At 36.0% G+C, this 144,179-nt stretch overlaps 7 protein-coding genes, 1 non-coding gene and 1 pseudogene across 15 annotated transcripts in view; 7 read left to right on the top strand and 2 right to left on the bottom strand.

The window, feature by feature from the left end:
* Positions 1-9,647, bottom strand: part of LOC132311880 (SEC12-like protein 1) — an 18,533-nt gene extending 8,886 nt beyond the window's left edge. The window contains exons 1-7 of the mRNA XM_059810022.1: positions 9,338-9,647; positions 9,135-9,229; positions 5,561-5,693; positions 5,348-5,439; positions 1,799-1,898; positions 1,630-1,702; positions 1,403-1,523 (exon numbers count right to left, since the gene is read on the bottom strand). Coding sequence (XP_059666005.1) covers positions 1,403-1,523; positions 1,630-1,702; positions 1,799-1,898; positions 5,348-5,439; positions 5,561-5,693; positions 9,135-9,229; positions 9,338-9,511 — 788 coding nt within the window. The 5' untranslated portion in view covers positions 9,512-9,647. The remainder of the gene's footprint in view (positions 1-1,402; positions 1,524-1,629; positions 1,703-1,798; positions 1,899-5,347; positions 5,440-5,560; positions 5,694-9,134; positions 9,230-9,337) is intronic.
* An 8,205-nt stretch (positions 9,648-17,852) lies between these two features.
* On the top strand, positions 17,853-32,135 carry LOC132311878 (probable U3 small nucleolar RNA-associated protein 7). The gene is made up of 9 exons (XM_059810021.1): positions 17,853-17,999; positions 18,329-18,401; positions 19,129-19,194; positions 19,294-19,383; positions 19,819-19,951; positions 20,545-20,663; positions 23,567-23,634; positions 29,578-29,626; positions 30,732-32,135. The coding sequence occupies exons 2-9, from the start codon at positions 18,345-18,347 to the stop codon at positions 31,761-31,763; spliced, it is 1,614 nt and encodes a 537-aa protein (XP_059666004.1). The 5' UTR covers positions 17,853-17,999; positions 18,329-18,344; the 3' UTR covers positions 31,764-32,135.
* Positions 32,136-33,578: 1,443 nt separating this feature from the next.
* On the top strand, positions 33,579-36,459 carry LOC132311877 (probable phytol kinase 1, chloroplastic). Its single transcript, XM_059810020.1, has 6 exons — positions 33,579-34,051; positions 35,171-35,238; positions 35,352-35,483; positions 35,587-35,702; positions 35,782-35,896; positions 36,004-36,459. Exons 1-6 carry the CDS (start codon positions 33,719-33,721, stop codon positions 36,188-36,190), a joined length of 951 nt encoding a protein of 316 aa, XP_059666003.1. The 5' UTR covers positions 33,579-33,718; the 3' UTR covers positions 36,191-36,459.
* Positions 36,460-41,273: 4,814 nt separating this feature from the next.
* On the top strand, positions 41,274-44,988 carry LOC132314911 (NAC domain-containing protein 30-like). The gene is made up of 3 exons (XM_059813680.1): positions 41,274-41,718; positions 42,946-43,229; positions 43,690-44,988. The coding sequence occupies exons 1-3, from the start codon at positions 41,316-41,318 to the stop codon at positions 44,434-44,436; spliced, it is 1,434 nt and encodes a 477-aa protein (XP_059669663.1). The 5' UTR covers positions 41,274-41,315; the 3' UTR covers positions 44,437-44,988.
* Positions 44,989-47,018: 2,030 nt separating this feature from the next.
* Positions 47,019-60,427, top strand: LOC132311876 (3-phosphoinositide-dependent protein kinase 2-like). Of its 5 annotated transcripts, none has more exons than XM_059810016.1 (11): positions 47,019-47,869; positions 51,344-51,524; positions 51,672-51,724; positions 52,309-52,410; positions 52,478-52,586; positions 52,670-52,748; positions 53,085-53,250; positions 56,585-56,719; positions 56,866-57,029; positions 58,327-58,549; positions 59,798-60,427. In XM_059810016.1, exons 1-11 carry the CDS (start codon positions 47,660-47,662, stop codon positions 59,873-59,875), a joined length of 1,500 nt encoding a protein of 499 aa, XP_059665999.1. In that variant the 5' UTR covers positions 47,019-47,659; the 3' UTR covers positions 59,876-60,427. The 5 variants fall into 5 exon arrangements, with proteins under 5 accessions (XP_059665999.1, XP_059666001.1, XP_059666000.1 ...); XM_059810018.1 differs by lacking the exon at positions 59,798-60,427 and adding an exon at positions 58,897-59,534 and having other exon boundaries at positions 47,021-47,869; positions 56,896-57,029; XM_059810017.1 differs by lacking the exon at positions 59,798-60,427 and adding an exon at positions 58,897-59,534 and having other exon boundaries at positions 47,021-47,869; positions 56,872-57,029.
* A 1,073-nt stretch (positions 60,428-61,500) lies between these two features.
* On the top strand, positions 61,501-81,325 carry LOC132311875 (dihydrolipoyllysine-residue acetyltransferase component 1 of pyruvate dehydrogenase complex, mitochondrial). Of its 3 annotated transcripts, none has more exons than XM_059810013.1 (23): positions 61,501-61,868; positions 63,298-63,345; positions 64,157-64,211; positions 64,292-64,325; positions 68,413-68,462; positions 68,575-68,619; positions 68,776-68,849; positions 69,406-69,475; positions 69,893-70,075; positions 70,196-70,240; positions 70,365-70,438; positions 71,028-71,097; positions 71,284-71,685; positions 72,081-72,141; positions 72,223-72,267; positions 72,361-72,444; positions 76,103-76,179; positions 76,269-76,331; positions 78,792-78,862; positions 78,960-79,020; positions 79,705-79,765; positions 79,863-79,943; positions 80,900-81,325. In XM_059810013.1, the coding sequence occupies exons 1-23, from the start codon at positions 61,768-61,770 to the stop codon at positions 80,956-80,958; spliced, it is 1,914 nt and encodes a 637-aa protein (XP_059665996.1). In that variant the 5' UTR covers positions 61,501-61,767; the 3' UTR covers positions 80,959-81,325. The 3 variants fall into 3 exon arrangements, with proteins under 3 accessions (XP_059665996.1, XP_059665994.1, XP_059665997.1); XM_059810011.1 differs by having other exon boundaries at positions 63,295-63,345; XM_059810014.1 differs by lacking the exons at positions 68,776-68,849; positions 69,406-69,475; positions 69,893-70,075; positions 70,196-70,240 and having other exon boundaries at positions 61,502-61,868; positions 63,295-63,345.
* Positions 81,326-82,771: 1,446 nt separating this feature from the next.
* Positions 82,772-96,471, top strand: LOC132311874 (mRNA cap guanine-N7 methyltransferase 2). 2 transcript variants are annotated; one of them, XM_059810009.1, is made up of 11 exons: positions 82,773-83,131; positions 83,229-83,307; positions 83,424-83,518; positions 86,462-86,530; positions 86,616-86,725; positions 89,832-89,954; positions 90,045-90,137; positions 90,609-90,677; positions 92,605-92,693; positions 92,799-92,896; positions 96,031-96,471. In XM_059810009.1, exons 1-11 carry the CDS (start codon positions 83,024-83,026, stop codon positions 96,169-96,171), a joined length of 1,074 nt encoding a protein of 357 aa, XP_059665992.1. In that variant the 5' UTR covers positions 82,773-83,023; the 3' UTR covers positions 96,172-96,471. The 2 variants fall into 2 exon arrangements, with proteins under 2 accessions (XP_059665993.1, XP_059665992.1); XM_059810010.1 differs by lacking the exon at positions 90,609-90,677 and having other exon boundaries at positions 82,772-83,131.
* Positions 96,472-97,632: 1,161 nt separating this feature from the next.
* Positions 97,633-97,705, bottom strand: TRNAR-UCU (transfer RNA arginine (anticodon UCU)). The gene has a single exon. It is a non-coding gene; the product is annotated as a tRNA-Arg (tRNA).
* Positions 97,706-137,797: 40,092 nt separating this feature from the next.
* Positions 137,798-141,539, top strand: LOC132314280 (probable inactive leucine-rich repeat receptor kinase XIAO; annotated as a pseudogene).
* Positions 141,540-144,179: the final 2,640 nt, after the last annotated feature.

Raw genomic sequence — 144,179 nt, 5'->3', positions numbered from 1 at the left:
CAATAGTCAAAGGAAAAAAAAGCTTAGTTGAGTTTATAATTCTAGGTCGAGAGGAGGCCCGCTGAGGATATTTTTGTTGCATCATTTTGAAATATATAAATATTTCTATATAATTGTGGAGCAAAATCCTCCACCAATCATGGTGATCCGGTCAATTTCCTTCCAATTATAAATATTTCTATATAACGGTGGAGCAAAATCCTCCACCAATCATGATGCTTCCTTTGACTATTGTACACCTTTCATATAATCTTATCTTTACCATGCCTATATATAGGCTCCTTGTACTCAAGTTATAGACAGATCTAAATAATAAAAATGTAGCCCTTAGTGGCTCTTTGTCCATGGATGCAGGCCTTAGTGCCGAACTAAGTATATGCCTGTGTTCTCCATTTTTCTCTCTTCCCTTTTCCTATTTGCATTTCTTATTCTTCATTCAAATTTAACATGGTATCAGAGCCAAAGGTCTCGAGTTCAAACCTCACAGTCACCCTAATTAAAAATTTGAAAAACACGTGTTGGACCAAAAGAAGGCAACGCGTGAGGGGGCGTGTTGAAGGATTTATATATTTAAGTTACACCCTCTCTAACAGCTTAAGTTTTTGGAGTAGATGTTTGTTAACAAAACTTTTAAAAACTATCTAAAAGTTACTCAAACTTTGAAACAAAATCTGCCAACATAAGTCTTATTGACCTGACAAGTATTACAGTTACGGAATGCAAAAGCTATGGATAAAACACCGAAGATAGCACCACAAGTACAGAGAAAAACAAACACTCATAATCCTCTTCACAGCCACTCATAATCATGCAACAGAGCATATCAAGTAAAAGAAAATCTCAATAATAAAAAACATATCAAAACGACATTAATGTTAGAAGAAGTTCAAAAAGTAAGCATGTTTTCAAAGCAACAGAAAAGAATTAACTTTTGCATATCATCATAAACGGACAATAATTAACAATGCATTGCTAAATATTTAAAATTTCTCCCAATACTGCATTTTGTCAGCTGCAAGCCCATGAAAACTCATTTTAAAAACACACCAGATAGCTTCTTTGGCAGAAGACCAGAAAACTCATTTTAAAAACACACCAGATAGCTTCTTTGGCAGAAGACCACAAGTAGATTAATATGTTGTCCTTTTCTCTTTCTGGTGGTTAGGAACTTAGGAACAGATTTCTGTTTCTAGTACTTAGTTGAATCAGAGAATCAAAGTTATATATTGTGCGCTCAAGTTCAATAGATGTAATGCTTGCGAGTTATAAAAAATGAATCATAAAAATTACATGCCGTGTCAAAAATTCACAGACACACCATCATAACTTTCCATCTTCGTCTATCAGTTGCAATGCATATCTACTTAATTTACAGAAGAGTAAAAAAAAATCTAGCACTTACAGAGCAAGATATTTCCCATCCAAACTGATGGACATCACGGAAGCAGGCTTTCTAAGTAGACTCTTATGCCCAATATTATTCCATGTACTTATATCCCAAACAGCAGTGACTGATTTCTTACCTGTTTTATAAAGATGACCATGCATCAAAATTAAAGATATAAGGAACTAAATTATGAGATGGTAAATCAACGCGCCTTGTATTCTTGTACCACAAAAAAAATATACCCTTTTGAACAGTGCAAAATAAGAAGGGTTTTGTGCCATCTTTAGAAAAACGACACAGTTCAATCTTTTCATCCTGCAAAAAGAAAGAAAGGAAAGGACATGATATCAGGAAACACAAAGAAATGGGCCAGAAAAAACCATATTAATGTTGGATAAAAATAAACTATACCGCAGTGCGAGTCAAAGAAGCCAATGGAACACCATCATTTGTGTTCCATATTCTGGCAGAACCATCAGTAGATGTTGAAGCTAAGAACTCAGAGTCGAGGCTGAAAGCATGACAACAATAGAAGCCAAATAGTTAGCGTATTTATCTGAAATTCAACAAACACCAAAAAAAAAATTTGAGAGTAAGTAAGAAAGAAAGAAAAGAACTCATTTATTATTTCCAATTTAGCAAAAGAGGGAGAGAAAAGGAAAAATAAAAAGAAAAGAACAACAAGAACAAGAACAAGATAAATTATTCCAACCTATAAAATTAATTTCATACATTTATCAAGACATTGAATTTTCAAACATCAACGCCTTTTTTTGGTAGTATATACTGACCAATAGACATTTTGTTCAATTACGACCTTAGTTTCGCGTGCCAACACGACTCGATATCCTAACAACTCCTACCCTCCTTAAGGTTAATAGTGAAGAATTACGGATTTATGGGGTCTTTTTTTGTTGCCTTATAGCATGGATGGTGTGGTCTTTTTATCGTTCTGAGTGATTACAACTTCCACTGTGTAATTATTTCAGATTCTAAATCACATTCTCTCATTTTCTATTAATAAATAAATAAAAAGGGTAAAATGCAAGAAACACCCCTGAACTATTGATAAACCTGCAAGAAACCCCCTGAACTACAAAAGTTGCAACTAACCCCTTGAACTATTGAAATTTGTTGCAGATTGCCTCATCCGGTCAACGGTCTGTCCATTTATGGCTGTTAAAAAAGCATGTGTTTGCCACGTGAGAATAATTGGACAATAACACCCTTACAAGATTATAAAGACCAAATTGCCCCTTTAAGTAACCTTTAGAGCCAAACAGCTCTTTATATGTTTATACATGTACACCCAAATGCACAATTGCAGAAACCCTAACCCGTTTAGAGAAAATCACAAAATTAAAGGCCCAAACCAACCTCATTCCTCTCAATACCTCTCAATATTGGTTCGTGCTCGACATACCTCCTTAATTTCGTTTTGTGCTTGAACAATTTGTGTCACTCTCGTCATGGTGTACCCGCTCTGTGACCTTCGGTTCCTGGTTGCTTGACTGAAAGGTAGCATCTTTCTCTTTGGTAGTCGCGGAAGTGGGGGTGGTGGGGTGGGTTTGTGGGGTTCGATTGGGTTTGATGATTCCCTATAAATTGTTTGAGTTTCTAGAGAGAGAAGATTGTGGTTGGTGAGGTGATGGCGATGGTAGTGGCGAGGGCGGGGTGCTGGCAGTGGTTTGTCCAGTTAGATTGGGTTTGACGGTGTGTGGTTGAGTTTCCATCATGGTTGGATTGGTCGATGTTGCGGTGGTGGCAGTTTGTTTATGAGTTCGATTGGGTTTGACGGTGTTTGGTGGTGTATGTTTCAGTATGAATTCTTTATGTTTCCAAATGGTTGTTCATTGGTTCACGTTGAGGGGGCGGTAATGGCTGTTGGCGGAAGTGGGATAGCTGATTCTGACGAGTTTCAGTCTTGCGAGCTTCCCTTCGTTTCAGACCGGTGTGTTTCAGTCCGGCGTGCTTCTCTTCGGGTCGGTCTGGTGTGTTCATTTCCGGTGTGCTCCAGTTCAATTCAGGTCTAGTTCTTCTGCTACTTTGCAAATCAGCTCTCGGTTATGGAGATCTTCAACAATGGAGTTTTGGCCATGTGCTAGTCTTCAATCAGACGTCAATGGTGGTGTCAATTGGGTGCTTCGTGGTGTTGGTTTCTCTGTTCTAATCTCTATGTTGAATATATATATATATACATATATGTGTGTGTGTGTGTGTGTTTAAAACTACATTGTTTTATGGTAAGGGTTATATAAAGTTTAAAACTACCGTCGTATTATAGTAAGGGTCAAATGGTCTTTTGCTTTTTCCGGTGAGCTAATGGGGTAAAATGCAACAAAACAATAGTACACGGGGGTTTCTTGTAGTTCAGGGGGGCTTCTTGCAACACCCCAATAGTTCAAGGGGGTTTATTGCATTTTACCCTAAAAAAAATAGGTATTGAAAAACAGCCTTCTCCTTTGGATCATCCAAGTGTGTCAGTCTAATGCAATTTAATCAAACCCAGTAGCAGGTTCAAACAGCCCCCTGTTTTCTCATTCACCTGCGTAAAGCCATTATTAAAGGTTTTTTCAGCAAAATAATGGCAAAGAGTATCCAAAGGGTAATCATCAAGGGTGGCATAAAGTGTTAAAGGGTTCTTAAACCTCTTATATTAAAATCATCGAATCTGCTGAACAACTCATTATCTAGTCCATTTATTCTTTATTTTTGGGCTTTTCCATGTATCTCAGGAAAGCAAATCATTCCTTGAGGTTGAGCAGCCACCAAATCTCTGTTGTCCTTTTTACTTCATTTTCCCCCTTTTATTAAGACTCTATTTTTTGAAACTTGAAATAAGAAAAACGAAGGCAAATGGATTTGTTGGTTTCTATTGATGCATCTCTTCTACGCATTCTTTCATCTTTCACATTGAGCACTAACCAGTTCACATCCACTTGCTTGCCTCGTAAGTTATGCAATAAAAAAATTTGATGATATTTATTAATCAATAATAATATTCATGAAATCATCATGATTTCATGGTCATCCCAGTCGCCTGAGTGATTGAAATGTTGACCTGTGTCATCCAGTCCCCTTCTTAAGAGGTGGAAACAGTTCAAGTTAAATAACATTTCTCACAGGCAATGTATACAAAAATGATCCATCTCGCTCCTCTTCTTGGACATGGTACACAACTGTAGAGAATCAAGACCTAGGCCTCCTTTTCCCAAGCACAACACTGGTATTTAATCTTTGTATGTGTCACATTCAGAGAAAAAGTCTTAAATTTAAAAGGCACTTGCACTTCCAGATCAATTCCAGAGGAATGAAGCAACAAATAGCCAAGTTCTAAATAGAGGAGGAGAAGGCATATTATTTTTAAAATCATTGGGAAGAAAGAACTCGTCGCTTCTCTACGATTAAGTTGAATATTCTAACAATAATTTTAGAGGAATTGACAATCACAGCTCCTGACACCTTGGAAGCCAATATGAACCAGGAAATGATTCATGAACAGGGTACCAACGCCTCCATCCCCAATAAACCACCAAAAATATATCCTGTACCCAATCCCTTTATCTACTATATTGAGAAGAAGCTTCAAACCCCCAAGGGACAATTTCAGGGGACATCAATAATTGTTTTGTAGACACCACCTTAGATTCCGACTAAGAGGGTAGAGAGAGACATGTGGTGGCTACCTTGACTGGACGGAGTACAAAAATAAAATAAATCTATATTGCGTGATGTCATGGATCCATCATCTTAAGTGAAGAGAACAGATTCTGAAGTAAAATTTAAAGTAGGGTAGGGTAACTTCTAGAAATTTTATAAGAGAAAACCAAAAAAGACCAAAGCAGGCCTGGATAAAAGATAGTTTAAATTATTTTTACTGCATGCATATTCGAGTATAAGCATAAACAAAAATATTGCTATGAATTCGTACAGAAGTGTGATAAGCGACAAAGAATCTACCTAAAATCCATGTCCTGAAAGGACTTGTGAGCTCTTGGTTCATCCAAAATGATGTGCATTCTCGGCCACTCAAAGATCCTCAGATGACCATCCTATTAACCAATCAAAGTCAGAATACACATGTCCAATATACAAACAATCACCTGTTTTGCAATTTGAGTATAACGAAAAGGCAGAGAATAATTAATTATCAGATTTTCGATTATTGCTTACCACACCGCCAGTAGCAAATTTGGATCCATCAACACTAAAAGCTATGCATTTCTGTTGGCCAACACCTTGAAGTGGAAGTAATTCTTTATCAAACAATTTAACATTTGCTTCTCGTATATACAACTCGAACAATCTGCACATCAAAGAAACTCCTCATCCCATGTTTAAACCAGCTAAAATGGTAGACATAATGATAATATTCAAAAAAGAATTGGCCAAATTTAGGGTCTATACTATCTCTGATAAAAAGAACCAAATAATAAATTTGTATCTCCAATAACAATGAACAAAGAACCTATTTAACATAACTTGATTGTCTTATAAATCTTCGATTTGCTGATTATGTTATGGCCGGAGTCTTACTCATGGAAAACTGGTCGAATTGGGGGAAATTATAGATATTTTTGCAGATCAATCTACTGGAGAGCCTGGTACTCAATTAACATTAAGAACTTTTCATAACACCTGAGTATTTACCCCCTAACATGTACGAGCCCCTTCTAATGGGAAAATAAAATGTGCGAGACCCTTCTAGCAGAGAAATTAAATTCAATGAGGATACAGTTCATCCAACACGTATATATCTTGGACATCGGCATTCATATCTCAAAATATGCTTGCGTAAAAAAAGAAATATATATATATATATATATATATATAATAACTACTTTTGAAATTTATCTAAGGGAATTAGAAATAGGTGTCATTGCTTGGCTCGGGCTGCCAAGTGTGAAATTCATATTCAAGTTCAATAGCAGAAATTTTGTCCAAACAATGCCAAAGCTTAAGTATGTATCGAATCTATCCCTCCCTCCCAGTACCAAAAATTGGCAGGACGAATACTGTTAATGGCCCTGAAATTATAAATATGTTCTCCATTTTGTCAAGAATGCTGTGGTTAACAAACTCTACAACAGGCGTGTTAAAAACATCATGTCCAACATTCATGTGATCCACGCATGACATAGGTGCAAAGTGGTCACTCAAGTCAGAAATAAAGTGCCTCTCCAAACAGAAGTTCAAGAGATTTTGTTGTCTGGAACATGATAAATACATCAATATATAAATGCACATATATGGTTAGGTCTAGGATTGTAAGACAATAGTCCACTCCCCTAGCCCTTCCCCATACAGCCATACACTTGGATTCCCTACATATAGGCTCACCAACCAAGCATTATTAACACCATCGCCTGTAATTCTTATGTGATAATGAGGTTGACTAAGGCTGTCAAACTAGGGCAGAGCTATCCCCTTCAAAATTCTATTTATGGTTACCCATTTTTATTATATATATATTTTTTTATTTTTGCAAGCTCACCATGAATGACCACCATTAATGGTTATCATGGTGAGTTGCAAAAAATTAAAATTAAAATTACTTGTGACCCCTTTAAAGTCCATTTAACATTTTTACTTTTGCTTTTAAAAATACAAATCTAGTGAAAAAGTGTCAATGTAGTCGCTGCTACAACATATCAATACTATGTTCGTATGTATGTATAATTGTATATACATATGTATTATTTATTACCTATATAAATTTGAGAGACACAACAAAAAAAAAAAAGGAATGCTCACAAAATTTGACAACTTCGGTTATTGGCTGTTAGCACATTCTTCTCTCAATTTTTTTTGTTCTCATCTCTATTTACTTAAGTTGTGTTCTCCTTTTCTTTTTTAGGTCATGAATCTTCATTTTTAGGTTTTATTAAGAATAGAAAGATATAATCACAAGTCCACTATTGTTAAGCTTGCGCCCTTATAACCATTGGATTGTAATGCTGTGCGGTCAACCTGTTAATCTATTGGTCATAGAGATGCAATTTAAGTGAGACTATCCTCGTAAAAAACATGCTGTTAAGAATCTAGTGAATTTCAAGGAATTAATATTCACTAAATACAAAACCTAAATCAAATGGTCATTATCTTCCTAAAAATTCCAATATATAACTATCTACTCAATATTCTATCTCGTTTTATCAAATTTGAAAATTCTTCAACCTGTTCAAAAACTATATGAAAATAGAATGCAGAATGGTAAAAACATAATAATAATAAAATAAAAATAAAAAAATGGGAGAAGTTCAAGATATAAAATAGCATTGAAGAGGCAATAACATATAATGTACCCATGCCAATTCACATGAATAGTAGATTAAATCCTTATGAGTCAATATTGAGTTTATAGATTATTAGCGTTCCAAATCGCATAGTATGATATGTGTCTAAAATAACAAAAGAAGATATATATATTGTCTTCTTTATTCTTTTGGGTTAATGGGCAAAATTGTATATCTATGGATAGTCTTTTGGATTTTGTGGATAGCTTAAAGTTGTATTACCGCTGTTAGGCGGCTTGATTTTCCTTTGGGAGTGCTCCCCTTTTGAGTGCCTTGAATGAAATTTACTTATCAAAATATATATATATACACAATATGTATATTGGGTGTTATTGGACACCAAAGACTTTGAAAAGTTAGTAATATGAACAGTATCTCGTTAACTATAAATAAATAGTCTATAAAAAAACAAATAAATAAAAGGCTTATAGAAATATAGAATTTGAAAGATTGCAAATATGTGATTAATTGGTGCTCTTTGATGACAAAGAGTTTGAAATGTTAGTACAAACAGTATTCCATTTATTAGAAATAATTGAAATATATAATTAATTACTTATTACAACTGTATATAAAAATTTAAAAAACCCCTATTGACAAATTTTTTTTTTTATAAGATTTCATTAAAGGCACTCAAAAGGGGAGCGCTCCCAAAGTTAACAAAAGCCGTCCAGGACGACACTATAACTTTAAGCTATCAACAAAATTCAAGAGACAATCCATAGAATTACAATCCCACCCATTGACCCAAAAGAATAAATAAGTTAGAATATTGTATTTAAGAGACCAAAAATAGGAGACTCCTCTCCCTCAAAGGATCTCATATTCCTCTCGCGCCACAAACCCGAGGAGATATTCAATGCACCAGGCATACCAAGCCATTAGTATGCCGACCAATAGAAATACACCATTTTATGAAATTGATCCTACCTATTTTTGAAAACTGCTCTCTAGTAACTAACTGCTATGATAATTTGTATTGGTTGGGCCCCGCGCACCCAATATCTACTCCACAACCTCCACCAAAAACAAAGGGGAGTAGCCCTCCAAGCATCTCTGACTCGACTCTCCACTAGCATTTATAAAGTAGATAGATAGATAGATACAATTATTTTTTAATTCTTTTAAGTTTTAGTTTCATATTACTAGTTCCCCTCCCCAAAAAAGAGCGAGTGTGTTTAAAATCCGGCTGATGCTCATATGCTAATGATCAATTTAGCTCAAGACCATATCATATACGGAGTAATAAATTACTAAAAATCCATACAGAGTAAATTCTGAATTGGGTCTTAACCATGATAATTATTTCCATTCAACAATACCCAAAAAAATATTTTCAAAAAAAGCAAACGTTTATAAACATCTTAAATGTAGAAGTGAGCAAACAATACTCAACCTAAAATTTGACAAGAAGGTATCGAATTGGAAAAGTATAAGACAGAGAAACTCACTTGCAGTCACCAGTGGTGGTAGAGCAAACGAAGTCGTCTCCACTGGGGTGCACCGCAAGGCTCACAGGTTCACCTTCTTCAAACACGTAGGTAGCCTACACAAAATTATATGGAAAATTATCAATTGATACACATGTATATGTATGTGTATGTGTGCATATATATATATAAATATATGTATATGTAGAAAGAGAGGAAGAGACCAATGGAATGGAAGAGAGAGAAGTAGTCTTGGGATCGAAGGAGAAGATCTGGAGAAGAGGCGGGTGGTTGGTGTGCCTCGACCTTCCCATCACCACGAGATGCGCGTTTTCCGGCCGTCGGATCCACGACGCGCACGCGATGTTGCCCTGCTGCGACGCACTAGTCTCCTCCATCTCAGAGATAGAAAGAGAAATCTTCGTTCGAGAGAGAGAGGAATTGATGATGGTGTTTCCGTTGTTGGGAGTTGAGAAACTGCTCTGTTGAAAAGCAGGGGAAAGTGCGTGGGAGGGATTGAAATATTCGGAAGATTTTTTTTCTCTTTTCAAAGGAGAAATGAAAAGAAAGAGAAATGTAGAGAGGAATGCGAAAGGAAAAGGTGGGTCCTACTGAATGAGCCGGCAACTAAATGGTGGATGAACAGCGTCAACGCCTCATTGGTACGACCGTACCAGATCGACGGAGGATATTCGCTGCTGATTCCGCGGGAAGGGATCGCAGGGACGTTATTTACAGGGCGCTCAATTTTGTTGCGGATTAAATAAAAGGATGGATAAAGTGGATAAAGAAATAAAAAAACAGAAATTCAACGATAACCCTTAACTAAAATTTTGAATTAGAATCGCTTCTTAGTGTAAAAAACCGGGGAAATTTGCAATCAAACTTTAAAAAATGTAAGAAATTCCATGAATTATGTAAAAAAATTACAGATCATCCCATTCGGTCAAGTTTCGGTGAATGTTGACCGTTAAAAATAGTTGACTTATTTTAAAATACCATACTACCCTTGAACGCATGAAAGGACTAAAATACCCTTAATTTCTATCATCCGAAGGCAAGCTCACTGCTGCTATCACGTCGCGAAGCACCCAATCGCAGCTGAGTCCTCTCCACAACCCGTCGCCAACCGCTGCGAAAGCTTGCCGTCGCCATCTCGCCCACATCCGAGCACTGTCAAAGTTCATCCACAGCCCATATTGCCCGTTTTCTGTCAATCGTGGCGTGCACAAGCCGCCGGATCCGTTACCAATGTGCCAGTCTCTGATTTGCGCCGGAATCGTGACTTCTCTAATCGCTATTCTGCACCGCCGATCTCTCTCTCGCTCGCCGGCTGCCACCACCTTCACCCCTCTCTCTCTCGCTCGGCGGCTACGATGATGATCGATGCAATTTTCAACAGCAGTGTATGGTTTCCGATGATGAATTGCAGAGAGATCTCTCAATTTGCAAAGAGCGGCGATGAGGTGAAGGAGTCGGCGGCGCCATCGTCCTCCGTTGCAAGCTTCATTTTCAGCAATCAATTCCTTTATGGGTACCAATTGAAGCGAAAATCGCTGCTTCAAAAGCTCAGAGATACCATATATATATATGCATACCCCTCTTTCGTCTCCACATTCGTGTCGAATTTGATGGTTCAGATTGAGACTCAATTGCTTGTTTCGGCAAACCCAAATCAAGAGCATCGACTGGTCTAACGTTTGTTGATGCAAAATCTCGCCGCGATGTTTAACAATTCATTGATGTGCTCCATCTCCTCTCTGTTTCTCTTTGTGGTTCTTTTATTTCTGCCAATTGCCATGGACGAAATAAGAATAAATTGTTATTCCTTTTTGTTTGACTGATACCCTCAAATATATGGAACTGATTGTTACAGGACTGAGGCTTTTTATGTCTCTGTGATCAGCCAATTGCTGGATTCGCCAAAGAGGGTTGTGGTATCTTAAAGCTTGCCGTTGAATCAGCCGAAGCTTATTAGAATTGGAACCAAACTGAACTATAACTCACCCAAACTAGAACAAAAACTCACCGGAACTAGTGGGGACGAGCTGGTGGTGAGTTCCTATGATGCCTTGTGAAGAAGATGAACAATGCATATATATGTGTGTGTGTGTGTGTTTATACATAGCTGTTGTTATCACTTGTGTTTGTTACGTCAATAAGTCAATTTAAGAAGGGCAACATCGTCTTTTTTTCTTTTCCAGTGGCCTGAGTGGGCAAATTACAACAAATTGAAAGTCCAGGGGGGTTTCTTGTAGTTCCGGGGGTTAGTTGCAAAACCCCCATAGTTCAGGGGTTTTTTTTGCATTTAACCCAAAATAATATTACGATTTTTGAGAAAAAGACATATATTGTTAGGAGTTTCAACTTTCAACTCGAGTACAACTTAGATTCATATTTGATTTAATTTAATTTAAGGGTAAAAAGTACAACAACACCTCATGTAAGGTTTGCTAAAAGGACACACTGATGAAACTTAGCTTATTTTTTGACAAATACACCCCTTATATGAAATTCTATCCAAAAAGGTCTTAAATCTTCTGAAAAGACGAAATTACCCTTAATATTAAAATCAAATTTATTATAAAATATCAGATATAATAAAAAGACAAAATTTCCTTCTTCTCTCTCTTGCCCTGTTCTCATTTGCGGTGATATTTTTCTGTGTCAGAATCAACCCTTTTCATTATTCTTTTTTGCTTATTTCATAGCTCAGTAACTCCAAATCTAATGGTGAGTTTTTGCATGGTTGGTCCTTTTCATTGATGGGTTTTGCTGCTCATGCGTTGTTGTCAAATGTGTATTGCTTAGATTTCTTGCATCTTTTCACGGCTTTGGTCTATGTTATTGGTTGTTTCTGGTAAGGGTTTGGTTGACTGAAAGTTTAGATATTAAGGAAGGTCTCTATTTGGGGCTCTTATTCTGATTTTTTGGCCATTGTTTGTTTTTTTCATTTGAGTTTATTAAAATTATAGCGGAAAATTTGGGTCTGATTCAGATTTTTTGCTTAATCTTGTCTTATTGGTAAACGATTTTTTCCTAGGTTTTAGAGTCTTGTTCATGCAATTGATCATTGCTCTACTCATTTGGTGTGTCATATGATGCCCAATCTAACAAACCCTCTCACTCTACTCATCGGCGGGCAAAGAACCGGCCATCCAATCCGCCGACCACTCTTCTTTTCTATTTTCGATCTCTGTGCCGTGACTCGATGCCCATTAGAAACAATCGAGATATCGGATTGTGCTACTTTCTATTGCCCACCATTTTATTACGCTTACGGCGACGGAAGCTTCGTTGCTCATTTGTATAGCGACAGTTTATTGATACCCATGTTGTTGCAGACGCTGGCTCTCTGAAACTTCACATTCGTCTGTGCTCACTCCACCCTCGCCGAGCCCAACGGCGTCACCGGGTTCGGTTGTGGACTCTTCTCCTTGCCAGCTCAGCTCCACCTTCTCTCCTTAATTGGGTAATCGATTTTCTTAATTACCATTTAGTTTCTCACTCGTTCGACGAGGAATGAGTTTGGCGTCTGAGTCCACTTATTTTGGGTTGGTGTGGGAAGTGGCTGATTTCGGCGCCGTATAGCATGAAAAGGGTTGATAGAAGAGGTAAATGTGGGATAATGGTGGATTCTGGGACGACGTTCACGATGTTGCCAGCGGCTTGGACAGCCATAGACGAGGGACGGGAAAAGATTGCGCAATCGGTGAGAAGACAAAGAAGGTGGGAGAAGGAAGGGTTTGTGAGCAGAGGTTAAAAAGGTTATTTTTAACATTCAAATTAGTCAATATAAAAGTCAAAGGGTAAAAATGTGAATTCATTATTATTGGGATGTCTTTGGTAACTGTATCACACTTGAAGGGGTGCCTTTGTCCCAATATTGGCTAAGTTTCATCTGCGTATCCTTTTAGCAAACATCAGGAAGTATTATTGTACTTTACCCGCTTAATCTTAACTTGACCATCAATTATTACTTCTTAACTCCAGTTCAACTCGTTTTTTTAACTTTTAAACAATGTATGCTAGATAGGAGTTAATTCAAATTATTCAATGGCCAATCAAAATTTAAAATTACCCCTAAGCACAAAAAAATTTAAAAATTACAAACAAATTGTTAGTAAATTTAATTATCATAAGTGTCTACATACAATAAACTAATATTTAAACAAAATAAATTTTGAATAAAAGTTATCACAATCTGAAAATTATATATAATATATTTAATTTTAAATAAAAAACATGTATGCAAAAAATATTGAAATTTGTGTTCGAGTTAGGCTTGGTTTGCGTTAACCTCAACCCAAAGAAACCCCAATTTTAAAAATAATTGTTTAAGCTTGTAAAAAATCATATTGATCTCGGGTTAGTCCCCCAAACTGCCCTTTGTGACTATTATGCCCTGTTACAACCAAGTAAAAAAAAATGTCACAATTGATATTAAAATTTAGTCATAATGAATTACAAGGTTATTTTGATCAGCAAAACGATGCAACTAAGATTGGCGCAAACTTTAAAATCAACAATTTAAGTTTAATAAAATTTTAATATACTATCAAGGACATTATTGTTATTTCGCAACAACTTAACGATTTTGCCATGGGAAGAGGCAACGTGATAGTTTTTGTTAATTCAAGGGTTGTTTGATAATTGAGGGGGTTATATGACGAAACAACGCGGGATTTTGTTAATTCAAGGGTTGTTTGATAATTGAGGGGGTTATATGACGAAACAACACGGGAATTTTATGATTTTAGCCCTATAATATAAAAGTCATTACAACTGTTAGTATAAAAATAAAAAATAAATAAAGTTTTATAATATTACTATTCACCATCGATCTTGTATAATTTTATTTTATTATGTATATATATATATTTACAGTAAGTCCATTTTAATATTAACTACATGACAATATAAGTGGTGTATTATTATTATTTATTTTTTTCAAAATGTGCTAATTTAGAAAAGGAAAAAAAAAAAACTCATAGGGTTCATAGTCGGATTATTCTCTTACGTATAAACTTGCTTGAAATGCCACGTAAGGTTTGAATTAGGTTTATTACTTTATGAATGGTTGATAAATCTAATTTTAATATGAATTTGGCCTAAACCTAATTGGATACCAGTTGTGAAATGATAATTTATTTGGATAAGACTTGTCTACTTACTAGTAAGGGCATCCCCACTAACTGTTGATGTCGTCCAATCACAAATGTACATATAATTTGCAATAGCAAAATCAAGAAAATGATAAGAAAATTAGAGAGGGTAATTGAATTTTATTTAAAAAAAGTTATTGTCCTTATTTATCATTTTCCTAATTTTGTAATTACGGTTTATTTGTGCATTTGTGATTGAACCACATCAGTAGTATGTAGGAATTGTCTACTCAGCGGTGTGTAGGCAAGTCTTGTTCTTAAAAAAAAGAATATAAAAAAAAATAACGAGAAAAGTAATATTGTGATGAAGTCTATCCCGTGACACTTTCATGAGCTCTCTATCATTTTATCGTAATTATGTATAAATATTGAGACATGTAATTAATCATTTGAAATATGATTGTATAAGAATTATATCATCAAAATCTTGTACCAAAATTCCTTTACTGTAAATGACAAGAATCAATCAAAATTTTAATTTTGACCCCATTGTATAATTTTTTTTAATGATATTTTATGTATTTTTAATTTTTATACAATTGGGATTGGCTACATGTATAAATTGTGCATTATTATCATTTTTCTAAAAATATACTAATTTAAAATAAATCTCATACTTACTTGCGTGTGAACTAGCATAATGCTTAGATCCGAGTTTTGAGTTAAGTTTATTGCTTTATGAATGATTAATGAATTAAATTTTAACATGAATTTGCCCAAAATTGGTAGGAAAAAACAAAGAATTGGTTATGAATTGAAATATTTAATTCGATAATTTAATGATCAGCAAAGCCAAATATAGATGGTCGGTCTGATTCGATGGTAGTCCAATTCAACCGATTTTTTCTCTGACATTTGTTTCGTTGTTTGGTGTAGTGTTCTTGGGAAAATAATCAAAATTTTACATATGGTGGTCTCACTAGTCACTAATGGGACATTAGTTCACTGGGCAAAATTTATTATGCCTATAACGTTATTTCTCTCCTATTGTTTAATTTTTTTCCAACATCTATTAGCGAATTTATGAATTTATTTTTATTTTTATTTTTTTGGCAACCTACTTCTATATTTGTAATTTGGTATTAAGTCCCTGAATTTACCAAAAAAAATTCAATCCACCAATTCATTAGAATTAATGACTTTGAATCGTTCAATCTAAGTCACATAAAGAATAGTGATGCGAAAACCGCAAAATTGAAATCATACATAGTTAAAGCTGTAAAAATGAATCAAACGTTCGACAAATAGCTTGAGCTCGGTTTGATAAGAGTTTGGCTTCAGTTCGTTTACTTGATAAATGAAACAAACTTGAACAAAATTTCCGAACTCGTTTAATAAACGAGCCAATCTCAAACAATCCCGAACTTGGCTCGTTAGTTCATGAATTTGTTTGTGAATAAAGCTCGTGAACATATATATTCACATATATATATATATATATATATATATTTATGTTCGTGAACACGAATATATAAATATATATATATATGTAATATATATTATTTAGGGTAAAGTGCAAAAAAACTCCTTGAACTATATTTTGTGTATAAAACGTCATAAAATATCTCATTTTTTTGTAACATATCCCAAGAACTATACTATATTTCATTAAATGACCTTAATGTCCCTTATTATTGAATTGTATGTAATATATTTTTCTTATGTAAATAAATTATGAAAAAATTCATACTAATTTGATGAGATATTTCCATTAAATTTGCATAAATTTACCTTTCATTTTTTTAATGAATTATTTAAATAAAAATTTTTAGTAAAATTTTTAATGAATATATTACATGAAAATAAGGTATTTTTTTCAAAAGAATTTTATTAATTTTTCTTCAATATATTGTATGAAAAAGCTGATAATTTTTTATGATAAAAATGTTTAAATTGATTATAATACGTTTTATTATAAATAATAAAATTTTAAGTTAATCAATTTAGAAAATTGTAGTTACAAATCTATTTATCTATTTTTTTCATTTTTATGATAAATTGATACTAAAAATACAATTAAGGTAAATAGTATAATTAATATTTACATAAGAGAAAAGATAATAAAAATAATTTAATAAGAAATGAAAATTTTAATAAGAAAGGGTAAAATAGTCTTTTGTGATAAATTTGTCTTTAATTGCAACAAATTAATAATTTAGGGAGGGCGATTTTTAGTTAGAGTGTTATTTGCAAAAGGACAAAGTTTAGGGAGTTTTTTTTTGGTACTTAACCCTATTATTTATATGTGCAAGTGTGTCTTGTACCTTAAAGAAGTTGGCCCACTATTCTTAACTTCAGCCCAAACAATATGTACTACAAGACCAACTTTAGCCCATCCAAACTCAACATAAACCCAATCCATATACATGTAACCAACCATTTAAAAAAAATCTAAACACAACTCACAAGCCCATATCAAAAGCCCATCTATTTAAACATATTAACCACGTCTCATCTCAACCCTAAATTACCTAACAGTTCACTGCAGCGACCACGACTCGAGGCTCACAATAGCGTTTAAAGCCCCCAAGCAGCCGACGAACACTGTAACAACAGAAGCCCCAAGCTTAAAATCGGTGACTAAAGGCAAAAAGTGCATTTAATAAATTTTTGTTTTTGTCTTGTCTTTGGGAATAGTGCATAATCTCCCATACAAGAAATTATGTTTTTTATTTTTTTAATTAATTAATTTATTTTAAATTACGCAAAAATATACAAATGGGAATCAAGGGATTTAAATTTTTTGTTTAGCTGCCGAGCCCAGCTTGAGCTCATGCGCAACCGAGCTGAGCTCCGATCATTGCTAGTCAAAGCTCCATCCGAGTCCGGACACTCGGTTAATTTGTTTTCTACTTACAGAACTATTATTTTTACTTACCCCCCAAAAAAAAACCCTATATTAGGAGATTCACATATATATATATATACACACACATATATAAGGGTAAAGAGCAAAAATATTTCTACTAAATTTTTTTATTTAAATAATTAATTATAAAATTTAAAGGTAAATTTATGCAAATTTAATGAAAGATATCTCATCAAATTATAATGAATTTTTTCATAATTTATTTAGATAAGAAAAATATATTAAATGTAATTCAATAAGAAGGGACATTATGATCATTTAATGAAATATAGTATAATCTTTGGGTATGTTGCAACAAAATGAGATAGTTTAGGGAATTTTATGCATAAAATAAATTTAAGAGAGTTATTTGCAAATTTAAACATAATTCTAGGGGGCGATTTTTAGTTCGAGATTATTTACAAAAAAGTAATAGTTTAGGAATATTTTTTGGTACTTAACCCAATATACAAATGGGAATTGAGCCGCCGAGCCAAGCTTGAGCTCATGTACAGGCCAGCAAAGCTCTGATCATTGCCCGTCAAAGCTGGATCGAGCTTGATCATCCGAGTCCGAACACTCGATTAAATTATAGTCTGGAGTAAAAGTGTGCACTTAAATTTTAATCCAATATTAACAGGTCTATTGGATCCCTTCAATGCCAGACGGCCCAAACAGATTGCTAGGTCTAAGCCCAACACGCGGGCTGTAGTAGGGAAGAGAAGAGAAGTGAACAGAGCGTGTACTCACTACACCACCACCCTAAAACCCTCATTCACATAAACCTCGCTCGTTCTCTCTTGTTTAAAAGTCTCCGCTGTTCGAGATCTCCTTAATTGAGCTTTCTGTGAGTTAACATCCAATTCTGTTGAGGTAATTTGTTTATATGTTCGTGTATATATATATATATATATATATATATAGCAAAACCCTAACTTTTGAGTACACTAGTAATGTCAATTTTCTTGGATTACTATATCAATGTGATTTCCTGTATGGGAATTGGATGGAACTATTTATTGAGTTGTCTGTGGAATTTGCGTGGGTTTTGTGTTTTGCTAGTTGCGAAATCCGATTTCCAAATTTTATTTGATTGGTCCATAAATTTTTTTTTTTTTTAATTTTGTTATATTTCAATTTAATTTATGTTTTTTGATATGGGTTTTGATTGTATTGTTATTGGCTTGGGTTACCTTCTGCAGTTGTCTAGTCAGTCAAATGGGGGTGGAACAAGAGAAGAGTACGTCTGGCAAGATTATGCTTAATGGAGAACAGGTATTCGTATATCTGATATTTTTAAAAGAGGATTGATTAAGCATGTAGTGACTCTATGTAAAGTAGTTACTATTTAGTTTGCTTTAATTATTTTACACCTGTTGATAGTTTAGCTTACTGTAACTCATTATCTTCTTTAATCCTCCGCCATTACTTCCGGCTTTGCAATGTTTATTACGTTGTATTACTTTTTTGTCGGTTCTGAAAGAAAGAAATATAGAAAGAACTTATTGTAGTTTTAGGGAGTCCATTTAGCATGTGTGTGGACTTTTTTTTCCCTCTAATATTTTTGCTAAATTCAGTTTATTCCTTAAGGATATACTTGATAAAATATCATGGAAAAAGGGGGAAGAAAGGGTTGTGATCGTTATTTTAGTCGAGCGGTTACTTGTTCTTATGGCGTATCATGTATGTTGTTCTTCTTAATTGATTATCTTGTAAATTTGTAGTGCAACCATAACTATAAGCAACTCAGTTGTTCGAGAGTTTCTAATTATAAGACGCAGTTTTAAAATGTGTTGATCAAGTACCAGTGAGCTGTCATTTTGGTCTGGAATTTTTGCTTCTTCTGATATTCATTACTTCAGGCATTTGGAATCATTGTCTTGGGAACATAAGAGTTAGGACTGAAGTTGTATACTTGTCTTAGTAATTCTTTTAGATTTTTATTTTTTTGGCATATCTATACCCAACTTTCAAAATAAGTGGAACAAATTTGGATTTGCAGGAGATTTCTGATGAGATAGAAAAGAAAGTGAAGAAGTATCTTAGAGGTGAAGGTGCAAACTTGGAGGTATGACACTTTATGAGAGTTTCAATCATGTTACTGCTTTTTTCCCCCACCGCAAACGGTCTTATATATGCCTTATCAACAACATATCTATATTCGCAGGCTTTACAAGATAAAAAATTAAAGGGTCAGCTTGCTGTTAAAGAGGATTTATATGGAACTACTGCAACAACTGCTGCCAAGGCTGAGAAGGTGAATTTATTTTTATTATTTTTTATGCTATTTGATAGTTAAATCAATTTTCTTCAGTTGTTTCGACTCTCAAATTATTCACAAGTCCAGATTCTATATTGAATCTGAACTTAGTAGTGACATTTACTTTATATATGTAGGTTATGATCTACTGTTTTTCTTATAAATCTGATCTTTTGGACTTCACACACACACACACACATATATATATATATTATCACAAAATACATTAGAACTGTTAAACTGGATCTTTTTTTGTTATTCTATAAATCTTGTTGAACTGGATCTTGTATTTCTTTCATCTTATTTTTATACATTTTACTTAGCAAAAAAAAAAAAAAAAAAAAAATTTCTTTCATCTTATTTTTAAGCAGACAATATAGTGTCTTGTATCAGTGATTCCTATATATTCTGACATGTGATCATTCTATTTAGTGGCTTATGCCGAGTGAGGGGGGTTATTTGGAGGCTGAAGGTATAGAGAAGACATGGAGGATAAAACAGGAGTCAATTGCTCGTGAAATAGATATTTCGAGTTCAAAGAATCAATATGATATCGTCTTACCAGGTTGATGCCTACTGTCTAATTGGCTTTAAATATTTTGCTTCTCGATATGTGATGCATATTTTGCTCCTTGAGTCAAATCTGTTTTCATTTTCTTGGGCGGTGGGAATGGTTGTGGGTGTCCGGAGTCTTCCAGTTGAGTCGGTCACATCAAGCACATCTCATTTTGTTTACTTGTGGCATCCTCTTCGACCTCTTTCCCTCACCTATTTTGAAAAAAAATAAATTCAACCTGTTATTCGGTTGTCTCCTGGTAACCTGGTTATAAGTATGTATTGAATTTGGATTCGGGTTAACTCAGTACGCCTGAATTTTGGGCTTCTTTTGCAATCATTACCAATGCTCTATTGTATTATGAAGTGTTATCTTTTGTCATGGCATACGATACCCTTTATGACCTCTGAGGTACATTTTGGTGGCTAGTCTCATTTCCCTCCTCTATTATAGTGTTATTGAATTGTATTGATACGAGTTCTTTTGCTATGACCTTTTCATGGCTACTAGTATTGGACTCTCAGGTTCTAACAATGCTTATTTATTCGTGGCTGGATTAATTTTTTTTTTTTATTCACATAAAATGTTACTTCTATGCGCAGAGCTTGGTCCGTACACACTGGATTTCACCTCAAGTGGTCGGTTTATGGCGGTTGCAGGACGCAAGGGTCATCTGGCTATCATAGACATGAAAAATATGGGCCTTATTAAAGAATTTCAGGTATGTCAAAGGCTTCAAAATGAGCTCGTCCTTCTTGAATAGTGATTGGATCTTACTAGAATCTTGGAGTTCCATTAATGCTATGATTTTATATTTTTTGTTAACCCAATTAGTAATGCAGTTATATTATGTATCGTATATATTTCTATAAAAGAATTTTGAAACTATAATTGGCCAGGATCCATGTATTGGGCTCACTATGTGTTTCCTTCTCATCTATATTGTAAATTTTATGGCAAGGTGTGAAAGTGTAACTTCCATAATGCTTTTGATGAATTCTTGAGAATTGAGATGGCCACTCTCCTTACATTTTAAAATCTTGTTTTTCCTTGAAGCTGAGTGTAGTGTGGAGCAACTTATCTTGACAACTTTGATAGATTTTTATAATAGGTAGTCTTGTGTGATACTGAGAACCTTTTCTTCTCATGATATGTCCTCCTTTGCACATGGTTCACAAAATTACATTTCAGCTCCCTTTTGTCAAGTATTTTTTAATTGAATATGTAATGCAAAGGCTGCCTTCTCACTCTAGAAATTTTATTTTGTCACCTTGAGTAAATTTGTCGTCTCGGACAACCTTTATCTACAATAATGTTAACACTGGGCTGATACCGCAATTGCAATGTGCTACATCCGGTTTGTTTAAAGGATGCACATTGTGAAACAAGTTCCTGAACTATCCTGTTTTCATTGTTTTGGAACAACACATTATACAACCACAAGGAGGGTGCTCTAATGAACATCCTTTCAATTTTGTAGAGTTCCAACAAAGTGTACCGGTTGGTTGATATCTCAATTGTCATGGTTTATTCTTCCCTTGAAGTACCTCACCTCTGCCTATCTAGACTCATGGCAACTTCATACACATGACGCCTCAGATTTCCTCTATATAACTTGGGGTGTTTCTAGTAATCGTTCCTCTACATTTTCTAGCCTTTGATGACTAAATCCATATTAGTTCTGAGTTGACTTTCTTGTTACAGTTTTGTGGTTTGTGAAAACTACTTACAAGCTTGATTTTTGAGAACAGAGTGCATCATTATAGAACTGGTATTTAACTTGAGGCAAAATTTTAAGAACTATAAAGTAATGATATTTATAATAAAAACAAGAAGTTTAAATGATAAAAATACACTTATTGTAACATTTGTGGTGAACGGCTTCTTTATATTAAAGAGTAAATTACTCTGACCTCTCATGAGGATTTTAAAAATAACCCTTGGATGAAACTTTTGTAAAAATAACTATGACACTCCTTGTCATTGACAGTGTTAACTTTTTCTCTGTGATTAACTTTTACTCTGTACCTAGTCTATCCAAAAAACACAAGAAAGAGGGGGAGAGAGAGAGAGGTGAATTGGAAGGGATAAGAGGCTGGCCAGCGATCATGCTGGAAAACCACCCGTGGTTGCCCTTAGCCCCAAAATCCCATCACCAAACCTCCATTCTCATTATTACACCTTCTTTGAACCATAACCCAACGGATCATAGAAATTAAGGATTTCGATGGTCAAATGCATCACCTTCTCCCACATTTGTTTTCTCTTGTAGACTATTGTCTTCAACAAATCCAAATTCAATTTAGCCAAAGCAGATGCTTCTATCTAGTACAAATATAAGACTAGTTATTCATTAATGGCACGAGGAAGGCCTCAAACTTGGGGTTGCAGAGGAATCTCAGAGAAGAGAGGGCTGTGATGTGATGGTCGAGGTAGTGCCATAGCTAGTCCTCTCCTTCTCTGTATTTGCAAGCTTTACACGTACATGTGTGTGCGTTTCTAAATACCTATAATCAATCCGTATATACATGTATAGGCACTTGTTTTTTTGTTGATGCATGGATGTGTGTCCCACTGTCCCTGTGTGTATGTGTGCGCTTCTTTGTGTCTGTGCTGTTTGGGGGAAGTTGACAAGAGAGGTGGTGGTGGTGGACTGATGAAGTTGGCAACTGAGAAGGAGAGGTGTTAGATTTAAATTGGTTGCAATTTTGTTCTAAAAATTGAAATGAAAGGTAAAATTGTATTTTAGGAAAATGAATAAGGCTATTAAAGACTTTTTATCAAAACAAAGGGAAAAATTGGCATTTGGTAAAAATTTCAGTAACGATCTTAACAGCCCATTAACAGTCAGTAGACATGGTTCAGGTTTCCTGAAGTCTTTCCCATGCAAACCCGACCCTTAGCAAGGTTGGGAAATCGTAATTATAAACTAAGAAACCTTAGCCTAATCTTACCGATTGGACTGGGCTGGATTGAGCCTTGGGGTTGGTTGTCTTCATCTTTATGAGTTGCATCCATGATGCTGCCCAACATGGTAACATATTGATTCTAATATATGATTGGTATAAGGATGTAATATCTTGAAAAGTTACAGCATTTTAGTAGAGTAGCTGTAGTATGACTGAATCTACTAAAATTTATCAATTGCAATGCCATTAAGTTGGAGTTCCATGTAAAATGGTCCTTCAAAAGTCTTTTGCACTTCTGATGGGGTATGCTAAGCTTATCTCATTTTCATTTGTTTGCATTAGCAGGGTGTGTCAAATTATCTGTTGTAATCTATGCATTTTTTGTACATTAAGAACCAGGATTAACCGACTCCTGATATCATCAGCATCATTTCTTATGTTGTTCAATTGTCATAAGCTCAAACCATTGCATGGAAATATTTACATTTGATATACACAAGTGTTTTGAACAGTAATTCATTAATTCAAATCCTTGCATAAGTTCATAGAGGTTTACTTTGCTCTCATTTTATTTTTATGAATTCCTAGTTTCTGTTTTGTGTTTTTGAGAACTCCCATTTTAAATGATTTCTATCGTTGTTTCTCTATATGAATATAATATCCATGGTTCATATGAAAGATGAAACTTTGAGTTGCTAATTCGTGATTCTTTTAGGTTAGGGAAACAGTGCGCGATGTGGTGTTTTTGCACAATGAACTCTTCTTTGCTGTTGCCCAAAAGAAGTAAGGCTCTTTCTTTTAATGGTAATATATTTTGCCCTTCATATGTAGTCCTATTTGTAGAAATGTTTCACTTAGCATGCATGGGTGTATGACAAGATATGGACGTGTGGGCCCAATGTTCATGGTGCTCGGTTGCTAATAACTTGTTGGACATGACCTAGATATGAAACCAAGGGCTAGTTTGGTGTGCTGGAATGGGGATGAGGTAGGAATGGAATGCAATTGGGAATGGAATGGAATGCAATTGGGAATGGAATGGGAATGATGCAGGAATGGAATGATGATTCTGCTTCCACTGTTTGGCTGCAAACCGAGAATGATGCAGCAGTGGAATGACCATTCCGATTCCCCTGTTTGTTTAGACCAATTAATAAGTTGGAATGGAATAACTTTTAAATTAGTTTCTCCAAATACCCTTACTTATAATATATCAATTATATCAACGAAATGACATATTTTTATTATTTAAATTGGAATAAAATATAACTAGCTTATACCAACTATTGCATTTTTATAAAATCTATGAAAAATATAACTATCTTACAAAATGTAAGAAAAATGTACGAAAATCTTGAGTTCAAGAAAATCTATTAAAAAATTAAGAAAAGACTAACAATTTGTTGTGAACCCGAGACCTCACAAATAATTGCTTTTATTTATTGTGAACCCATCGTATTAGTGCCCTAAAAAATAATTACTTTTTATGAGTAATGAAGTTTGTAGCAATTTTGAAAGGCTTTGAAAGAGCAGTTACCATTTTTCAAAGAAATAGCCTGGGCAATGATGGAACACAAGACTAAACTTCTTGTAGTCCAAACTTAACTAGTATTCTATAAAAACATTATATTAAAGTAAAAAAAACATATCAGCAGCAGAATACTCTACAATTGCACTTAAAAATGTGGGTGTTGATAAAAAATGTTTAGCAGCTGTACTCGTTAGAAAATAGAAATTCTGGCTGCATTTAACAATAAAATTTTTAATAGAACATCCTTAAACAATAAATAGATCACTGATAGCTAAAATGCATAAGCCGGGAGTCAACAATATTTTAAAAAAGCTGCTAAACAAAATGTCCTTCCGGCAATTCAATATTGCACAAACTGTCAAACACCACAAGCATGCATCAAACACCAGATTCAAGCCTGGGCTAGAGATCAAGTCTTGACAAGCTGGTACATTTTTTGGAACACAAGACCAAACTGATGGCCTTTGTAGATTCAAAAGTGTAGCACTACCAAACACCACAAGCATGAATCCGAAACAGGGAACCATAGTTTCTTAACACCATAGAACTACTTGGTTCATCCAAAAACTATATCCAGAAGTCTAAGTAGCATTTATAGAACTACAAATAAGTACATGGAACACAAACACATACTAACATTTCAAGTAACATTACATTTCTTAAAGTGCAACTCAAAATGTAAAATGAGATAATAAACAAAAGTTTAAAAAAAAAAAATGAATTTCATCTCCCTTGTCTCCTTGCCCTCCATTCATCAAACATATGAGCAACTAAGTTCTCTCTCCAAGTACTCCATTCATTTGATGTTTCGATCGTCGTAATTGAACCGCTATGTGCTTCAGTTACCACTTGTTCCTGAGCTTCTAAACTTTCTTCCAATGGGTCTCTCGGCATCTCTTGTCTTATAAGATTATGTAAAAGACAACAAGCTAGAATAACCCCGAACTTGTACCTTAATTGGATAAAATGAGGGACTCCTTAGAATTGCCCAACATAACTTGAGAAGTCCAAAACATCTCTCTATCACATTTCTAGCTGCCGAATGCTTCATGTTGAAAAATTCACGAGGGGTAGTAGGTTGGTGTCCTTCCCTCCAATCATTCAAGTGATACCGTTGTCCTCTATATAGTGCAAGAAATCCTTGACAATTTGTATATCCAGCATCAACAAGATAGTATTAACCTTTATAATAACATAAGTTTTAGTGATAATTTTCTATACTTGAGGATAAACTAAAGCGTGAACATTGTTGTATAAACAAGTTCCTTACCTTGAGGGACATTGAATCCATTTCTCTTCTCCATTGCCTCTCGAAGCACTCTAGAATCTGCAGCTGACCCTTCCCACCAGGTAGCACATGTATAAATTGCATGTCTTTTGAACACACTCCCAACATATTTATTGCAATTTCACCTTTTCGTGTTCTATACCTAGACTTGTCTTGAGTAGGCACTTTCACCTTTATATATGTCCCATCCAAAGCTCCAAGACAATTCTAGAATATTACAAAAAACAAAAATACGTCAGTCAAGTTCATAATAATTAAGAGATGTCTTCATCGAGAATCTAAAAGACCATTTACCTTAAACCATTTACACCCCTCATCTGTTGAATTTGAAGGAATTGGCTCCGGTTTTTTCAGCAAAACTCCATGTAGACGTATGACGGCATTTAATGCACTATTGAAATGTCTACTAATAGTTTCCACTGATCGCCCAAAACGAAACTTTATGACTCGATACTTGACATGATGTGCAGGAATATGTAGAAACATTGCAACTTGTTCATCTATCATCAATTTTTTTTTTTTTTTGATAAGTAACTCGTTCATCTATCATCATATTTTGTGTTTCCTTTAACCCACCTAAATTTTTGAAGCAAGGAGCACAATTTGGTAAAGGTATGCCTATCCATTCTAAGTTTATCTATGCAATTTCTATCACTCTTGTAAACTAGTTGAAAAATATATTTTATTTTTGAGTAAAAATCCATTATGTATCTCCTTCATAGAGATACATAAAACACAATTAAGCAATAAATCAGTTGAAGCCACCAACTCACTGCATACTCTATGTTTGACCATACTGTTACTAGTGCCATTACTTTCTTTTTTCTTGTCAACTTCTTTGTTGCTGAATTGAGTCGTGCCATTGCTGCATTAAAATAAATTTGTATAACTTGTAAACTTTATAGATAACAGTCAAATTATATAATTATTTCAAGATAATATCTAACAAAATTTGAATGCATAAAAGGATTAAAGTATCAATGTATTTCTGCAGCTATACTGCTTTAAAGTTAATGGCTCTACAGGTGTATGATATCTAGCATGTGAATGCAAGTGAATGGTACCAACTGAAAAATAATAAAAAAGAATAACAAAATCTCTGTTTTTGTCTGTAAATTAAAAAGATATGGATGTGATTTTCATTTTTTGGCAGTGTAACAAGTTAATAGCCTGAAAAAATGGTTCAAAAAACCAGTTTGATATTTCATATATTGCATTTTACTATATTCTTATTATAATCATTTTATTATCCAAAATGTTAATAGATTTATGCGATATCAAATTTGGGGTGTAGCATTCAACAATTTTAGTAGTATGACTAAGGTTATATAATATCCATGTTATACACTTGCTGTTTGTCCACACACACACACAGACACACACACACACACACACACATACATATGGGTCGAGTTGTAATCTGGACAGAGATAGAGCACAAACCGGAGAAACACAACATATAAAAGGCTTAGAGAGAGAAAACTGTCTATATACATACATATTATATATATTTATGTATTATTCTCTATATGTGTGAAGAGAAAAAGATCTAGGTTTGCACTGAAAAGAGAGGGAAAGAGAGAATGTACCGTCACAGAGAGAGAGCGGAGGTATCGTAGAGAGAGAGAGTGACCCTGTTGGTAGATTTGTCCGAAACGAACCCAAAAGGTATTTTGGTACCATAGAGAGAGAGAGAGAGAGAGAGAGAGAGACCTTGGTGGTAGATCTGTCTGAAAAGAAGCCAATGGGTATTTTTTGTCTTAGATTTTTATATACAAACATATTATATATATTTATATACATACATATTATAAAACTGTCTATATACATACATATTATATATATTTATATATTATTCTCTATATGTGTGAAGAGAAAGAGATCTAGGCTTGCGCTGAAAAGAGAGGGAAAGACAGAATGTACCGTCATAGAGAGAGAGCAGAGGTGTTGTAGAGAGAGAGAGCGACCCTGTTGGTAGATTTGTCTGAAACGAACCCAAAAGGTTTTTTGGTACCATAGAGAGAAAGAGAGAGAGAGACCTTGGTGGTAGATCTGTCTGAAACAAAGCCAAAGGGTATTTTTTGTCTTTGATTTTTTTTTTTTTTTTACTATTAGTGGGAATGAGTGGGAATGGAATGGTCATTCCACATCTCAAGAAGAGGAAGGAATGGGCATTCCCTGGGAATGCCTTGAAATGGCCATTCCACTTTTAACGTGACACACCAAACAAGAGAAGGGGAATTAGAAAGTGGAATGGTCATTCCATTCCAGCACACCAAACTAGCCCCAAAGGTATGAACTTTTAAGTCATCATTAATCACTCTTTCCAAGGACATGAAATTGGCACTTTTCAATAATAGTGTTTTTTTTTTTTTTTTAAATAAAAAAAATTGTGATGTTTCAAGTAGGATCTGGCTCTGGATACGAAAATGATGGCACCCTTTCAAATTAACTCCCTGCACCTGCTATCTCTCTCTCTCTCTCCCCTCTTTTTCGCCTTCAAAATATAGCTTTTCATAGTTCATCTGGCAGATTAATAATAATTTCATTGGTTGCTTTAGCTGATCAAGTCTATTCAACCTTGGACACCATCCATGTAGACTATGTTGTAATCTAAAATACTTCTTCAATCAGTTCTGTGGTTGTCTTGTGATGAAATTTTATTTCTTTTCCTTTTTAAATTCACTTGGTTGGTAGTCAAAGCCGTTGTAGCACAATTTTATATTGCTGGCATGACATCTTAATGGGAAGGTGGGGTTAAAATTTGATTCCTACCTCCTGTCTATATAAATATATATGATCATCCATGATACATTTTTTTTCTTCGTGTTTTTGATTAAACATTATTTACAAAGATACTCGACCACCATTTTTAACTTTTTCTGCTCGGTTTCATTGTCCAGATTTTTTCTTGGTGTCCTTTCATCATGTCAAATCTGCCTTTGGATTAGTCTCCTTTTCTAATCATAACCTGCGACTCTCCTCATTTACTAGGCTTTTGCTTTGTTTTATGATCTATTATTGGTGACAGTTTATGATTTAATCTAAATAGGATGGTTGATGTTTGTTTTTTAGTTGGCATGTACTTTATTGCGGAATATTTGTAGTTCTGACAACTGACAAGTTACTTTTGCCGTGCTTGCATGTCTTTTAACTTTTCTTTTTGTTCAGGGGATCTAAAAATAAGGGCCAATCCAACCATTTTATTGATGTGTGGGTGTTGGGGAGGGTGGGAAGCTAAATTCAGTTATATCTTCAGCCTTTTTCCTGTTTGTGGGACATGTTACATGGGTTTTATTTTTTCATTATGTTATCTTATAACTATTTAGGCTAGCTCTAAACTCTTGTGAAATCAATTTTCTAATTATATGCTTCTTACCATTCCATAATCCTCATGCGCAGCTATGGTCACTCTGTGTACAGTGCACACACGTTTTGATCCAAATCTATTACAAAGAATACAACCACCACCACCAGGTCCACCAAACCTTTTCCCAATTACTTGGGACAGCTACATGAATCACATGTTTCCATTCCGCTCTATTTAAGGCTATAGCCTCAGTCAGTCCACATGCTATCATATCTTTCTTTACTAACTCTACCCACGTTAACTTTGGTTTTCCTCTTCCCCTAGTATCACAAAGAATGTCTGGTCTTATTAGGTTTACCCACATAAATTCTTGTTTTGGTTCAATACGACTAGTTGATCATGTAATATTCACTCATTTAATTCTTTGAAGGACTTTTTCCTAACATTAAAGTTACTTGGCAGTTAAATATATCAATGACCTGTAGAGTATGTATCAATTTTATATATTTTTCTAAATGTATATGATAATTAATACTTGAAATAAAGCATTCTACATTCTTATTTGAAGATATACCTAAGCGCACACATTTGTAACAGGTACCCATATATGTATAACCGGGATGGCACAGAACTTCATTGTCTAAAGGTTGGTATTCTGGCCTGTAGATACTTGTATATGACTTTTTTGGCTATAGTATGATTTCTTTGATCCTCTAGTATGCCAAAGACTTTCTCAGCAGCAGTTGATTGTAAATTTGTCATATTAGTGCATATACATTTGTTCTGTTTCTGGTCATCTCTTTTATTATCTTTAAAGCTTTTGCCTTGTATGCCTCTATCCATACTTAATTGACAATGCAATGAATGCATGGGGGGATCACATATTTCAAATAACAATTTCAGTATCAAAAGTTGTATTCAGGAATACAGAATTGCAGGTCCATTGACATAAGTTTATGAACTTCCTGTTGTCAATCTAGACTTTATGTGTCTCGTAGTGGCTGTATACTTTGGATCCCAAGAATGAAAACCCTTTGGTTTTAAACATATGGATTCACACAGTCTGCTTCCCCATTGTTATGAGACCACTATTTGTCCCAAGTATCTGACATGGTTTTATGCTTCCTTAGAATTGTTTCACTTATAATTGTCCGGAAGTAAATGGAGAGGTTGGAGTGATGTGCTAGATAGGACTTTTTGAACACCTTACCTGGAGATGGTGCATTTTCTTTAATAAAATATTAGGCTGTCCACGTCAGGAACAACTAACTTATTTTCTGAAGCATAAACTTTTGTGAATTATGATTTTCTTATGCAAAGGCCAACATTTGTGATCAAGTAGAGGGTTAAATCATACAGCCAAATGTATTTGAACTTCTCAGACCATTTTCCCTTTTTAGTATGCTCATGTGTAGCTTGTGGAGGACTTTTGATAAAGATGCTTAGCTTCACTGCTTAAGTTTTAGTGGCTTATTTACGGCTCCTATTTAATCAGCTACCTAAATTTGCGCATGAGTAGGCCAAGAACCTTTCCGTCATCTGGTTTCGTCCTTATCCAAACTCGATGTTAGCATACCACCTTATGGGGAATTGTATTTGAATCCATGGTTCCATGCACACCTCTCTTTTGATGACTGCGTGTCTAGTTTCTAACACGGGAGCATGTTGGCTACTTTACTATTTTCTCTTTTTAATGGTTATAATTTACTTCAGATGCATAAAAATTGATCTATGTTTTGTATGTCCTCCAGGAACACGGTGCTGTGCTAAAGCTTCAATTTCTGAAGAACCATTTTCTTTTGGCGTCCATAAACAAATTTGGGCAGCTCCATTACCAAGATGTTACTACTGGTGAGATGGTGGGTAATTACCGGACTGGTCTAGGCCGTTCTGATGTTATGCAGGTGAATCCCTTCAATGGTGTGCTTGCTGTGGGCCATTCTGGGGGAACAGTAAGCATGTGGAAGCCCACCAGTGCTGCTCCCCTTATCAAGATGTTGTGTCATCATGGGCCAGTCACAGCCTTGGCATTTCATCCTAATGGCCATCTCATGGCAACGGCCGGTATGGAGAGAAAAATAAAGCTTTGGGACTTAAGGAAATTCGGGGTTCTCCAAACATTACCGGGCCATGCCAAGACCTTGGATTTCAGTCAGAAAGGTTTGCTTGCTACTTCAACTGGATCTTTTGTACAGATTTTGGGAGATTTATCTGGATCTCAGAATTACAGCCGATACATGAGTCATTCTATGGCAAAAGGTTACCAAACACGGAAAGTCTTATTCCGACCGTACGAAGATGTTTTGGGCATAGGGCACTCCATGGGCTGGTCTTCTATTCTAATCCCTGGGTCTGGAGAACCCAACTTTGATTCTTGGGTTGCAAATCCATTTGAAACATCTAAACAGCGGAGAGAAAAGGAAGTGCGCTCACTTCTTGACAAGCTCCCGCCAGAGACAGTTATGCTAGACCCGTCGAGGTTTGGTACAGTGGTGCAGAGGAAGAAGAAAGAGAAGCCATCGAAGCAGGAGAGAGAGGCTGAAATGGAAGCTGCCATTGCAGATGCCAAGGACATTTCCTTCAAGAAGAAAACAAAAGGTAGGAACAAACCAAGTAAATTAGTGAAGAAGAAGCAGGAAGGTGTTGAGAGGGCCAAGAGGCCTTTCTTGGAGCAACAGGGGAAGGAGGAAGACTTGTCTACAAAGAAGAGACATAAAACAAGCGAGGAAAATCAACTGCCAAAATCTTTGCAACGATTTGTTCGCAAGCAAGTGGAAACATAGATTGTGCTCCGCTTTAGTCGCGTTTTAAAAACGTTTTTTCCCCTCTTATCCTCTCCACCAAACAAAGGAAGCTTGCTCGTCCTTCCTTCCTATCTTCTCTCCGCCCCCTTTTCCTTCCTTTACCAAACGAACCATAAATTTCATCCTCCAAGAAAAAGGTAAAGAAATGTATCATTTTGTTTTTTCTTTTCAAATTCTGTTTAGTTTTGTTAGCCATTAGAAACAAACTGGCTAAGAGGCTGTGTACTTTGATTTTCGGCCTAGTTTTGTTTTATCAAACATTTACTCATGTAACAGGGGCATGTGTTGAGGCATTTTTTGATAATGATTTTTAAATTATTTCTGTTAATCTCAAAAAGCGATTCACTTGCATTTTTGTATTATTATTATTATTATTATTTTTTATCAAACATCTGCTTCTGTATCTGTGAATTGTATGTATTAATGCATTTATCTGTGTGTGTTTGCTTCTGAGAATTGTATGTATTAATGCCCATACTACATAGGTAATAATACGTGTATACTTACTATGCATATGTATGTATGTGAACAATCAACTTTTTTAAGGATAACATATGAAAGGTAAATTTCACCTTAGCTATTATTGTTTTTATTAATTTTTACCTTCTGTTGGGTCATGACATATAAAATAACAATGCTATAGTACTAATAAGTAGGACAAACTGTCTTGAACACAGATGATGTAACATTAATTATTTTCTATGAGAAAATAAAGTAAGCAATTTTTGTTCTTACCCAAACGTTAATCAAGGAGTAGTTCTTTATATTATTTTGCTAAAATGACATATTTGCACTAGATGTGGGGAAAAGTTTAAATTCTGTTTTGTTAGTTTTTTTAGAATATTTTTTGACAACTCAGGTAAAAAATAGTACTTATTTTTGTAGAACTGTTTTTTATAATTTCTGTTTTCTATGCAACAGAATAAACATATAATTTTTTTTGGATAAACTTTCCTTTATCTTCCTTGAAGTATTGTGAAGTTCTAGTTTATGTAGCGAGACTATAATGTTAGTTTTGTTACTTTTGCCATTTTAATGTTTTAAATGACAACAGAAAGAAAAGGGCAATACTTGGGTCTAACCCACTTTATCCAATCTGTTGATGTGGCGCAATAAATTTAAAATAAGTGTCCAAAAGCAAATGTCAATTTAATTTTAACACTTGTCGTAATTTTATTCGGCCACATTAATAGGTTGGATGAAGTTGGATTGGATGCAAGTGTTGTTCAAAAGAAAATAAGCAAATATCAATTTAATTTTAATACTTGTCGCAATTTTATTGGACGACATTAGTAGGTTGGATGAAGTTGGGTTGGACCCAAATATTGTTCAAAAGAAAATGGACAGAAAGTTGGCTTTATTTAGTTTTTAACTCTGAGAACAGTTAACATAAAAAACTATATAAAAAATTCTGCCTCATTTAGTTATCTGAAAATTCAGTTATAAAAAGATTTATTTTCATAGAACTGCTTTTTATTGTTCTCTAAAAATTATTTTATATTATTTTAATTTTTGAGAACTATATTCAAAGTTACAAACGGAATAAGCCTTTAATTTTGTTACTTTTGTATTTTTTACTGTTTAAAATGACAACAAATATTTAACTGTCCTCAAAATTAATTAAGTGTTGAATATTGACAAATCATATCATCATCTCATCAATAATTATTATTATTATTATTATTATTATTATTTTGTGTTAGGTAAAGAATCAAATCCAAGACGTAGCACGTTTGGTCCAAAAGACCCTTGATTGACGTGGCATGGATGAAAATTGAGTAAATTTGAATTGTTTTATCCAAATTGGTGCTGACGGTGAATTCCGAAGGAGCCCTGTTCAGGTGGGCTTCTGGTGCCTAAAGGAGTACTTCAAGTCGCCAAAACCACACAGAGTGTGTGTGATTTAGAGAGAGACAGGGTGTGTGTTTAGAGAGATGCCGACTGCTGTTGCCATTCTGAGCCTGGCGTCACCCGCAGCTACCACCACTCTCTTATCCTTCACTCGTTCCCCTCTCTCTCTCCTCCGACAACGCGCGCACCCTCACAGCATCACTTTTCTCTCTCCTACTTCACCCACTCCGACCTCACTGATCAGCTCTACCAAACGCCTCCTCGGACCGTACAATTTCCGTTCCTCAGCCGCCGTAGCCGCCTTCTACGGCGGTGCATTCTTGCAGGACGCCGGAGCGACGGCAGCGGTCATGGTCAGCGCTTACGGTCTCGTCTCCGTTTTCGACAATCTTACTCAGCGCAACCTCATCGAACAGGTCTTGCTCAATCTCAATCTCTCTCTATATATATGCACACACAGATACATTACAGGTAATTATATGCACGAATATGCACAGATACAAGCTTAAATACATATCTTTAATCTGTTTGGATTATCTTTCTGTTAGATCCTCACTTCAATGCATAGGGTTCTATTAGATTTTCTTTCTCTCTCTACTTTTTTCTTTTTCTTAAATCTTCTTCTGGATTGATTTCTTCAATTACCACTTCCAATGGCTATTGTCTCTTAGTTGGATAAGATAAGGTGTTAAAGTGTTCTATATTTCACACACACATAAATGTATGTATGTATAGTTGGCATGACTTTATCTTTGAAATTGTCCTGTGGAGATTTGGTACGTATGCGCAATTATAAACCACATATAAAGTGGTTCACACATATAGTAATAAATTAACAATTTCCCTCATAATTTCAATATATATGCACGACCAAACCTGGGATTGTTTGTTTTCATGCCAATATTTGGAATTTAGAAGGACACTACTAATTTTGTTAAACTGTCAATTCCGAATTGATCCGGTGCTCCCAAACATAGCGTAAGGAAATTCACAACTAGTAAACTGTAATTGCTGAATTTGGAGTTCCAGTTTGTGGTACTAATTAAATACCAGCAATTAGTGAATGGAGTGCCTGTCAATTGCGGGAGTTTGATTTGAGATCTTTTCGGGGGTGTCACAAGGAGGAGGAGAATAAATTTATTAAATGTTTTAGTTTGAACTCTTGAAGATTTGATTCTAAAGAATGTCCTCTCATTTTAAGGGAAATATATAACTTTCAATTCCAAGTTCAAATTTAGAACAGAACAGCTCGCACTTGTAGTAGTAAGAGAGGTAGGAATGATAGCGTGAAACGTCTTCCATTTGTCCACAGAAAGGAAGTTCGGTAGTTTTCTAAAATTGTTTATCAGAACTGATGCAATTTTTTCTACTAGAATTCAATTCCCCCAAAACGACGTAGAAATATTTGATCCATTTGGAAGTTAATTTGTAAAAATCCTGGAAATGAGAGAATATTTTATCATTCAGTTGAACGATTTTATGTCCCTTACTTTCATTCGGACAATAATTCTTCACTCCCCAAATTTTTTCCCCAGAAATTGAGCAGGAAACTGGTCCACATATTGTCCGGGTTGCTTTTCATGGCTTCCTGGCCAATCTTCAGGTATTGATTCTCTTTCTGTCTGAATCCTTACTATGTCACACTATATATATTTGAGTACCATCAAATTTGTTTTTTCATTACTTCTTCAGCTGATGATTTTATTCATAGAATAGCACATCGACAGGGGCTCGCTACTTTGCCTCTTTCGTTCCCTTCATTAATTGCTTAAGACTAGCCATTCATGGGCTTTCCCTGGCTACTGACGAAGGACTTGTAAAATCTGTTACTCGAGAAGGAAATCCAGAGTAAATTTTCCAAGTATCATTGTCAATTTTTTTATGAATTTGGTTCTTCTCCGTACATTGTCAGTGAATCTTCTTTAACTTAGATTCACTGTATCCCTTGCAGGGAATTGCTTAGAGGTCCTTTATATTACGTTCTCATGTTGATTTTGTGTGCTCTTGTCTTCTGGCGCGAGTCACCAATTGGGGTGATCTCACTGGCAATGATGTGCGGTGGGGATGGTAAGACCTCTGCTTCAATCCCGACTAAGTTGTCTCGAGTACTTCCATTGATTTCCTTATGACTTTGTGTAATTCAAAGGTGTTGCTGATATAATGGGAAGAAGATTTGGGTCCATAAAAATTCCTTATAATCAAAACAAGAGTTGGGCCGGTAGCATCTCCATGTTTGCATTCGGTTTCTTGATTTCCATGGGGTAGGTTTCAAACCTTCTCTTTACTCAACCTATATATATACGAGATGGAAGGTTAGCTTGCTCCAAATGAATTTTGACCTTGACATGGAGCTTCTTCTTCAATGTAGGATGCTCTACTACTTCTCAGTCCTCGGATACTTCCAAATGGATTGGCTTTGTGCTATGGAAAGAGTTGCTTTAGTTTCTTTTGTGGCAACTGCGGTGGAGTCCCTTCCAACATTGGGTGTAGTGGATGATAACATTACTGTTCCTTTAGCGAGTATGGCGACTGCATATATGACTTTCGGTTATTAGCTTGTCAAGCTTAAGTATTCTAGTGACCGTATTATTTTTTTTTTAATTTCATTTTGAGTGGAAACCTCCATATTTATTTAGTCAGATGGTCTTTTAATTTTTTTTTTTTTTCTTTTAAGTCTTACCATATCTGTTTTGGTTATGGTGCTTATTGATGTTCATGTACACCTCTGCCTCTTTATTCTGTTGTTAGTTCTGAAACAAGTAAATGAAGGTCTTCTCTTTTTAGACTTGGAGTCCATTGATTCCAGGTGTTATTATATGATCAATTTGGCAGCACCTTCTTCCGTCTTTCTTCGAGTTTCATCATTAATCCTGTTCCATCATCTTGATTTATCATGGCTCGTTAGTTTAATAACACATGTAGATTCCGCGGAGTAGGATCGAAACTGCTTGAAATTGGCCATAGAATATCCCTTTTTCGAACTTTCCTCTAACAAAGGCTTCACTGTACTGGGAAATTTTAGGCATTGCAGACTGGTTCCTTCAGTGCAAGGATACAAGTAAGCATCTTTGCAAAGACTATTTTTGTTCTGCACGTTCTCTTCCTCTTCCAGAACATCTAACCCTAATCTTCTTCGAGCTCGTTTCTTCACCGATACCAAGTGGAACCCTGAAACCATTAGAATCAGAGGAAACCATATAAACCTTTTTATGGCCTTTTGTGTTCCTCGTTTTAAGCGGCAACTTTTTGTTCAGTTAGTATGCAAATGGTGTTTCTTTCCGAGAACTATAATATTGTGTGTGTGTCTCAAGGACTCACTAATAGAACAGGGAAGACATACATGTTAAGCAGTTGTTTTGATAGAAGGCGCTTGATCCTACTTGTTAAATATTTATTTGAGATGTAAAAGTTAGCATTTAGTGTTATGTAATTTGCCAATGAGTCCTGCTATTTGGCCCGACAAAATAAAATATGACTCTTTAACGAGTCTATTTGGCTGCTTAGGTGTCAACTACAATGGATCCCATCTTAACTAACTTATCTACAAAGAAAAAACATCTTCTTCCCAACACAAACACCTCTTATGCAAAAAAAGAAATTTCAACTAAATCCTAGCACCCTTCTATCTTCAAATCAATCCAGTAATCCATACAAAATAAAACTAACTGAATTCATGGGGCTTTAATTATGATCATCAAAATCTACAAAATTACAACAACAAACATGGCAGTGTGTTAGTATAGTTGGATCAGTAAGGCACTAAAATTGAAATTAGCAAAAGATCTCAATAACAACACTGACTGAAACACCAAAATAACACAAACACCACCATCACCACCTACTAGTACACTCCAAACCCTCAGGCAAATAAGGATACACGGGAAAATAAGGAAAGGGATGAATATTGATTTTTAATGAAACAGAGCAGATAACTTAAGTCACACAATCATTTTCAATACGTGTCGCTCTTACACTTCGAGCACTCTCACGCTCCGTGCACTATCTCGCTCAAATTCTAATTATTTATGATTTAATTCTGTCACTCTCACGCTCGCGCTTTATGTGACTTGGCAAATAACGGCTCACCGCCTCAAATTGGATAATCTTCATTCCCGTAATGGTAACAAAATCTGATCACGGATAATCTTCACTTCCGTAATAGTAATAAAATTCAATTCAATAAATATGAATTTTTAGTGAATTTTATTCAATTTTTGAAGATCATTTAACACAAAAATTTACTCTTTTATAAATTCTAAGCTAATCTCATTGTTAAAAATGCTTAGTAATTATATTTTTTACTATATTAATGAATAATAATATAATTAAACATGAAATAAATGAAAATTCATACTACATATGACTAGGGGTGGCAATTTGTGTTTGTGGGTCGTGTTCGTGTCGTGTCGATGTAAGGGTATTATACTAAATAGGTAAATTCAGACTCAACCTATTTAATAATCGTGTCAAGAATTCTCAACACTAACCCATCCCGTTTATTAAACAGGTAAACGTATTAACCCGTTTAATGACATGTTTATTAAAACGAGACATTTAATATTTAATTAAATATTAAATAATAGAATAAAAATTGTCATAATTAATCCAAATATTCAAAATAATAAAAAAAAAATCATAAGGCCATAGACAAAGTTTTTGTTAAAATGACTTAATCAATTGGGTTTAAACAGGTAACATATTACATATGTCATATTCATGATTATAACATGTTGAGTTAAATGGATCAGAAACGGGTTACACGGGTTGAACTCCTCAACCCTAACCCGACACGGTTAAGAAAACGAGTTAATTGTGTCGACCCTTTTATGACCCAAACCCTTTTAACTCGTATTATGTTATTGTGTCATGTCGTAATTTGCCACTCCTGCATATAACATACGAAAATTTTAAAAAGAAAAAAATGGTTTTGTCTACCTATTAAATAAACTTTTTTTTACCAACAAGTCGGTGGCTTAGCAGTACCAGACTTTACTTTCTAAAGGGAGGTCAGGAATTCAAGTCTCAGTGGAGGCATGTGTGTATGAGTACTAACTAAGAAAGTAAAAAAAAAAAAAATTGTTTGTGTACTATTTTGATTAATTTTATTATAGCTGTTTACAATAATGACTAATTGAAATTTTATTTTGAAATTAATGGCCTTATTTTATTGACCCGAACCTTCAACCTTCTAATTTGAAGGTTAGGAAGTCGTGTGCATCATTTTTCTTTGCACCAAAGGTGACGAAATAGAGGAGGAAGGGAAGGTATAATTATGGTAAATTATTTAAGGTGACATATTAAAATTCATCAAATTTTGTAAAAAAACTATATAATGAGGGTACAGTTGTAAAAAAAATATAAAACACCTCTTTTTACAAACTGTGGAATGTGCGTGTCCTCTCTTTTTCTTTTTCTTGTATTTTGCTCGTTTAAACAAAAATTAGCAGTTTGGTTGAAGGGATGAAAAAATAAATGGAGGAAAGAGGGACAGAATGAATGAGACCCTGGGGAAGGATTTATTTGAGTGGATGTGGTGACAATTTTTTTTTCCTTTTTGGTTTACTTAATTGGAAATAAGGGAAGGATTTTGTTTAGTTGGAAAAAAGGGAATGATATTTTTTTATTATTTATTCTCTCTTCTAAACCAACGGGGTTAAGAAGGAAGGGGTTTGAGGAGAAGAACAGGCTTGTGTGAAAACAACTAAAGAGCCATGCAAGGCTGTGGAAGAGACGTATTCATCGGTTGGTAATTTTTCAAAACTGTATGACCTCCAACAATAAATTTCAAGATTCAAGCAAAAAGACCAAACTTGTCAATACCAAGCCTTTATTTCTCAAAGGAATCCGAAAGTTAGAGGTCAAGCGTCAGCGGAGGCATATATGTGTGATTACCAACTAATATATATATATATATATATATATATATATATATATATATATATATATTATACCCTCATTTAACAAGTGATTTTGTAAATAATTGATTATTAACATTGCTGTTACATACTTATAGGGTAGTTTTTCTTTCTTTCCATCCTCTCTTTAGCCTAATTTTGAATAAATAAATAATAGAAAAAAAAAGGGTTTAGAGAGGGATGCATATTCCTCTCCTCTTCTCTTCCCTTCCCTTCCTTTTTACCAAACAAGGTAAATTTCTTTTATGGATCATTTCTTCCAACCTTCCTTCCTACCAAATATAACAATAAGTGTCAAAGAAATGGCCGGTTCTTATATGAAAATCCGCCGGTTCTTTGTACAAAGAATTAGCTAGTGCTTTTTCCTTTGTTTAAATATGTAACAATATTTTGTATTTTGCAAACCACATAAATTACACCTCCATACACTATTTCTTTTATTATTTTATTCTAATACATCTCAAACCGATAATTCTTTAAAGGAACAATTTACATAAATGAAATACTTTGAAAACAAAATCCTCAAAGTTAAATGGACATAGATGGACCAACACTTCAAACCTAATTTCATTATATTGACAATGTGCATGATGTTGATTCCATTATGTCTTATTTAAATTTTGTCGTTTCTGTACTCCGACTTTGACATTCGCACTCACTCTTGCTCTCTATGACTATTCATTCTTACATGTGTCAACTGTCCATATGTAAAAATTCGTGTCATTTGGGTGAGTAAAGGCTAAGGATGTCAACTAGTCCCAGTCAACTCAGTCAAACCTGTGTTCGATTATTTGAGTTCATTATGAGTCTTACTTGAAAGAATCTGTCTCCTCAATCTACCAGTTACGTTTTTTACACAATCACTCTCCTTGCCAATTTTCTATTATTCTCATGTCTTTGATATTTTTATGACTATTATAAATTTAGTATTTTTTCTTTAATCCACAATTGATTGATAACCTACACATGTATATACTATGTATTATATATTTTGTATTATGCAAATCACATAAATTACACGTGAGAGCTTGGCTAGTAAGGATGTCAAGCTAGTCTTAGTGAACAATAAAAATTGAGTTCGGTATGGATCTTAACTTGAAACAATTGAACAGAAAATTCTAAAATTAAAGATCTATACCAATCTCTCAAAACATTAATGGATATTAATTTTAAAAAATCAAGACTTTGAAATATATATATGTATACACACACACACACACATATATAAAGAGGAAGAATAATGGCGGTGTCTCGGTAAGTCATTGGCCTTGGTTCAAGCAGATTCTGGGTAATTACGTACCCAAACCAAACAAAAGCCCAGCCCGGTGAGAAAGATATAGAAGCTCTCAGCTTCAAACAAAGATTTGTATATTTTGCATTTTCCTTTAATAGTAAAATCATATAATTAATGAGATATAGTTCATAGTATAATATATATTTTCTTTTAAAATAATAATAATAATAATAATAATCATATTATATATATATATATATATATATATTGGGTAAAGATTTAAAAGTACAATAAGATAAGAGTTTAACAGCTGTAGATATAGATTCCTATTAGTATTAGGTATCAGATATCTTTTGTTACGATTTATTTTCTTTTTTTGTTTATCTTCTTAACAAACTCTGTTTCTCTCTCATATATGTATATATATGTATATTATTGTTTAATTTCATTTATAGTAGAACTCTTTGATCATATGCATGCAGAGAAAAGAGGGAGTCAATCTCTACGCGTCTTCTCAAGAGAGTTCTTCTAATGAGTCCTCCAACTATGGAGTCTGATCAGAAAACGAAGCCTAAATTCAAGGCTTCCCTAACAACTCAAAAGCTTCAAAGCCCTACAAAGCACAAACAACAAGAAGCTCAAGCTTTCTCTTCTGCTCTTTTGCAGGACAATGATCTTCTCAATGAGGCTTTGCTTGCATTGGATGGTGTTAACAACAGCAACAATGGTGGTGATGATGACAACAACAACAGTAGTAACTTCACCATCAACAAGCAGAGATATTTCGAATCTTTGCCACCTGGTTATAAGTTCAAGCCCAGTGATGAGGAGCTCATTGTTCATTACTTGATGAACAAAGTTGACAATAAGACGTTGCCACTCCACAAGATCAAGGATGTCAACCTCTACAAGCATAACCCTAGTCAGCTTGCAGGTCTCTACTTGTTCTCTCTCTATATCTTCTTTTGCATGTTTAATTTTTGCTTTTAGGGTTTTAGATGGTTATTTTTTGCTTTTAGGGTTTTTGAAGATCTGATATTGAAACCCCAAAAAATCTTTTAGGGTTTTATCCCTCAAGGGTTTTTCAGTTTTTAGTATTGGTTTCATTCTGTTTAAAAAGCAGCAAAATTCATTCAGTTAAATAAACATTATGATCTAGGAATAAGCATTAGCATGATCTAGAGTTCATTTAATTTTTAATTTTTATTTAATTTTTAATTTTTATTTTTCGGGAAGTCATCCATATTGGGTAGTTCATTCTCTAATATATAAAGCATTAAGCATGAGTTCATTTAAGCATAATCTAGAGTTCATTTAATTTTTAATTTTTATTTTTTGGGAAGTCACCCATATTGGGTAGTTCATTCTCTAATATATAAAGCATTAAGCATGAGTTCATTTAATTTTCTATTTTTCGGGAAGTTCTATAAAATGATATAGGGTTCATGACTTCATTCATTTCAATAAGCATTATGATCTAGATCATTATGATCTAAAATTGATCTTTGTTCCATACTTATTTTTGTTGGTTTTAGTTCATTGATATTGTTTTAATTCTTTTCTATATATATCATACTTTATCATCACTTTTTGAGTTTCCTGACTAATCAGAATTTAATTTGCAGTTCATATATATATATATATATCACTTTTTGAGTTTCCTGACTAATCAGTATTTAATTTGCAGTTCATATATATATATATATATATATATTTTTTAAATTGTTCTATTCTAGTTTTCTAGTATCCACAATCCTCCAATCTACCTTGAATTGCTGTCATTCTAACATTATGCCGCGATATAACTGTGGTGTATACACATCATATTCATCTATCTATTACCTCGCAAGGTATCAAAATCATAGTGTTAGATCTTCCTTTTTACTATTTGTTTTTTTCTGTTTTAAACTGAATTTCTTTTTATGTTTGTATTTTATATGTTTCTTCATTTATTATTGACTTACAACAATAATATATTGCCATGTCGAAAGCATAAATTAAGCTATGTACTGGTCTGTGGTCAAATGGTTATTATAGTATTATTGAAACCCTAAAAAAAAGCCATTCCAGGTGTTGTTTCTCTTATTTCCTTATTATTATTATTATTATTTTATCATGCATTAATTTGAGATCCCTAACAATCTTTTGATTCTTTTAATAGAGATTTTCCCAACATTGGCTGAAAAAGAATGGTACTTCTTCACTCCAAGGGACCGGAAATATCGGAATGGAAACCGGCCAAACCGAGCTGCTGGTGATGGATACTGGAAGGCTACTGGAGCTGATAAGATTGTTGAACACAAAGGTGATATTGTTGGATATAGGAAGGCACTGGTTTTCTACAAAGGAAGACCTCCAAAGGGTGACAAGACCAAATGGATCATGCACGAGTTTAGAGTTAAAGCAGAAGCTCCAAAAAGCAAAAAAGGAACTGATGACATGAGGGTATATACTACAACTCCTTCAATTACTGTATATATAGAATGCATATATTGCAATGCCTGGAGTCTCGTTCAGATATATTATTAGTAATACTTATTCTATGTGTTGTGTGCATACATTAACCTGGCCATGGTTGGAGTCTCGTTCGTTCAGATATATCATTAGTAATACTTAATAATCTAGGTGTTGTGTGCATATATTAACCCTCGTCCGTACATATATATTATTGCTAGCTAATACTTAACCTATGTGTTACTTTCTGCATATATTGCAATGCAATGTCTGGAGTCTCGTTCAGATATATTACTAAACCTCGTCAGACCTTGCGATGGCTGAAGTCTCGTTCAGATATATCATTATTAATACTTAATAATCTAGGTGTTTGTGCATATATTAACCCTCATCCATACATATATATTATTGCTGGCTAATACTTAACCTATGTGTTACTTTCTGCGCGCAGTTGGACGATTGGGTGTTGTGTAGGATTTATCAAAAAGCTAATCAAGCAAGAGTCAAGCGAAATCATGATGAATCTGGGGAGATTGAAGATCCCAAAACATCTGCCCCTACACCGCCATCAGTCCCAAGTTCTCCATTTGTTGTCAACCCGACGAATCCGAATGCTGTAGTGGAAATGAACTACAATTACAACCCGGTTGGAGGCTCAAACGGATTTATGGGGAACCCATTGGTTAATAATAACTATCCTCAAATGGCTTACCAAAATGGAGGACTAGTCCAAGCTGAAACGCAACAGCAATATCTCGATGCTTCATTAGTCCCCAACTATGCAAGGTTCAATTCTCATCATCTTCAGCAGCAAATGAATTTCAACTATGGGCCTGCTGCAGTACCAATCTCTTCTTTTAAGCCGCCACCTCCTCCTCCTCCTCCTCCTCCTCCTACTACTACTACCGTTCATCACACCGATAACATTGCCATGCCCATGCCCGGCCACCACTACATTAAAGGAGGAGACATGGCTTGGGATCCTAAGCCAAGACATGAAGAAGAAATTTGGAAACCAGTTTATGATAATTACGACGATTTCGCTCAGCTTGAATATTTGGGAAACTTGGAGGGTTTTGGTAATAATTTATCCGATAATGCCTCATACAATCCTCCGGCAGATTACCCAACTGACCACCCCAATTTACCCGAGGACGGCTCATATAATAATCCTCCAACTGACCCTTCGTCGTTCTGATTCGAGTTTGCTCCATCGTTTGGCAGTGCTGATGTACATAGGATTACGCAGCGCTGATGTACATAGGATTACATATTTTCTGATTCGAGTTTGCTCCATCGTTTGGCAGTGCTGATGAACAAAGGATTACATATCAGGGCGTGTTTTTTTTCCCGGCAAATAGTTATATTTTAGGTGTTCTTAGCTAGTAGTTGATTATATGTTATATACATATACATATCGACTAATTATGTCAGTGTCGTTTTGTAAATAACTAGCTTTAGGAGTTAGAGAAACTTCTGTATTTTATTTTTTTAAATAGAGATCGATAGAAACATTGTATTTTTGGAGTAGATTGATACATTAATTGCTTGTTATCTTCGGGTTTAAACATTTTTTGTTTTGAGTTATTAAACGCAAACAGTCTGGTGGATTTTCTTTATCTTTCTAGGATGTTTTTTTGCTCTCTCTTTCATGAGTAATGTTTTTTTCCTAGTTAATGAGCTTATTTTTGTTTTCTTGGCTTTGGGGTATGTGCATTGTTCTGTTTTTTATTTTTTTTGAAATGTGAATTTCAATTATATATATATATATATATATATATATATATATATATATATATATATAAAAAGAACAGAATTACATACCCACAGACATACAATACATTTGCAACGATGGTAATCTGGGCAGTGAAAAATATGAGGGGGCAATAGTGAAAATGTTTAAGAATTTTAGTGGAGGTAATAGTAATTTTTTTTAGGTATATATATCGAAATGAGAAAAATAGGCATAGTTAATAAAAAAAAATTAATTACCCCACCCCCCCCCGGCCGGCGAGCTACATTTAGATCCGTGCCTGTTTAGAGAGGAAAGCTTGTATCAGGTAGATTAATATAATTTAATTTGAACCTTCCTTTCGTATTTATAGTTTTGGTCGGTATAATATATAATATACATTAGTAAAAGATGAAAATCGTTTTCAACTCTTATTTTGAAGACTTGAACAGAAACCAGATCAAGCCTACATTATGGAGGAGCATATTTAGTTATCCAAAAATAGAAGAAGCTTATCCAAATCACTCTCAATTTTAGATATTCTTATTCTCAGGTAAAGATAAAATTGGGTTTAGGATGATCCTTAATTTTAATATATATTTGTTTAGTCACTATCGTGTTAAAAATTGGCCCTACCTTATTGTACACCAAAATATATGCAAAAATGCAAATATGATTGAAGAGTATGGACATCCCCATCCACACAGTTCTGCATTGTGGGCTCCTTTGTGCATCGGGTGTTAACAAAATAACACAATATGAGTCCAATGGGTCCCAAATTGTATAAGGATCGGATAAATGAGAATAACAAGATTGATACCCATACAATGGATAATATGTTTGTTGTGTGATCAGATATTTCATGAAATTAAAGTGATGTACTCAAATAATACTACCTTGCTTATTTATTTATTAATCTGATAAGTCTACTTTGGAAGTTATTTCATTATTTATTTTTTTATAATTATTATTACTATTATTATTTTATTTTGTTGGGTTGAAGATACAATTATAATAAGAACTCTTCTAATTCTAACCCTTCAATATGTAAAAACAGATTTTGTGCATTGGGGCGGAGCCTGTGTATCCGGGATGGGCCCACACCCCTAAATTATTAACTTTTAAAATTATCTTTTTAACTTTTTCTCTTTTCCTCTCAAAGTTTTGTCATTTTTCTTTTTTCACATTCTTCTTTGTTTTTTCTTCTATCCCTCCCAAATAAAAAATAAAAAAAAAAACACAAAAAGCCAAAAAAAAAAAAAAACAGAAAAAGAAAAGATATTGACATTATAAAATAACTCTCAAGTTCTTTGAGCTAAACCTTTTTGTTTTTCCTTTGTGTATGCGAATTTTTTTTTTAATACCCTCTAATAATTTTTTTTAATTATTATTTTTAATATTTTTGTGATGAAGATGCTGGTGTCACCTTAAAGCACCCGATAATCCACCCAATATACCCTTTGATAACTGACCCAACCAATCAAATCTTTTTCCTTCTAAGGATAGTAGAAATTTACAAATGTATGGTTGGTTGATTTTCCTTCATAATAGAAAATATAACAACAAATAATTGGACTCGAATATTATTTTAATACTCAATACTCACTTGTGAGTCGTGATAAAGAACTCTTGAGTATTCGGTGAAACTCCATTTTAAAAGTTTAAAATTATCAATGTGATCACTTGAACAAACTATTTTTTTTTTTTGGTTCCTGGCGCTTGAACAAACTATGATTACATGAAGGATGTTAAAATTTTACTAGGTTAGAATTATTAGGTGATATTTCGAGAATATATATATATATATATATATTAGATGATGTGGCGATTTTGAAATGGTTGGATTTTATTTCAGGGAATACAAGGAGAATAAGGCTGGAGAGATCCGAATCCAAACTCTGCGGATCTCTACTTAACCAAAAAACCCTCCGCATCAAACACGTGTCCATCATCCAAAGCGAAATTGAGCTTCTGCATACTCGCGAGATGATGATGATGATTATGATTATGATGATATTAAACAACTGGGGTTCTTCATCTGCTTTCTCTCTCTACTTTTGTTTCTCTCTCTACTTTTTCATAGTCAGATCACATGCAACATTCGTAGCACTGAGCCCGTTTTCGAAGGCAAAATTCCTCCAATCATCATAGGCCGTATCAGCAACCCAAATTCAATCCAACCCAATTATACATAGACATATATATACACACACACATATATACACAGAGAGAGAATTTTTACACAGAAAGAGATGTTCATCATGATTCAACCCAATGTGTTTGGTTGTCTTCAATCGCCATAGCTGCATTGATCCAGTTCATCCTATGTTTCTTTTACCTTTCTAGGGTTGAGAAATAAAGCTGATAAGTAGTTATATATATATACACACACAGGTATAAGGAATCATTTGGTATTTTGTTCTTTAAGACGGTGTTGGCTTTATCAGATTGGTTCAGAGGGAGAATATTTAAAGAGAATCTGATCTGATGCATAATGGGTTTTCTCTTCTGTTCAACGGTCTTCCTTCCTCTTTCGTTGGAGGCTGTGAAAATCCAACACTTCTCCCAAGATTTCTAGAGTGAGAAAGTGTTATTTTCACAGACATAGAGTGATACATATATTGACATATATAAATATATAGATGTCTATATATGCATTTATTAACATTTAGGGATTTTAGAGAGAGAAATGTTGGCATTGGTTGGGGGTCAAGGAGGAGCAGCACCAGCAGCTAATATGGAGAAGGATTTTGATTCAAAGCTTAGCATTCAGAGCAATTCATCCAATGGTGGGAACACACAGAGATCTAATAGCTTTCAATTTAGGGCACCACAGGAGAATTTTAGGATCCTAGACTTCGAATTGGGAAAGATCTATGGCGTTGGTTCTTATTCTAAGGTTGGATTTTTTTTTTTTAGCTCCTTTCGATTTTATTTTATTTTATTTTTTGATTCTTTTTTACTCTTTTTATTTTTTCATTGCTGTTAACTTTGATTCTCTATTGTTTTTGTTTATGTTAATCTGGTTTTCACTCACTATAGATTAGTGGGTTGAGCCTTTGATGATTATTAAGATTGAATGCCATGATGTTTTATTTATATTTGTATTTTCCAGTTTCATTTTTTTGGTAAATTTGAGTCCTATAGAATAGTGGTTTGTGCCGATTTATTGTTCATAACTTTTTAAATTGGGTATATTTTGTCATGATGACGATGATAAATGAAATCGGCGTTGAAATTTTCATTTTCATATAGTATGTTATGGTACAGCGGGTTAGAATGCTAGTGGCAATTCGGGTATATATAGGACCTCTAAGAAGAGCAGCAGGAATTATTATTTTTATTTAAAAAAAAAAAAAAAAATTGTTTAGATGGATATTGACAACAAGAAAAATTGTGTGTTCGGTTTGGAGCTAGGATTCTCAGTGCCAAATGCTTTTTTTGGACTGAGATGAGCAAGGAAGTAACTTGACATCGGTGAAAGGAGTTCTAGTGCTTCTATGCAATATTTGAGGAAAAATTCACTGTAATTATGATTAAAAATATGAACTTAAATCAACCATGTCTTATTCAGAAGCATATTAAGCAGTGCTCTACTCTTGGTTGAGCCGTTTTGGTATGGTTAGACATTGGGACTTGTATAGCAAGACATCTCGGCTTGGCAATGCAATACTATTAAATAGAGAGACTAGTTTGTTTGGAGTTGTATTGCGAGGATTCTCGTGCTTTTTCGCTAGCCCACTTTCCCAGAACAAGATTCTCTTTATGTTCGTCATACTTCCAACAATGAGCCAACCACTCAAACTTCAAATTTCTCCGCAAGAGCTTCGTATTCAAGAAAGTAGGTTCCTTTCTTTGGGTGCTACATAGGTTTCTTTAACAAAGGAAGATAGGTATTTTTCACTTATTTTCAATTTCAATATATTTAAATGTGATTATGCATATAAATGTATTTTTGTTGTAGATCTATATGTTTATTGTTAATCCGAGAGTATTTATGCCCTATTATTTTTCTGTAGATTTATAATCTGCTTAAGTGGGAAAAGTTTGGAATTAAGTCACATGGCTAGACTTTATTTATTTCAGAAAATGCTTAACTTTGCTTCCTTTTCTTTTTCTTCTCATATTTACTTTTTATTTGAAAGTTTATTAAGGATATTAGACGGTTAACTATATCTAAACATAACATATGTTGAACTACTTAATATCTCAAATACAACTATATATTTAGTTTTGCAATTTATTCAAGAAGAGTTTATTGAAGTTTTTGTACTTTTTGCGTGTAATATTTTAAAAGAATTACATAAACAACATAAACGTTATGAGGGGAAGAGTGTGACATTATTCATAGAGGTGTGCTAGAAGGAAGAAAAATGATGTTGCTCAACTAGAAGAGATCATATTTTTGATATGGGGAGCGCAGATGAGAGTGGGGTTGAGGATGATTGGAATGACGAGGATAGTGTTGGAATGAGAATGTGGGTGATGATGAGGGCAATGGAGGCGATGGCTGACTTTTTTTATCTGTTTACCACATGTTGTATGCTTTATGTATATATATATTTTTAATTGTAGTGAATATTATTGTATTAAAATATATAAACTAGTTTATTGCCTTTATTCATTTATTAGACAATATTATATATGTTATGGCATAATCAAATCTCTGCTATTATGGTAAGTCATTTCATAAATCGTGGCTATCATATATGCTAACACTAAGTGATGCATTTTGTTTGTTTTAAGGATTTATTTTGCTATTATATTTTATAAATTTTATGGTCTTTAAAATTTTTGTGTGTTATATCTAAGGCGCCCTTTGGCCCTTTTGTTTCTTTGGGCTTCGCTCCCCTTTTGAGCGTTTTTAATAAAATCTTACTTATCAAAAAAAAAAAAAAAATCTAGAGTATTGTTGTGTTGCCAATTTTAATCTGCGATGCTGCTGCGGGATCATATGAAGCTCCCCTGAGCCACTGATCAGAATCTCTACTTTGAACCATGTCCTCAAGAGATGTAGCCTTCTGAAATCAGGGAGCTTCTAATCCATGCAGGTGGAGATTTAATGTAAAACTATAATAAATGATAAATGATCCAGAGGCTTTCCAGATGGATGGGATAGGGTATTCGTATATCTAACGTATAATTTAAATGTATAAATGTGTCCTCTAAAAATGGAAATATTGAATGAATTGATAGTAAATTCTGAGATTTTACTCTCTTTCCCTTCAAGGGAATCTATTAATCGTTGAGAACATGGAATTTCCACAATGACTGTAAATCCCTCTGATATCATTTGAAAATACAAATTCTTGTTGTGCCCAAAAAATTTATTTTGGTTACCAGGTAGAGTACTTTTTTCCTGTTGTGTGGTACATTTTTCTTACTCTTGGACGGTAGAGACTGCCTAAAAATTTCTGGCGAAAAATAAATTCTTATGCCAAACAAATCTTTGATAAAAAGCTGTTTTATAATGGGCTTATCACATCAATAGTTTAGTTTGTGATCACTAGTTTCTTTTTCCTTTCATAAAACAGACATTACCCACTTCTGGTCCCACCACCGTAGAGTTTTGGGAAGGAGGATTTGAGACAGATCTAACCTTTGGTATTTCACAAAGTGGCTACTCTAAGGCTCAAAATCATGCCAGTGACACCGATGATCAAGTGTTTAACAGCTTAACCTTTGGTGTTGCCCAGTTCTTTTCCCTTATACAATTAATTAAAACCAATTTATTGGAAATAAATACTAGTCTACTGCATTTTAATGGTGTAGCGTGTTAGCTATAACTCATGGAAAGAAAATGGCTCCCGAATTTGGAAATGCCTAAATCTATTTCATCTTTGCGATCTTCACCAGCCCTTTTGGAGTATGTAAGATACCAGGATCCATTACAATTCACATATAAAAATGATGCAGCGCAGCTAACAAAGGTTGGATTTTTTGTGGGAAAACACTGTTATCTTCTATCATCGCATGTGCTTAAACAATGTCTTTTGTACAAGCGTGCCCGTTCAAATCATTTGGTTACGGAATTTTTTTTTTTTTGTTGTTGTTGTTTGGGGGGGGGGGGGGGGGGGGGGTGGGTTTATCATTTTTTCTTCTAGTAATCTTATTTCAATATTTTGGGGGGATTCGTTATGGTAGCTCTGGAACCGATTGCTATTACCTTCTGATTGTTCTTAATCTAAATGATGTTCAACATTTTGATCCTTGTCCAGATTGTGGTTATCCTGTCGCATCTTAGGTTTTTGAAGCATTTGTATCAGTTATATATCTTGAGTTCATAGTTATAGCTTCTGATCCGCATTTTGAGATGTCACTGTCAATTCTTCTCAGTGGCATGCACATAATATCCTAATAATGATGTCTTCAGGTTGTGAGAGCAAAGAAGAAAGACACAGGAATTGTATATGCCTTGAAGATCATGGACAAGAAATTCATCACCAAAGAAAATAAAACTTCTTATGTGAAGTTAGAGCGCATTGTACTTGATCAATTAGATCATCCTGGCATTGTGCGGCTATTTTTCACATTTCAAGACACTTTTTCGCTGTGTAGGTATTTTTTGGTCATGTCTAATTAAAATTTTGATTATTCAGATTCCCATATGACCATGTGTTCCATTTGTTTATTATGTTTGACTGTTTTTTTCCCAATTGGGTATATTGTCTGACATTGATCCCTTTAATTATATTGTGAAGACATGGCACTTGAGTCCTGTGAAGGTGGAGAACTTTTTGATCAAATAAACAGGGTAAGTAGATTTTAAAAATCTTGGATCCATGTTTCCTTCATGTATTTGTGGAACAAAAAGTTAAGAAATTTTAACAATATTATATACTCTGATATTTTTCTCTAGAATTGAATAGTTCTCTCGAGCAGCCAATAACTACTATTGAATATTCCAAATATTTCCTGCAACATTCGCAAAGCTTCTAAGTTATTCCAAATATATCCAAGTTGAAAGCATATTTTCTTTTTCTACCAAGCAACTTTTAGTAACATATAACTGTAATTTGAATTTTTAGAATTGGATGTAATATTCTTGCCGTGGAATGGAAACATGGGATTCATTTAGCTGACTCCAAATAATTGGGAAAAGGCTTGGTTATTGTTGTTGTTGTGGATGTGATATTCTTGCCTAATTTTTTAGGGCTCTTATTGTTTCTATTGTTAAGTAATTCCTTAATTTAAAACTTATCAAAAAAAAAAAAAAAAAAAAAAAAAATCCTTAATTTAAAAATTTTAATTATTCTACTAGAATTTGTTTCCTCTTTTCTACCTAGTTTGTCACCGTTTGGCATTGCCATCCAATATCCAGTAAATCTGTGTATGCAGAAAGGTCGTTTGTCAGAAGATGAAGCTCGCTTCTATGCTGCTGAAGTTATCGATGCTCTAGAATATATACATAGTATGGGATTGATTCATCGAGATATTAAGGTACTTCATCACATGAATGCGCTGATCTATTGCTTGTTAAAATTGCTGACAGTTCCTTTAATGGCAGCCAGAGAACCTGCTTCTTACTGCGGAAGGACATATTAAAATTGCTGACTTTGGCAGTGTAAAGCCTTTGCAGGATAGCCGGATCACAGTCCTTCCAAATGCATCTTCTGGTAATTTTATCAGACTACAATGAGGAAAATATTGACATTATGATTGAGTGTTGCCTTAAATTGTTGCTATATATGCCGTCCAGATGATAAGGCTTGCACATTCGTGGGTACAGCTGCTTATGTCCCTCCAGAAGTGTTAAATTCTTCTCCTGCAACTTTTGGGTATGGGACTCTTCCATGGAATAACTTTTATGTGTGCATGTGTGTATATATATTTATATTAAGTAAGACACACAAACACCAACTTTGTCCAACTGAAAGTCGAATTCTCAACCTTCCCTTTTGGGAGTTGTAGTAGTTATTTGTATATTCTTGGTTAATTTAAGTAACAGTTGGTTCCTATTGTTCCACTTTTTTGTTCGTTTTTTTTTTTTTTTTTTTTTTTTTTTTCCTTTGAGGGAGTTGGAGGGAGGGAAGGTACATGCATTGTTCTTTTCTTTCTTAATGTAACATCTTTGCAAGATGACTTATTTACTCCTTTTGAACATATTCAATCAGAAATGACCTCTGGGCACTTGGCTGCACCTTGTACCAGATGCTTTCAGGATCTTCCCCTTTCAAAGATGCAAGTGAGTGGCTTATTTTCCAAAGAATTATTGCCAGAGATATCAGATATCCGAATTATTTTTCAGAAGAAGCTCGAGATCTTATTGACCGGTTGTTGGTAAGATATAATCCATCTGCATGTCCACTTTATCCTTCTTTTCTTGAGCTTCATGTTTTTTCTCAGTTACTTTTCATTTTAAAAATATATTTGTCAGTATCTTTAGCTTTGGCTACAAAATTTGACAGAGATAAAAGCTTAGTCAGAATTTTACTCAACTCCCAACCAAAAAATGGTCTCGAGTCTAATAACTATGCTGCATGAACACTATACTAGACAAAAAGTAATTTTTATGCCGGCGTGACGATATGGAAAATTCTTTCAAGTAGGCCACTGACATGGCAAGGAGACTAATATACGTGCAGTAAATGAAGAAGGATAATATAGTAGAAGAATAACACATATACAAGCATGTATATGTATATATTTTACATCATATAATATATACATATACATGCTTGTATATGTGTTATTCTTCTACTATATTATCCTTCTTCATAGACTGAATCCCTTGTTAGAATGCAGATACCACACATCTGCATTATAACAAGGGATCTGAATTGCCAACTCCAGACTGCCACAATAAGGCATTTGTTCAGTTAATTAGGATTCTTTTTTGGAAATCTTACTGAGACTGGTTGGTTTGTATTGTGTTGTGTTTTCTTATTTTTTAACCTATCATTCCTCGTTCGAATCGATATAGGACCGTAATAATATTAATAACTTGTAAATATCCTTATAATTGTAAGCCTTCTTCATTCTTCAATGTGTAAAGACATTCATTACCTACATTTAAAAAAAATCTGTGAATTATATAGCCACAAATATGTCTTTGCAGCACAGCTTGTGTCAGTAATGCATTTGTGGGCCCACTATTGCTTACACTATGTTTAGTAGGAAGGAAAGGAGGGAGATGGGAAGGACAGGACATGGCTCCATTGTTTGGTAGAGGGGAGAGGGAGAGGGAGAGAATGAGAGGATGGATGAGGCATCACTACAGGGCCACTCATTTGGTTTCATCTGAAAGTAGGCGGAAGGGAGGAGGGAAGGGAAGGATGATAGTTATAGAAAATGGAAAGACTCTCATTTATTAACTCTGCCGTATTTGCTCATCTATTAATTTATTCAGTGAGGGGAATGGTGATTGAATAGTATTCACAGGCGGCCTCCTATTACATTGCTCACTTTTTTCCTGGAAAATGGAATGTGTCACATCCTTTTTTTCCCTTCCTTTCAACAAATAAAAGGAGGGAATGACACCTTCCCTTCCCTCAAAATCCTCTTCGTTCCCTCCTCCATTAACTTCCATCCGCCTTTTCATCTCTCCTACCAATTGGAGCATCACTGATTTGCAAACTCTGAAACATATGTCACAAGGCAACCTCACTGCATTTTCTGATTACCTTCAGATAGATGCAAATATCTCTATAGTTGGTTCATATTGATCTATATTGAATAGCCAAATTTACTGTTTCGGAAAGAGAGTAGCTGATTTTATGTTAGAGAAGGGCAAAAAGAATAATGCACCTTTTAGTTTGTCCAGCCATTGTTCATAGATAATAGGTTCATATTGGTAATTTGGCATATTTTACTCAAGTGTTAACATGTACCATGTGAATGTTTTAAATTTCTTGTGGTGCTACAGCATTTTAAAAGGAGAAACCATGGGACAAGATATTCTTCTACCTCATTCTGTTGAAAGAAAATGACTAAGTATCAGGAAAAGTAATTGTAAGCTATGCGTATAAAATTTGTAAATGGCTGACCATTTTGCATGTAAATTATATTATGAAATGAGACAATCTTAAAAATTACAGGGTAGTTAGATAGCTACATTACATGCAGTGTCATCTTTCTTTTCAACACTTTATGGATTGTTTAGACAGGAATCACAAGTTCAACAACTTTAAGCGTAGTACAATGAGTGAAATTTCAGTAGGGTTCATGAGGGTGTGTTACATTTGAGCTTCACTGTTTTAGTAATTAGTCTTTTAGGATTTATGCTCCTTTTGGTATTAGGGATGGAATTTGGAAGGTAGGAGAGGAGGGCTGGAAGAGGTATGCCTAGAAGAGGAAGGGGAATTTACCTCCTTATGTTTGGTTAAGCAAGGAGGGATGGATGAGGGAAGGCAAGAGGTATTACCTGATTTTAACATTAATATACATATTGAAAGGAGGTTTTTCCTTTGAGAAGAAAATTCTCGAAAAGGGAGGGGAAATCTGAGCACTTTGCCTCGTTCTTTCCTCCCACTTTTGCGAGGAAGGAGTACGGTGGTCTTGGAAGGAAAGGCTCCACTCTTATCTTGCTTTTCCTTCCACTTTCCTCCTACTAAATTATGAAAAGCCCATAGTTCTCTCGCATTTTCCCTCCTCTCTTCCTTTCCCTTCCCCTTTGCTCCTACCAAACTATCGAAATACTAATCTTCGCTTTTTTTTCCCTCCCCTGCCTTTTTTCATTTCCCTTCCCTCACTCTCCTGCCGAAGGAAAGCCCATTTTCCCCTTCCTCCTCCTCTTCCTCCCAGTCCTCCCTCAAACCAGATAAATCATTAACCTTAAGTCCTTTACTTTTTCATTTTTTTGTTTTACTTTTTCCTGCCTTCTGTAAAGGCGACCAAGGAGGTGGAATCCTATGTTGACCTATTCCTGAATTTAATGAGGAAATCACTGCTATATGTCACTTAAAATCTTTTATACCAAGAAAATATCTTTAATGTGTGTTCTTTTAAATTAAAATATCATTTCCTTCTTATTTTTCTTTTTAAACTTTGAGAGTAGCTTATCATTGTAAGAAAATGCCATAAGACACTTGTATAAGCATTATATGAAGAGTAATATAGGGATTTTATATTAGTGTACACATATATTTCTTAATATTCATGCACGTGAGTATATTGTTTCTGTAATGGTAGCTTATTGCAAGTGTGTATAATGTACTTATGTATGCACATATGCGAATCTGTTATATACATTTGTTATGTGTGTATAGGCTCATGTATACCATATACATGCTATGTTTATGAGACATATATATATGTATATTCACATATACATATTATGTTTATGAGATGCATTTACATATATGTGCATATACATTTGTTTGTTTGTGTTTGTGCGTACTTATTTGGCAAATGAGTTCCAAGTATATAATTGAAACATGATTTACATAAATAGAATCATAAGTTAATATCTGGTTCTGTGAGCTACTTTTTATTCTTACAAAAATTCTGTAGACCGTGTGCTTGAAAATGCTAAAAAGAATTTCCTTGAAATGTTTTACGTCAAAATAAACAATATATATGTAAGTTGTTTCTTGATTATAGATGATATAAATTTGTGTATTATTTCCTTTATTAAAGTGTTCTACTGTGCCTTCACTATGCATAAATGATGCAGGATATTGATCCCAGCAGAAGACCTGGTGCTGGGCATGATGGTTATGCTTCACTTAAGAAGCATCCTTTCTTTGAGGGAGTTGACTGGAAGAATTTAAGGGTACAAACCCCTCCAAAACTTGCTTTGGAGGCAAAGGTATGTTTTTCTTAGGCCTTCTTTTAAATTTTTTTTATCCTCCTTTTTTTTTTTTTTTTTTTTTGATACCTGTTCTTTTGCCACTATTGTGGTTCTTGTGAGATGTGTCATACAACCATTTTTACTTCTAATGTCAATTCTTTTAGGCTCAGTCAAGTGAGGGTGATGATGTTCAGGACTCTGCATGGAACCCTTCACACATTGGGGATGGTTTCACAAGACAAAATGATGGAAACAGTGGTGCTGAATCGTCTTCTGATGCTGGTCATATAACTAGGCTTGCTTCTATTGACTCCTTCGATTCAAAATGGTAATTATCAAGTACTTTCTACTTGTGCAGTTGGTAGTAAGCTACCCCCTCTTTTAGAAGCTTTAATTGGGATTCTTTCAAATGCAACTGTCTCAGTTGAAAATTTATAGCATGATCTATTTCACTTAATAGCAGAACAACAATGAAAGCAGTAGAGGAAAAACAAAATCACACAATAGGAAACAGGACTTTACATGGTTCAACAATTGCCTTTTATCCATGAAGAGGGAGATCAAAGCCACATCAACAATGAATTAGAAGGTTACATGAGATAGGGTTACGAAACATTAAAAAATGCCCCAAGGGATTATTTACACCCAGTGAATTGTGTTTGGTTCAGAAAAATGAACCCCTTTACAAATTTGGGCTTAGTTCCTTCCTTGGAACCTTTTATCCATGAAGAGGGAGATCAAAGCCACTTCAACAATGAATTAGGGGGGGTTACATGAGATAGGCTTACGAAACAATAAAAAATGCTCCAGGGGACTATTTTTACACTCTCACTGAATTGGGTTCAGTTCAGAAAATTGAACCCCTGTACAAATTTGGGCCTAGTTCCCTCCGTGGAACCTTAGCCAAAAGTTACTACGAAGCCCACAACTTATAATACATACAACATATTGCCGAGCATGCATAATACAAGACGTCTCACAACATGATCAGCTGCACTTGACTCTAAGAGGTGGTCAATATGGATATTCTTAATATGAATGTTGTTACTTGTCATGGGAGTTGAAAAGTAGGACATTCCCTAAAAGAGATGGATCAAACTTGATCTGAAGTAGTTTGCGCACTCTATTAGAATTGGATTTCATGCAACTTATTTTTTATGAATCATTACCTTATATTCTGGTTGCAAATCTTTAATTCTAAATCCATGATTTTTAATAACTCTGCTGGTAAGAAACCCCAAGGAGTATGTACTTCTACTTGTACTTTTGCAGTAAAGTTGTACTTCAAACTTCCAGAAAGGTTCCTTGATTGTTTTCCAATTTGAATGCTTCAACCAACCAGAAAGTTGCAACTCATTATTACAGAGAACTGGTATAACCTGCTTCTTTGGAGAAGATAGGAAGGACCATTAGTAGATTGAAAGAAAAAGAGCAGTCTTGAGTTTTAGATACATAGCATATTCACCCTCACTTTTTCTCCCTTCTAAAAAGGGATACTAATGGCACTAGAAATGATCATGGTGACCAGTGCATTTTTCCATTGATGCATCTAATAGTGGCAGCACTTGCTATTTTCCTTTGGTTCATCATATTGGCATATCTAATTTGTTTTGGCATATATACAGGCAACAGTTTTTGGAGCCTGGGGAATCTGTTCTTATGATCTCAATGGTCAAGAAGATTCGAAAACTAACAAACAAGAAAGTTCAGCTAATCCTGACCAACAAGCCGAAGTTGATTTATGTGGACCCCTCTAAGCTTGTGGCTAAAGGGAATATAATCTGGTCTGATAACCCTAGTGAGCTTAGCGTCCAAGTTATGAGCCCTTCACATTTCAAAATTTGCACAGTAAGTCCCATTTTCTATCTTCTTCTGGGGCACACATCTACCTTGATAAATTTTGTTCCCTACAATCATTGCAGTCACCAATCATAGTGGTGTGAAGTCGAGAGTATTTGAGAATTGTTTATGCAAATATGGAAATGCAGGGATGATTAGATCTTAAAAGTCCACATAGAGTCACAATGTGCCATGCTTTGACTTTTCTTTTTGGCCTGCTCAGAACAACACCTGTGAGTGGTTAGTGCAATGACTGGAAAAGGAACAGGGAACATAGCCCAATTTTCATTGCATTTAAACTTTCCCTTCTCTTGTTAAATTAATTTCTTTTCTTTTTTTTTCTTGTTATGGTATAGCCGAAGAAAATTTTGTCATTTGAGGATGCCAAACAAAGAGCAATGCAATGGAAAAAAGCAATTGAGACCCTCCAAAATCGGTGACTTTTATTCATTGTTTGACAACACATTCTTTGGTTGTAACAATATGGCAGAGGAATGTGGGGATCCTGAAAGAGATGGGTGCTCCCGGGGAATTTTTTATTTATAGAAAGTGATTCAATTTGGGGAACCAGCCTATCAAGTTGCAAGCCCTTCCCCATACAAGCATCCCTCTTCTTGTGCTATGATTGATTTTTGAGTTTTGTGCTAAGATTAGTACGACGGTGTTCCTAATGGGTTTGTTGGGGAATGCTATGTTTCTGGTACCAGCCAAATAGAAAAGAAACATTCTATTTTGTTTTCAAAGCCTTTCGAATTTTCTGTTTTGATTAGTGATAGTCTGCATCAAACCCTCCTTAATATATGTGTGAATTGTAGAGAAGTCTGTGTACATGTAAAAGGAGTGATGAAACATGTCCTGAAATTCGGGTGGCTGTTCAATTTTTTTTTTTTTTTTAAAGATTAAGAGGACTCTTCTAGTTGAAATTTTTTCAAATTAAACGAAGTATCTTTTGCAGTTGACAATGTTTAAACAAATTACAACTGTTTGATAGGAAGGGATGTTGCATAAATTATTTTTATCTGCTTTGTTTTTTATTTATTTATTCTGCATTTCATTTTACTCCAGGAACCAAGTGTTGTCTAATTGATATTGTGAACATGTTAGGCCGTTTTCCCTACTATGACTCTGTTATACTGCTTTTGGAACTAGAGACACATTACCACATTGGTGCAATTTTAATTTTTAATCGGTTACATACCATTTGGAACTTAGATATATTGTCCCTGAAAGTGAATAATGTGACTTTAATTTTGACAGGTTACATTTTCATGGTTACATTTTCTTGAAGTGGGAGTGTTTTTTCCTTGGATTGGTCACATAAATCAAGTATTGTGATGAATGAGCCTGGAATCCAGGTAGAGATAGTGATTACCAAGAACCCTCTGGTTTATGAAGTTCTTATTGTGATAGTGTAGGGTACAAATGAGCCAAGCCGACTCGTTGGCTGTTCGGGCTCAGAAAGTTAGGGTTATCACCGTGCTCGGAGCTGAGTAGCTGGCTGTTCAAGCTTGGTTAAGAACTTAAGATGAGGTTGAGAGACATGGATTCTGCAGTGATGTGAGGTACCAGCTCTATACTGTTCTCCTTCAAGTTTGGAGATCAAACGAAGGGGATGGAGAAAGTTTCTCTACTCTGAAGCAAATGATCCTCAATGATTTAGAAGTTTTGAAAATCAAATGAAGAGGATCGAATGAGTGTAGAAACTATGAAGTAGTGTTCCTTCGTGAGCAAAGAGATGTCTAATAATGCAGCAGTAGTTATGCTCAAATCAAGTCAAAAAGCGCAACATTTCCAGGAATGAATTTAGATAGAAACATTTTTATATCAATACTTAGGACATTTTTCTTACAAAACAATGTGACCTTACTATGCATTCATAAATAAAAAATAATCTTCATTATGAGCCCGTTTGGGATTGTTATAGAATGTCGAAAGGGCTTTTAGTAGTAAAGTTGTCATAAAACTGTTGTCCCTAAAATTTGTTTGGTAATAATGTTGCATAAAACACTTTTATTATTAATTTTACTATATTACCCTTACACAAATAAACAAGTGTTAATTTTCTAATATTAAATATTATAAAATTCCACTTATAAGATCAACTTGTATTAGTTTTCATTTTTATTTTTAAATATTACATATTTTGTTTATGATAAAGTATTTTTATTTAGTACTAAATTATAAATAAGTTAAATATAATTTAATGATTATTAATTTGTATTTGATTTGAGATCTTCTAGTAATACACTAAAATAAACAAACTTGTTCACATGTTATCTAATAATGAAATTTAATAATATAATGTTGCAGTGTCAGAAAAACTAGAATATTCATTTAAACTAGGATGATATAAAAATAAAATAAAAAAAATTAAACTAGGATATTCATTTGCTGTTGAGGAGTCCCAAAAATAATAGGATATTAATTTGCTACTCCGTATTTGTTTGTAACAGTAACAAAATAGTATTTATAAAAAAATAAAAAGGGATTAAATTATTTTAAAAAAAATTAATTACGCAATTCTAAAAGCTAAAATTCCTAGCCTCACTTATTTGCGCTTTTTTGAAGTAACTTTTACATTGCTTTATTTTTTCACCAAACATATTTGATCGCAATTTTTTGAAATGAAAGAGAAGCAACCTTAAACACCCACTATGTCTATACCTCGATAAAAAAATTTCATACTTTCCGAACACAAAAGTTAAAATGACTGCAAGCCTACACCCCTTATTTCATACAAACTTATACTACATATTTTCTATGGATTCTCTAATGAAAAATATATCATTGAATTATGTTATAGATATTTAAAATAAAAGTTATTTTCTTTGCATAAATATAATCTTACATATCATGTGAATTTTATTGTTGGAATTAGAAACTCAACCAAATATTTGCTGTTTTCTAATTGTCACATGTTTGTAGTTTTCAAATTGTCACAGAAATGTTTAACCCACTTGCCCAAACATAAAAAAAAAAAAAAAAAAGAAAAAAAAAAAGGAAAAAAATAGTGAAAATGTTAACTCGACCCAAGTGCGAACCAACCTGTTCACATGGCCAAAACTAGCCGCCCACCACTTTGTATGGTATAGTTGCCGGTCAGCACAGCCCGCCATTGGGATCTTGGGAATCAAAGTTGTCTCTCTCTCTCTAAATACAACTCTCTCTCTCTATATATCTAACATCTATATAGGAGAAAATACACCGATAAATTTGGCGGATGATCGATGGCGCTTTCACGGCTTCGACATCCGGTCATCTCTCGCGCTCATTCTCTCCTCAGGACCCGCCTACTCTCCGCCACCCCAATTTCAAGATCACTCACACGGTACTCTCTCTTCTTTTATCTCTCCATTTACATGCACAATCTATACAGATCACTACAATTTTTCATAATCTAATTTGATATTCAATTATGTGTATTTCAAAATGGTTTTGTTTGTGAGAGTAGAGTTGTTGCGTGGTTGGTGAAGTGGTCAAAGACTCGAAGCCAGTTGGTGTTGTCAAAGTTGGTATTGTCAAAATTTGGAAGATGATATCGAATGATTTGACTAGAGAAACAATGTTGTGACTGTTTTTATTTATTTATTATTTAATCTTTTTGAATTTGAATTGTAATAATGTTTGCAATTGATTAGTTGTTTGAGCTATGTGATCATCTTCAGCTAAAGAATAAAGGGTGTTGTTGATTCCACTTTTTATTTTGTATCAAGAGGTGGATTATAAACTGGAATTTTTATTAAGAAGATAATACCCAATTCCTCAGCCTGTTGAGTACATGCAACAAAAGGAAAGGGGACCAATGGTGTTTAACATATATATTTTGATCCATATCCCACTTGTTTACTGGTTGTTTGCAAATGCTGACCTTCTTTATTATACAGGATAGGGCATTTTCCTGTTTTAAACAATATATTGTATTATTATTATTATTTTTTAGCACAACAATATTGTGTTATTACTTAATAGACAATCATTAATGTGCAGAATTGTTGTGCTGGTTTCACTGGGAAAATAACAGAAATAAGAAGAGAAAAGATTGAAACCAAAACAAAAATATTTACATGCTTTATCATGCAGGTGATTTTGTCCACTGCACAAGATAATCAAGGAGAGCTTTTACCATTAATAACATTGACTATGTAAAAACTACCACTAGTAAAAAGGTTCATGGAGTTTCTCAAACCATCACCAAACTATGTCGGATATCCACTTTTTATTTTTTACTTTTTACGTCATTAAGAAAACAACCTCTCTGCATGCGGAAGTAAGATTGCGTGCCCACTTGAGCCAACCCCTTGGGGTTTAGGTTAGCCCTTTTTAAGTCCTTAAAACGCACAATTGAGAGATTTAATTTGGAGGTGAAAGTTTGGGTGATTGTTGTTTAGTCCAATCCAATTTCCAAAAATGGCTATATGATTGTAGGATTCCTGGGAGATGAGTTGGTGATAGGAGGGCGGATGAAGCTTGAAAATATTAGTTTGCAGGGAGGGAAACAAAGTATTCTAGCGTTTAAACACATGGAACCAAGGAGTACCTCCAGACTAGGAAAGGGTCTAGACTAAGTTACTTGAATGCCCATTTTGATAGATGGGGCTGCATTTCATTTCCTAGGCATTCGATCACCTGAGAGAGCAAAATGTGGTTATTATTATTGCCTTTAATATGTATCAATTAATTTGAACTCTTTGTTTTTTGCACAAGGCTTCATATCTTTGCACATGCCCTTGCTTATAATTGACTTGTTGGTGCAGCAGGTGCAGTGTGCAGAATTCTATTGTCAACAGTGATGGGACTTTGTTAAGGTTTGCATCTGTAGACTTCCATTGTTGTCCCTTTCGGATTTTGTCATGACTACTTTACATGATCTCATCAGCCACGTAGGTTAATTATGAGAGTAGTTCTCTTTTTTGGGGAGTAAAGATTGGACACTTCATTCATGAACTAGAGCTTTTTATTTGCTCTATGACAATTTTACTTTCTTTAGCATCAGGGCATGACTTGATTCTATTTGAGCATGCTGACATCAAACTAAATAAAATTGTGCTCTTGGGCTTTTTATTTGCTCTGTGACCATTTTACTTTGTCAACCATTAGGGCATGACTTGGTTCTATTTGAGCATGCTGACATCAAACAAAATACAGTTGGGCTCTTGGTAATCAATTCATAACCCAACCTAGACATCGGATTGGTATATTCTACCATGTCCCAACTATGCTCAACTCGTGTACGCCATATTAATTTCAACCCACACAATTTTTAAGTTGGAGTGGTTGAGTGGTTGATTTGAAGTTTTGAACTTTGAACAAGGTTCCCTTGAAGTGGTGGTCCTAGAAATATTTGCTTCATTTTAACATATACGATCTTAATCAGTTCATACTTCTCCTGTTTAAAGCCAACGCGATGTTAGAAATGCAAATCCAACTTAAATCAAGGCCATTTACTGGTTCAATGCCTTTATTGGTTTGTACCTAATCAACCTTAGACCAATGCAATGCCATGAAAAGAAAATGAATCTACCACTCAAGGCTGGTTGGGTCCGTTGCGTTGTATTATCAGGTGTTAAGCTTTTGTTTCTCCTTTTCTTTGCGTTCACTGATGATGACGTTTACCAGGCTCATACCTTTGTCCTTGTTCAATGGCGTTCAAGACAGCTCTTATAAGCTCAAGGTTAGTCAGTGAAAATATATACTGTTTTCTTTCAGTGCACATATTTTTTCTAATGTAGACGGTTATTTTGCAATTTACAGTTGCCAACTGGTGTCAGAAATTTCTCATCAGCAGGTACGTATCTTCTCCATTCTACTTTTTTTCTCTTCTTACATCTAAATGTATATGTTGAGTTTGCACAGGTTGCTTACTCTTGTTCCAGTTATTTATGTGTTTTCTGTTCAGCCATTATTTTACAATTAGACTTGCAAAAAATTCTTTCTGCAACTCTTCAACTAAAATCCACCAACTCCAATACGATTACTAGAATTCCTCTTATAGAATTTAAAATCCCTCTTGTTATTAGTGCTCCGTTTGGTTGGAGTGATGGAAAAATGGATGGAAGGGAGGGAGAGGGATGGATGAGGCATCCCTAGGGAAGGGAAGGTGTCTCCCTCAGTTTTTGTTTGGTTGAATGGAAGGGATAGTGGAAATGATGGATGGGGTGACATCTTTATTTTTTTGGTTGGAGGGAAGGGAATGAGGGTTTTTATATCTTTTTACTATATACTCTCATTATATAAAATTGTAAAAAAAAAAAAAAAACAAGTGCTTTTTTAGAAAGGTCAAAATTGGTATTTCATACATTTAGGTAGTTATTCACTCTTTCCCTCCTCTCTTCCTGCCCAATTTTGGACAGATAAGAAAACTGAAAGCAAGGAGGGATGCTTCATCCCTCAAATTTATTATTATTTTTATTTTTTCCTGAATGTGGTAATTTAATTCAAAAAATAAAATACAGCAATAAAGTACAATACAAGCAAAGCCAGAGAGGCTCAAAAGGAAAAAAAACTTCCAATGAGCAGGAAAAAACTCATCATCCCTTCTTGCTTCCTCCCTCCCTTCCCTTCCTTCCAACCAAACATGAGTAGGCTTATTCATCCCTCCAACCAAACATAGCATAAGTTCTAGTCCTTAAATCAAAAGAATCTTAGGCTGTCAATTAAACCTAAATAAAAGAAGCCTAAGAAGAAAAAATCAACCCTACTGCCCAAGCCGTTGGAGCACAGTGGCAACAAGTTATGCATCTAAAGGGAAGGAAGGGTCCAATGGTTTGTTAATGGTCATAATAGTTGAACAACCCTACTAGTTGAACTTAAACAAATAATTAATTCCCATAAATAGCAATCATAACATCCTCATTATGATTAAAATCATAAGGGGGGTGACCAAGTATGGAATTTACAAATATACTCTTCAACACACATGTTTTCTGGCCGGTACTGCATTTAGTGTAGATAAACTTTTGTTTCTGGTTGTCAGGATTCTGAAAGAAACTGATGTTTCATGGGTTGCGTAATCTCCTCTTATGTTTAAGTTTAATCCAAACCCCAACATTAAAGAGTTGCTTACTCCTTAATCCGCCATACAATTGAGGTCCCTTTTAAGTTAGCTTCAGTAAATTCAAGGTCTTGAATTTTGTCATTTCTCACCATTGGAGACAACTTTACTAGTTGTATAACCAATTAAGGAAGACATTTGTGTGGCCATCTACATGTTCATGTTTCAAAGAGCTTGCTCTTTAATCCACCAAACAGGTGATGTTCCCTTAAGTTTAGCTCTTGCAAAATAACATTTTGAACTTATCTCATCTGACAACATTTCAATTAACTTAACAAATCTGTATATCCAACCAAGAAATACATTTGTGTGGCCTTCACATGAATTGTGTGCCTGCAACTTTGCATCTTTGTTGACTTAACCAATTTTTTCATCTCCATAGTCCCATTTAAATAATTACTGTGGATATAAAGGAATGCAAATGCCTTTTTGTTTTTTTTGATAAATAATAATCGATTAAAAAGCGTTCAAAAGGGGAACGTGTCCCATAACAAGAGTGGAACCGGGTTCTAAGGACCCAAGGAATCCAAAAAATTAACTAAGTCATCGGAAGACGAGCAAGAACTCCTCGTCACGTAACTAAAAATAGAACGAATAATATGAAGTTTCAGCGTCGCCATGGACGACTCCTTCCCTTCGAACATTCTAATATTCCTCTCCTACCAAATGCACCACCAAACGCAATGCGGAACTGTCCTCCAGTAATCGCGAACACTGCTTCTCACACGTCATCCCCTCTATGCACTAATCAATCCCTTGGAAGTTCCGAGCATTACCCAAAACATACCGAATAAACAAAATATGAGGTTCCAACAGTTGTACGCCACTGGAGAATGTTGGAGAATATGATCCACTGACTCACCGTTTCGTTTTCAAAGGCAACACCAATTAACAATACAATTGCCTCTCTTCCTCAAATTGTCAATCGTCAAAATCTTACCCCATACAGTTGTCCAAACAAAAAATGCCACTCTAGGAGGAGCAGTAGAACACCATATGGTCTTCCATGGAAAATCAATGCCTACGAAGTTGGTTAGGCATCGAAACAGAACTCTCATTTTCTTTCAAAGATTTAATCTTTATGGATCGTACTTCAAAACGACCATGGGATGGAATCCACCTAATATCATCACTACCGCTACCAAATGCCTCCTGTTTATACTACATGTCCAGAAGAACACATACTTTGTCCATCTCCCAATTCTGAAAGGTACGCCGAAAGCTCACATCCCATGTAATCCCACTACTATCAAGCCGATAGCAGTCAACTACGCAGGCATGTCTATCGGCTGCGATGTTGTACAAACGTGGGAAGGTGCAAGATAACGGCTGATCACCGCACCATAAATCCTCCCAAAAACGAACATATCTACTGTCATGAAAGAAATGCGAATGTTAAGAACTTAAGATGGATGTACAACAAGACCAAAAAAGGATAAAGTTAGAAATGAATAAATTCACGAGATGGTTGAAGTGACACCTATTGGAGATAAAATGAGAGAAAAACAAATTAAGATGGTTTGCCCATGTGCAATATGAGGAAAGTGACGTGGTCCTTATTTATTGAGGGTAATCTTTGGGAAAGGGAAGTTCAGAACAAACATGGGTTGAGATAGTAAAGATATGATATCATGTGGTTTGACTGAGGTTATAACCTTAGATATTCCAATGGAATACCTAAACAAGATTTATATAGCCGACCCAAATTGTTGAAAATAGGCTTTGTTGAGTTGACTAGAGTTGATGTTGTAGAGAAGGAAATTGTGGTGTATGTGGTAACAATTGTTGCTTCTTTCTTGGAGTAGTATTAGCTAGCATGATTTGTATCAGGAAACCATATAAAATAAAGAGTGAAACTTTTTATATCCTTTATTTTGAACCACAGAGGTTGAAGCTTCATCCATTTACTGTCTAAATACAGTTCGCTGAAGAATCTATTTTTGAAACTGAATTTGCTTTCATAATCTCATCATCTTTAGAGATGGCCTCGCATTTATACTCAAGGTCTTTATTAGTGGCCATAAAGGTCAAAATGTTTTGAAGGGGGGAAAAATGATTGAAGAAAGATAGGATCTGTTGCTTTGAAGTTTAACTGATGCAAATTGTTTTAGAATTCTAGAGCTTTAATGAATGATCAAATAGATTAAGGATGGTTGAGAGCTGGTAGTTTAGGGTAAAAGATTGTTAGGATTTGTAGGGGCTGTATAACCCCAAAGAAATAACAAGAATCCCTTTTATAAACTTTAAAACCCTTGTAACCCTAAATCCATTCCTTGGATGAAAGAGTTGTACCCTTAATTAAAACTTCAATAAGAGAAGCCTAAGAAGATAGAAGTAATTCTGTTAGTTTACTTCTAAAGTAGAGTTAATTATCCGCTACGCGATCATGAACACTACCTACTATAATTTGCCACTATATCACATTGGTTACTTGGTACTGGTATGCTATAAGAACTTGAACTATCCATAACTTTTGAAATGTTAAAATTATGAACAAATAATTCTCAACAAAAATTGTTTACTCAAACTGAATGATAAATAATTATGAACTTCCTCAAACACTTTTTACACACGAAAATAATTATTGATTAGCGTTGGCCCCAAACCTTAGTTTTTGGATTCTGAAGACGGTGCATCTTATCAACCAATAACTGGCTACCCACTACAGTGGCTTACAAGGATTTGCCTGAGTTTGTTGATAATTGAACTGGAATAAGAATATACATACATAGAAAAAGATGCATTTGGTACATTTTCATATTCATCTATGTCAGTGGATTTACTTTCTAATTCTTCGGCTGAGCTGGTTCTATGTCTGCAGAGATTCCATCGCATACTGTCATCGGAATGCCAGCGTTGTCGCCCACAATGGTAAGATAGGCAGTGAAGGAATTTATAGTGGAACACTTGCCACAGTTTTCTTTTTATATTGCCTTCCTTTCTGCAAGATGAATATGGTACATGCTTGTGTGCTCTTGTGCAGACTCAAGGTAACATAGCAAAGTGGAAGAAGAAAGAAGGAGATAAGGTCAGTTATATTTTAAAGGGTTGGTATATTCGTTGGGTATTTGATATGATGTAACGATAAAGTGCACAAAATATAACCTCTCTCTGGAAAGAGTAGAGCCCTTTTTCTTTGTTTATTTCAGCAAGTTTGGTTCTGACTATTGATTTGATCTAACAGATAGAAGTGGGTGACGTGATATGTGAAATAGAGACAGATAAAGCTACCCTTGAGTTCGAGTGTCTTGAAGAGGGGTAATTCTTTATTCTCTCATGTTATGTATTGGATGGCATATAATATTATTTTCTCTCTCATGTTGTGTATGGGATGGCATGTAATATTACTATGGTCCATGGATGATCTACATATTTATTTGAGTGAAACGTTGTCTAACGCTTCACTTCCTCAGAAATTTCATTGGCATCCTCTACTACAAGTTTACTTTGGAAATGCTTCCCTCAGAAGTGTTTATACCTTTCTACATTAATTTATTTACTGCATATAGAAATTAACATTTACTTTTCAAAAAAAAAAAAATTTAATATAAATTTTATACTGTTCGAAAAAGAAAAAAAAAAATTAACATTTGACAGATAAGTTTTTCTATGCATCTTCATTGTATATTCTCGTCCTGCTTTCTGTTCTGGACATCATTATGACTTACTTTAACATGTAGTTTCGTGGTGACCGTGTCGAAATATCACAATTTTTTTGAGAATGTAAATATTTTAATTCTAACTGGATAGAACAAATAAGCCACTTTTGAATCATGCTCATTTTTCTTCTTCTGGCATGGTGTTTGGGCTGCAGATTTCTAGCTAAGATACTAGTACCTGAAGGTTCAAAGGATGTGCCTGTGGGACAACCTATTGCAATAACGGTAAACTGTGATGGTCCTCAAACATTTGGTACTTAATTTTTTAAGTTTTATTCTATTCATAGAACATCACATGCAGTTACTTTCTCTCAAAAAATTGTTTTATTATCTTTTTTAAAAGGAGAAATTACTCTTTTGTAGGTTTCAAGGAATCAAATACTGTGTTTGTGAATGTCCTTTGCAAAGTTTTTCCATTATTTTGCTTTATTAGATTTTTTTTCCTGAGTTCTAACAACATTTTCCTTTTGGAGGGATAATCTTTCAGTGTCACACTTATTTCTTAAAACTATTTCTGTTTTACATTGTGATCATAACATTTTGGTGTTTTACGCTGATTTTCTACAGTCAATAATTTTGTTCAAGCATTAATCATTCAGGCTATCTTATTATTACAAAAACTGTCATGTACTTGTCCACAAGGTTGAGGAATCAGATGATATCCAAAATGTCCCTGCTAGCGTTGCTGGTGGATCAGAGGTTGAAGAGCAAAAATCAACTTCACAAAGTGAAGATAGGACACAGGGAAAAAGGTCTATTAAGATTAGTCCATCTGAACTTCCTCCTCATATCATTCTTGAAATGCCTGCATTATCCCCAACAATGGTGAGAATTCCAATGATTATTTGAGCAGAAACTTCACGTTTATATACACAGATTTTTTTACTTTTTTTTTTTTTTTTTCCATGTTGAAACTTATATTGCCAGTTCTTTTCTCTTGTGCAGAACCAGGGTAATATTGCTAAGTGGAAGAAGAAAGAAGGAGACAAGGTTAGTTATGTTTAAAGTAAGGCTGTTGAATCTGGAATTTAGATATTTTTTCCTTCTGATTAGGTGAATATTGATTTATGCATCTTTATTCCGTGTTCTCTTGATCCTTTACTTAATCTAACAGATAGAAGTGGGTGATGTGATATGTGAGATAGAGACAGATAAAGCTACCCTTGAATTTGAATGTCTTGAAGAAGGGTAATATTCTTTCTTACGACTGAGTTCACTCATTAGAGAGCAGATACTGTTGGGCTGATGTTAAATAGAATTCTGTTATGAAGTCCTAATCTGTGTTCTTCTGGATTATGATTGCTTCTTGTGATAATTTATCCCTGTAACAAGGAGTGCCTGACACTGGTACAAGGAGTTTAAAACAGTGACTTCAGAAATACGGAATGTATACCATTATGGCCTTTTTGTATGTGTTCAGCAACCACTTTGTACGTGTGTTTGACATGCTAGATAAGGCTAACATCACTGTTCCATTGTTATCACGTATTTATTGTATACTTCTATAGTATTGCATAACTGGAGAGGGATGTTCTTCATATATTATTTCATCAGCACATGCCTCTTGGTTGTTACAGGGTGTTAGAACCCCTTCTCCTCTTTGTAGTTTGTTATGGACGTCAATAATTAATTGTAATCCTGATGCCGATTTTTTTAAGAACTTACTTTTTATAGTGGTTATATTGATGCAGAAACAAATGAAATTGTAATTGATGTTGTGTCTGAAATTTCCCTTGAACACATATGGTAAAATTTTTTGGTGGATGGTTGGCTGCAGGTTCCTGGCTAAGATACTGGCACCTGAAGGTTCGAAGGATGTGGCTGTGGGACAACCCATTGCAGTAACTGTAAAGATGACTTCCTTTCTTCCTATTATTAAGTTCAATATTCAGTTTCTTACCGAATAATTTAAGCAGTAGGGACTAATAGTAGTTCTCTTTTACTCAATTTTTAGTTTATTTATATATTATATATTTTCTTGACAATATCTATTACTGAGGGCATTTTGGAAACATTAACATCTTTTTTTCAAGGTTGAGGATTCAAAAGATATTGAAACTGTTAAGAATTCTGTAAGTGGTAATTTGGAGGCCAAAGATGAAAAGCAGACCCATTATGACAGTGGACATGAAGCAAGAGCACAGAAAACCAATTTCACTAGAATTAGTCCGTCAGCAAAGCTGCTGATAACAGAACATGGATTGGATGCGTCTTCAATAGAGGCTTCAGGTCCTCGTGGTACTCTGTTGAAAGGGGATGTTTTAGCAGCAATAAAGTCAGGGAAAGGATCTCCAAATATTTCTTCGTCAAAGGGGAAGATACCTCAATCAGCTTCAATTGACCCCAAAACTTCTTCCTCTGCATCTCCACAATTAAGATCTCAAGAACAGCAATCAGATTCTTATGAAGATCTGCCTAATAGTCAAATTCGCAAGGTAGGTTTCACTAATGTGTCAAACAGCATTGCAAGGTTCTCTCAGTTTGTTTTTGTTGATTATTGAAAACGTTCAAATATGTTTTAGATAGAACCATGCTTGAATGAATGACACTCATTTTTTCTGCATGTTCATAATTCCCTGGGTAGAATACTCCAATTTACTTTGCGACTATTTGGAATGATATTTATAACTTATCATCCAAATTCACTGTTCACACCCAACTCCATATTGGAAGAATTCAGCATTCAATTTCTTATTAATTTTTAGAAAGACAATTAACTGAAATTTGTTTATGCTTGCATTTTTAAGGGATCTATAATAGAATATCCTTTTTGCTAAAACTGCAGTTGTTCCATGGTGCTGTAACTATAAGATCCTGAGTTGTTTTGCAGGTGATAGCGAGGAGATTGTTGGAATCAAAACAAAATATACCTCATTTATATTTAACCTCAGGTTTTTGAATTTTTTTATACTAATCTACATTTGCCATATTAATATATTTTATGATCTGAAATATTTGATGGTATCTATCAGATGTTATACTGGATCCTCTTCTATCGTTTAGAAAGGAGCTTAAAGGTATGGAAGCTAAGCTTCTACCACGTCAGCTATGGTTTCTTAAGCATACTTATAATTATTGATTCCATCCTTCCATATTTCCTCAATGTACAGAAAAACACGATGTTAAAGTATCAGTGAACGATATTGTCATCAAAGCTGTTGCAGTTGCACTAAGAAATGTACCTGAAGCAAATGGTAAGACAGTTCCGAATAATTTTAGTTATTGGTGCGAAGTATTTCAGTGGATGCACTGATAGTTTTTTGATAGAATTAGTTGATGATGACGGGCATTACCCGGTGGCCTAGTTGGTAGAGCGCCTAGTTACCGGAGTGGGTGTGCCCGTGTTCGAGTCCCAGCCTCCCCCTAGTTTGCCAGGATAATAATAATAATAATAATAAAGTTGATAATGACAAGGTCAACTATGAAATTCTAATTAATAGTTTATTTTTCTTTTAATTTTTTTTCTTTTAATTTTTTCTAAGTGACTTTTATCCCTCTTAGTTCCCCCCCCCCCCGCCCCCCCCCCCCCCCCCCCCCCCCCCCCCGCGTTGAAAATCTTTTCTGCCAAAGCCCATAGTGTATATACATTTTTGAATGCCAAAGTTGTAGAAAACCTGAGTCCCTTAATTAACAAAACCTTGGTCATTAACAAGTTGCATATACTACCTCTCACCAATTTTCACTTCCTCAACCAGACAATATTTAGAGAATTTAGAGGTTTTCTTTTTCTTCTAAATTATTGGCTTGTGTAGTTTCTAATATACATGCAGCTCATGTTCTGTTTAGATCGATACCATTCCAAATGAGCATAAAATTACAGTATAAAGGATTTCAATTGATCGGTGAATGTGTTGAAGGATTTCAATATGTAAGTACAACCTCTCTAACAGCTTAAGCTTTTGGAGTAGATGGTGAATAACATGGTATCAGAGCATGCAAGTCACGTGTTCAAACCTCTCTGTCACCCTAATAATTAAAATTGGAACATATGTTGGACCAAAAAGAAGGCCACACGTGAGGGGGCGTGTTGACGGATTTAAATATTTAAGTTATGCCCTCTGTAACAACTTAAGTTTTGGAGTAGATGGTGGTCAACAGAATGAATTCTGGTTCTATATAAAAATTTGAAATTGATCACTTACAAGTACTGTTAGAAAAATGAATATTTTCAACAACCATCAATAGTGATGAACTTTTAGCTTGGCGTTTGTACTTTATAGTAAATAGTTGGAGAAGAAAACTCTAGGAATGTACAAAAAGATTGTTCCAGAATAAATTGAAGGAAAGTGGAATATGTTGAATGAGAACCTATTCCTTTATGAGCACCGCACCCTCCTCTTGTGCCCTAAAATTAGTGAGTTTCCTTCAAAGATCCACATTGTGAGAAGATATGCTGATGTTCTAACTAACTTGCCTTGCTTTAAAAAATTTTGGAAAATACTTGTGAAATAAGCCAAATACATGGTTTAATCTAATCATGAATGTGGGCAGAGATTATTTTTAGCTTTAACATTTCTAGTTTTATTGTTAAGTTCTCTTTAGAGATATCCAAGAGCACGATATCATCAGCAGACATCATGCACCATGGAATCTCATTTTGGAAGTCTTTTGTTATTTCATCCAAAATGATATATCGTGCATGATGTCTGCCAATGATATCGTGCTCTTTGATATCTCTAAAGAGAACTTAGCAATGAACTAGAAATGTGGAGAAATGCTTTAGAATCGAAAGGATTGAGAATTAGTTGAACTAAAATCGACTATATGGAGTGTAAATTTAACAAGGATTGGACATTGATGTTATATTTATAACACTTCAAAACACAAAGATTACTTAAAACAATTACTTTCGGTACCTGGGATCGATAATACAAAATGATGGAGAGATAGGTAGTGATGTAACTAGTAGAATTGGAATGGGTTGGACAAAATGGAGACAAGCTACTGGGATATGATGTGATAAAAGAATAACGCAGAGGCTAAAAGGAAAATTTTATGGGACTGTTATTAGACCAACCATGTTGTATAGGTCAGAGTGTTGGGCCCTAAAAAAGAAACAAGAACAATGCCTTCACGTAGCGGAAATGAGAATGCTAAGATGGATGAGTGGAGTGACTAGAAGAGATAGGATCACTAATGAAAGAGTGAGAAAAATTAGGTGTAGCATCCACTGGTGAGAAAATTAGAGCGAGCAGACTTAGGTTGTTTGGACACATATGCCGGAAGACCTAGAGACGCGCCAGTTAAGCGAGGAAGACTAGTTGTAATAAAAGGTAAGTGACGGAGAGGACGACCAAAAATAACAGGGGATGAGGTTATTAAAAATGATTTTAAAAAGTTAAATATGGTAGGTGAAATGGCATGTAATAGAAAAGATTGGAGAGAGATAATTCATATGGGATTAAGGCAAGGATGATGATGATGATTTTTCCGTAGTGGAACCTAATTGTGGCTTATTGTGGCTCATCTATTTATATTTATGGACCTTGCTTCTGCAGTGCCTCCATCCAATAAGATCTGCTTCATTTGCAACTGCCTGCCATCCTAAATTGAGAAACTTTGAGTGGGTATTGTGGAGATACTTTACAACTGATTGAATGAAATTACCTCGGAATTTGCTTTGTCAAATAAGTTTATTGGCCAACCATATTTATTTATTTGATGACTGTTATGTTGATCTCTATTCTCTATATCAAAGAAACATATCTCTGTCTTGTATGAATGGGCACATAGAGTCTCTTAAAAATATGAGTCTTATAATTGATCCTCAGTTCTATAATATTCTGATTTGGATTTTTATTAAAGATTGCTGCCATGTTTTGCCAACTGTGAAGGAGTATGAGATGGACTTGATTTAAGGGATGTGAAAGCTGAAAATCTTTTCTTTCTTTTTTCCTAATTAGCTAATATTATCTGAATTATGTATCTTATGACTCAAATGTGTTGAGATTAATTGTTGCGGCGCTACAACATACTAGTTCAACAACTAATACAGATATATGTAAAAAGAAAAATATGATGCACTCTACAACTCATAGTTATGCTCTCTACATGTTTTGTGTATGTATGAGTTGTATATTTACGATCTTCCTGCAGTGGTGATTTATAATTTTTTTTGTTTTGTTTTGGATGTTAAGCAAAGTCTTGATAATTTATAATAATAATAATAAATTTAAAATAAAAAAATTCCCATAATGACATAATTTTCAATAAAATGGTGAAAAGAAGCTTCAGCTAAAATCTGCATTTAAACCAGTATCCAGTTCTCCTTTGGTCACATAGTTCCATATGAGCAATGCATCATGCTTTCTTGTTGAAGCTAATATAGAATTAAGGTGTTCTTAGTTCTTAAATAGTTTTTTGTTGATTTGGCGGTTGTTTGCCCTATGGAAGTTTGAGAGTTGATGTTTTTGCTATCATTTCATGAAAACATCCTTTTGTTATTTGCCTGATTCTTGACGTGAATACTCAAATCCACTGACTGACTCGTATCAACTACTTGGCCTCCACTGAGATTTTGTATTAAAACAACGTATACATTTTATTTATTTATTTTTTCATTTGTACAATGTTGTAAGTTTTATTGAGTTCTTGTTTCCACACTTACGTTTTCATTGTTTTTCTGCTAGACTCCATTCGTCTTTTTCTGTGCTCTATATTCTGTTAAACTGATGAAGTCAAGGGGGGATTTTTTTTTTTAATTATGTATTTCTGTTTGGAAATTTGTTTTTCTCTCTGCAATGACAGTGTTGAATGGGAAATGCCGGTATTTACTCACGATTGCTCATTTTGCTTTGGTGCTGCTTTCTCAGTGAAATTCTTACTAGAATTAACTATATTAATTCTTGGCAGCTTACTGGAATGCCGAGAAAGGTGAAGCTGTTTTATGTGATTCTGTTGACATATCAATTGCAGTTGCTACTGAGAAGGTATTCTCACGCAGGGCCTCTTTTTTTTTTTTTTTTTTCTTAAAGTTTTACATAGAACCTAATCTCTTTATATATAATCTTGGTTACAGGGTTTGATGACTCCAATTATCAGGAATGCAGATCAGAAAACCATTTCATCGATCTCCTTAGAGGTACCTAATGATAAGTCAAAGAATTTTTTTTTTTTTGAATGATCATTAGTTATTTTGTAACAGAGAATAATGCAAGTACCTGCCACCTTTAATTACGTTTTATAAACACCACTCTAGAAGTTGTTCCTTTAGAAGTTAGTTGATAACAACCAATGTTGGTTAATGTCTAATGGCTGTAGCAGTTCTTAAAATGAATCAGTTGTGTGGAACACGGGCTGCAAAATCAAATTAAGCTGCTTTTGAACAGCTTGGATGGGCATGTTTTGCAGCTTGTTTGAGCTTGTCTTTTGATGTATCCTTAAATGCAACTCTTAGTCATTACTCATTCCAACATAACGACAAAACTTTGTAGACATTTTGACATGGGACTCATAAGCAGATGATGTGCTTTCGGAATAATCTATAGTAATCTCGTTCAATTAGGAGATTCAAATAAATATACTGCATTTTTCTTATGAATGTTTTTTAGGATATTAGGAAGTAAATTCAAGCCACAATATAAGAGGAGACGTGGTCTGTAGTAGAATAGAATGGGAAAAGCGAATTCCTATTACCAACGCCATTATTTTGGTATAAAGGCAAGGATGATGAAGATGATGATTCAAGCATATATTTCTGTAGTGAGTGGGAGGAGTTTTTAGGGAGTTTCTATTTGTTTTTCTGGGTTTTCGAAGCAAATAAATTGTCTATTAGTGTATTGGATAAGCACACAGAGATGAATACAATTTGGGAGAAACAATACAATGAAGGATTTTGCGCCCCTCCTCCTCCTCCTCTCTTCTCTCTATCTCTCTCACACTCACAAACACACACACGCGCGCACGCACACAAAAAAAAGAAAAAATGGTAAAAGGAAAAGAGAGAAGAATTTGCGTCATGGATGTCTATTTTATTTTACTGTCTCTATCTTTTTCTCTTCTTTTTGCATGAACAATAGGCTTGAAAGTATTCTTATGCACTACCTCTCATGTTGCATCCTCTCTTCACATGTTCTCTTTCGCTATATGAACGAGGGGCTTGAAAAATGCATTGCTCCTCCCTCTTCTATCTTCTTTATTCTAGTTTCTTTTCTTCTGATCATATATTAAAGAAAAACTAGTACAGTTCAACCCCCATGGGGGAAGCTGTGTTGGCATACGATTTCTGCATGACCCAGATTTCTTTTGTTTAACTCCTGGGGGCATCAAGCCTCCACCCTGGGCTTGCTTCACACCCGTGGTTTTTGGGATGATTGTGGGTATCTGAAGTGAATAGTTCTGCCCCAAAAGATCAAATTTCTAAACTAGGCAAACGTTTTCAACCCTGGCTCTGCTACAAGAGAATTTAGAATTGTCTTTTAAGACATATTGAGAGTCTTTGTTGGTACTTTTGACGCTATAAAATGACCCTTGCTTATTTTTGGAAGCATTCATTGGGGAAGAATCAAATATAACTTTGATGATATTCTTGATGATCTGAGTCAGCCAGGAATTAGAGGCATATTTAAAGAGAATGGGTTTCTTCTCAAGCCAGCTGGAACAGATTATGCCATCAAAATAGGGTTTTGGCTATCCTGGAAGGCCTTAGAGGCACCTACTATGGTATTATGAGTTTTTTTTTAATCAAACGTAACTCTTCTAGTGTCACAGCATGGGTGAAAAAACTATTCCTTTTTCAGTTAACATCGAATAGTTTGGCCAAGAGAGGAGCAGAAGCTTTTGAATCATTTAGAGGTCAACTTTACCATATTAGCCCTCCTCCCTCTGTCTCTCTCACATAGTTTTCCTTATCCAAACATTTAAATAATCTACCTACCTAAAGAGAATATCAACTACTAGCCTTGTCGTATTGTAGTGTTTTACATTCAATGGCTGTAGCGGTTCTTAAAATTTATCATAGTGCTCAGAATATTACTAAAATGTATTACAAACAGTTTTATCATTCTTTTTGTGCGGTGATCAATGCATGGTCATAATAATTATAATTATTGCTGAACTAATAAGTATGGTCTGCAAAAAGTCAAATAGTTGATTAAATTTTGGTTCTTTGGGGTTGAAGATAATGCATTCTTATTTGTCTAAATCTGTTACATGGACTGGGGCATGGATCTGAATGTTGGTGTGTTACAGGTCTTGTTCATTTGAATACATTATATTTTAGTACTGTAGCATATGATGTTTCTTTTAATGATATACTCACTTAGAGTTCAAATTAAATGTGTTGTGTGGAAAAAACGGGATCCTATCTGTTGTAGAGGTAGGAAATCCTTCGCTAATGTCAAATATAAACTTTTTCTTCTTTTTGATCATCATTCATCACATATAGAGAATCAGTGCGTCTGCTTTGGGTTCATGTGTCAGACACACAATTCTAAATGAATGTGTTTTTTAGTTTTTCTTCGACTTATCAATTGATTCACATTTTAGTCCTCAGCTTCAATTTTCAGTAGTTTCTGATTAATGGGTGACTTTTGCACTTAAGGTCAAGGAACTTGCTGCAAAGGCACGAGAAGGGAAGCTAACACCAAACGAGTTTCAAGGTGGCACTTTCAGGTGAATATATCATAAAATTTAACTTTAGTATTAGCATCACATAATAATAATAATTCCTTTTGTCAGTCATCATGAATCTGATGTAATCTTCATACAGCATCTCAAACCTGGGAATGTTTCCAGTGGACCATTTTTGTGCAATCATAAATCCACCACAGGTTCTCTCTCTCTCTCTCTCTCTCTCTCTCTCTCTCTCTCGCGCACGCGCGCACACACACACCAACACATGTTCGCACAGAATACACATTCACCTAACCTATGCTAACCTTGCCATAGCTCGACAGAACCAGCAAATATAATATTTTGCTTGTGAGATGTCCTGTTTTCTGTATGCTTAGTGATATGTTATGCCGAGATTTAGTTGTCGTTTTGTGATAACTTTTGACTGCAGGGTATCCGCGGGCAGTGCCCCCTAAATTGAAATTGGGATCTGTTTGCCAACTGAACCCGACTAAGTTTGTAAAATTAGTACCCCCACAAAGCAATCTGATTGTCTTATTATGTGACATAGGTTTTCGTGATAAGAGTTGAGAGGTGGAACTTGAGTTTATTGTAGTCCGAGTTCACTGTCGATAATTTAGTTGAGATCACCCTTTCCACTTTGGATGTAGGCAATTTGCCAAAGCACATAAATCTCTATGTTCTTGTTATCCAATTGTGTTATTCTTAAATAATTTTGTTATTGACCATGTGATTTGTGCATAGCAATATTAGTCTAACAGCCTACAATCGTGTTTCTAATGAAGACAATTCTACAATCTAGAGTGCTAAGATTAGTTATTTATAGATGTTGATGTGCAATTGTTATCTTTTTGTATAATTTGGTTAATTGTTTCTTGCAGGCCTGTATTCTAGCTGTTGGTAGGGGCAACCAAGTTGTAGAACCAGTAATTGGAAGTGATGGTAAAATATTTATCAGTTATCACTTACTGAATAATGCCAGCCAGTAATTGGTATTCTATTATTTTATTTGAATGATTTGGATTTACTTTCTTCTCAGGAGTTGAGAAGCCTGCAATTGTCACAAAAATGAATTTAACATTGTCTGCAGATCATCGTGTTTTTGATGGAAAAGTTGGAGGTATGTAAGGCTGCCAAATTTATATATTTCCAAATTGAGGATATTTTGTCACCATGTCCCGTTGTGTCACAAATTCTTTTTAAATCAATCATCATTATCTACAAGTTAGATTTAAGTTAGTACACCGCATTGCGAATCAGTGTCACATCACTGTCTTGCAAGGGGGATAGTATTTGGGGTTTTGGCTCTCCTGAATTTAAGCGAGGTCTTAAAAATCACTCTAAACCATAGCATGGAGGCACTGCTGGAGAACTGTAGCAGTTGGTTACCAATATGTAATGTGATGCAGTTGTTGACCTCACAAACAGGGAGGCTCGTATTTGAAAGTAACTAAATCCCCACTAAGGTCCCCAAGTAGTAAAAAAACCAAACAGTATATGGAAATTAATGGTTTTTTTTCATTGTTCTTAATCTACATGGAATAGAGCACCAAGGGGTTCTTTTTCGTATTTTCTTATTGGGTACTGTAACAAGGGTCATTTGTCCCACATCGGAATCGGATGGGAAAGTGATTGGGTATAAATGGGTGGGTATGCAGTACTACCCAATAATTCGAGCTTTTGGGTAAATGGGCAAGCGCCCACTCGTTACAGTTGGTATCAGAGTTAGACCCAGTCCTTGATCCGGTGTCACGCCAAGCACCCGGCCCGGAAGGCGTTCGGGCTAGCATCCCGGGTAGGCAGGGTGGCCCGAACCGCAACGAGGGCGTTGCGAGTTTGGGTGGAGGAGAATGTAACAAGGGTCATTTGTCTCACATCGGAATCGGATGGGCAATAGTTCGAACTTTTGGGTAAATGGGCAAGCGCCCACCCGTTACAGGTACCATGAGGACTGTGAGGTGATCTGCTCTTATGGTCTTGGATCACCACCTAGGATGTCATATAATTGAAATTTCATTATTCACATCTTTAATTCCTTAGCATTAAGGCTCAGGGTTGTACAATTTTATTTTGCAGGTGCTTTCGTCTCTGCTTTACGTTCAAACTTCAATGATATCCGAAGACTTCTTTTGTAGTGACATCAGAAAAACCCTCAAAGTTATAATCTCCTAGAAAACAACCATGGTTGGTGAACACCTTTTAGACCAGTTCAAGCTGTTACAGTCTATCAATGACATGAAAACTTTGCCTTTTGTCATTCCATCTTTGTTGAGACAATTTTTTTCTGATTCGAAGGGTCTAACCTGTTTCGAGAGATGACTAAGTTACAAAGAGACCAATTTAAATGAGGCTTTGCACCATACGTGGTTTATCAATTATTCTGAAGTTCTGATATTTTTTCCTCAAATGGTTTTTTTGGCTGCAATTTGTATTTTCTTGTATAAGAAATAATGTACAAGAATAGATACATGATTCAATATTAGTTAATGTAGTCTCTGTTCATGTCTGCCTCCTTCAATATTAGTTAATTTTATTTTAACAATTTCTCTTGGGCCTGGTATGCTTTTACAATTAATAAAATATTATATAGTCACAGACATCAAAACTTCCATTTGGAAATCAAAAGGTTGGCCATTAAAGTTGGATTTTGAAGTTGAAGGTGATGTTAGATTAGAGATTTGGTGGAAATCTTTCGTTACTATCATTGTGCAACTTGAATTCTTGCTTGTATGGATTTTAAATAAAATAACTTCTTACACCTTGTTATTTGAAATCTACATATATAATTCTTTGAAATACTCTCAAATCTATTAGGCTATGTATCTTACATGATTGAACCAAAAATTGGATAAGGAAAATCTGAGGTATGGTCTAAGTCGCATAAAGCGAGAGTAAGAGTGAATTCGAGAGCGGGAACATGAAAGCGGTAGAATTAAGTTATAAGCAGGAGAGAATTTGAGATAGAGCTCGCGCAGAGCGTGAGAACGCACCTATTGAGAAGGATTATGTGATTTAGGATATGATGATTATGTTTTGTTATAATCATTATAAAATTAAAAGATTGTAAACATGGATTTTATATAAGTAACTCTTTGTATTTGTTATTTGAGATTTACTCATATAAAGGTACCAAGGTTTTAAAAAGACAGATATTTCACAAAGTGATTGTATTGTGGCTTAAAATCGATGTTAACGTGACAACAACACACAAGACTTTGAAATATACACATAACCTTCTTAAATCATTTCATGCACATTGTTTTTTGCTTTTGTTTCTTGAATTGGGGAGCAATAGTTAAAATTTTTAAATTGCATTTAGAGACTTAAAGTACTTGCATTCCATCTGTTAGAAATTAAAATTTTACAAAATAAACCTTATAGCAATGGAAAGTTGAAGTGTGTAGGCATGGATCTAAAATGTTTCTATTTTAGTATTTTTATACTTATTGTTTTCTTCTTTTTGTATTAAATACATATAAAATTATAAAATTATCCCTACTAAAATTATAAAATAAAAAAATATATATACTATTGCCCCATAACATAACCTCCTACATAATTTTTTGGGTCTGTTTCTGAAAATGTGTTGATCATTTGAACTCCAATCAATTGAAGAATTCTGTTAAGTGTCGTCTCCGTTGCCAACGATAGTAAACTCTAATATAAGTGTGCAATAAAGGACACTATATGATAAAGGAGAGAAAGCTTTGGTTGAAGTTTCGTGGAAATGGCTATAATACAAAGGAGAGAGTTTTGGGTTGGTTATAAACCTAGTGTCATGCTTTTGGATTTAAGTAGCTTGGAAGGAAGTAATTCCTTGCAGTTCAGAGAAATTGAAAAATTGAAAAATTAAAAGTCAAAGTAATTTATTAGAGTTGACAAAAAATAATTATAATAATAAAAATAATAATTACTTCCAGACCCTTAACGATGAGAATTCAAGTGAACCATTTATGTGGGACTACCATTTTTTATTTATTTATTTATTTTATGTATTACTTGAGCAAATTTTAGCCCTTCTTTTATTTTAAGAAAATCAATACAAGTGTTAATCCACCACCATCAAATAGCGTTATGGAATTTAGGAGGGAAATAGTTGGAGGAGAGGTCTTGATTCTTGCTTGACCCGGTTCATGTCTGTTTGGTTTTTCTCTTTCCTGCACTGCACAGGGTTTTGGTGAATCGTTAGGGTTTTGGGCGATGATTTCGGTCCCGAGTCACAGGCCCACCACCGACTCCATTCACTATCGCCTCTTCGACTTCGCCAAGACAGCCCTTATCAAAATCTTCGTATCCCCCTACGCCACTGTTCGTGCTCTCTCTTTCTCTCTCTACATATATATATATACACATATATATACCGAGTTGCATATATAATGAATGATGTATGGTTGTTTTTGTGAAGGTGTGTGATTTGTACTGTGGAAGGGTCTCTGAGGCGGACAAGTGGGACGAAGCCCAAATCGGTCACTACATCGGCATTGGTACGGAACTTCTGAAATTCGAACATTTTGTGGTTCAATTGATTTGAATTCTTGGGAGGTTTTTTTTTTTTTTTTTTCCCTGATTAATGCTCGTTGTCGTGGATGGAATTCTGTAGATGTTGCGTCGTCAGGAGTAAGTGAAGTTCGAGAAGCTTGGGAGAGTCAGCGAAAGACCTACAGTTCAAAGTTCTTTGAACTTGATCCTTCCATTGTATGCCCATTTCCCCTCTCTCTCTCTCTCTTTACACACACACATATATATATATAATACATGTAGATGTATGTATGTTCATTTCTTTACTAGATAACTTTTGGGTGTTAGACATTGATGTAGGACAGAATCAACAAGTCTGTTTTTGACAAACCAATAGTGTTTTTTGGGTGGAAACAACACATTGAGAAAAAGCCACTAACTTTTGCTTGTGGGCCATGCTGGTTTTCGGCAGAAAACCTTCGTTTAGGGCTCCAAAATCGCGTTTTATTGTGTTATATGAGGTCTGCGGATTATTTCGGGATTTTTGTTCGAGGCCTTAATGAAGTCGTAATGCTCATTTTAGATTTAGTATTTTTTTATTTATTAGGTTTCTTATTCTATTTTTTTGGATTTTTGTAGAGAAACCTTATTTTTAGTCTTATTTTTAGGTTTATTTTCCTTTTACTATTAGATTTCTTTTATGTTTTAATTTTCTTCTAGAGTTAGGTTTTCTTTTATTATAAATATGTGTACTGCGAAGTGCAGAATTAACTTTTATTCATTCAATTATCAAATAATATATCAGATTTCTCTGACGTATCTTTTCATTTTGTGGATTCAAAACACCCACCTTGTGGATTCATGGTAACCTGTTCCTCGTGAACAAATTTATCGCTTCCGCTTACGTCAAACATTATATGGTAAAGATATTGGAATTAACAAATGAATTTTTTTTCCTTGGTAATTAACAAATGAATTTCTTTAAGGTCTCTTCAAAAGTATTGAAGAAATTGTTATAAATTTGAGCTATTACCGATAAAAATGATATAGCCCCTCTACATCAGTTTTCTTGTAAGTTGCCCCTTTACATTATTTATAGATTTTGTGTAGTCCTGAGATATTTATTAGGACACTTCTCCATCTGGACGGTAAACATTGTAGATGTCATCCTTCCAAAAATGATATCAAGAACATGTTCTCCTTTCACCCATACCTAAATGTGTGAAATATGGAGCGTCTCCCAGTTCTAGTTCACATTCAATGCCTGATTGGATATGTATTTACCGAACCATACTCTAATGAATAAAATCTTAATTTTGAATTAAAGAATCTAAATTGAAATTACAAATCGATTATCCAACATGATCTGGAGACTAATCATAGTAATTTTCTCGTTTAAAAAATAAAATAAAAATTGAATGCATCCAACCCTCATTACATAAAACTCTATCTATCATAAAGGAACTATAAACTAAATCTTCCAATCAATGTTATCACCAATTTCGTCAACTTTTCGTCCCTTGGTTTCCTGGAATGTTAGAAAATGTGGTGAACCGACAGATCAGCATGAGATAAATCTTTTTGCATTATTAAGAAATATGTATATGCAATAAAGAGGATATCAATATTAACAACTCCAAACTTCAATAATATCAACAACTCAATTGTGTTTAGTAAAGGAGCAATAACAACTATTTCAATTGCTACTCAGTTGTCTCAACTTTTCACTCACTTAATTCCTATCACATCAGGGGGTCTCGTTTCTTGCAAGCATTATGAATTAATTATGGATAAGATTTACTGCTTTTGAGTTATGTTATGTGTCATTAACTTTTCATGGTTGTTGGAATTAACTTTTGTTGTCCACAGCATCATCATAACCCTTTTACTTAAATGGACAGTAGCAGTGCAGCACGGGCGGGTCAGTTGGATTAAATTGAGCTTAACTTGAGATATAATATTCTGCGGCCAAACCCTAGCCAAACCTGAATATGTTTTTCTAGGCCTGGGTTGGTCGATTAGGGTCGGGTTACTAATAATTTGATAGAAATATTACTAATAATAATATAGGTCAGGTTGCCTCTGGTTACTTGACAACTCTACCCAAGTCCAACTTGGATTGAGGGCGGGTTGAAAATTTTCAACTAAACCTAGCTCAACTATGGGATTCTGCAGCTTCATGTCTTAATGATTGATTATTTTTTTTGATAAGTATGTATTAATGATTGATTAATGATTAGGAAAACTCTATTGATAGTTACACTCGTTGATGCAATGTCTTGGGGGCATTTTCTTTAATTTTTAGTAATAAAATAGGGCTTAGAGTCATTTTTTGTTCATAATATAAAAAGAAAACATTGTAGGGTTGAAGTTTTCAGTGAAGTAGAAAGAATAAGTTAGTCACTTTTGGACCCAATTGTCGGTCGAGTGCCTTGGGGATAAGCTAGGCCAATTGTCTAGGGTGGTCGTTTAAATAAAGTTGAGCCTTCGTTATGTTGTGTTGGTTACATTACTGTTGACAATAATCGAGTATGTGTATAATAGTTCATGTAATATGTGATAATAATAAATTTTTTGTGGTATATGTGGACTAATGACTATGCATTGGTAGTTCTATGAAGTGCTTTCAGCTGTTAGTAAGTTTCCAACTAGCAATAAACTGAAACAAAATTGGGTAAGGTTGAGTGATATTGTCTTGTACTTTTTCTCCCTTTTTTTCCTTCCACGTGATGTACACTGAAAATGCAACACTAAAATAACATGTTTATAGTGAGTCTAGTTGCAATAAGTTATTAAAATCACTAAAGAAGGAAAGTATCCTTGAAATTTGGGCAAATTTAATTTCTGCAGATGAGGAATGTATTTACATTGAATCTGGTGATTTGTTTCTTATTTGATTAAGTGAACCTCGAGTAAAGATGTAGGCTTTCTTTCATTATTGCTTTTTTTACTTTGACACTTTATGCTTATAATACAGAAATTCCTACATTTTTCTCTTATTGATCTTTACCATTAGCTGGGTTAATCCTTTCTAACATATTAAGATGAAATTATTATCCATGCTATATGAACATAGAAGTGACTTTGTGGTTCATGTCAATGTGCTTTAGCTAAGGCTTTGTCTACTTCAAGCTTGATTTCTGTATGTTCCTTCTAGACTTACAGCATATTTTTTGACAGGAAAATATAGAATTGCATTTGAAGGAAAGGAATACGGCCGATATTGTTTGCTGCTTGCAGCATTTGCAGGTTTTGAATAATTTTATAGTGTTTTTCCACTCAGTCAATGTTCCTTTTAGGAAAGAATAAAGAAAGCTTTTATGCCTACTTGCAGTTGTGTTTTGAAACTGAGGAGAGAGTGAGGAAACTTTTACATAATGTGTCATCTTTGCTTAGACCGGGTGGATACTTTTTCGGCATTACCCCTGACTCATCTACTATCTGGTATGGATCTATACCATCGAGGTTTCCTTCTTCTCTCTCTTGGACATATTTCTGCTGCAGTATCTATGTGCATTACATTTGATTGTGGGATTATTTTTTTCTGCCCTTATCTTTGGGGATGTTATTTGCCATCAAAAATTTCATCCTCGTGAACTAATTCACATAATGGGTTACACTTTGCATGCAGTTGCCGTGTCTTAAGTTGGAATCTAAACATTCTAGTGAGTTGTCTAATTTTATATGTATTTAAGAAACAATATCGCCTCTGAACTGCAGTCAGAATCATGTATGAGTAGAGAAGAGATGTGACTTACCCATGGGCCATGGGCCTTTAATTTTTTTGCCATGACCTCTCTGTGTTTGTGTAACTCTGTTTTTGTGTGATAGTGGTGTAGGATAGCATTAAGGAGTACAGCACTGCTGTTTGGTTCTGTGGTATATTCAGTTTACTCCTAGGTCAATAAACTATTAATCAAGTAAGATTGGTTCGGTTCAAGGTCAATACAAAGACCAAACCTGAGAACCTATCTATATATGATACATATATGATTTTATAATTTGTATTCTTATGATTGTAACTTGGTTATATGTGCTTATAATGCTGCACTAGATTACTAAAACGTTTTAGTATTATTCTGGAGAACTTCAGGTAAATATAAATCTAAATTAGCATTCACCTGAACATGCTATGATCACCAAACAATTAGAAAATAGAAAATTTTAAAATGAATCAACATGCAACCAAGTTTTTTTTTGTCTGGAAAAGAATTTATGAGGCAATCGACTATTAATGAAAACTTAATCTAACTTCAATCATAAAGAACATAGCAAACAACGCGTAATATGCAGTTAAAAGAGTATGCAAAATAAGGAAATATCATTAGTGTGAGAAACTTGTAGATGTGAAAAATAAATAAAGTATCCGAAATACAGAACTCTTCACATTGTCTCATGTAGGCCTATATATGCTAACGGTTTCATTCAAATTTTTAGGACTATTATGGAGGATTGTAGTCTTTTTGTTCAAATTTCAGTTATTTGATCTGATCTTAGTGTTTTGGAGCTGCTTTGAATGCAGTGCTTTTATGGTTTGTATTGTTGTCCTGCAAATAATTTAATGAACAGTTCAGTAAAGTGGAACCAATTAGAACAAAACAAACCAACCTAATTCCTGTTAAATACCTACTACTTGAACTAGTGCCTTTTCTAGTACCAGCACAGGGAGAACCTGTACCTCAAACTAGTTCAGCAGATTGTTGCGCTTTACATTCTTCCAAAGCTTTGACTAAGCATTTGCTGATCTGCACTGAAGATTAAAACAACATGGATCATGATAAATTCTGATGACTTTTGCAAGAGGTAACTGTAACCCTCCATCTTGCTTGCAAGTCTCTCTCTCTCTCTGTCTGTGTGTGCATGTGTGTGCTCGTGTGCTGAACAAGCAATGACCATGAGTATATATAATTGTGCTATTTCATTCTAGTCTATGCTGGTTTCATGAATTCTTTAAATTGTAGTTTTTTTTTTTTTTTTTTTTTTTTTTTTTTGGGGGTCCTGCCATGGTTCGTTGAATTTTTTTATATATAGTTGTTTATATATATATATATATATATTAATGGCAATCTTTTATCTAATCTGTGAGTATAAGCACAAATTTATGTTGAAAGAACTTTTTTTTTCCCTTCAAATTTGTTTAGAAATACATATATTGAAAATATTTTTTTTCTCTTAATTTTGATGGCTTGTCTGACCTGGAAAAAGAAATGTTGACTTTAGCATAAACATAAGCTAGGCCTTGATATATTTAGTTTTTGTCATTAATTATTTTGATGATTAGATTGTCATCCTTTATTTAAGTTTTTAATGCTTTGCTCTATATAACTTTCTTATGATTTGTATCCAGTATCTTGTATATCTGTTTATGATGTCTTTAAAGTGCGGACCGACTGCGTGGTACTTCTGAGTTCTGTGAGATTTGTGGAAACAGAAGCTACAGCATCTTTAAGAGCTTCAGAAACTGTTGATTATCCCAACTGATATCTCCCTTGAATTGAAAATAGTAATATATAGATACCATTTATTGTCTCCTAGTTTTGCTCGAACCAAGAGTCAAGACATCTTTGATTTGCTGGACTAATTTATACCTTCTGCTGGATATATTTGAGCTGTTCAAGTACTGGGAAGACAAAATGCTTCAGGAGTTAGTACTCCCAAGACCAAAAACAAGCTTCCTCCCCTCCCCTCCCTCTTAAATCAACAATTGGAATCAAACCTTTAACCCCATCCCTACCACTTAGATAGTTAGATGTCATGCCAGCAGCTAACTACTCCGCTATAATGGCTATGGCAATTATGAAATTTTGGAAGTACCCTTTTTCATTAAGTAATTCTTAGAATACCCTTGACTGACTAACCTAGTGGATCACATGAAGCAAACTAAAAGAAAGCATAAAGTAGGACTCAACTTCAATTAAAATCTTGATTATACAGGACTGAAATGGTCCCCCTATTGAGACTTCCAATTTACCCTAGTCAATGCTCTCTCTCTCTCTCATATTGAAGTTGATTAAGCTTTATCTTTTCACCATCAGAATTTGATTGTGACATATTCTAAAATGTTGAGATTCTAAATCATTATCTAGGTTTTGTAGTGCATGAAGTTCTACTGCATTGAGAATTTTGAGTCTCCTTTCCTTTTTCTTCTTAAAATTTTACTGTTTTAAGTTATTAACATAGATTGAGATATGCTGAAATTGAAATTTGAAAACAATTAGTTGGTCGGAATTTAGTTTCATTGAATCAGGCACTTTATTGGCTGAACACTGAAATTTAAAATTTCACAAGCACCAAATGGTTTTACTACATTCTATGCATCTTGTGTGGCATTCTGGTGGTGATGTCAATTCCCCATTTGTTGACAATAAATGGTGCCTCCTTGAAATAGAAACAGAAAAATTGTTGTGGTGATTATGCATAAGTATAACGTCATACTTAATATCGCTTGTTTGACTCTGCATACCTTTATACTTGAGCTCAATTTTCCATGTTTAGTCTGTCATCAATTAATTGATGCTGTATGAGAATGTGTAATTTTTTGGGCTTACAGGGCGAAGTACCAGAAGAATGTTGAAGCATACCATAACAAAAGCAGCAGCATGAAGCCCAACATCGTTCCCAATTGCATTAGATCAGAAAGCTACATGATCACTTTTGAAGTAGAGGAAGAGAAGTATATATGCAGTTGATGCTTGGTTTGGTTGTATAATTTTTGTATGACCTGTTTTAACTTGTATCCAATTGCATGTGTTATCATTTCCAGGTTCCCATTTTTTGGAAAAAAATATCAGTTGAAATTTTCTAATGACATATCTGCTGAAACACATTGCCTGGTTCATTTCCCAAGCTTGATCAGGTTTAATCTCCATCTTTAAATTTATTTTAGGAGTTGATTCAGAAAGTTGTCACCCTTGTTGGTGCCATCATAATGGGGGCGTGGTGTCAAACTTCCATATTCCAGGGTTAACTAAATCATTTTGGCCACCAAATTTTAACCCATGTTGAATTTGAAAATTGTGCAAGTTTGTCTGTTTTTGGTTTTAGGCTATCTGCATGGGACCAAGGCAAGGATGATAATGATAAAATGTTCACTTGCCTAATTTATGTTTTGCCTCCAATATGGCTGTAGTTTAACTTTAATCTCAATCATGGGTAAGAGTTTGAATGGGAATGTAATTGTATGTTTCCATTTAAGATGTCTTAAATACTCATGCCTCCAGAATGCTGGCATGCAATCATCACACTGCCATTTCTTTCAGTATGCTTATTATTACTCCGTTCAATTTCCAAAATACCTAAAATCAAGGTTATGTAATTTGGTTCACAGGTTGGCCAGAGAGGCTGGTCTTGATTATGTGGAGATTCAAAATCTAACTGAATTTTATGATGATAACAGGTAAGTGCATTTGCAACCTACAACAGAGTATTATCTCTGCTACTTTAGTTCGTACGCCACTTTCATGCTTTACCTAGGTCTACCCCTCTCAGCATCCCACATTTGTGGGACCAACACTGGGCAATGGTTTTGAATTTGACGTGTGTTAGATTTCTAATTTGTGTATATTTGGATTAGTTTCCATGCCTTTAAAGTATCAGTGCTGACATTTTAGGTTTCTTGGATGTCAAACTAGAAATATGTATTAAAGTCTTCCTTGGAGTTTGAACATCATCTTCACCTACAAACTTATTGCTCAGAAAAGAAAAAAATTGGCGCTGGCATCTTCGGATTTTTTTCGAATAGTAGTACTTGCCGAGTTGCTGGTTTTTTGTTGTTAGTTTGGTATATTTCGGTGTTAAAGATTAAAAATGATAGTAAAAGGTGTGTAGGTGCTTGAGCTTTATATCATTTCTTCATATAACTAAAGGTATGTGTTTCAGAATAGTAATTCTACTATTACGAATTTAATAAATTTGGATAATCACAGAAGATTATTATGAATTTAATAAATTTGGATAATCACAGACATCCCCAAGTACTTGGAAAAGGCTTTGTTGAGTTGAGTTGAATAGAATGTTGGACAACTATGAAATTGGTCAAGAGTTTGGTTTTCTTCTCTGATGTGGAGTGTATGAAGCCAGATCTAATTTAGAGTACTTAATTGCAAAATCTAAATGACTAAGTATGTAAGCACTATAGATTAATGTTAAAAGTCTTCTAATTGTGTGAACTGGTCATGTTGGAAGCAACACTGAGTATAGTCCGTATGGATAGGGGATATTGTGTCAGACATGTCCGACATGTCTGGTTGGATGCTGCATATAGCAAGCATATTCAACACTTCATGTTTCTTAGATAACTGTGCATAAGATTATTTCACTGTCTTTCTTTCTTTTTTTCCCCCTTTATAAGTTGTATCTTTCGTTTCCTATATTCTTGCTTCAGAATGAGTGATGTCCACATTGAACACTTTACTTTAGATAAATTAACCAATTTTATTTCGGAAAATAAAGAAGATTAAAAAAAATAATAAAAAAAAAAATCTGGAATATTAGCCGTGTACTTGTATCCTTAGGTTTGGAGATTTGATAAATCTGGTGCTTAGACACATGTCCACACCCGACAAGTTATAAAAGTCCATATAACATAGCTATATCTACAATTTTGGAAAAAATAATAATAATAAAATGCATTATTATTTCTATTACATGCACAATTTGTTACAACAAAAAGATTTAAGAGAAAGGAAAAGGTAGGGAAAGGGCCCTTTGGCTTTTCACGCCAGCCATTCATTCTCCTCCAATTATTGTTGTCGTCTCATTAACTGGCCTGCATTAAATAGTCACACATTGATTTTGAAGTAAACTACTGTTGAGAAACTGTACAATATGTAGATAATTTTGTTAGTGTGTGAATGCATGTTTATATAAATCGTTATTATATATATATATATATATATATATATTATTGACATATGTAGCTCTTCTATTTTGTTGTATTTTGGTCTGTACATCATGCCCAAGTTAATACTGCTATTAAATCTTCTGTTTCAATGAACCCATTCTTCTAGTTATGCAGTAATCTGGTTTTGCATAATGCCACTCCCATTCCTAGATTTTGTTACAAGTGGCTGTCTGGGAAGTCTATGTTTCTGCTAACTACTGAAAAGTAGCATTGCAAGATCCTCAAGTTTTCTAAATCATTTTGGGTTGACAAGGATCAGTGACTGCAAGTTTCATTATTATATATTGTCTATTGTGCAGAAAATTGGAAATTTAGTATTGCAAGCAGCCTCTGAGGCTCTACTGTGGACCTTTTTGTAACACCTAGCACTTGTTTAGTTAGCAATTGACTTTTTTCCCTTTCATTTACTTGGTTCCCAAAGAGCACAATTTGCAGGCATGCTACTAGACGCTGGTCTAAATCTTGTTGATCCCAGGGGGAGACTTCTACCTAGATCGTATGATGTATTAGGTAATACATTATATATCTTTTCTTTTCCATATATTTTCAAATTAAGCTTGGCCATGTCGCAGTTGTACTTTACGATCCTATTCTTTTGGCATTCCCATTTTGCAGGTCTATATACCACATTCATTTTTCAGAAGCCTGACCCGGATATTTGCCCCCCACTCATGACACCTTTGTTGCAAGATGGAAGTCACAATCAGGACGAGGCAAGTGTTTATAATATGAGGAAGGATAGATTAGAAGTGAAATATCTTCAACCCTGATTTAACTGAGGCTACAGCCTTTGTGGAATAGCAAAATAGGATTCATGTAGCCAACTCCAAATAGTTGGGAAAAGGCTTTTGTGAGTTAATTAGATTAATATTGCACAACCAAACCCCCCACCGTGCAGGCAGAGAAAGGGAAAGAAAAAAAAAAAAAAAAATCAAGGACTATAATTCTTTGAAATTGCTCATATCTGTGGTTGTGAGGAAAATTTATACTTCAACTCGATATTGAAGGGTCTAAATATAATAGTTTCTTCTGCACATAGAGATTGTGTTTGAAAGCATTGAATTGGTGTCTTGGAATTGGAATAGAATTGCAGGGAAAATAGTTAAAACTCTTAACTAATTTTTCTCCAACTGTTACTCCAAGGCACCAATTCCATGCACCCAAACATAGCAACAGAATAATTCAACTGCGCGTTGGCCCTTAACTTTTTTCTTTTCCTATCATGTATTTTCTAGTAAGAAATAGCCTTATTGTCAAGGCTGGCTGAGGTAGGAAGAGTGATGAGCAGTTCTTCCCCAAAAGAAAAAAGCTTAAAAATATAAAATAAAATAAAAATTAAATAAATAAATAAAATTAAATAAAAACTCCAAAAATAAAGTTTGCATTTGAAGAGATTAAAAAGTCCACAGAAAACCACAAACTTCTCAAGGTGGCTAAAAATGACCTCTGTAAAAGTGAAATGTAGTAACCTCATGCTTAGTTCAAAAATCAGCCTTGGTTGAGTGTTGTTATATTATACAGAAAAAATAAAAATATCCAAGTCTTTTAAGATAGTAGATAAACTATCAGTGTTCTATCTTGTACATCCTTTAACTAATTTCCCTCCAATTCTTATTCCAAGGCACCAATTTTATGCACCCAAACATAGCAACAGAATAATTATACTGCACTTTGGCCCTTGACTTTTTTTCTTTTCCTATCATGTTTTTCTGTAGTAAGAAGTATCCTTATTGTCAATGCTGGCTGAGGTAAAAAGAAAAAAAAAACCTCCAGAAATAATGTTTACATTTGAAGAGATTAAAAAGTCCAAAGAAAACCACAAACTTCTCAAGATGGCTAGAAATGACGTGGGTAAGAGTGAAATGTAGTAACTTCATCCGTAGTTCAGAAATCAGCCTTGGTGGAGTGTTCTATTATACAAAAAAATTTCCTAATCCTATAATATAGTAGAGCGATTTCCTTTAGTACGTGCCATATTATCCTTACACTATCTGTGCTGTATCTTCTTCCTCCTTGAATTGGTGTCTTTGAATTGGAATATAACTGGAGGGAAATTAGTTAAAAGTTTGAAAGTTTTTCTCCAATTCTTATTCCAAGGCACCAATTCCATGCTCCCAAACATAGCAACTGAATAATTCAACTGCGTGTTTTTCTCTAGAAATAGGTTATTGTTAAGGCTGGCTGAGGTAGTAAGAGAGTGATGAGTAGTTCTTCCTAAAAGAAAAAAGCTTAAAACTATAATAAATAATAAATAAATAAAACCTCCCGAATTGAAGTTTGCATTTGAAGAGATGAAAAATCGAGGGCAAGCCTTGGCCCAACGTTAAGGTTGCTCCATTGTGACCTCGAGGTCACAGGTTTGAAACAAGGAAACAACCTATCTGCATGCCGAGGTAATGCGGCGTACATCCACACCTCCCGCAATGGCGGGCGCCTCGTGCATTTGGTTTGCCCTTCGACGAGATTAAAAATTCCACTTAAAACCACAAACTTCTCAAGGTAGCTAGAAATGACCTTTGTAAGAGTGAAATGTAGTAATTTCATGTTTAGTTCAGAAGTCAGCCTTGGTTGAGTGTTATATTATACCAAAAAAATACAATATCTTTTAAGGTATTTGAGCAATTTCCTTTAATACATGCCATATTATCCTTAAACTATCAGTGCTCTATCTTGTACCTAATTTACTGGCAAACAATCCTTGCTGCAAATATATGGAAACCAAGAATGGAGAATAAGTTGGTATGACGTTATACTCTCTTATACAGAAGGACACCTACTTGGGGCATTTCAGAGTTGTGTTCACCTTCCGTTAGCCAAAGTCAACCAATGCTTCCCCTTTCATTGGCAATGTCAATAAGTCAATCACACCGCTTTTTCTTTGGACCGAGGCCTTCCACACCGCTGTGCACTTCTAGATAAGATATGTCTCGGGAACGAAGTTGGCCTCTCTAATTGCTGCTCCACTAATCCTTTGAATGAGGCTATTTTCCCACCATTAGGGGGAGAAAAGAGAAATTCCATTGGGGAAAAATTTTGAAGTCTGTTCAATAAGTTAATAGAAGTGAAACTAAAAGCCTAAATCAAACTCTTGAGATAATGATTTACAAGAACAGCAATCATTAGTTTCAACTGTCCATCATCTAGAAGTCATGGTGAAGAGTGGGTATAGACACTTCATTAATGAGATAAAGGGATAAGAACTCTTCCATCACAAGGTTATTAAGACAATGTATGAGGATGAAATTTGTGGTAAACCATTTTGAGAGGGAATAAGCACATTAGCAATTGAACTCATCTCCCATCTCTAACGAGATGGAAAAGACAAGAATAAGAAACCTAAAAGGGAATGTCCACCACCCAACGATCATTTCTAGTGAACATTTTAAGACCATTACTCACCCCCGATTTAATATATTTCACTAAGTTGGGACAATATTGGATGATTGCATCAACTATTACAATGTACATACCAGAAAAAGAAAGAAAGGCAATGAGAACAACGATTTTCTTAGGAATATGAGGTGATGCTCCGGTGGCTACATTGGAATGTACATATGTCTGATTGGGTAAGAGCGATATGTGGCTGCAAAGAAAATTTTATATTCTTTGAAGTTACTAACTTCTTGCCAATAGTATTTGCAACTAACCATATATTCTAAAGCATAAAGATTATTTTTTGACAGACGACACAGGTACTTTAAATGCTAACTTAATGCTCAATCTTAATTGTTAATAAAAAAAAAACTTAATTTTTGTAGATGGAGTTCTTTGTTATGTTAATTCTTAACTAGAAATTTTTTCATTACACATAACATTTTCTTTTTTCTGGGTTGTTTTGATATTCTAGATGGAGTGGCAAGGGACTGTCTGGAGAGACGATGAGAAGAATGGACAAACGGATCCATCTCATGGACTAGGCAAAATAAGTGAACAAAAAGGGATTTTAGGTCCCGGCCCAGCAGATTTGCGTTTCTCAGAAGCTCTGTGACCTGGTTTTAGTCGAAAGAATAGGTGGAAAGTAGGTTGGGAAGAGAAAAAGCCCATGGTACTTTGTCTATCAGTGTAAACGAATCATATCTTCTTTTAGTTGTAAGAGAGTAGAACATGATTAATGTTATTTTTAGCATAGTTGTATTTTTAAGATAACACAAATAACATTTTTCCCTCCTTACCCGGGGAAAAAATGCATTTTTCCATTGTATAATATTTAAGATTGTGATATTTTGTACATTGAAACAAACTATATATCAATGGAGAAATAGAAAGATTGATTGAATTGTGGAAGAAACATGATTCCTTTTGAGTTTCAGAATGTTCTCTGTTCTTATAAAATGTTTTGTAAACTTGCATGGGAAAGTCTCCTCAAGCGCAATTTTCCGGAAACAGAACATACTCAGTAACTATAGAGCTTTCTTAATTGACTTGAGATTTCCAACAGGAATTGTAATTGGTTGACAGCCTACAAGCCGGGGACTTGGCGACTTTTTGTGGGAGCTTCCTGGGGGCTTGAAACGGACTTTCAAGCCCTTGAATCCCTTCCCAAAAAAATGTCAGTGTTTGGTGAATTACATGACAACAATGGAACTATGAACATGAGCTCCATTATCTGCGATCTTCACTCATCACTTTACTTATCTTTTCACGTTTTTTCATTTTCTTAGGTCTTGTCGTATGCGAATTCAAATACAGGTAGGTTTGTACTCTTGGAGGAAAATTTTGAGTGGAGTTAAATAAGTATAAAATTGTTGAGTTAAAACTTTTTAAAATAAATTTTATTTTTTGGTATTTGGTTGTCAAAAATATAAGTAACTTATTACATATCAACTTACAAGAATAATCTCAGGGAAAAAAAAACCTAACACGTTAACTTTTCACAAGCTATTTTACACGTCTTATTCAATAACATCGACCTAGACCTTTGCCAAACACTAAAAAAAAATATTTTTCGAAAAATATTTTTTACATCTAAACAAACGGATTATTATGGAAATAATTTTGGAATCAGGAAACTCCTCCAAACATAGCCTTGAACCCTCGACATGCCTGTTTTCGTGCTGCCCAAACTCCTCCTAGGTAAAAGAAATACCCAACTGAAAGGTCTTTTTCGAAAAATATTTTTTACATCTAAACAAACGGATTATTATGGAAATAATTTTGGAATCAGGAAACTCCTCCAAACATAGCCTTGAACCATCAACATGCCTGTTTTCGTGCTGCCCAAACTCCTCCTAGGTAAAAGAAATACCCAACTGAAAGGTCTTTTTAGTACACACAGAAATGCAAGGAAAATGAAGAGAAAGAAGCTGTTTGGTTCTTTAAGTTGCTGGCTTTGATGGGTTGGTGAGGGTTTCATTATTTATTGTGAACAAGAAAGAGACTGGGTGCAAAAATGAATGAGACTGCTGGTGCGAAAAACAAAAAAATAAGTTACTTTTAAAAAGTGAAAAGGCACGCCCGGTGGGACTCGAACCCACAATCGCCTGATTAGAAGTCAGACGCCTTATCCATTAGGCCACGGGCGCCTTCTGTTTTCCATTTTCTTGCTTATATTATATAATTAGTATCTTCTAAAAGCTCAGATAAACAATCTTCGTACGAGCCCGTCCCATGATAGTCTTGGTTTTAACTTTTTACTCTTTTACTTTTGACTATAATAACTTTTTATTTGGTAGGTGTAAAATGATTTTAGACATCCCTTCATTTAAAAACACAAGAAAGTTGGCAACTATGCTCAACTACCTTTGCCCTATTTATTTATTTATTATTATTATTATTTTTATTTTTATTTTTAAACTACTTTTGCGATTCATAGAAAAAGGTTGCTCTCTAGAGAATACATTGATTCTTGCCTCCTAAAATTTGTGGTTTTCAGTATTGGTGGCAATTGAGTGGGCCTTGGCGGATTTTGGGCTGATTATAAATTGTCGAGTTAATAGTGAATCAATAACCAATTATCAATCGATTTATAATAAGTCATAAAAAGGTTGGGTATTAAATGAGCTAGTTAACGCATACCCAATCCAAATATTTTTAGATACAAATTATCAAATTATTTTAATTATTGAATACAAAAAATTTATATATGTTTTTATATTAAATTTATTAATTTTTTGGTCTCACTTGTAACAATTTTTTTTCTTTTTTATTATTTTTTATTTTTTGGAAAAAAGTCGTTATACAACTTACAAGAGAGAGAGAGAGAGAGAGAGAATAGGAGGAGAGAGAAAAAAAAGGGAGAAGAGATGGATGGGAGGAGAGAGAGACAGGGGAGGAGAGATATGAATAGAAAATATTAATATTGATAATATTAGAACGGTTACACTTCAGTAATATTATTACTATTATGATTGTTAAATGACAAAAAAAAAAAAAAAAAAATTACTTTTACATTGATTTTTTTATTTCAAGGGTTACAATTATTATTATTATTTTTATTACAGAAAAAGAGAGAAAACAGAAGAGATAAAAAATAATAAAATAAAATAAAATAACTGGATTTTGTTTGAACGGGTTAAGATGGATACCCACTCTTAACTCACCATTGGCCCTTGAATTGAATGGGCACCCACTTTTTACCCATTATTGATCCACTCACTTAAATTTGGATACCCGTATAATTTAATTTTAATGAACGAATTTAAACGATTTATTGGATTTCATAAGAGGAATTGAACTTGAATTTAATACAATAGCCGGTAATGAAGAAAATTTAGGGAATGAGGGAATCAATAATAATGGGGAGGAAATTCCAAATGTGGTTCCCAGGACTCTTCGGGACCATTTCATCCCTACCACTTATGCTTCTCCCTCTTGTATAGTGATGCCAAATATCGAAGCCACTCAATATGAAATCAAATCTAGCACCATCCAAATGCTTCCATCTTTTCATGGCTTTGATAATAAAGATCCCTATAAGCATTTTGATGAGTTCCTTGAAATTTGCTCTACTATCAAGATGAGGGGTTTCCCTGAGAATGCACTCCACCTGCGTCTATTTCCATTCTCCTTGAAAGATAATGCAAAGTATTGGTTAAACTCCCTTGTTGCAAACTCCATCACATCATGTGCCCAATTGCAACAAGAATTTCTAAAGAAATATTATCCGGTGAGTAAAACCAATCAAATGAGGCACTTCATTCTTAGTTTTTCTCAAATTGATGGAGAACAACTCCATGAGACTTGGGAAAGATTACAAGATCTTCTTAGGAAATGCCCGCACCATCTAATTCCAAAATGGCAATTAGTGCAAGCCTTCTATGATGGTTTAACCAAACCACATAGACTCATGGTTGACTCCTCATGTGGAGAGATGTTCATGTCTAAGAATGCGGACGAGGCTTGGACCTTACTCGAGAATTTGAGTGAAAATTCATTGCAACACAATTCTCGTAGGGCTCCGATCTTAACCAATGCTAAGAATACCAATCCTTGTCAACCAAAAACACTAAGGGAAGAATCTTCTCAAGTGGATGCCATAGCTCATAAATTCTATCAATAAATGGCACTATATCTCTCTCCCTCTTTGTCTCAAAATTCAGCAAGTACGGTGTGTGCATCATGCATGAGTCCCTTCCATCTCTCGAAAGATGGCCCCACACCGAAGCAATTTCCTAATCCCAATCATGAGCAAGCAAATGCGATATTTTCCAGACCTGGAAACAATCCTTATTCTAATACTTATAATCCAGGCTGGAGAGATCATCCGAATTTTTCGTAGAGGCAACCCGTCCCTCAAAATTCGAACTTTCAGAATCAAAGGCATCAAAATCAGCCCCCTTCTCAATTTCAAAATAGGCCACTTCAGGCCTCGTCAAGCTACCGTCTCCCTTATAATCCAAATGTCTCTAATCAACCTCTTGCGTTTCCAACTGATGAGATTTTGGCTACAAACAAGCAAATGATGGAATCTCTAAACAAGCAAATGATGAAATCTAACAAGCAACTCTTGACATCATTGCAGCCCACTCTCCAAATGGTTCATTCTCATACTCAGTCTATTGCTAAACTTGAGAATCAAATGGGGCAAATAGCCACTTCAATGAACTAAATTCTTCAAAGAGATAAGGGGAAGCTTCCCGCTCAACCATTTGAGAATCCCAGAGGGATTTATGTGATTGACGAAACCCCTCTTCAGAGTGGGCTAACTCATGAACAAGTCCAAGCAATCATCACCTTTAGGAGTGGTCGAGTTGTGGATAACAAGGTTGATGGAAGAAACAATGCAAAAGTTCTTCCTCCCAAAAATCCAATTCTTAGCTCTTCTAATCCAAATCTCACTCCTGAATTTCCAAAGTCTAATGGTGCAAATTCCAAGCTTGTTGCCCCAAATGTAGAGACTTCTTATGAGCCTAAGGCTCCGTTTCCTCAACGTTTCCAAGAGTCGACACATTTTGGGAACAAAAATTGTAAAATTCAAGACATGTGGGAAGTCTTCAAGCAAGTAAAAATCAACTTGCCTCTCTTGGATGCTATAAAGCAAATCCCCCTATGCTAAATTCCTCAAGGATTTGTGCACTCAAAAGTGCACCTCCAAAAATCATTTGCCAAAGAAAGTAAGATTGACCGAAAATGTGAGTGCAATCATTCAACACAATGCTCCTCCAAAGTATAAGGATCCGGGCACCCCAACAATCTCGTGTGTCATTGGGGACAACAAGATAGAAAGAGCCCTCCTTAACTTAGGAGCTAGTGTAAACTTGATTTCATATTCAATCTACTTACAACTTGGGTTGGTAGATCTTAAGCTAACCTCCGTGGTCTTGCAGCTTGTCGACAGATCGGTCAAGCATCCACGGGGCATTCTTAAAGATGTCATAATCAAAGTGGACAAATTCTACTTCTCAGTAGACTTTGTGGTTCTTGACACGGAACCAATCCATGATCCAAAGAAGCATATCCCCGTGATCCTTGGTAGGCCATTCTTAGCTATGGCTAATGCTTCAATTAATTGCCGAACCGGGGTAATAGACATCACCTTTGGAAATATGCAAGTCAAACTCCACATTTTCCATACCACTCAACATCCTTCCGAAGAGGATGATTGTTTCCTTATTGATGTGGTCAATGAAGTGGTTGAAAAATCTCTCCCCTTTATTCTAAGCAAAGATCCTTTGGAAACTTGCATGTCTCATTTTGACCTCTCAAACTTTGATATTGATTAAGCCATCCAAGAAGTGAATTCGTTGCTCGACATAGGTGCTATCATGGACTTTCCCCCTTGGAAGATGCCAAAAGAACCACTTCCTCAGCTTTCCGCTACTCCTCCGGTCCAATCTTTGAAATCTCCACCACAACTTGAGTTAAAGCCGCATCCGGCCCACCTCAAGTATGTGTTTCTTGGTGCAAGTCAAACTCTTCCAGTCATCATTGCATCGGACCTTTTAAAGGACCAAGAAAATAGCCTTTTAGCGGTGCTTCAAGAGCACAAAGAAGCTATTGGCTGGGTAGTGGCTGATTTGAAAGAAATCGACCCTTCTCTTTGTATGCACCGCATTCCTTTGGAGGACGATGCTAAACCTTCTAGAGAGGTGCAGCGCCGGTTGAATCCCAACATAAAGGAAGTGGTCATGAAAGAAGTGATCAAGCTACTAGATGCGGGAATCATCTACCCCATCTCTGATAGCAAGTGGGTTAAGCCCCACTCAAGTTGTTCCCAAGAAATCCGGCCTCACCGTTGTTGAGAATTCAATAGGAGAACTCGTGCCGTAACGCACCACCACCAGGTGGCCTGTGTGCATTGACTATCAGAAATTCAATTCTACCACTAGGAAGGATCATTTCCCACTTCCATTCATTGATCAAATCCTAGAGCGGTTAACCGGCCAAAGCTACTATTATTTCCTTGATGGTTATTCTGGTTATAACCAAGTGGCAATTGATCTTCAAGATCAAGAAAAGACCACATTCACATGTCCCTTTGGAACATTTGCCTATAGACGCATGCCCTTTGGGCTATGCAACGCACAGGCAACTTTCCAAAAGTGCATGATGTCCATATTTTTCGATATGGTTGAAAAGTTTTTGGAAGTGTTCATGGATGATTTTTTCGTCTTTGGATCTTCCTTTGACTCATATCTCCACAATCTATCTCTTGTGCTTCAAAGATATTAAGAGACAAACTTGATTCTAAGTTGAGAAAAGAGCCATTTCATGGTCCAAGAAGGCATTGTCTTGGGACATGTCATTTCCAAAAGGGGAATCGAGGTCGACAAGGCCAAAGTCGAATTAATCTCTAATATTCCTCCTCTGAATTCTGTCCGACAAATCCACTCCTTCCTTAGCCATGCCGGCTTCTATCGTCGCTTCATCAAAGATTTTAGCAAAATCTTTCGCCCCTTGTGTAATCTTCTTGCCAATGATGTTCCGTTCAATTTTGATGAAGCCTGTTTGGAAGCTTTCATGAAGCTACACACTCTTCTCTCATCTACCTCAATCATGAAACCACCCAACTGGTCTCTTCCATTTGAGATCATGTGCGATGCATCCAATTATGCATTGGGTGCGGTTTTAGGCCAGCATGTGGACAAGCTTCCGCATGCTATCTATTATGCTAGCAAGACTCTCTCTGATGCTCAGTTAAATTACACCACAACTGAAAAAGAATTGCTAGCTATAGTGTAGGCCTTGGATAAATTTCGCTCTTACCAGCTAGGATCCAAGTTCATTGTCTTTTCAGACCATGCCGTTCTAAGACATTTGCTCGCCAAAAAAGAGACCAAACCCCATCTCATAATATGGATACTCTTACTCTAAGAGTTTGATATTGAGATTCGGGATAAAAAGGGAACAGACAATGTTGTTGCAGACCATCTCTCTCGCTTACTCATTGAAAAATCCTCCGAATTTGCTATGGTTTGTGATTCCTTCCCGGATGAGCAACTGTTTCATATTTCTCATTCAAGTCTTCCTTGGTTCGCGGATATTGTCAACTATCTTGCGGTAGGAAAAATTCCCTCCAATTGGTCAAAACAAGAAAGAGACCGTTTCTTCTCCCAAGTTAAGCATTTCTTTTGGAAAGATCCGGAATTATTCAAGTATTGCCCGGATCAAATTATTCGGCGATGCATTCCCGAAACTGAATTCACAAGTGTCCTAAATTTCTGCCACACCCTTACTTGTGGGGGTCACTTCAGTGCCAAGAAGACCGCTGACAAGGTCCTTCAAAGAGGATTCTATTAGCCTTCCTTGTTTCGGGATGCTTACAACTTTTGCAAGTCATGTGAGCATTACCAAAAGCTTAGCTCTATGTCTAGAAGAGACATGATGCCCCTTATTCCCATCTTAATCATAGAAATTTTTGATGTGTAGGGCATTGATTTCATGGGGCCGTTTTCATCTTCTTATGGCTATGAGTATATCCTCATAGCGGTGGATTACGTGTCTAAATGGGTTGAGGCTAAAGTTACCAAAACCAACGATCATAAAGTTGTGGTCAAGTTTGTTCAATCAAACATCTTCAGTCGGTTTGGTACGCCTAGGGACATCATTAGTGACGGAGGATCTCATTTCCGAAATCGCTACCTCAAATCTGTCTTTTCTAAATACTCGGTCATTCATAAGGTTGCCACACCTTACCATCCCTAAACGAGTGGTCAAGTGGAAGTATCTAATCGTGAGATCAAGCATATTCTGAAAAAAATGGTTTGACCAAACTGCAAAGATTGGTCATTGAGACTAAATGATGCGCTTTGGGCCTACCGGACAGCATATAAGATGCCCATTGGCATGTCACCATATCGGCTTGTCTTTGGAAAAGCTTGTCATCTCTTGATCGAATTAGAGCATCGCGCTTATTGAGCCATAAAAAGGCTCAACTTTGATCTCAAATAAGCCGGCTCTACTCGTAAATTACAACTCAATGAGCTTGAAGAAATTCAAAATGATGCGTATGAAAGCGCCAAAATCTATAAGGTAAAGAGTAAAGCTTTTCATGACAAACACATTGTCAACAAGTCTTTTGCCCCTGGACGAAAAGTTTGGCTTTTCAATTCTCGCTTGAAGCTCTTTCCCGGTAAACTCCGTTCACGGTGGGATGGTCCATATATCATCACTTCCGTCTTTCCTCATGGTGTAGACGAACTCCAAGATCCGCCCGATGGATCTCTGTTTAAGGTTAATGGCCAACGACTTAAGCTGTATGTTGACGGCATAGTCTCTATTCGCAAAGTAGAGAAAGTCCTATTAACGGACCCAATTTATGAGGACTAATGCGCGATCTTACTTCGTCTACCTATCGACGTAAAATTTAGCACTCTTGGGAAGCAATTCTTTCATCTTCCGAGCTTCCCTCTTCCGTGTGCCAATGTGCCAAGAATTTTCTGGAAATTAGCTAAGTTTAACCGAAAATGTGCATTCTTTCGGAATCATCCCATCTAGCATTCCGGCGGTCACATTCGGTTTTCTTTATCATTTTCAGGTCTCTGTACCATTTCTGGAAGTATTCAAGGTTATTTAGGCATTTGTCTTGTCTAATCCAAAGTTTAAATGACATTCGAATTTCATAACTCCCTCTTGGGCCATTGAGTGCCAAATCTCGTCCTGGTAATTCTATATAGTGACTAAGACCCTCCACAATTCAAATTTCTTGTTTAAGTTACTGGTGATCACATCCTGGGCTTTACAAGCTAAACTAGGCTGCACAAAGCAGCATCTGAAGAAGCCCTGCGGGTGCCCGCCGCTCCCCCACGGGCCCCCTCGCGAATGGGCAGTGAGCCCCGTAGCATCCACGGGTGCCCGCCGAATTTTCGCAGGCATCCGCCATTCGTGCAAGTAAGGCCTCCAAGATCCACGGGCGCCCACCGCGCGCGCTGCTGTTTACAAAATGGGCTTTCAAGCCCATTTTGTCATATTATAACCCCTCTCTCTCTCTCTCCCCCTCTCTCTCTAAACCCTCGTCCCAAACATCTTCCAACCTTCTTCCACCAACCAATCTCCCTTATCTCCATCCATTTCATCCATCATCCTTCCCTCTTCCATCTCATTCTTACCCTCCAATTCTTCTCTCATCAAGGACAAGAGGACTTTGTTCCTCCACAATGGGTAAGTTCTCTCTTCTCATTTTTTCTTTGATCATGATCAATGGAGGATGGGATTATTATTGTGGAGACTGTGGACTTTGTTGGAGTTGTGTATTGTTGATTATAGGTTCAAAATTTTGGGATTTTTACATATCTAACATCATTTTGGCCCTCTCCCCAATTCTTTTGCACACCAGGTGTTTGTAAAAAGTCCTGAACCAATTTTCTACACTCCAATGGCACCCAAGGATGTTTCAAAACGTGCTTGCTCATCCGAGGGGCCTTCCAATGTGCCCCCAACTCCAAATTAGGCTGAATGGCCAATCATCCCCGAAGCAAAATTCAACATTGAAAATGATTTTGAACAAAATCAAGAGACCGCATGGTCCATCCGCGAATTGAGAGCATGTGGCCTCACATATCTTTTCAAGCCACGTGCTCATGCTTACTATCCGTGCGTGGTCCGTCTGTTCTACGCCAACTTGTTCCATTCCTGTGAAGAGCCAGAGATCATCAAGACCACCATTGATTTTGAGGCTTTCAAATTTACCCCCGACGATCTTGTGGCAGCTTTAGCTTGCCCACTGGCATCGCCGGTGGATGATGCGGGCCTACCCCTTTATGTTGAAGCTCCGGCCCAGTTGTCATTGGCGGACATTGTGGGGGAGATTTGCCACAATCAATATACCGGCAATCGAACCACAAGCACCAATAAGTCATTTTTACCATGCCGGTTGTGGTTTTTAGATTCAGTCCTAGCCAAGAACGTCCTTCCCATACCAGGCCATTCTGAGCGTAAGGGGGATTTTCTGAAAGCCTTCTACACCGCTGAAAAAGAGCATTGGTTTTTTGTCCCGCAGCTTGTCTGGGACCAAATCCTCAAGATTTACAATGAATTAATTTTGGTCAGGTCGAGCAGCGCCATCGCTTGGGCATTTCCATTTCCATATCTTGTCACCCGGCTGCTAAAAAATGCAGGGTTCTGGCCCGCACGTCATGAGGAGAAAAAGAAACATGTGTTTGATTTCAAACTTGGGGTCTGGAAGTCGAGCATGGTTCAGCTCAAGACATCCCGTTAGGCCCGAATTGGGGATGAGTTGGACTGGGGTGCGCTAGCTCCCCTTGTGGCTCCTGCTTCCCCTGTTCATGATGCCCCCGCTACTCCGGCTGCCCCTGTTGCGCCGCCGCCACCTGTCATGACTCAAGCTCATTATTATAATCTCATTGCTCGCCTTGATGTGTTTCACATGCACCTCGAAAACATAGAGAACAGCGTTAAGGTGACTCAGGAAAGTCAGCAGGTTCTGAAAGGCATGCTCCAGACATTGATTGACCGCACCCTCGGTGGTACCGGTGCTTCCCCCTCCTCTCCAATGATGGAGTGACTTTATGATTCTAGTTTTTATTTCCCTTCTTAGTAGTACTTTTTAGACTTCTTTTGGGGCCGCGTTTGGCATTTGCTTTTCCGTCTTATTTTGAACTTATAACTGCATCACTTTTGCTTCTTTGCATGGATAATAGTTTTTAGATAAATAAATTGCAGTTATTCTTATTCATTTTTGGATCCATATGATACTTGCTGTGTATAGATGCTTTTGACAGGTTTTAGAATCCAAGTTTGGGGTCATGCTCATGGAATTCACGAAGTGGCCTATTTTTGCACTACCACTCAATTCATCTTCAACTTGGTACATTGTTCTTGTCGCACTCTTTATTTTTCATTATTTCCCCTTTGTCTTCTCACGTTAAGGACAATGTGACATTCAAGTTTGGGGGTGCATTATTACATTTTTTCTCATTTTGTTTTATGCATGAAAGTTAATAAAACCATTTTGTTGGGAGCAATGATAGTGTAATCATGGAACTTGTTGGAGATTGAAGCATGTGTTTAAAACTTTGTGTATAGAGGCAAATGATAAAATATATATATATATAATAATTTTTGAAATGATCATGTTAATTCATATTGGTTTGTATAAATGCTTCAATTAGATACTCTTCTATGCTTCACTTTTCACAAATACACACCGGAAACTTAATTGTGAAGCATGCAACCCAATTAACCTTGACCATAACTCAATTGATTTGAGGTGATGACCCTAATGAATGGATACCTTTGACATGATTTTTTTGTCTTAAAAAAATTTAAAAAAAATAAAAAGAAGAAGAAGAAGAAGAAAAAGAAGAAGAAAAGAAAAGAAAAGAAAAGAATTAATGACAATGACCAGTTTGAGTTCGTAACCTTTACAACTCGAGTTATTAAGCCCTATGAGTGTTTTTACACTTAACACCCTAAAGCTATCCGGTTTGGGCTTTGTTGGCCTAACACTTGCTACATGGGTTGGTTAGAAAGCTTAAAGGACTTAGGCATTGCACGGTCATTCTCAAACATAAAAATAAATAAATATGGTTAGTTGGAGTTCGTAGCCTTGCCAATTTGAGTTATTAAGCCTTAAGAGTGTTTCTACACTTAACACCCTAAAGCCATCTAGTTTGGGAGTTGTTGGCCTAACACTTGCTACATGGGTTGGTTAGAAAGCTTAAAGGACTTCGGCATTAGATGACCATAGTATGTATCATTCTGAGTTATATAATAAATTTTTAGTAAGCAACAAAAGTTGTATTGTGAATAAAGTCATGCCTTAGAGACCCCATTTAGAAGGAAATTCAATGATTTGAAGGCTTGTGTTCCTGTGATTGGAAAAAGAGGGTAAAAGTCGCCTATTGGGAATCCGGTTCACTTTCACTGAAGTTAGAGTTCATTTTTATTCAAAAAATGACAATTGAAGTATTTATATAGACTATGATGTTGATGCATGAGAGTTGAAACATGTTTAGCCATTTTGTTTTATCAAGGCTTTATATATGCAAGGTAGTCTGCTTACTGAGTCTGTCTCCAATTTTCTGTTGTTCCAAGTTATATTTGAGCTTTGTAGGTATTTTCGCACTTCATGATTGATGCATGCTGTCAGCATTTCATATGTTGTCATTTTTGTTAGCTTCTATATTTTGGTTTTTCTATGAGACTAACAAAATGTAAGTTTGGGGGTGTGATAAATGCCGAATATTGCATATTCAAGCGTCCTTATTTGCATTAGTTAAGTTCATTAGTTGATCATAATGTATAGTTTAGCTTTATTTGTTTGTTTTTGTAATACCCCTAGGGGTATCACAGTTTTCTTCCACTTTCAGGTTTGTTCCTCCGAATATGGTTAAAGGAAATGTTTTGACAATTTCTTGAACAATCAAAGGACACCGTTGCTGGGAACCATCTTTTAGGCCAAGTTTCTTTAGTCATCATGCATGTGAGTTTTGCAGCATTGTATTAAGAATGACGATCATGTCGTCGGGGCAATCCATGTGATTCAAAGAAAAGGTGATTTGTGTTATTGACAAGCCTTCGCGGGCGCCCGCCACTCCACCACGGGCGCCCGCCAATCACCCTAGTAGCAAGCCTTCCTCCGTAGGGCCCCGCAGTGTCTCGCGAGCCCCCGCCGTAAGCCTGTGCGGGTGCCCGCCGCGCCACCGCGGGCACCCGCCGTTTTGTTCAGTAGGTTCTCTCGATGTTGGGAACCCGCGGGCGCCTGCCAGCGCCTCACGGGCCCCCGCTGATCTGCAGGTAGTAGATCACCTGCTCCTGTTTTTGTGTTGAATCTTGTTCCCTATGCAATTTTTGTGGTTCAGATTGCTTCTAGGGTTGTTGGAGCTCAAAATTGAGTGGTTGGAGGGAGGATTTTGCCTAGATAAGAGGTTGGAAGCTTATATTATGGGATATACATATTTTTGCTAAGTTTTAGAGAGAGAAATATTGAGTTCTTAAGGGTTTTGAGTTCTAGCGTGCTCAAGGTGCGAAAACGGAGGAACTCTTCATCCTTTCTCCTTCCTCTAGTGCATCCATGAGCAACTAACTCCCTATCTAGGAAGGTGATGAAGCCCTCTCTAGTAAGCATGTTCTATCTTTTGATTTATTTGGGGAAAAATGATGTATATATGTAGGTGTTCCATAATCTAGAGTCTACACTTGATATAATGAACTGAATTTGATATAAATGATCATGTTGAATTTATTTTCTTATCTTAGAATGTATGTTCTCATGGTTGTATTACTTGATTTTTCATAGTGACAATGAAAATGAGATTGTGGAATGGTTTTAATGGCATGTTGTATGAGAACCTTGTTAGTCCATGGCTTAGGATTTCCCTTTGATGGATTAATCTTGATTTTTAACTTCATGTGCTTTTATAATGTGATTGTTGGCTTGATAATCTCTAGCTTAGCAAGCATGCCTAAGTTTACACACTAGTTTAGGTAGTTCAAGCATGTGTGACTTTGATAGGTTATTCTTGCCATTGATTTCATGAATTTCTTGAAGGAATGGAGCAATGTTGTGTTGTAGCATTTCATGGTCACATATTTATGTTGTTTCCCCTAAATTTACCTTAACTAGCATGTTTATAGGGCAGATAGTAGATTCATTTCCCTAGTCCCCTTTAAATTATCTTTATCTCTTTAATTCTTCGCAAATTACCGTTTTATACATTTTTCAAATCCCTAATTTTAGTGATAACCTAAACAAAACTCTATACCCCTTCATCATTCTAAAAGTGATTTTAAACACCTTGGTTGCCATAAACTAGTAGTCCCAGTGGTTCGACTTACCCGACCAATAGCCCTATTTTACAATGATTTGTGCTATTGCAAAGGTTGATGTATTATTGACAACCGATTAGACAATAATAAACTAGTCCCCTTATTAATGGGTAAGACTATATTAATCCAATAAATCAAGACAAAGTTCAAAAAAATAGAGTGTTTCCTAAACCTAACGTTAGAAAGGAACATCACCACTAGGTAAACACATTACCCGAAGGGAATGACCCAACAGTGCATAATAACTGGATTTCTAAGAGAAAGGTCTCATTCACACCAAGGCCTGGTTATCCAAGAATAGGGCCTAGCCTACAAAGGTTTAGTAATCCAAGTTCAATGCCTAATTGCCAAGGCATGCAAACGGCCTGGTCATCCAATATTAAGGCATGGTCACTCAAGACCTTAAAAAAAAAACCATTCACCTCGGGAATATTACCAGAGGTAGAACTGTTCACCTCGGGAATACTGCTCGGGGGAAAAAAATCTCAAAGTTACTGTTCACCTAAAGAATAGTACACGAGGTGGAACTGTTCACCTTGGGAATAGTGTCCAAGGTAAAAAATCTCAAAAGTTGCTATTCACCTCGGGAATAGTACTCGAGGTAGAAATGTTCGCCCCAGGAATAATGCCTAAGGTTAAGAAAAACTCAAAAGTTACTGTTCACCTTGGGAATAATACCCGACGTGGAATTGTTCACCTCGGGAATAGTGATTGGGTAAAATAATTCACCTCAGGAACAATGCCCAAGAAAAAAAAAAAAAAAAAAAAAGGAAGACATTTCCTAGTCTGTTTTGAACAAGAAAATATAGGGCAACTGATGGGAAAAAAATAACCCTAGGTTTGACCAGCCGCCTTGACCAATTAGTTCCCTTCGACTCTCTTTTCGTGGAAAAGAGGATAGCAACAACATACAATAATGAGGAGGCCATTATCATTCAGTTGACGAGAAATAAGAAAAATCAGTTAAGGAAGTTAAACCAAATCTCCCCAATCGACATTTGCGCAATCGATTGGATCTCGAAGCAACCTTAAATACGATAGAGAGCCATTGAACAAGGTATGAAAAAAAAAAAAATTTAAAGCATTTAATATAGAATTAAATTTTAGGGTTAATTATAACGACACCCCTTGAGGTTTGCCGTATTGACAGGCATATATAAGTTAGCACCTTTTTGGACAATGAGACCCCCAAAGTTTACAAACTTAAACAATGTCACCCCAAACATGATGAAAGTACATGTTTACCCTTTGGCCACGTAAAATGACCAAAATAACCTCAGCCAATATACACAACCACCACTTACCAGTCACTACCATCGCAACCCCCACAACCACCATCTTCTTCGTTATTCCACCACCATCACACAAGCCCAATAATTCAAAATTACACACATTTATCTATATATACATATATACATACATACAAAACATAGGGCAGAGGCAGCCATTGAACCCGACCGTATCACCGCCACCGCCAATATTGCCCACTCCTCCTTTATCTCTCTACCCACTACTGCAATCTCTACCACCACATCCAAAACCCATCAATTGAACCAATGAAAAACCTACAAAAATCCAACCAATTGAACCTATTAAAAACCAAAACCCAGCCAATTGAACCCGAGCTGTCTGCCATCCCTATTTTTTCACCTTCCAAGCTCTCTATCATCGATCCTTCTGAGCACAGCCGTTGAACCCGACCGAGTCTAACTCAGACCTCTACCACCATCGAGTCCAACTCAGACGAGTCAGCGCCCGTCACCGCCATTGTCAATCAGCCGCGCCCATCACCACCGTTCCGAAGTCAACTGAGCCAACTACTACCGATTCCATCCAGCTAAGCTATTCATCAATGTTCAGTGCTATTAGCCCATCGCCCATAGCCGAGGCCGTTTTCATCAAAGCCGAGTCTTCACCAACCGAGCCATCCACAATCAAGCTCTTCACCGGCTGAGCTCTCCACAGCTGAGGCCAAGTTCATCCTCCTAGAACTCACTGCCAGCCCGTCCTCGCCGGATCCATCACAATCGCTATTCTCGGTTGTCGCTTCATCCCACTAAGTCTCCCTTTTGCTAAAAATAGATGATGGTGTGGGTTTGGGCAGAAGCCATTGTCGGAGAGTATGCCGGAGTTTTTGTTGGCCAGAGGCTGTTGCTAGGCAAATCAGAATCCGAGCCGACAATGAGGAATTAGTCGCGATTTCGGCGATAATTTTCTAGTTCACGATTCATGATTCCTGTAATGGCTTTATGGCATCATCGTCAGTCTTCAACGCAAAGCTCGGAACTACAGTGGCGGCGGCGCGGAGATCGGAACTACAGCATGGGCGGCGCAATAGCGGTCATTGAGTTTGGGTTTTTTCGGAGCAGAGGTTAGAGAGAAAAACCTAGGGTAATTCTGTCACATATATATATATATTTTTTGATATTTTAGGTTAATAATTGATATTTTATTGAAGGGCAATCTCGTCTTTTCATAACTTTTAAGGGCTTGTTTGGATTAAATTTCTGACAGGGGTGTGAGTGTTCAAAAAATGGCTAACTTATATATGTCAGTCAATATCCCAAACCTCAAGGGGTGTCGTTGTAATTAACCCTAAAGTTTATGTTATATGAGCCCAAGCACTAACTTGATTGTCGGAAGGTCCTCGGTTGGCACCCCATCGATGCCATCCGAGGTGACGTAATCTCCATTGTTTTGGAGGTAAACGTCACCATTCCGAACGAGTCGCGCTAATTTTCGCTTCATTGTTGTTCTGCCAGCAATCTTTCTATAGGGATCAAGGGAGTAACCTGAAGTCGAGAGAGTTTGGATGGGGGAGTTGCAAAGCTGAAGATGTTCAGCAATTGGTTCTTTGTATAGCATATAGGTGTAAGCTTGAGTCAAAGTCCATTGTATTTCGGTTCATTTATAGTGGATGGTTTCGCTCAAGACCGCGTGACAGTCTCTGAGGTTTTTCCTGAGGTTGGATAATTCTCTCTAATTAAAGTTTCCTCGGTAAAACCCATTTGCCATACTTTACTTTACTTGCATTTTAATTTTTCTATTATGAGTTGATTATCTAATTTTATTTTGGTAAATTTTAAATTTGTAAAATTTGATAAAATACAAGTCCAACCTATTCACCCTTATAAAAACTTCCATAGTTGTTTTCCACAACCATTCAATGATATAGTAACGCTTAAAAATCAGAATTACTATTACCGTGAACTGGACTTATCTTGTTAATATATATATATATATATATATATATATATATATATATATATATACTGGTATTGTCTATTTACTTATTTTTATTTTTATTTTAACAATTACGAGTTTTTTCTTGGTTTAATCAGTTCACATGTGAATACACAGATTTGCTGTGTCATTTTTTGAGAACCGCCTGGGGGATTAAAAAAACAAAATAAAATTATGATGTGTGAAATATGAGTGTATTGGTGGATTTGTCTTTTTATTGTTTTATAATGATAAAACGTGATAACTGAGCCTATGAATACAATATTATAATTGAGTAATGCCGGTAATACATAACGACAGACATTTGAGTGTTTTACTATGATAATACGTAAGAACTCGGGCAGTGAATACAATAGAATATTTGAACAATGATGCTAATACGAGTACATAATAATAACACGACATGTCAAGTATTTTAAAATAAGAAAATATGATAACTCGATTATGTTAATACCATATAATAATAATTGAACAATGTAAATATTACATATATAATGAACTGTTTGATGTGAATGTTACTATATATTAAGGATTCGAATCTTCTCCTTTGACGAGGGAATCTTGCCCACATGGCATTTTATCTATGTTAAATTTAACTTTTAACGGCACATTAATGAATATGGTAACACTTAACAATCAAAATTTCATAAATAAAATTCAATAACCACTGATTGCACTGTGAACTGGACTTATCTAGTTAATATATATATATATATATATTTAAATACTGGAATTATCTATTTTTATTTTAACAATTAAGAGTTTTGTCTTGGTTTAATAAGTTCACATGTCAATACAAAGATTTGCTGTCTCATTTTTTGAGATCCACCTGGGCAATTGAAAAAAAGAAGAAGTGAGGTGTGTAATATGAGTGCATGGGTTGATTTATCTTTTTATTGTTTTATAATACCGCTAATACATAATGACAGACATGTCTTTTGTTAATACAATATAATAATAATTGAACAATGTAACCCACATGCGTTTCCGCGCAATGTGGATCATGTCAAGTTTTAGGATACAAATTAAAAATAACACATATTAATGAATAGTAAAATTTTTTGGGTGACGTGATTAGACAAAGATATTATATGCTTTTTGTGCTCAAACTATGACACCTCCTCGGCTTTGGAAACAAATATTATATGGGGGTGTCCAACGATCATTTCTTTAAGCCCGTCAATATTCATAATTAATTTCTTTATTGAAACTTAAATAAAAGATAATATTAATAATAATAATCACAATAATATTGTTTAACTGGAAGTTGTTGCTTTCTTAACCACCATCCACCATGAAACATGCACTAATTAAGTTTAAAGTTGTTGGTTTTTATTTTAAAATTTCTCAAAATACATGTCTTATTTAAAAAATAGATAAATGATTTTTTGTAATATTTTCAAACTATCTTTTTTTTATTGATTTATTTATACAAGTGCACTAATTATGGGATAAATTTAAAATTTCATTCATATCGAAACAAAAAAAAATATTAAAAACTTCTACAATACAAAGTTGCATTTTCCAGATACAGAGATACCTGCAACAATTTTGGGATTATACCCTCTGTCTCATAATAGATGTTCCTTTTGAGAGTAAATTTTTTTTTAGAGGACATATATAATTATTACATTATTACATTTGAAAATTACTAAGTTACATTTTGAAGTTTAAATATATATACTTTGTGTGTGTATATATATATAATTAAGTTTGAAATTTTATAAAATTTTAAAGATATTTTATAAAAAAAAGTGTGAAATCCTTTATTTAAAGGAATGGATGGAGTATTATTTGTGCAGTTTATAATCACTTCATGTGGCTGGAAGAAGTGATACGGTATCATATCAATATATTTAATTATTATATTATTAAAAGGCTTTTGGACTAAGCACGGACAAGCGCTTCACAATTATTGAACTGCTAAAGTCCAAATTAACTAGTATTACTTATAATTAAACTAGTTTGTAAAAATGGTAGCATCTACAATAGTATCAAATGCCAATCCTTCTTTATGATTTTAAATGTGTATCTTACATGCATAATTATTTGAGTATTCACAATATAATATTAAGAAAATCAACTGATATGACTCACTATTAATTAATTCTTTTTGAAAGTTGTAACTATTAATTAATTAGATCACAAATATACGCAGAAAATTGTTTCAGATATTCAACAGCCTTACTAAATACAAGGCTCATTGTTTTAATTAGTTTTAAAACACCTTTTTTCTTCTTCTTTTTTTCCCTTGTTTGGTAATGGATTTTTTCATTTTGGTCAAATCATTTGAAAACAAAATTTTATAGATCAAATATATCTGATTGTATGACCTATTTTGAGGCTTATATACCTAGTGCCATGTAATACCCCTAATTTTAAAAAGGATATTCTTGGTATTTAATGGTATTTAATTTATTATATTAGGTGCTTAATTGTTTTCTTTTGTGGTGATTTAATTTATTTAAATGATATTTATTTTTAGTTATTTGATTGGAATTACTTGTTAGTGTTTTAATTATTTAATTGGTATTAATGGTTTAAGTGTAATTGGTTTAGTTATTTGATTGGAATTACTTGTTAGTGTTTTAATTATTTAATTGGCATTAATGGTTTAAGTGTAATTGGTTTAATTATTCTATGTATGTCTTATTTTATGTGTGTCTTATTTGGTTTAATTGGGTTTACTAATTATTATTTTGTTCAATTAGATTATTTGTTAAGTATTTAATGGTGAATATGGTAATTAGGTAAATACATCTAACTAGGGTTTTAATTACAGTATAAATTAGGGTTTTATATTATAGCCGTCGTAGGTTTATACGTTAATTGGATGGGCCGGTTAGGATTGTGAGTTGGACTTAAATAAACCTAGGGTTTAGGAAAACTCTATAAGTATAAGGTAGACGTCTGTGTAGGGTTTTTTTTTTAAACAAAGCACACGTTTTGTGGAAGTGGAGAAGGAAAAACGCAGTTTTTCACATTCTGCCAAGGTTTGATCAAAGCTCCGATCCCGCTTCGTCCGCGGTCCGATCGAGCTGAATTTTGGAAGAGAGGTTCACGACTCAGTGACGCACAATCTGAACGGTGGAGATCAGAGTTTGACCTCGGGAACAATGATTCGTACTCACGAACAGTAACTGGGTCGCACAGGTTTTTTCCATTCTGCCCAGATTTCATCAAACATCCGATCCCGCTTCGTCCGTGGTCCGATCGAGCTGAATTTTGGAGGAGAGGTTCACGACTCAGTGACACACAATCGGAATGGTGGAGATCAGAGTTTAACTCGGGAACAGTGATTCGTACTCGTGAACAGTAACTGGGTCGCACAGGTTTTTTCTATTCTGCCCAGATTTCATCAAACATCCGATCCCGCTTCGTCCGTGGTCCGATCGAGCTGAACTTTAGAGGATAGGTTCATGACTCAATGTTGCACAATCTGAACGGTGCAGATCAGATTTTGAGTTCGGGAATAGTATTTCGTACCCGTGAACAGTAACCGGGTTTTGGAACTCGCCGGGATTTTTTAAGAAGACGACGTTGAAACTTTGAACAAAAGTTTCTGAGGCAAGATTCTATCCTTACTCTTTCCCTTAGGCTTCATACTCTTTGCACTCTTAAATGATTCCAGGATTAATGAAGATTAAACCAAACTAAAATGATATCTGTTTTGCTGTGAAACTGGTAGTTACAGTAGTGTTGTATGCTTGTTCAACCTAGACTAAGCATGTTTGTGGATGCATTGTGGTTCTGTGGTTCACGTTTTTCCTTACCACTGCTAGTATAAATTATTGGAAGGATGGGTCTAGATGATAGCTATCTTAACTTCTGTAATAGCAACTGTTGGAACTTAAATACTAGGAGGATTTGAGTTTAACACTAGATCGGTTTTGTGGAACACTATAATTTGAGCATGTCTATATACATACTGTGAATATTGTTTTGATGCTTATATTATCACAGTTAGTATCAACTGTGAAGGTTAGGATTTTGTGATACATACCCTACATATCTGTATGTCATTTGTAAGGTGTTAAATGGAAGTTTTAATTAATTCTGTCTTTATATCAGACTAAAGGGAATAACTTAAATTGGGCATGTATATGTTGTTGTTGTGACCCTGTTTATCAATGCTTATTTTATCACTGCTAACATTGAATGTTGGATGTTGGAATTTAGTTGATATATACTTGATTTATTAGTATTATTGACTACTGAGGATTGGAAAGTAGGCACCGGTATGGGACGGTGGCATACTAAAGATGGGTTTGGTTTTTAAAACAATACCATTACCCACTTGGAATAAGGATGGGATTAACTAAAAGTTAAGTCCCGTGGATTTGTATTGTCATGGCAACTACTTGTTGAGCGGCAATACCAGGGATTTTGGATGGATTATATATATGTACTGTTATGGTGCCTCGGTATGAGCTTGAGCCTCAGGACCGATGGCTAGGGAGCGTATATGCATCGGGATGTGTAGCTGGCTACGATGGTTGGAGGTGTACCCTGTTTAGGTATAGGTACATATGCCCACTTCGTGTGTGTTTTAGCATGTTACCTCTATTCAGGTTGAGACCGGCCTGTAGTCCAGTGAGAGTCCTTTAGTATGACTATATATATATTTACGGACTATTAGCTATTGTTGAATTGTTTAGGATGTACATGCGTATTGGGCCTCTGTTTGGATTGTAGTAGTATAGAACTTGCGCGTGGGCCTGACCCACTTTTATTTTTTAAGTACACGACAGTTCCAGGCTTAGACGTGTTCGTGCTGAGCAAAGGTCTCTATTCACTCTTCCGACGATGTAGGGCTTTCTCTATAGTTTTATTTCTGGACGTTTATTACAGTTGTTCTATCTTCCGTTTGGATGTTTAATAGGGGTCCACTAGAGATGGATTCCCAAGTTGTAAACTGATGGAGTTTTGGAGTTTGGGTTTGATGGATTTTAATAATTATAATATTTTGCGAATTCTATTTTTAGTTCCTTCCAGCTTTAATTTCATTTCTTAATTTATTTTGTATTCCGTGTTCATTATAAAATATTAATTGTTTGATATTCCCTGGGGTTTGGGCCTGGGCCTGGGCCTGATCAACCCGTGTCTCGGATCCGAGGGGTATCACATGCCACTTTATAGAACTAATTGATTTCAAAGTTCAATATATATATATAAAATTTGTGTGACATGATTAGACAAAGATATTACTCCATCCGTTTCAATTTAAGTGTCACTTATAGGGAGTAGTAATTTTTAAGAGGACATGTGAGACATGCATTGTCTGTTTGAAAAATTATTAAATTGCCCTTTTAAGTTTTAAATATTTAAGTTTAAAATTTTAAACTCAAAGGCCATATAGGGAAATATGCAAAATATATTATTTGAAAAAGAAAAGTGGAGACATATTTTGAAGCAGACAAAAAAGAAAAGTATGACACTTATTTTGGAACAGAGGTGTAACGACCCTAACCTGGGGGTCTGAACCATTAGCTGGATCCTTACTCGAACCCAAGGTCGTCTATGTCAAACTCATCCATCTTAAGCATCAAAACCTCATCCTTAGGATCAAACTAGGCTCTCCCAAATGATCAAAACAAAATTCAGGAGTCAAGAGAAGATTACAAAAGAAGAAGGAACAAGAAGCCCAGAACAAGCACACTTCGGTCGACCGAAGTCAAGCTTCGGTTGGTCGAAGCAGGCCTTCCTGAACCAGTCGACCGAAATAACCCTTTGGTCTACCGAAGGTGAGGTACTGAGGGCATGCGAATGGTTCGGTCAACCGAACCCTATTTCGGTCGACCGAAATGGAGATCCAGAGAGTCAAAAGAGGGGTTCGATCGATCGATGCACCATTTCGGTCGACCAAAGTGGCTTCTTCGAGCCCTGCATCCTGAAACTGACATTCTATGCTTAGAAATGAACTCATATGGCTGAGGAGACTTTTAAAACAACCCAAACCAAGACAAAACCATCAAATATGAGACATTCAGTAAGCATAAACTAGTAGGCCATCAATTAATCATCTTACAACATCATTTATTACAATCACATGACATTAAACATGATGCTTACATTAGTTCCATTTACATCAAATAAAAGCAAGTATCATACTTGAGCTACAGGGCATGAATGATAACATTTGTTACATTTTCAAAACAATAGATATACAAAAGAATGGCCTAGGTACGAAATAGCAAAATGGTCTTCTAACAACTTTCAAGCTTGCGGTGAATTATCATCCGCCAATTCCTTTTCATGACCTGAAAAATGATAAATATAGTGGGGTGAGCAAAAGCTCAGCAGGTGGCACTTAAGACACGCTTCTTGTGTCCCCGTGAATCCATACAAAGAATAGAGCAATAGGAAATGAGGATCATGCAATGTCGGGACAATATCACATAACAATCAATTATAAGTATATATAAAATGTTGCAATGGAATGCAATGCGTGCCAATGTCACTTCCTATTTTCATCATTCAAACCCATCACTTTCAAACGGTTAATATAACCTGCCCTTTGGTGACCCCGCAGCGACACGAGAGAAGGATTGGCTAGTGTCCCTGACCCTTGGTACCCCCGCAGCGTCATTTTGGGCCCAGCTAGCTCAACCACGCTAGGGCAATCTCCCTAGTTTCCTCTAGGCTATATTAACCCTCTGGCCTTTTGGTACCCCCTCGAAGACTGGGTTTTCATAAAACCAATTAATCAAAAACTTTTTCCCAAAATCCCCTTTTTATCAATTCAAAACAATTCCCTTCATGCAAGCCCAATGTTATGCATATGAGTCTCATATTTTCATTGCAATAATACTAAGAGATTTCTCACAACACAATTAAACATGTTCTCATACATCATTTATAGCATATTAACAACATAGTAGACTTAGGAGCTCACATACAAGCATGTTTATCACACAACTTAAATTAATGCACATCCTCATATATTTATACATGCTCCATTAAGTCAAAATGAACTATAATCAATACAATTAAGCATGCTAGAACACAATTCAAGTAAATTGACTCACTAAAGCACCAGACTTCGTGGATTAAGAACCCCTATCTCAAATTGATGCAAAACCCTTAAAATGGGTCTCCAAATTCGAAGTCCCTAAGGAGGTTCAAAGCTGAAATTGATGGTACTCACGCGTAGAGCTCGTCGTGCTCTCCGTTTTGCCTCAAACGGCACTCTAAAATTTCAAGTATTGAAGATGGAATCAATGTTTGAAGTTTGTTTCCAAGAGAAAAGAAAAATGAAGAGAAAATAGAGAGAAAAAGAAAAGCTATGGGGAGAGAGAAAGTGAGAAGGGAAATGTGGTCTCTAGACCACTTTTGAGATTGTGGTGGGCCCCACCACTTTTGAATTTCTTTTCCATTTTTTTTTTGGTCTTGCATTTTACACCTCACTAATATGTATATGAATATGCACCACCATAAAAGATGCCACTTAATTCACATAAAATGAAATGTGTGAAATGCAAATAGACCCAACTAAAATCTTGTATGCACAACGTGAAAAAACGAAAATGCCTTTGCGGCGACAAAATTCCAGAAAAATGAAAATTGCTGAAAATTGGAAACGTCACAATCTCCCCAACTTAAAAGGATTTCATCCCCGAAATCAAGCCATACCTGGGGAAGAAAACAACTCTGGGTACCTGGAGCGAACCTGCTGTTCAAGCTCCCAAGTAGCCTCCTCAACTCCGTGGTGTCTCCAAAGAACTTTCACCAACTGTACTGTTTTGCCCCTTAACACCTTTTGCCGTGTGTTAAGGAGACCCTCTTCATAAGAGACATCTTCATCAATAATCACGTCAACCCAATCCAAAACATAAGATGGATCCGGTTCATACTTCTGTAGCATCGACACATGAAAGACATTGTGGACCTTGTCCATTTGTGGTGGTAAAGCAAGTTTGTAGGCCACCTTTCCTACACGGTCCAGAATCTCAAACGGCCCAATGAATCGTGGCGACAATTTGCCACTCTTCCCGAACCTCATCAAACCCTTCCGAGGAGAGACCTGGAGAAAAACATGGTCTCCCTCCTCAAAAGATAGTGGTCATCTCCTCCTATCTGCATAGCTTTTTTATTGGCTCTGAGCTGTGAATAATCTTTGTCTGATCAATTTAATCTTCTCAATAGTCTCTAGTACAATGTTGCGTCTTAAGGCGGCTGTCTCGCCTACCTCAGTCCAACAAACTGGAGATCTATATGGTCTGCCATACAACGCCTCAAATAGAGCCATTTCAATGTTTGCCTAATAACTGTTATTGTATGCAAACTCAATGAGTGGAAGGTGATCCTCCCAACTGCCTCCCAAATCAAGCACACATGCCCTAAGCATATCCTCCAAGATCTGGATAGTACGCTCTGACTGGCCGTCTATCTGTGGATGGAATGCCGTACTAAGATGCAACGCTGAACCGAACGCTGCTTGAAGTCCTTCCTAGAACTTTGAAGTGAACTTGGCATCCCTATCTGAGACAATGGTTACTAGGACTCCATGTAACCTTACAATCTCCTTCACGTAAAAATTACCAAGTGCCTCTGCATCATCTGTTGCCTTAATAGGCAAAAAGTGAGCCGTCTAGGTCAGTCTATCAATGATGACCCATACAACCTCGTTGCCTCTCCGTGACCTTCGAAGACCTGTCACAAAATCTATAGTAATCTGTTTCCATTTCCACTGCACTACAGGCAAAGGTTGCAACAAACCGGTTGGTCTCTGATGCTCGGTCTTCACCTGTTGACAGGTAAGACACTTACCCACAAACTGTGCAACATCCTTTTTCATCCCGTTCCACCAATACTAACGCCTCAAATTGTGATACATCTTAGTACCACCTGGATGAACTGCAAAGCGGGAAGTGTGAAACTCCTATAAGACGTCCTCCCGACAAGCTATGGGAACGACCAACAAACCCCTGAACTGTAGACCCCCATCTGCATGCAAGGTCCAATCTTTTACTGTTTCACCACCGGAGATTAAAGCGTAGATGGCATTTAAATCCGAGTCCTGTCGCTGTGACTCAATCACTCTTACAACAAGAGTAAATTGAGCCACAAGACTAAACAAGAATGCCGATTCACCGCAATCATCATCGTTAACACAATACAATCCCATTTCCGCTAGATCATTAAGCATCTTCCATTTCCGAATAGCTAATTCGGCCAAAGTTCCACGAGATTTCTGGCTTAAGGCATCTATTACCACACTTGCCTTGCCCGGATGATACTGCAAATCAAAATTGTAATCTTCCAAGAATTCAACCCATCGTCTCTGTCTGTTATTCAAGTCCTTTTGGAAGAAAAAGTACTTGAGACTTTTGTGATCCGAGAATACCTCGAATCTCTCACCATACAAATAGTGTCTCCAACACTTCAGTGCAAACACGACTGCTGCTAGCTCCAGATCATGAGTAGGGTAGTTGTACTCATGAGTCTTTAACTGTCGAGACCCATAAGCCACTACTCTACCATCCTGCATCAACACACATCCCAACCCGTCACGTGAAGCATCACAATAGATCACATAACCCAAGCCACGCTCAGGTATCAGCAACACTGGAGCTGTAGTCAATCTTGTCTTCAATTCTTGAAAAGATGACTCACAGGCTTCATTCCATACAAACTTGATCCTTTCCGAGTCAATCGGGTCATAGACGTTGCCAAACGGGAGAAATCTTTCACAAATCTCCGATAGTAACCCGTTAGACCAAGGAAACTACGGATTTCAAAAACATTCTTTGGTTGCTCCCAATTCAAAACAGCGTCAACCTTTGATGGATCAACCGTCACTCCTCCTTCAGAAACAACGTGTCCCAAAAACTTCATCTCTTGTAGCCAAAACTCACACTTCTTATATTTGGCATACAATCGGTGTTCTCACAAAATCTGTAAAATAGTACTTAAATGGATCTCATGCTCCTATTGAGTTCGTGAGTACACAAGAATGTCGTCTAAGAAAAACTACCACAAATTGGTCCAAGTAATCGTGAAAGACGCGGTTCATCAAGTCCATGAATGCCGCTAGCGCATTAGTCAAGCCAAAAGGCATAACAAGGATCTCATAGTGTCCGAACCGTCAGCTGGTTCCTTACTCGAACCCGAGGTCTACGTCAAACTCATCCATCTTAAGCGTCCAAACCTCATCCTTAGGATCAAACTAGGCTCTCCCAAATGATCAAAACAAAATCCAGGAGTCAAGAGAAGATTACAAAAGAAGAAGGAACAAGAAGCCCAAAATAGGCACACTTCGGTCGACCGAAGTGGAGCTTCGGTCGGCCGAAGCAGGCTTTTCTGAACCAGTCGACCGAAATAACCCTTCGGTCAACCGAAGGTGAGGTACTGAGGGCATGCGAACGGTTCGGTCGACCGAACCCTATTTCGGTCGACCGAAATGGAGATCCCGAGAGTCAAAAGAGGGGTTCAGTCGACCGATGCACCATTTCGGTCGACCGAAGTGGCTTCTTCGAGCCCTGCATCCTGAAACTGACCTGCTATGCTTAGAAATGAACTAATATGGCTGAGGAAACTTTTAAAACAACCCAAACCCAGACAAAACCATCAAATATGTGACATTCAGCAAACATAAACTAGTCGGCCATCAATTAATCATCTTACAACATCATTTATTACAATCACATGACATTAAACATGATGCGTACATTTGTTCCATTTACATCAAATAAAAGCTAATATCATACTTAAGCTATAAGGCCATGAATGATAACATTTGTTACATTTTCAAAACAATAGACATACAAAAGAATGGCCTAGGTACGAAATAGCAAAATGGTCTTCTAATAACTTTTTAGCTTGCGGTGAACTATCATCCGCCAATTCATTTCTATGACATGAAAAATGATAAATATAGTGAGGTGAGCAAAAGCTTAGCATGTGGCACTTAAGATACGCTTCTCGTGTCCCCGTGAATCCATACAAAGAATAGAGCAATAGGAAATGGGGATCATGCAATGTCGGGACAATATCACATAACAATCAATTACAAGTATATACAAAATGTTGCAATGGAATGCAATGCATGCCAATGTCACTCTCCATTTTTATCATTCAAAATCATCACTTTTAAACGGTTAATATAACCTGCCCTTTGGTGACCTGCACCGACACGAGAGAAGGATTGGCTAGTGTCCCTGACCCTTAGTACCCCCGCGGCGTCATTTTGGGCCCAGCTAGCTCAACCATGCTAGGGCAATTTCCGTAGTTCCCTCTAGGCTATATTAACCCTCCAGCCCTTTGGTTCCCCCTCAGCGACCGGGTTTTCATAAAACCAATTATTCAAAAACTTCTTCCCAAAATCCCCTTTTTATCAATTCAAAACAATTCTCTTCATGCAAGCCCAATGTTATGCATATGAGCCTCATATTTTCATTGCAATAATACTAAAAGATTTCTCACAACACAATCAAACATGTTCTTATACATCATTTATAGTATGTTAACAACATAGTAGACTTAGGAACTCACATACAAGTATGTTTATCATACACCTTGAATTAATACACATCCTCATGTATTCATACATGCTCTATCAAGTCAAAATGAACTATAATCAATACAATTAAGCATGCTAAAACACAATTCAAGTAAATTGACTCATGATCAGTTGATCAACTATACATCAACCTTCGCAATAGCACGAATCATTGTAAAATAGGGCTATTGGTCGGGTAAGTCGAACCACTGGGACTGCGCTAGTTTAAGGCAACCTAAGCGTCTAGAATTGTTTTAGAATGATAAGGGGGAATAGGGTGTTTGCTTGGTTTGTCACTAAAGTTATGAAATTAAGATGCATAAAATAGAACTTGCAAGAATTTAAAAGAGATAAAATGTCGGTAAAAGAGACTAGGGAAGTAACTTCACCACCTACAATATAAACATGCTAGAATATGATTCATTCGGGGAAAAACAACATAAATATGTGGCTATGATAAGTAGTTACTCATGATTACTACATTACCTTCAAAGGATTCATGGAATCAATAGGCAAGAACAATTTATCAAAGATTTTACATGCTCAATTACCTAAACTAAAGTGTAATTTAAGACATGTTCACTAAGCTAGAAATTGTCAAACCATCAATCACATGATAAGAGCACATGAAGCTAAGAATTAAGAATAAGCCATCAAAGGAAGAACCTAAGCTATGGCCTATCAAATCTCTCAACAATATGCCATTAAAACCATTCCAAAAATCTCATCTTCATTGTCACCATGAAAATGTAAACCATACAACCATGAAAACATACATTCTAAGACAAGAAAGTAGGTCCAACATGATCATTAAATCAAAATCAATTCATTACATCAAGTAAGAGTTCTAGATTATGGAATCACCACAAAAATACATTATTTTTCCCAAACTAGAATCAAAAGTAAAGCATGCTTACAATGAGGGGTTCCATTACTTCCCTAGAGGAGGAGTTAGTTACACATGGGAGCCTTAGAATGAAGAAGAACCATGGATCCTCCTTCCATTTTCGAGCTCCCCTTTCTTGCTCCAAGAACTCTCCTTCCTTTGCTCTCTTCTCTCTCCTCTAATCTTGTAGAATGAAGCTCTCCCATATTGTGTGGCTCTTATCCCTCTTATCTACCACCAAAAGGCCACCAACCAACATCTCCAACCACTTCATTAAAGAGGAAAACAAAATGAAGAAACCAAGGTGCAAGTGGGCTGAAATGAGTCATTTCTGAAGGGCATTCTGCCCAAAATTCGAGCACTCTAAGCAAGGCCTCGAGCACTTGAATTTAGTGTAAAAAGCTCCATGCTTCACTTGCTCCGCCCAGACCTACTTTGGTTAAACAGCCATAACTTTGCGTTCCGAACTCCGAATGATGAACCGTTTAAAGATTTAGAAAGCTAATTCAGAGATCTAAATATTTCATGTTTTAGTGGAGATCCAATTCTCAAGGATGGTTGGTCAAAAATGAAGATCAAGGCAGAATTTCATTGCTGCCAGGCAGTTCTGCGTACCTCTGGTAACAAGGCCATAACTCTCTGCTCCGAGCTTCGAATGACAAACCGTTTGAAGATTTAGAAAGCTAATTCAGAGCTCTAAATCTTTCATGTTATGAGGGAAGTCCAGTTCTCGAGTTTGGAAGGTTAAAATGGCAAGCAAAGTCCAGGTTCTACTGCTGCCAGAATTCAGCATTGGCACCTTTTGTTGCTCAAGATTCCACAAGGCCTTATTCTTGTTCCATTTTGGCCAATGAACCTGAAAATGCATAAAAACATAGAAATGAAGATAATCTACATAAATTAACATACAACGGACTTTACTAATGCAATTTAGGGCGCTTGAATATATAATATTCGGCGCTTATCACACCCCCAAACTTACATTTTGCTAGTCCCTTAGCAAAACTACAATGAAAAATTTAATGAAAAGACAACCATGGGCTTGCTACTACAAAAATATCATCCATGGTAAAATAAGGTATATACATTGCTCAAAAATAACTTGAAATAGAAAAAGAGCTGGAGATGGGGTCATTGGGAAGACTACCTTACATATATGAAGCATTGATACAAAAATTGGCTAAATACATTTCCACATACATGCATCAACATCAAAGTCTATATAAATAACTCAATTATCATCTCTTGAATGGAAATCAACTCTAGCTTCAGTGAAAGTGAATTAGATTCTCAACATGCGGCTTTTACCTTCTTTTCCAATTCCAAAGCACACGTTTTCAAATCATTGAATTCCCCTTTAAATGAGGTCCCTAAGGCATGATTTTATTTACAAGACAACTTTTGTTGCTTGTTGACAATTTATTGTAACTCATAAGCGAAACATAGAATGGTTGTGCAATGCTGAAGTCCCTTAAGCTTTCTAACCAACCTATGTAGCAAGCGTTAGGCCAACAACTCCCAAACCAGATGGCTTTAGGGTGTTAAGTGTAGAGACATTCCATAGGGCTTAATAGCTCAAGTTGGAAAGGCTACGAACTCCAACGAACCATGTTTATTACCAGTTTATTTTTTTGAATGACCGTGCAATGTTTAAGTCCTTTAAGCTTTCTAACCAACCCTTGTAGCAAACGTTAGGCCAACAACTCCCAAACCAGATGGCTTTAGGGTGTTAAGTGTAGAGATACTCCTAGGGCTTAATAGCTCGAGTTGGAAAGGCTACGAACGTCAACTGGTCATTATTTTCTTTCCTTTTCAGTTTTTTTTTTTTTTAGACAACTTAAATCATGCCAAAGATATTCATCTATCAGGTTCATCAAATCAAATTAACTAGGCCAAGGTCAAGGTCGATCAAGTTGCATGCCTCACAGTTAAGTTTCCAATGTGCATCTGTGCATTGTGAAGCTTAAAAGAGTGTCAAATCCAGCGAGAATTTAATTGAGACATTTATACAGACTAATTTGAATCTACATGATCATTTCAACTCAAATTTTTCTTTATTTTCAAAAATGTCAATTGCTTCTATACACAAGGTATTAAACATATGCTTCGTCTCCGACAAGTTCCAAGTTACACTATCATTGCTTAGCAAAAATTATAAAACCAAAAATGTCCTATTGCACCCCCAAACTTGAATGTCACATTGTCCTCAATGTGTGAAGACAAGTGAAACAAAATAAGAGTAAAGGGGGGAAAAGAACAATAATACCAAGTGGAGTGACGACGACGTAGATGGTCAGCCATGTGAGTGTGCAAATGCGTCCCTCAAACTTGGACATGAAGACCTATCAAAACACAACTAATGTACACAGGTAAAAATCAAAACATAAATAATAAGAAAAACAGGACTTATTTATTTATATATATATATATATATATATATATATATATATATATTTTGTTATAATATTATTATTATATATATATAGTATTATGTTTTTTTTTTTTTTTTGGAATGAATGGCATGCATGAGTTTGTGGTGAGTGAGAAGGCGAGGTGGGTGAGGGTGGATGCCGAGGGTGAAGGGGATAGAAGCCAAGGTTGGTTGGTTTGGGTAGGGTGGCTGCATGGTTGGCAAGGTTGGCGTGCATGATGGGAGGTTGATGTGCCGAGAGGGTGGCATGGGAGAGTGAGGTTGGGTTGTATGAAGTGGGTTGTTTGGTTGGAGATGAGAGAGGAGTTGAGGTAGGTGGTGAAGCTTGAGGAGGTTGGTTGGTTAGTTGTGAGAGGGAAGAATGGTAAGGTGAGGAGGATAGAAGATGGTGGAGTTGCCGAGAGGAGAGGTTTACATGGGTTGGGAGATGTGTGTGATGGTAGGTGGTGTTTTGAGCACTCGGCAGGGGAGTGAGAGAGCTCGAATGGAGGGCAGTGAGGTCGGGATGTTTGGTGTGAGGAAGCTCTAGTAAGCTCGAGCACTTGAAATGCTTCTTCGAGTGCTCGAAAAACTGGCAGAGAGTGGAAATGGAGGGTTGGTGTATGGCGTGGCTCGGGTTGAGAGAGGTTGAGTGCTCGGGTGGTGAGTGAGAGAGCTTGGGTGAGGTTGAGAGGGGGTTCGAGCACTTGAAGTTAGACTTCGAGTGCGCGAAAAACTGGCAGTGGCTGCGGAACTGAAATGCTGAGAGGGTGGTTGTGTGAGAATGGGTGGTTGGGTGGTTGTTTGGTTGAGAGAGAAGGTGGGGGGTTGCGAGGTTGGCATGAGGTGGTTGCCGAGAGAGAGAGAGAGAAGGTGAGGTTGGTTTGGTTGATATGGTTGGTGCATGGTGAGGGGCATGCATGCATGGGGCTTGGGAGTTGGTTTGGTTGATGTGGTGGTATGCCGAGGGTAGGTGATGGTTTGGAGTGTGGATGAGTTGCAGGCATGGGGTTGTGGGTTGCTGTTGCATGCTTGAGAGGATGAGGGTTGGGGTGGGAGTGGATGCCGAGAATGAAGAGTGAATGAGGAAGAGAGATGCCGAGAGGGGTTGCTTGGGGTGTTGCAGCAGGTTAGTTGAGGTGAGGGAGTGAGGCTTTGGTGGGTTGGTTTTGTTTCGAGATAGAGAGATGAAGAATGAGGGATAGAGGAGGGTGGTTGCTGCTGGGGTTGATTTTCGAGCACTCTAAGCATTGAAGTAGAGTGCTCGAAGATGGGACAGTAGGCTTGGGGTTGAGTGAGGAGAGAGTGGGGTGTAATTCGAGCACTCGACATGGGGTCTTCGATTGCTCGAATTAGAAGCAGTAGCCGCGGAACTGAGGTAGGCAACTGCAAGCACTCGAAGCTTGGTCCTCGAATGCTCGAAATTAGGACAGTGGTGCAAGCAAGATTGGAGGCAGCAGCGAGCACTCGACAGGGAAGGTAGATTGCTCGAAATCATAGCAGTAGTCTCAGGATATTTGGTTTCGAGCACTCAACTGGACATCTTCATTGTGGGTTGACAATGGGCACTATTGCATGCATTGGATGCATTTTCATGCATGGTGTGCTAGCAGTATTCTTATGCATTGCATGAATGCATGCTATGGAATCATTAAACTGGACTGCAACATTGAGATGGAAATTGTAAACCTCGCATGGCATTAGAAAGTGGCAACTTCATTCCCATTAAGGTATGCATTTTGAAAATGTGGCAACATTTTTCCATGAATGCAACCTTCCCATGCATGGAAAAAATTTTGAAAATTTTTGCATGTCATTCCATGTAATGCATGGGGAAAGTTTTAAACTTTGCATGCGGCAACCTAAATTCAAGCTATGCATAGAAAAATTTTGAAGCTTTGCATGGCATTCCCATGCATAGAAGAAATTTTTGAACTTTTGCATCGCAACATCATTCCAATTTTAATGTAGAGAAAATTTTTGAAGCTTTGCAAGATAATTCCAATCCAATGCATGGATGGAAAATTTTTGAAACTTAGCACTTTATCTCTAAAGCATGGAAAATTTTGGGGAACCATGATCCAACAATGCGTTGAAAATGAGAGGTTGTGCACATGAGTTGCATGCCAAAGATCCTATGAACTTGCTCGAAAGCGATGGAAATTTCCGGGAATGAAAATTAGAGCTGAGAAGGTCTAAGAGGCCGGTCTAAAATTGCGGAACGCAACTGAAGACTATTTCAGAAAAATCAAATTTTTGGCTTTTCTAAACCATTTCCCAGAAAATTTCAAGGCACGAGCAATTTGAGAAGGTAGGGAAGCTTGGAACATTGAAAGAATTTCTTCCCTTGCTTTGCTAAATTTAATGTCGATAGCTAAACGAACCAGGATCAGGATCCATTGGAGAGATGGATCCTTAACGCTCCGTATGCAACTTGCCTCCTTCATATGGTCTCAGACTTGGATCAATGAATGGTGAGGGATATTGATCCTTCCGAAGAGAAACAAGTTTGGCCTTAGAGGATTTGAGCATCGCTTTTAATCTCACTTCTTTTATTTTCAGATTTAAGCAAAGGTGTTGCTTGTTCGAGATTATGGAGGCTCGTTGAATGTTATTGTTTTGACTAACAATGGTAGGATCATGACCTTTCATATTTGCAATCTCCAAGTCATATACCTCATTGTACTCAAATGGTTTGTTCACAGGTTGAGTATCATGGACAATGATTCTAGATTGGGCTGGAATGATTGGAAGAATTTTCAGCAACTTGTCAACATTTTCCTTACCTTTGTCCGGTGGTTCACCCCTCAAAATGTTGAGGTAACTCCGGTGAAGAAATGGAAGGAGATGGACAATCCCACGATAGAGATAGATTTGGTGCTTCCCATAAAGGAGAGGAAAATGGTGATGGAATATCAAGCAAGGAGTTGACTTCCCGAATGGATTTGTCCACACCAAAATCCTCAAAATCAAAAGGGACTAAGCAAGCATGTAGGGGATCCTCCGTTGAAGGAGGTGGGATTGGATTTTGAATGTGTTCATCAGCAATAGTGATTTCAAAACACTCATTGTCATCTGAAGGAAGTTGCACAACATTGAAGATATTGAGCTTAACATTCATATTCCCAAAAGAGATATCCATCAATCCGGATCTACAGTTAATGGAAGCATTAGCTGTAGCTAGAAAAGGACGTCCGAGAATTATGGGAATGTGTTTTCTTGGATCATGGACTGGTTCCGTATCAAGAACCATGAAGTCTACCGGGAAGTAGAATTTGTCCACTTTTATGATCACATCTTCAATAATTCCCCGTGGTTGCTTAATAGATCGATCAGCAAATTGCAACACTATCGGAGTTGGCTTTAGATCTCCCAAACCAAGTTGTAGGTAAACCGAATATGGAATCAAATTCACACTAGCTCCTAAGTCAAGGAGGGCCCTCTCGATTTTGTTGTCACCAATGACACAAGAGATTATGGGGGCACCTAGATCCTTATACTTCAGAGGAGTGCTGTGCTGAATGATCGCACTAACATTTTCGGTTAACCTCACTTTCTTTGGTAAATGACTTCTGGAAGTGCGCTTTTGAGTGCACAAATCCTTAAGGAATTTTGCATAGGAAGGAATTTGCTTGATAGCATCCAAGAGAGGAAGATTGATCTTTACTTGCCTAAAGACCTCCCACATATCTTGAATTTTGCAATTCTTATTCCCAAAAGGTGTCGACTCTTGAAGACGTTGAGGGAACGGAGCTTTTGGCTCATAAGTAGTTTCCACATTTGGGGTAACATGCGTGGGACTTCCGTGAATGGTATTTGGACAAGAAGAACTTGGATTTGGACTTGAAGAGCTTGAATTTGGATTTTTCAACGGAGGGTTTTTCTCACTTGTGTCTCCATTAACCTTGTTGTCAACCACTCTACCACTCCGAAGGGTGGTGATAGCTTGAACTTGTTCATGAGTCGGCCCACTCGGAGGAGGGGTTTCATCAATCACATGCATTCCTCTAGGATTTTCAAATGGTTGAGCGGGAAGCTTACCCTTGTCTTTCTGAAGAAGTTGGTTCACTTGGTTAGCTATTTGTCCCATTTGATTTTCGAGCCTAGCTATGGATTGAGTATGGGAGTGAACCATTTGGAGAGTAGGTTGCAAGGATGTCAAGAGATGCTTGTTGGAATCTATGATTTGCTTGTTCAATGATTCCATCATTTGCACATTTAATGATTCCATCATTTGCTTGTTTGCAGCCACTATCTCATCAATTGGATTCGTAGGAGGTGGAGTGGAGACATTTGGATTGTATGGAGGTTGGTAGCTTGAAGAGGCTTGGAAAGGCCTACCTTGATATTGAGAAGAGGGCTGATTTTGAGGCCCTTGATTTTGAAGTTGGGAATTTTGTGGGGCTTGTTGCCTCCACGAAAAATTCGGATGGTCTCGCCAACCCGGATTGTAGGTGTTGGAATATGGATTGTTCCCGGGCCGTGAGAACATGGCATTAGCTTGCTCTTGGTTGGGATTGGGAAATTGCTCCGGTGTGGGGCAATCTTCCGAGAGATGAAATGGACTATTACATGAGCTACAAACCGAACTTGCCGAATTTTGAGACAATGAAGGAGGAAGATGTGGTGCCATCAATTGGTAGAATTTATGAGCTATGGCATCCACTTGATATGATTCCTCCCTTATAGATTTTGGTTGAGAAAGGTTGGTGTTCTTTGCATTGGTTGAGGCCGGAGTCCTGCGAGAATTATGTTGAAGTGAATTTTCGCTTAAATTCTCAAGTAGGGTCCAAGCCTCATCCGCATTCTTGGACATGAACATCCCACCACAAGAAGAATCAACCATGAATCTATGGGTTTCGGTCAAGCCGGCATAGAAAGCTTGCACTAATTGCCATTTTGGGATCAAATGATGAGGACATTTCCGAAGAAGATCTTGTAGCCTTTCCCAAGTCTCATGGAGTTGTTCTCCATCAATTTGAGAAAAGCTTAGAATGGAACGCCTCATTTGGTTGGTTTTACTCACCGGATAATACTTCTTAAGGAATTCTTGTTGCAATTGAGCCCAAGAAGTAATGAAATTGGGAGCAAGGGAGTTCAACCAATATTTTGCCCTATCCTTTAGGGAGAATGGGAAAAGATGGAGATGAAGTGCATTGTCCGGAAAACCTCTCAACCGGATGGTCGAACAGATTTCAAGGAACTCATCAAGATGCTTATATGGATCTTCATTATCAAAGCCATGAAATGATGGAAGCATTTGGATGGTGCTTGATTTGATCTCATATTGAGCTGCATCGATGTTTGGCATCACTATACAAGAAGGAGAAGCATAGGTGGTAAGAATGAAATAATCTCTAAGAGTCATTGGTTCTACATTAGGAATTTTAGCCCTTTCATTCCCCGGATTTCCTACGTTATCCCCCATTATATTGAATTCAGTTTCAAGGTCCCTTGTAAGAGTGGGTTCCCTAAGGTTCCGTCTAAGAGTTCTTTCAAGTGAATTTATATCAATAGGCGAGTCAAGTGTGGGAAGAGAGAGTGACCTACGGCCAAACATCAACAATTCACAACAACATCATCGCAACAAATCTTTATCATCAACTCCACATACGATGTTCCCTTTCTCCTCAATTATCAAGACAGAAAATAAATGGCCACGACAAGGACCGATACTTGGAATTGAAAATACACAATTGAAAAAGCCTCGACAAGGGCTTGCAATTTATCTACTTCTAAGCTTAACACATGCACGATATTCACAATTCGAAACTAGAAGTCACGAGACTTACCTGGGGTCCTCTAGACTTACAATTTGCTAGCTATCCCACCGCGAGCTTCGAGTCCCTAGAATCTTACAACACGAAGATGATCAAAACACACAAGGAATATTCACAAGACACAATATGCACAATCAAACTAAATTTAACCCTAGAACTTTGGTCGCTAAACCGTTTGCAGTCCCCGGCAACGGCGCCAAAAATTGATCGGTTGATCAACTATACATCAACCTTCGCAATAGCACGAATCATTGTAAAATAGGGCTATTGGTCGGGTAAGTCGAACCACTGGGACTGCGTTAGTTTAAGGCAACCTAAGCGTCTAGAATTGTTTTAGAATGATAAGGGGGAATAGGTTGTTTGCTTGGTTTGTCACTAAAGTTATGAAATTAAGATGCATAAAATAGAACTTGCAAGAATTTAAAAGAGATAAAATGTCGGTAAAAGAGACTAGGGAAGTAACTTCACCACCTACAATATAAACATGCTAGAATATGATTCATTCGGGGAAAAACAACATAAATATGTGGCTATGATAAGTAGTTACTCATGGCTACTACATTACCTTTAAAGGATTCATGGAATCAATAGGCAAGAACAATTTATCAAAGATTTTACATGCTCAATTACCTAAACTAAAGTGTAATTTAAGACATGTTCACTAAGCTAGAAATTGTCAAACCATCAATCATATGATAAGAGCACATGAAGCTAAGAATTAAGAATAAGCCATCAAAGGAAGAACCTAAGCTATGGCCTATCAAATCTCTCAACAACATGCCATTAAAACCATTCCAAAAATCTCATCTTCATTGTCACCATGAAAATGTAAACCATACAACCATGAAAACATACATTCTAAGACAAGAAAGTAGGTCCAACATGATCATTAAATCAAAATCAATTCATTACATCAAGTAAGAGTTCTAGATTATGGAATCACCACAAAAATACATTATTTTTCCCAAACTAGAATCAAAAGTAAAGCATGCTTACAATGAGGGGTTCCATTACTTCCCTAGAGGAGGAGTTAGTTACACATGGGAGCCTTAGAATGAAGAAGAACCATGGATCCTCCTTCCATTTTCGAGCTCCCCTTTCTTGCTCCAAGAACTCTCCTTCCTTTGCTCTCTTCTCTCTCCTCTAATCTTGTAGAATGAAGCTCTCCCATATTGTGTGGCTCTTATCCCTCTTATCTACCACCAAAAGGCCACCAACCAACATCTCCAACCACTTCATTAAAGAGGAAAACAAAATGAAGAAACCAAGGTGCAAGTGGGCTGAAATGAGCCATTTCCGAAGGGCATTCTGCCCAAAATTCGAGCACTCTAAGCAAGGCCTCGAGCACTCGAATTTAGTGTAAAAGCTCCATGCTTCACTTGCTCCGCCCAGACCTACTTTGGTTAAACAGCCATAACTTTGCGCTCCGAACTCTGAATGATGAACCGTTTAAAGATTTAGAAAGCTAATTCAGAGATATAAATATTTCATGTTTTAGTGGAGATCCAATTCTCAAGGATGGTTGGTCTAAAATGAAGATCAAGGCAGAATTTCATTGCTGCCAGGCAATTCTGCGCACCTCTGGTAACAAGGCCATAACTCTCTGCTCCGAGCTCCGAATGACAAACTGTTTGAAGATTTAGAAAGCTAATTCAGAGCTCTAAATCTTTCATGTTATGAGGGAAGTCCAGTTCTCGAGTTTGGAAGGTCAAAATGGCAAGCAAAGTCCAGGTTCTACTGCTGCCAGAATTCAGCATTGGCACCTTTTGTTGCTCAAGATTCCACAAGGCCTTATTCTTGTTCCATTTTGGCCAATGAACCTGAAAATGCATAAAAACATAGAAATGAAGATAATCTACATAAATTAACATACAACGAACTTTACTAATGCAATTTAGGGCGCTTGAATATATAATATTCGGCGCTTATCAACTCACTAAAGCACAAGACTTCGTGGATTAAGAACCCCTACCTCAAATTGATGCAGAACCCTTAAAATGGGTCTCCAAATTCGAAGTCACTAAGGAGGCTCAAAGCTGAAATTGATGGTACTCACGCGTAGAGCTCGTTGTGCTCTCCGTTTTGCCTCAAACGGCACTCTAAAATTCCAAGTATTGAAGATGGAATCATGGTTTGAAGTTTGCTTCCAAGAGAAAAGAAAAATGAAGAGAAAATAGAAAGAGAAAAAAAAGCTACGGGGAGAGAGACAGTGAGAAGGGAAATGTGGTCTCTAGACCACTTTTGAGATTGTGGTGGGCCCTACCACTTTTGAATTTTTTTTTCCATTTTTCTTTTGTCTTGCATTTTACAACTCACTAATATGTATATGAATATGCACCACCATAAAAGATGCCACTTAATTCACATAAAATAAAATGTGTGAAATGCAAATGGACCCAACTAAAGTCCCGTACGCACAACGTGAAAAGACGAAAATGCCTTTGAGGCGACAAAATTTTAGAAAAATGAAAATTGCTGAAAATCAGAAATGTCACAAGAGGAGTATATGATATGATACTAGAGTGCACAATAATTTTCAATTCCTAGGTATATATGCTTTTTGTGCTCAAACAATGACACCTCCTCGTAAATTGTGATTCGATACAAATATTATAGAGTAATGCTATTGCGAGAGCACTCTCGTAATTGCACTAACGAGCTCTCCCATTCTAATCTTCAATTCCTAGGTATTTATGCTTTTTGTGCTCAAACAATTACACGTCCTCGTAAATTGTAATTCACTTTGGATACAAATATTATAAAGTAATGCTATTGCGAGAGCACTCTCGTAATAACACTAACGAGCTCTCCCATTCTAATCACACGATTTGTGTTCATTGAGATTTGAACAATAACAAGCAAAAAGGAATTTACTTTTCTCCCTCCTTTCTCTTCCTCTCTCACATTACTTTTCTCTCTCCTCTCTCTTCCTCTCTCACAATTGCTTTCTCTCTCTTATCTTTTCTCTCTTATTCAATCAGTTCACACGAACTATAGTCATCCCTATCCTCCAGTACAAGCAAGAAATAAATAAAAAAAATTAAAAAAAATAAATAAAAAAACCCATCAAATTTGTCTTTCGGCAGTGGCCGAGGTTTGTCCCGAGGATTTTTTCCCACTTTTTTCTTAGTTTATTTCATTGAAGGTTTTTTCCCCAATTTCACTGGGATACAAATAGTGAAAATTTAGAATTCATAAGACAATACTTTACAATATAATCAAACGAAAGGGGTTAACAAAGAGAGATGAAGTTGTCTGTATGATTAAAAAAGTAAAAACCAAAAAGGGATGAAAGAGAAAGCACAGATAGATGAGTTACTTTTCGCTTGTTTTCGCCCGAATCTCAACACACAAAAATTGAAATCGTGTGGTTAGAATGGGAGAGTTCGTTAGTACTATTGCAAAAGCGCTCTCGCAACAACATTACTCAATATTATATAAATGTCTTGCGTGAATTTAGATCATTTCTTTAAGCCGGTCTATATCCATATTTAATTTTTGGGATAGTTTCACTTACCTCCCCTGAGGTTAGGCCTAATTATAGACGGTACTCCTTACGTTTCAAAAATTACACTGACCTCCCTCCAAACTGACAGGCATTTTACTCCGGCCATTGACCATGTTAAATGACTAAAACACCCTCTAGTATTTTATTAATATCACATAAAGAATATATATTTTTTAAATTACCATATTGTCCCTAATATTTTATTAATATCACATTAAATTATTTTATTATTATTATTATTATTATTATTATTATTATTATTATTATTATTTTCCAAAAGTAAAGTATATTAAATTATTTTTTCTAAATCACAATCAAGGTCAAATATATATATATATATATATATATATAATTTTATGGAAAGTCATTTCAGCCTCCCCAGTCACCTCCATCTCTATTCTCGTTCTCAACTCTGAACTTGTCCTCTCTCTCTCTCTCTGCAACTGCAATCTTGATTTTGTGTAGGGTTTCAAAACTCATTAGTTTAAGAATGAGGTTCGCTGCTCAGAGAGATAGGGGAGTTTCAAAGGGTGGTTGCCCCTCTCTGTCAAATGGATGATCCCTGAACTATATATCAATCAAAGGTTGCGATAGAGACAGGGTCATCGCTTTGAAACGCCCTAGAAGACATGCCGGGATCGGACTTCTTTTCCACATGGGATTTCATGGCGGAGCCTTGCGACTTCGCCGGCGTGTATTGCGACAGAGACAGGGTCATCGCTTTGAATCTCGGTGACCTGAGGGCCGGTTCGCCTGGTCTGACTGGACGCCTCGATCCTGCAATCGAAAAACTCTCCGCTCTCGCCGAGTTCACCTTTGTCCCAAGTCGGATCATTGGCGCTCTGCCTGAAACTTTATCTCAGTTGAACAACCTATTGTTTCTCGCCATCAGCAAGAATTTCATCTCCGGTGGGATTTCAGCAACTCTAGATTAGCTTCATGCTCTACGAACCCTCTATCTCAGTTATAATCAAATCAATGGAAGTATTCCTCAGTCGGTCACAGGTCTACCGGCATTGTCAAACGTCATTCTCGGTCACAATCGTCTCTCCGGTTCGGTCCCGACGTTCGCGTCACAAACCCTAACCCGCCTCGACCTCAAGTACAACGCACTCTCCGGTTCTCTCTCACCCACTTCACTCCCTCCTTCACTACAGTACCTTTCATTGTCTTGGAACCAATTAATCGGACCCATGGATCGGCTCTTAACCTAGCTTAACCAGTTGAAGTATCTCTACCTGAGCTTAAACCCAGTAACATTCCCTTTCATTGTCTTGGAAGGGATGAAGATGAGTTCACGGGTATTTGTTTTTTTTTTTTTCCTGGGTATATAGGTTATTTTAATACAAAACTAAGGGTAAAAATGTCTTTGCAAATATAGTAAGGGTAAATGTGGTATTACATAGTTAAAAATAGCTGATGTCATCAAAAATCATCATTGACCGGCGTTGACTTTCACCGAAGGGGCTAAGTGTTACGACGGAACAAACCTTGAGGGAGGATAGTGTAATTTTTGAAACGTAAAGGGTACTGCCTGTAATTACGTCTAACCTCAGGGGAGGTAAGTGAAATTATCCCTTATTTTTTTTTATTGAAAGTTAAATAAAAGATAATAATAATAATAATATTGTTTAACACGAAGTTGTTGCTTTCTTACTCAACGACCATCAACCATGAATCATGCACTAATTAAGTTGAAAGTTTTAGTATTTCTTATTTTGGAATGTCTCAAGATATTCTAAAAATAGATATATTATTTTTTTGTAATATTCTCAAATTGTCTTCCTGATATTGATTTGATTATACATGTGCACTAATTACGGGATAAATTTAAAATTTCAATCTTATCAATATAATAAAAAATATTAAAAACTTATACCATGCAAAGTTGCATTTCCTAAAGTCCCCCAACAATTTTGGAATTACTCCTTTTATCTCAAAATAGATACTCCTTTTGGGAGCAGAACTTTCTAAGAAGATATATATAATTATTGCATTATTACATTTGAAAATTACTAAGTTACTATTTTCAAATTTATATATATATATATATATATATATATATATATATATATAATTAAATTTCAAATTTTATAAAATTTTAAGGTTATTTTATGAAAACATGTAAAATATTTTATTTAAAGGATCGGAAGGAGTATTATTTGTGCAGTTTCTATTCAATCCATGTGAAAGTAGGTGGCTTGAAGGAGTGATACATATCATCATATCAAAATCTTCATATATAATTTCTGATTAGCAACACCATTATATTATTAAAAGGCTTTTGGAGTAAGCACGGACAAGCACTTCACAATTATAGAACTGCTGAAGTCCAAATTGACTAGTACTCCTATTATTTATCATTAAACTAGTTTGTAAAAATGGTAGCATCTACAATAGTATAAAATGCCAATCCTTCTTTCTGGTTTTAAATGTTTGTCTTACATGCATAATTATTTGAGTATCCACAATATAATATTAAGAAAATCAACTGATATGATTAACTATTAATTAAATCTTTTTGAAAGCGTAACTATTAATTAATTAGATCACAAATATATAAAGTAAATAAAAATTATATATATATGGGTTAGCATTAACAAGGTAGGTAGGTGAATCCCTTATGAGAATGCCGGTGGATTAACATTAATAAGGTATGTGAATCCCTTATCAGCACGAAGATGCACTCTCCGTCTCAAAATATATATTCACTTTGAAACTCTAATGCTATGCATGAATGGAATAAATGATTCAGCATCATAGAGTGTCATAAATGAATAAAATTTATTGACTAGCTAACTAATATGACCCGGTTATTAATTAATAATGAAAAAATTAGAAAAGATTATATATTAAATTAGAAAGGATTAGATATTTTTTTGAACAGGGTATTTTTTTAAACTGATAATTGCTGAGTCCATGGGCTATATATACCCATGCCATCTCCCTTTTTTATTTCAAGATGACTCTTCCTTCTTTTCCTAGTAGCTAACTAATGTTCATTTTTTAAAATGATTAACTAATTATTAAAATTTTATTATTTTATTATTTATAATAAAAAAATTTATACTCACTGAACTTTTTTATTATATGTAGGTGCAAATAATTCGTTTAACTAAAATGCTAAAAGAATTATCACAACTCACTCAAATAAAAACAACTAATAACAAAAATAACTCAAAGAAAAGCTTGTAATGTTCGATAATCTTTATTGGAGGTCTAAGCCTCTATTTATATACAAAAAGGTGGTGGATTTATGGTAGGACTCGCTTTACTTGTCCTCCAATACATCATTCCATATACAACTCTTTTCCAATAAAGTTCTTCCCTTCTATAATTCCTTCCATCTTAGACTTTGCCCGTGCAGGATTTCCTTATATGAAGAATCCTTTGTTAAAGAGGATTTAGTTACTTTGTATGGGCTTGGATTGCAATATGAATGGATTGAATGAACCCTTAGCAAGCTAGGAGGTTAATATCAGCTACTTTGGGCCGATATTGACCCTGTCTGGGCCCGGTTGTAATTGGGCTTTGATGGGTTATGAAATTATTGCTTTTCTTGATAAGCGACGTGGATGATTTTTACTTGAGGAGGATTTTTCCCTCCGCACTTTTAACTACCATGTCATCGATATAGGCTTTGACTGTTCTTCCAAGCATCTCTTCGAAGATCTTGTTAACGAGACGCTGGTAAGTTGCCCTAGCATTTTTTAGTCCGAAGGGCATAACTTTATAGTAGTAAGTTCCCTTCTCTGTAATGAAGGATGTCTTTTCTTCATCCTTTGGATTTATAGGAATCTGATTGTATCCGCAGTATGCATCGAGAAATGTGAGTCTCTCATAACCTGTGGTAGCGTCAACTATCTGATCTATCTTTGGGAGTAGAAAACTATATTTGGGACAAGCCTTGTTGAGATTGGTAAAATCTATACAAACTCTCCACTTGCATTCTTCTTTTGAACCACCACTACGTTCAAGAGCCACTGAGGGTAATGTACTTCGCGGATGAAGCCTGCTTGAAGCAACTTGCCTACTTCTTTAGTAATGATTCGGTTTTGCTTAAGAACGAACCTTCTATGCCTTTGTTTGACTGGTCTGAAGGAAGGATCTACTCTTAGATTATGACATGAGATTGAAGTGCTGATTCTTGGCATGTCCGAGTGGTCCCAGGCAAACAAATCTGCATTTCTTCAGATGACATCAACTAACACTCCTTTCTCTTCGGCAGTGGGGGAAGCCCATATAAGTGACCTTCTGTGGATTGCCGAGGATAACTTTGATGGTTTCGAGAGATTCCTCATTGGGCTTTGCAGCTTCATCTTCTGCCTTTGCTTCCAAGTACTTGGGCAGAGGGCTCTGTGATTACTATTTAGTAATATCTTCATGGGTCGTATCTGGTTTGGGCATTGTAATTCCTTCCTTTGCCTCTCTCAATGTCAATATGTAACACTCTTTTGCAGCAACTTGATCTCCCCAAAGGTTGATGACCTCTTTTCTATCTGGAGATAGGCATCGCATTACTTGATGAAGGGTAGATGGGACTCCATTCATTCGGTGGATCCAACGTCTTCCTATAATGAGATTGTAAGAAGGATAAGTTTATGTTAGAACAAAATTTTCCTTCAGTGTCCTCTTCGCCGTAGTGACTGATAAGTCGATTACCCCAATAGGGTCCACCTTTGTTCCATCAAACCCTATCAAAGGACTAGAGGTAGCTCGAATTGATGTCGATGGGATCTCCAATTGCTCAAAGATTGTCTTAGTTATAATATTGGCACTGCTGCTAGGATCTACCAGGACTCTTTTAATCATACAATTTGCTACCAGAAGGCTGATAACGAGTGGATCTTCGTAGGGAAGCTGTACTTTAGATAAATCTCCATCTCCGAAGTCGATACTGATATTACCCGAAGTGATTGTATTTAATGAGGATAACTTCCTTAGCTTGTGGACAGCCCTCAAACGGGAGCGGTGCACCTCTTCTGACTCTTAGTCTTCTTCACATTTCCCATGTATTGCATGAATGATCTTTACTTGATTACTTTCTACTTTCCGAGGATTCACTTCCCTCGGCTTAATATGCTCCTTCGGCCCGAGATAATCTGTTAGGTCTCCCCTAGCTATCATGCTTTCTACTTGTCGCCGAAGGGATCTGCGTTGTATGCCCATAATCCCTGTGGTAGGCGCAATATTTGCTTTTGTTCCTCTGCTCTAGGGGTTGTTGAATTGGTTAAGGGACTGTGAATTTTGCCTTGTTCTCCTGAAATAACTGAGCCAATGTGGTATGGAGAGGTGTTACTCTCTCCTAGGTCTTCTGCCTTTTCTTTGGTATTTGGGCAATTGGTGCTGAGACATACTGATTTCTTTGACTTTTCAAACTCGAAGCTTTTTCCAGAGGCTTATTTTCCACCGTATCGAGAGTAGCATGTTGTGTTTGGTGGGATACATTCTCCTCAAGCCGAATATAAATTTACGCCCTGGCATTTAAAGTTTGCATATCTGAAGGAGAATATTTGACTAAAGAGGTATAGAACTTAGTACCTTAGATCATGCCGATATTGAATGCTTCTACAGCAGTCTCTGGATGACAGTCTACTATCTCCGAAGCCTCCATGTTGTATTTGGATAGGAAATCCTGCAATGTTTCTCCTCTTTTCTGCCTAATAGTGAAAAGACTAGTGATAGTCTTTTTCTCCTTCTCATTACCGCAATATTGTGCTAGGAACATGGTGCACAAAGTTCCATAATTCGGAATAGACTTATGTGGCCTATTCTTGAACTATTCCAATGCAGCTCTTGTCAAACTAGTTGGGAACACTTTGCATATGAATGCATCATTGTGGTTGTCCAGAACCATCTTTTGAGAGTAGTGATCTAGGTGGCGGGAAGGATCTCCTGTGCTATCGAACTGAGTGAAGGCTGGCATAGTGAATTTCTTGGGCCTGTCGACGTAATATATCTGATCAGTGAATGGAGTTTTCACTAGGGAGGCTTTATGCTCCCTGGCCATCTCGGCAGGTGTCTGAATCCTCAAGATTTTCTTTTTATCAAAAGTTTCTTGGACACCTTCTTGAATGCCATTCGTCTACACTATGAGTTTTTAGCTAGATTCGGCCTGTTCATCCTGTGCTCGATGAGGGTGGTTGTCCGAAGCTACTGCTTCGGTTCTTGCGCTTTGTTCTTGCTGACTCTCATTTGCTGGAGCTTCATCAACAGGGGGAATATTACGATTGGGAGGAGCTTCATCTACAGAAGGGATATTTCGGTTGGAAGGAGCGCGAGCCACATTGCCTGGTGGTGGCTGTGGTGCTATCTGTGCCATGGCTGTCTGGAGAGCATCATTCCTCTGCTGAAGCAATGTAATTTGAGTTGTGCTGGCCTTGTTTGCTTGACGAAGGGTCTCGAATTGCTGCAAGAACTCCTCTCGCATCTTTTGCATCCATTCCATCTATTGATCGGCTGTGGCTCCTCCGATTGACATTCCGGATCGTAGTAGCATAAAAGAAATCAAAACACTCGTGGGGGTATATTTCTATACGATTCTCATAAACGGCGCCAAAGTGTAGGTGCAAATAATTCGTTTAACTAAAAAGCTAAAAGAATTATCACAACTCACTCAAATAAAAACAACTAATAACAAGAATAACTCAAAAAAAAGCTTGTAATGTTCAATGATCTTTATTGGAGGTCTAAGCCTTTATTTATATACAAAAAGGTAGTGGATTTATGGTAGGACTCGCTATACTTGTCCTCCAATACATTCCATATACAACTATTTTCCTATAAAATTCTTCACTTCTATAATTCCTTCAATCTTAGACTTTGCCTGTGCATGATTTCCTTATATGAAGAATCCTTTGTTAAAGAGGATTCAGTTACTCTGAATGGTCTTGGATTGCAATGTGAATGGACTGAATGAACCCTTAGCAAGCTGGGAGGTTAATATCAGCTACTTTGGGCTGATACTGACCCTGTCTGTGCCCGGTCGTAATTGGGCTTTGA

The sequence above is a fragment of the Cornus florida genome, unplaced genomic scaffold (genome assembly GCF_030987335.1).
Source record: "Cornus florida cultivar Cherokee Brave unplaced genomic scaffold, ASM3098733v1 CherokeeBrave_3.0.0_Hap2_Chr06, whole genome shotgun sequence".
Taxonomy (NCBI): domain Eukaryota; kingdom Viridiplantae; phylum Streptophyta; class Magnoliopsida; order Cornales; family Cornaceae; genus Cornus; species Cornus florida.
This window is presented reverse-complemented; position numbering and strand designations above follow the sequence as displayed.

Bases quoted from the DNA above. Each gene is read 5' to 3' on its own strand.
- LOC132311875 (XM_059810011.1), top strand. From the start codon at position 61,768: ATGGCGCTTTCACGGCTTCGACATCCGGTCATCTCTCGCGCTCATTCT. The intron at 76,180-76,268 runs GTATTCTCACGC...TCTTGGTTACAG, and splicing joins TTGCAGTTGCTACTGAGAAG to GGTTTGATGACTCCAATTAT. The intron at 79,944-80,899 runs GTATGTAAGGCT...TTTATTTTGCAG, and splicing joins TTTTGATGGAAAAGTTGGAG to GTGCTTTCGTCTCTGCTTTA.
- LOC132311876 (XM_059810015.1), top strand. From the start codon at position 47,660: ATGTTGGCATTGGTTGGGGGTCAAGGAGGAGCAGCACCAGCAGCTAAT. The intron at 52,411-52,477 runs GTACTTCATCAC...CTTTAATGGCAG, and splicing joins TGATTCATCGAGATATTAAG to CCAGAGAACCTGCTTCTTAC. The intron at 58,550-58,896 runs GTAAGTCCCATT...GTTATGGTATAG, and splicing joins CACATTTCAAAATTTGCACA to CCGAAGAAAATTTTGTCATT.
- LOC132314911 (XM_059813680.1), top strand. From the start codon at position 41,316: ATGAGTCCTCCAACTATGGAGTCTGATCAGAAAACGAAGCCTAAATTC. The intron at 41,719-42,945 runs GTCTCTACTTGT...TTCTTTTAATAG, and splicing joins TAACCCTAGTCAGCTTGCAG to AGATTTTCCCAACATTGGCT. The intron at 43,230-43,689 runs GTATATACTACA...TTCTGCGCGCAG, and splicing joins AAGGAACTGATGACATGAGG to TTGGACGATTGGGTGTTGTG.
- LOC132311874 (XM_059810009.1), top strand. From the start codon at position 83,024: ATGATTTCGGTCCCGAGTCACAGGCCCACCACCGACTCCATTCACTAT. The intron at 86,531-86,615 runs GTTTTGAATAAT...GCCTACTTGCAG, and splicing joins GCTGCTTGCAGCATTTGCAG to TTGTGTTTTGAAACTGAGGA. The intron at 90,678-92,604 runs GTAAGTGCATTT...TGGTTCCCAAAG, and splicing joins GAATTTTATGATGATAACAG to AGCACAATTTGCAGGCATGC.
- LOC132311878 (XM_059810021.1), top strand. From the start codon at position 18,345: ATGGGGGTGGAACAAGAGAAGAGTACGTCTGGCAAGATTATGCTTAAT. The intron at 19,384-19,818 runs GTGAATTTATTT...CATTCTATTTAG, and splicing joins CTGCTGCCAAGGCTGAGAAG to TGGCTTATGCCGAGTGAGGG. The intron at 29,627-30,731 runs GTTGGTATTCTG...TATGTCCTCCAG, and splicing joins CAGAACTTCATTGTCTAAAG to GAACACGGTGCTGTGCTAAA.
- LOC132311877 (XM_059810020.1), top strand. From the start codon at position 33,719: ATGCCGACTGCTGTTGCCATTCTGAGCCTGGCGTCACCCGCAGCTACC. The intron at 34,052-35,170 runs GTCTTGCTCAAT...TTTTTTCCCCAG, and splicing joins AGCGCAACCTCATCGAACAG to AAATTGAGCAGGAAACTGGT. The intron at 35,484-35,586 runs GTAAATTTTCCA...TATCCCTTGCAG, and splicing joins ACTCGAGAAGGAAATCCAGA to GGAATTGCTTAGAGGTCCTT.